Below are 134,284 nucleotides of genomic sequence, written 5' to 3'. Positions count from 1 at the left end.
TGAATAATACAAAATATATTAGTTTATATGAAATTCTACTACACCCCTACGCATGAAAAGGTTTAGCCTATACATGTGCCCTTTGTTTGGTCAAGCCATTATGGGCTTTAGCAGCATTCCTCTTCATTTCCAGACAATGGATAAATATTGCAGGGTAGCATTAAAGGGTTAATTCACCTTTTTAGGAAACAAGAAAAAGTGAACAAACACTGTACATCCTATCTAAATTCCCCTTTTAATCCATGGTCATGTGTCATTCCAGGACCAAGTATTCTCTCTTCTTCTGTGTACAGGTGGCTGGTCCTTCTTCAGTCCATGTTACTGTCTGTAAATTTTAGTCTATTTTTTTATCAAACTATAATATAGGAATGTCATTTAATATAGGAATATTATTGAGTATTTGTGACATGATAGCATTTCTGCTAATTAGGAGTCTTGTAATTAGTGACCAAATGCTCATCACCTGGTATAAGGAGTATGGCAGGAATGCATAATCATATCCTGCTCTAATGAATTGGGTAATGGATTCTTTCATTCATATATCATTAATTGTACAGTATTCAGTTTATTTGAAAAAGTAATTATCCCAAATGTTATGGTCATCCATGCAAATAGCTTTCATTTAATAAACTGAAAGCATTTTAATTAAGTGGTAATGGCACCTATGGCATAGAACCTGCAATCTAAGAGGCCACGGGTACAACTAGTCCATTACATCTAAATAAGTGCGGTTGGGTTCCTGAGCCTGAACCTGTAAAATGCCTAGATTAAAGGGAATATCAGTTAGGAGCGTTTGCTTATCTTTAGGCCCCTACACAAGTCTGGTTAACATGAACTTCATGCTGCTATCCTATTGCTGACACTTAAAGTGGGATTCCGCTCTTTTTTTTTTTTTTCTTACCTGTCTCACAGGTGGGCGAGTGCTACCTTCGATTGGCATCCACGTCCGGCGTTTATTTGACCCCCGGCGCGACAAATCTTTTCCTCAGGATGACTTATAAAAACCTGCTCTGGCGTTTTCCATTTTAACTGTGGGCGTCTGAAGCCCACAGGCATTTACTTCCTGGTATATGATGACGTCTGGCTCCCAGCATGCTCCGCTCCATCTTGCACATGCTCAGTGAGAGCAGTGTAATGGCAGATACAGCTGCCTGCCCACTTTAAAAATGGCAAATTCGTACACGCCCTCGTCACGTGACCGGCGTCCTAACGAAATCTCGCGAGATTTCGCAATTTCATTGTCCCCCATGGATTCTTGGGAAATAGCTTACAAATTTCTCAGGGACCATTGCGAGGACGATAGCCACGCCTACTCCCACGGGAGGACAACCCGGAAGTCAGCTGAAACATCAGAAATAAAAGGTAAGTAAATAATATTTTTTTTTTCAGGGTTCGTTTAGGTAAGTATGCTATCTGTTGATTTTAATAACATGTACTTTCATTTTTAGGTACCAAACCACTTTAAGTTGTCACATATTCAATATTACTACGTGGTTTATATATGTTGTGCACATGGGTGGTCCAACTGCTTAAAGTGACATTAAAGGCAATTAAAAAAACAAAACAAACATGCTATACTTACTTGCTCTGTGCAATAGTTCCTCTTTCAGAGCGCCCCCAGAGCAAGCAGCTTGCTATGAGTGCACCGAGGCTATGGGTGCACTGAGTCATGGCTATGCATGTCCATTAACCCAGAGCTGCTGCTCAGCTCAGCCCCTTTCTCTCATCATTGGCTCACTGGCCAATGGCTCCCGCTGCTGTCTCAGCCAATGAGGAAGAGAATCATCAGAGAGCTGCGGCTCTCGTGCACATCTCTGGATTGTGATGGGTCTCAGGTAGGTATTAATGGGGCTGCTGCACACAGAAGTTTTTTACCTTCATGCATCAAATGCATGAAGGTAAAAAACGTTGAGACTGTACAATCACTCTAAAATGTATGTAGTCCTTAATAACATATTTAAAATGTATGTAATCCCTAAATCTATATTTTTTTTATGTTTGCCACCATGGCTCACTCATTTGCCCATTGGGTTGCTTATCAGGTCTTCATGAAGCATGCTCAGACCTGACAGGCAATGCTCAACTGAACAAGCAAAACTGCCAAGCTGACAGCACACAGTTGCTTAGCCTTGCAAGCTTGCTAAAGCTTGGAATTTTCTGGCAGAATCTTCAGGTCAGAAACTTGGCAATTTATTCACAAAAATATGTGCTTACAATACCTATAAAAACACAGATGCATGTTGTTGAACATATTGAAAATAGAGTTACATACACTATGTCTGACAAAAAATGGTTGTGACAATAATGAGGTCTGACAAACCCTAAACTGTGTGGAGAGAGTGGGTAGGTGGGGCTAAATACAATGCAGTCCCCCAAAAATTAAAAGTCGATAACAATACAGTCAAATTAAAATCTGCTGTCTGTGCTAAGCAGTCATTGAAGTTGACACATTTGTAGAGCAGTCAGCTTAGAAGAAACGTAGGGGCTTCATAAACCTCACTAAGCCCAAGGTCTTCAAAAGGTTTCTAATGTGGCCTGGTCATAAACGGTCCTTTTGTAAATATTCTAGTATGCAGTTTAGGTATTCACATCTTGGAGGCTGGGTTATAACTGATCTCCCCATAGTTAAACTTCACAAAATTTCTATAACTCATACTGTAATAGAGTTACTTTCCTAAAAATTGTTTACACTATTGTAGGAGAAGTTATCATTTATTTGGACTCCAGAAACAACTACCGTATTTATCGGGGTATAACACGCACCGGCGTATAACACGCACCCCAAGTTTAGGAGGGCATTTTAAGGAAAAAAAGTTTTAGGAGGGAAGTTTAAGGAAAACAAAACTTACATTTAAATGCCAGTCAATGCAGCCTTATCAGTGTGCATCTGCAGCCTTGTCCATCATTGCAGAATGATCAGTGTCATTTGCAGCTTGCCCCACGCTGTTTGCAGCTTTGCAGTGTCATTTGCAGCTTGGCCAGCGCCGTTTGCAGCCTTGCCCATGTTTAAATTTCCCGCCGCCGAGACAGACCGAGTGAGCGCCACCGAAAAAGACCAAGCCGACTTGCTCGGCTCCGCTCGTAGTCCCGCCTCCCTGCTGTTTCTCTAGCGAGCGCTGCCGAAAAAGACCGAGCCGACTGTACTGTGTATTCGGCTGGGCTCCGCTCGCAGTCCCGCCCAGTATGGGCGGGACTGCAAGCCGAGCCGAGCCGAGTACACAGTACAGTCGGCTCGGTCTTTTTCGGCAGCGCTCGCTAGAGAAACAGCAGGGAGGCGGGACTACGAGCGGAGCCGAGCAATTGGCTCTGTATTTTTCGGCGGCACTCAGTATTTTTCGGCCGCGCTCTGTATTTTTTGACTCGCAGACAGTGGGGATCGACGTATAACACGCACCCATGACTTTCCACCGATTTTAAGGGGGAAAAAGTGCGTGTTATACGCCGATAAATACGGTATATTACAAGATCCAGAATGCAAATAAGACACATTAGATTCCCTAGGAAGAATATACACCAGATGCATATCAAGTTTGGCCTCTAACTATTCATAATTTAATTCCCATTTGCTGATTTTTGGAGCATTAGGCCTAATCCTATGGAAAAATATGGATAGTTGGCTTAAGAAGTGGTTCACTGGGCAATATAAAACACTCAAGCACCTCTACAAAGCAACCCTTAAACCTTTTGATTGGGTCAGGTTAGCCCTGTAACACCTTGTAAATACAGCTTCACTAGTAGCTAGCAGCTGTTTTACCTTTCAAACTTTTAAAAAGGACTGAGAGTCGTGTTAGAAGGCCAGCGACTTTTGTATCATCAGATTAAACTTAATGTTCCATGATTGGAATTTTCTTTTTCATTAAAAAGATAATTAAAAATTGTTAAGCAGGGTTCTTAATTTCCAGTGTTTTAACAAAAAATTAAGAATGCTGCCTTACTACCGCAAGGTAAAATCTGTTACATTCATGTCTGGGCATGACACCAAGGGGTTAATTTACTAAAACTGGAGAGTACAATATATGGTGCAGATCTATATAATAGCCAATTAACTTCCAGGTTTTTTGCCAACACCCAACTGAACCAGCTTAGAAGCCAGATGGCTACAATGCACAACTGCACCAGATTTTGTACTCTCCAGTTTCAGGAAATCAAACCCTAAGTGATGCAGACATTTTTAAAGGATAGAAACACAACAGAGGATGCTGTGAATGGTACATGTTTCCATTAAAACTAGTGGTGGTGTCTACTGTGTGCATGTAAGCCTGCATTCACACCTGAGCAGAGCATGAGCAGAGTGTATTTCTGGCAATTATGAAGCTTTTATTGTGTGCTCATCCATGCATAAAGGCATGCTTTGCCATTCACAAATTTGTGCAGGTAATTTTGCAGGTGTATCAAGTTTCAGGTGTTTGTTTTCTGGGTTGGGAAAGGTTAGGAGAGCAGTTTTTCAAGTGCAAAAATGTATACAAAAAGATGTGTTGTGCCTCTACAGGCACTTCATTTAATTCTATAACAGGGCCACAAAAGCCTAATTACGCAAAAAAAAAAAAAAAAAAGCCTATGTATTTCTATGAGCATAGGACATTGTGCTACAAGCAACTGAACATAAAAATAGCCTATGGGCTCAAGCCCATAGGCCCCGCCCAATAGGGGGCTCCGCTATACATAGATACATAGCCGAGAATCCTCGGCTCAGCTCCGCTCACAGTTAAGCCCAGTCCCGCCCTATGATGGACCAAACACAGGGACTGAGTGTGACTGTGAGATGACCTGAGTACACTCGGCTACTCTCGGCTCCACTCGAGACAGTGAGAGGACCCGAGAGCCGCGAGAGCTGCCGAGAGGACCCAAGAGCCGCCGAGAGGACCCAAGAGCCGCCAAGAGGACCCAAGAGCCGCCGAGATACAGAGGAATCTGTATCTCGGTAGCGTCCTTTTTAAACTTCAAGACTGCAATGACAAGGCTGCAAATTACAAGGTTGCAAATGACACTGGGGCAAGGTTGCAAATGACAAGGCTACATTGACAAGTCTGCAATGACACTGAACAAGGCTGCAGATGGATGGGCAAGGCTGCATTGATGGCCATTTAAATGTAAGTTTGTTTCCTTAAACTTCCCTCCTAAAAGTTTTTTCCTTAAAATTCCCTCCTAAACTTGGGGTGGGTGTGATAAGCCAGCGCGTGTTATATGCTGATAAATATGGTAATGTATAGAAGGCAGGGCCCGAAAGTGACTCAAGCCCAGGGGACCCCACCACCCTAAGTCCTGCCCTGTCCATCAGTGCCGCCTATCAGTGCAGCCTCATCAGTGCCTACCAGGGCCACCTCATCAGTGCCCAGCAGTGCAGCCTATCAGTGCCCATATATGTTCATCAGTGAAACCTATCAGTGCCCATGAGTGCAGCCTCATCAGCACACATCAGTGAAGGAGAAAAATAACCCGTTTGCAAAATTTTATAACAAACTATGGAAACTTTTTTATTGGTCTTTATTTGTTTATTTAACAAAAAATAAAAATCTAGGTGATTAAATCCCACCAAAAGAAAGCTGTATTTGTGTGAAAACAATGATAAAAACTTTGCTTGGGTACAGTGCTGCATTACCATGTAATGGTTATTCAAAGTATGACAGCGCTGAAAGTTGAAAATTGCCATATCTAAAAATAATTTTCAAATAACCTACTATTGTAGTTGTTTTTTTGGAGCAGGTTTACACATAGAACTCTATAGGCAACTTGTATTGTTCAGAATAGCTTGCAATGTGCAATTAGGGGACAGAGTTTATGGACATACTATATTTGTTCCAAAGTTAATAGCATAAAATATACCACAAGAGCCTTGAGATATTTAATCCTTTTTTAGGACAGTCAAAGTGCACATAGTTTTCTGATAATAAAAGTCTGCCAGAACAGTATGGAAAAGGTTAATTATGGTAAACATATCTCCCCTAGACCCCTCCTTAACATTACATAGAAGGTAAAAGCTAGGTAGAATTTGTCAGCAAGTAAAATACAAATAAAAAGGTAAGTACAGTAGCAATTTTTTAGTTATGCTATGTGAATGGACCACATAACATACACTGTAGGTGTTTTCCCAATTTGGTTGTAAAACTGGAAATTGCTGACTTTTAATCTAAGGGCATGTACCTGTCCGAGTTCATGATGATGGCAAAATAAACTGACCCGTCCGGGTGCAGGTGCTGGCATCCTTACTAAGGGATGAAATAGGAAGAAGTTCCAGACAGCTGCACTCCAAAAATTGCCTTTTATTAAAAAAAAAAAGAATCAAAAACACATGCCACAGCAGAACGGACAGAAGAGACAGTGCTTAATCATAGCTCTTCTGTCTTAATCATAAAATGCAATTTTTGGAGTGTGGCTATCCAGAACTTCTTCCTATTTCTTCCTATTTCATTTTATTATGCATTGCCAGCACCTGTGGCTTCTAAACTGGAGGGGAGGTTTTACTTTTGGCTGACCTACCTGGAGCTGTGATATTCCCTTCCCTATCTTGATCCTTACTAAGGTAAACAGGAAGTGAAGTCTTGTGGCTTCACAGACTGGTTCCTGCTGCGCATGCATGAGTCATGCTGCGCTTTCTGAATGGTCCCGCTGTCTTCTGGGACCTGTGTGTCTCCCAGAAGGCAGTGGGAGTAGGAGGAGGGCCGTAAATGACGTAGGTTGGTCGTGGCAACCTTACACAGAAGTGAGTACCTGTCCGTCTGTAGGAAGAAGATAAGCGGAGTTTCCGCTATTAGGTGGAACTCTGCTTTAAAAACATTTTTTAAAGATACTGTATACAATTTCAATATGAAGAACTGTATACATTTCAATATGAAGAACTGTATACATTTCAATATGAAGAAGATGTAATTGCCAATTCAGTCTACTTTTAATCAAACTATATATAAATTCTAAAGACAAAAATAGTCATGCTAATAGTGCAAACAGATTATGAGGCAAAAAAGAACTCAATACATAAATTGATACATAATTCCTGTGTGACAAAAAATACAATAGTGACACATATAACTCAAGAGGCTTTTGTAAAATAAAAAAATGTGAATAAAAAGAGACTTTAAAGAATATAGTCTCACTAAAGATGGTAGGTATATCAAATTCTGCAATGATGCAACTGTGAAGAGAGATGGAGAATTCTTGAAGTTTCCAAGTTCCACCAAGAGAAAAGGTAGAATCCCTGCATGGAGCGAGGGGCAGATAAAATGAATACTCTTACCGGAAGATGTGGACCTCCTATAATAGCAAGGTCATATATGCCAGCAGATATAGCTCTCTGCAGGGTCTGAGATGGGTCTGAGATGGGTCCTGGACCAAGATGTATGGATCAACCAGGGATGTCCTCCTCACTCACTGGCCACCATCTGCCCGCTTACTTACAAAAAGGTCAATCTCCCAAAACGAGAGTGGAGAAAGTAAAGAAAAAAAGCTCCAATGGTGCACTATCGCTTAAAAAAACTGTTAATTTATTTATAAAAGGTATCCATAAAATTGTATAATAACAGCCTAAGAAGCACTTGCCGGCAATAAAAATTCCAAAACGAATGGCCATGGTTCCAGGGTCATGTGAGGCGTGATGACGTCAGCACGTAATTTATATATAAATAATACTATTGAGTATTTGTGGCATGCTAGCACTGTAGTCAATTACGAGTCTCACAACTGGTGATCAACTGCTTGTCAGTCTGGTATAAGGAGTATGGCAGGAATGCTTAATGATATCCTCTCCTAATGAATTGGATAATGGATTTTATCATTTATATCTCATTAATTGTGCAGTATTCAAAGCTGTCGAAAAAAAACATTGTCTCCCAGATGTTATGGCCCCCAATGCCAGTTTCTTTCATTATATATATTGTGAGCATTTTTAATGAGGTGGTACAGGCACTAGTGACATAGAACCAGGAATCTAAGAGGTCAGAGCTACAACCAGACCCCTACATCTATATGGTTGACAGGAACTTCCTGTTGCTATCCTATTGCTATTGCTAAGGGTAAAACAAATCTAGATGCCTAAGCACAATTTATAAATTTTGGCATGTGTTAGTAAAACTGTACATATCATCACAACTATTTTGTGCATTCAGGTGGATTATGCCTTGTTTTTTTCAGGACAAATTGGGCTTTCATTTGGTAGTAAATAGTTATGGATATCTCCTGATGTTTTTTTTTATTATCACAAGAAAACTGGCCCAATATAGTAAAAAAAAAAAAATCTTTAAATTTAGCTGTATATTTCTTGTTACTACCATAACCTACCACCAAAGAATAACCCCAATCTCAACAATACTACGTATGTGTATATTGGTTCTTGTATGTACCCATAGAACAGCCCGGAAGCAACAGTGCACATTTTTTTTGTCCTACATAAAACACACTGACACTAACCGACACTGATGGTAATTAAAAAAAAAAATCCTGCCCAAAATAGCCTGACCTTGACCTTTTACCCTTACTTCACTCAAACACTAACCCTGGCACTGACCTAGAGCAAACCTTGATTTAGGGTATTTTTCTTTTATTTTTTTATTACTTATTTTTATTTTATTTTTTTACACACTTCCAGCACAAAAAAGCCCACTTCCGTGAGGCTGTGTCATGTCGGCGTGAAGAGGGTTAAAGTTATATGTAAACCCTAAGGGTCCTTTCACACGGGGCGGATCAGTTCTGATCCGCCCCGTGGATATCCGTTTGCTCAGCGGGGATCACTCCGTCCATCCCCGCTGAGCAGGGAGATGACAGCTCCGTCTCTGCACACTGCGCAGGGACAGACCTGTCACAGCGCCGCTCTCCCCTATGGGAGATCGGGTGACGACGGACCACAGTGCCCGTCGTCACCCGATCCGATCCGCAGACGGATGGAAAAATAGCTTTTTCCTCCGTTACACTTTTTCGGATCGGAGCGGGTCGGATGTCAGCGGACATGTCACCGCTGACATCCGACGCTCCATAGAGCTCTATGGAGCACCCGTTCAGGTCCGCCTGAAAAACTGACAGGCGGGCCTGAACGGGACGTCAGTGTGAAAGGGGCCTAAATCTATATTTCAGTATGTTTAATATTATATCACAGTCATTTGGATATTGAGCCACCTATCAGATCTTCAGGAGGCAAGCACAGACCCAATAGGCAACCCAAAAGCCAACTGAAAGTAGTCTGACAACACTGCATTCTCAGATGGTGGCTTAGCATTGTCAATCTGCAACAGATAGTTCTTAGTTACTTTTTGCATTTTGCAATTGATTCACCCAAGATTATTTGCTCATAATTTTTTTTTTTGTTTTAAAAAAACAAACATATTATACTTACCTACTGCTCTGTGAAATGATTTTGCCGCTTGTTATAAAAGGGGGGTTTATAAGACAGCCCTGCCATCCACTCTCTCGTCACTGCTTCTAAACAACAGCAACAGGAGCCAATGGCTCCTGTTGCTGTATCTAAACCAATAAGGAGATAGAGAGAGAGCCTCAGCTCTTGTGCACATCACTGGATAAGTACTGGGTTCAAGTATGTTTTTAGGGGGGCTGGGAGGGGAGCTGCATGCAGAAGGTAAAGCATGATGCGAAAAATACTGAAAATAGCTGTACAAACAATATGTGTGACTGAAATTGATGATGTAACCACATACAGTATATCATGCAAAAAAAAAAAAAAATGAACACTGAACAGGTATATACGTGTAATAACCTTCCAGATATCTTCCCAAACTAAATATGGTATACTGAAGCAGTGTTGACTGTACTGAAAGCGATGCATAAGTGGGCATCTTTTTTTTATTAACTTACATAGGTCATTAAAATATTACATGTTGGGGGAATAACTCTTCGCCCTTGTACACACGGTCGGAGAATCCGTCGGAATGTTTCCTATCGGACCGCATTGTCGGATAATCCGACTGTGTGTGGTATGCATCGGACTGATTCCGTCGGAATATCCGTCGGACCCAATTTTCCAACTTGTTGGAAATATTTTCTGACCAACTGGTTCGATCGGACATACTCCGATCATGTGTAGAGAATTTTGATCGGACCAAGTGCCACGCATGCTCAGATCAAATTCCTACATCAAAGCTATTGGCTACTAGCCTGAACATAGTCCCATCGTAACGAAATTACGTCATCACATTCTGAATGATCGGATTTTTCGACAACTTAGTCCGACCGTGTGTATGCAACAGTTTCGGACAAGATCCGATGGACAGAATGTCCGACCGCGGGCTTCCTCTATATTCTTTTTTTTCTTTCCCTGCAAATAAATAAATAATTAAAAGTCAGCAGCTACAAATACTGCCGCTGCTGACTTTTAATAATCGGACACTTACCTGTCCCAGGGTCCAGCGATGCGGGGGAACGAAGCCCCCCCCTCGTTCCCTGCTCCGCTCGCGGCACCATCATGTGTACTGTGGGCACCCGGCTGTGGCTTCGCAGCCAGGCACCCACTGCGCATGCGCGAGCGGCGCAGGGCACCGTGATACGCCGTACAGTCACCTGGGACACGTGATGGGTCCCAGGTGACTGTGCGGCGCGAGGGGAAGTGATGTCATCAACCCGGGCAAGGAAGAAGGCAGACTACGAGGGACCCCCTAGCAACAGGTATTTAGAGGTGAGTAAAAAAAATAGTTTTTTCCAATCATTTTTTTTTTTTCATTTTTTTAAAGAATTTTAAACAACTTTTTATTTTTTGGTGGCAACACCACTTTAACCACTTGAGACCCGCGCTATAGCCGAATGACGGCTATAGCGTGGATCTCCTTTGCCGGGACTACGTCTATTGACGTAGTCCCATGCACGAGCGGCCTGCGCGCCCCCTGAGTCTATGACACTCGCCTGATCACCCATCCGAGCAAGGGGTCGATCCCGACCCCTTATCACGTAATCAGCTGTCAGCCAATGACAGCTGATCATGTGATATAATGGAGCCGGTAATCGGCTATTATTCCTCCTCGTGCTGACAGTGCGAGGAGAAAAAAAAAGACCATCACGATCACGGCAAGCCCTGCCAGTGCCAACCTGCCCCCTGCCAGTGCCCACCTGCCCCCTCATCAATAAACATAATTAAAAAATAAGTGCCCCCCGTCAGTGCCACCCAGCAGTGCCCATAGTGCCACCCAGCAGTGCCCACAGTGCCACCCAGCAGTGCCCACAGTGCCACCCAGCAGTGCCCACAATCTGCCTCAACAAAGGTGCTGCACCCCAGTGCCACATATCCGTGCCCATCAGTGTCATCTACCAGTGCCCATCAGTGCCCAACCGTGCCGCCCATCAGTGCCCAGCAGTGCCACCTATCAGAGCCACCTATCAGTGCCCATCAGTCCCGTCTATCAGTGGTACCTATCAGTGCCCCTTAGTGCCACCCATCCGTGCCACCCATCTGTGCCACCCATCCGTGCCATCTTATCTGTGCCCATCTTTGCCCATCAGTGCCGCCTTATCTGTGCCCATCGGTGCCGCCTTATCTGTGCCTATTAGTGCCGCCTTATCTGTGCCTATCAGTGCCCACCAATGCAGCCTATCAGTGCCCACCAATGCAGCCTATCAGTGCCCACCAGTGCAGCCTATCAGTGCCGCCTCATCAGCGCACTTCAATGAAGGAGAAAAATGACCTGTTTGCAAAATTTTATAACAAACTATTAAACATGATTTTTTTTTTGCATCTTTTTTTGTTTGTTTAGCAAAAAATAAAACTCCCAGCTGTAATTAATTACCACCAAAAGAAAGCTCTATTTGTGGGAAAAAAATGATAAAAATTTCATTTGGGTACAGTGTTGTATGCCCGCGCAATTGTCATTCAAAGTGCATCAGCGCTGAAAGCTGAAAATTGGTCTGGGACTGAGGGGGGTTTAAGTGCCCAGTAAGCAAGTGGTTAAGGTAAAAACTGACGAATCATAGGTCCACGTAAGTGGTTTAGGAACAGGCTGTCCTCATACAATAGATTTCTCACCTTTTCTAATTCCATCCAAATTTAATTCTAGCTACATAACAATTATACTGTATAATGAATGCGATGTTGTCTAGACTAGCCCTATGTCAAAAGTTTGCTTTCTGTCTGATTCATGACGGCATAACATCCCCACCTCCAAACCCTGAGCTATTTAACAAGGCTGGGTCACCAGCATCGATATTGGCACCGGCGTGTTAAAGGCGTTGTTCAGCGTGGTAGTGCAGCACTTACTCAGCCATTACAGCAGACACACAATAATAAAATCAATACTCAGCCAAGAGTTGTTCCCAGCATGGAATTCTGACTGTGCATTTTTAACAAGCTATTTCATCAAAGCCATTCCAGCACATGATGTAGAAATGCTCTACACCCAAAACAACTTACGAGAAGAAACACATTATAAGCTTGTTAATGTTTTAACCTGATTGTGTAGAGAAGTCATTCAGCTGATTCAGATGGGTGTCTTCTTTTGTGGGAGATCGCATAACTTTCTGTTTTAGCTATTAAATGTCAAATTAATTGCAGGTCTACTCATATTACTAAGTCAATTACATAAATGACCATGTAAATGTTTCAGCACTGCATCAGCTGCTGGAAAGCTATAGTTAGAAAATGGATAAGGGAAAAAGTTAAAAAGATATTCATAGTACAGTAAAACCTGGGATTGTGAGCATAATTCGTTCCGGAAACATTCTTGCAATCCAAAGCGCTCTTATATCAAAGCGAATTTCCTCATAAGAAATAATGGAAACTCCGATGATTCGTTCCACAAACATTTTTTTATAAGTCCTTCAGTTTATAGTCCATATAAAAAGATTAAAGCAATGTGACCAGGTTGTGTAACCATAAAATGTTCATCCACAAATGGAAGCCTCCACAAGGGGATTAGAAGCAAAATCCAGCAGGGGCTACAGAGTATAAAAGAGAAGAGAGGTCACCTCTCTAGCAATATGGTTACATTTTATGAAGGAACAACATTTAGCAACTCACATGGTTGATGATTAAAAGAGGCTCATTTAAGTATGCCGACATCCGGGGTAAAGCTGTCCACATAGAGAATCCTCCGCACCACTGGCTCTCGCCGATGTCAGTCTGCAGTTGTGACCAGGAAGACTACCCTGCAGTAGAGCGATCAGAAAAGCGAGGCTTAAAGCGCTCGTGGAGTACAGCATGGAAGAGATGATGTCGAAGGAGGTGCAGAAGATGGTCTATGTGGACAGCTTTACCCAGGATGCCTGCATACTGAGATGTACCTCTTTTATATTTCAATAGATTGAGTTTTATCAAGATAAAAAAACATACATTCATATGTACCGTGGGTAGCATCAAGTGGATCACTTCACTCAAGGGTATGAGGTCTGGGGATCTCCAGCGGCCGACTAAGGCAAGTTTAACAGCTAGAAGGATATGTACTATTGTGTAACGTAGGTTAAAAGGGTAGTCATCAATTTCGATGTTGAGGAGCAGTAGTTTTGGTGAAGGAGGAATCAAGATGTTAGTTACATCAGATATCAGTTGGAAGGTAGCCTTCCAGAATATTGCAATCTTTTTGCATGCCCACATTAGGTGGAATAGGTTTCCTGGCATTCCACAATCTCTCCAGCACCAGTGGAAGATGCAAAGTGTGGATTTGTGTGGGGATGATGTACCATCTTAGGTTGTATTTGAACATGAGGTCCCACAAATTGGAAGATCTTGTAATTCGAAGGCAAGATGAAATGGCTGCTTCCCATTGTTGGTTACTAAATGTAAGGTCTATGTCTTTTTCCCATTTGATCATAGGGGGCAATTTTTTGAAGGTTACTTTGTCTTGTCGGAAGGGTATAGAAGAGAGTTATTCCTTTGGTAGTCTGGGCATTGGATGTGAGGTATGTGTAAACTTTTTTGTGCACAGATTTGTGGAGGAGGGGCTATTTAGATGTATTTGAAGTATTCTTTGTTGGATAGGGAGGATTTTTGTAGTTTCATAGTTAGTAAGGTTGAATAAAGACACCAGTCCATCCTGAGTGAGTGTCTACAATTGTCCCTATCCCTGTACATTGCACACTCACATTGGTCCCTACCCTCAAGAAGCTCACAATCCAGGGTCCCCATTCATATACTAGGGCCAATTTTGGATAGAAGCTAATTAACCTTCCTGCATGTCTTTGGATTGTGGGAGGAAACCGGAGTACCCGTAGGAAACCCACGCAGGCACAGGGAGAACATGCAAACTCCAGGCAGGTAGTGTCGTGGTTGGGATTCAAACCAGCGACCCTTTTTACTGCTAGGTGAGAGTGCTAACCACTACACCACAGTGCCGTAGTGAGGGAAACGGGATAAGGAAATCATCTGTATAGAGATCCGAAATTAGCGATATGCCTTTTTCTTCCCATATCTTCATGGATAGGTGAGGGATTATCAGTGACAGTGCTGATATTGATAAAGAGAGGGATTGGACCCTGTGGGGTGTTTGAGATATAATAATCAAATGCTTTTTTGGTGGAAAGAATTGTAGGGGAGAGGGTTGTGTTTTTCTGTTTAGGAATGGGGGTGCTCAAGAGCCAATTTTTTAAGTAGTGTCCTGGAACTTGCATGGATTCCATATTACTCCATAGACAGTATGGGTTGAGAATGAACCACGATTTTAGTTGTGCTAGAATGGAGGCTATGTAGTAGTCTTTGAAGCAAATATATCCTATTCTGCCTATTGATCTAAGTTTGATCAGGTGAATTTGGGGTATCCTATGTCTTTTTTTGTGCCACACTAATAAACTCAGTATAGACTGAAGGGAGGTAAAGAATTATTGTGCAATTGGGATAGGTAGTGTTCTAAATAGATATAGAAGCTGTGGTAGGTGTAACATTTTAAATGCTGCGAGTTTGCCCGACCATGGAATTGTAAGTTTAGAAAGCTTTTCTAGGTCCTTAGGTAGATTATCTAAGAAAGGGATATAGTTGGTTCTGTATAAAGATGATACAGATGTGCCTCTTTTAATCATCAACCATGTGAGTTGCTAAATGTTGTACCTTCATTAATTGTAACCATATTGCTACACTTATGCCTTGTACACACGGTTGGACATTCCGACAACAAAATCCGTCTGACAAAGTTGACGGAAAATCCGATCGTTCGTTTGTTACGACGGGACTACGTCGAGGCTAGTAGCCAATAGCTTTGGTCTCGTAATTTGATCTGAGCATCCGTGGAACTTTGTCCGATCGGAATTCTCTCCAAAGGATCATAAAAAGTCTGATAGGTTTTTGTTTTCGGAAAATTTGAGATCCTGCTCTCAAATTTTTTCCATCGGAATTTTCGACGGAAAAAGTCTGATAGAGTTCACACACGATCGGATTTTCTGACAATATAATCCGATCGGACCTTTTCCGTCGAAATTTCCGACGGTGTGTGCTTGTCTTTTATACTCAATTGTGACATGACACTATTTCTATATCAAGACATCGCTTGTATATCAAGTAAAAATGTATTAAAAATAATTGCTTGTCTTGCAAAACGTTCTCAAACCAAGTTATTCTCAGTCCAAGGTTTTACTGTAATTGCAATTGTCAGATGCATGGTATGGCTTACAAAATGGGAGCATCTATTTCACTAAATGTTCTTCAATTAAATCATGTGGAAGCAAGCAATGGAATAACTCAGAACATATACAGTAGTTGGAATGAATGAAGTTTGGTGAGATAACTTATAAAACATTAGATTGTGTTGAAGAGCAGGTTTAAAATTGAATTCCAAGCTTATATAAAATACACTCAACTCAAGCAGCTTTCTATTGGTAATCAATATTTAATGCATTTTTTTAATACTAGCAGTAAAAGTGCCCCAATAAGACCTAGTAATATCCTTTTGTAATGCCCTGTGTTCTGCAGAGTTGAGACTGGGAAAGGGTGAAGCAGCACAAGGAGCCAGTCAGTTGTGTTTTATTGCTCAGGTAAAACAAGTAGTTTGCTATTAGGAAGAGAGAGCTAAGTGATGAATGAACTCATCAGACTGCTGCTTATGCTTTCCCTGTCCAGGCACAGGTTTGGAAATGTAACCTAACTAGAGCTGAAAAAAAAAATAGCTGGACAGGGCTGTCCAGATGCATGCATGTCAGTGTTGGCTGCACACCATTGCTCTGCACTGGCTTCTTGATAGTGACAACAGTAATTCATGCTTGCTTGCATTCCGCTTCAAGGACACATATGACACTATAGAGGAGTGTTATTTCTTCACTATATTAAGATGCAGACACAGACCCCCTTTGACTCCTTTTCCCACAACTCCCTGGTTCACTGGACAGTAAGTGGAAGATAAAATTCTCAGTTTCTTTCAGCAGCCCCACACCTGATGAATTGAAGGTAGCTGAGAAAGGGATCTGCAGCCAGGTGAGAGGACCTCCACTGTCAGCATCTGTCCAGTGCATGGAGCACCACCCAATTGCTACCAGAGTACTTTAATTCCAATGGCGTGTGCCCTCTGTGCCCCTAGGCCCTTGGATCCCTCCAGCTGTTCACCTGTGTTACCAGAGTTACCATGGACTTTACTGTGGGAAACACAAGCTATTAGAATTATCACAAGCAGATGTGCTCTGTATTGTTTTACTGAATTCTTACAGAGATTATGCTAAGCAGGTACATGCTACTGATGCTCGCATGGCTGTGAAGAGCCCATGTTTGTGAAGAAGAGAGCTGATAACCGGCTTGTGTTAAAGGGACATCGGCACTGATAAACAGGGCACTGATTATCGGTGTCCTGATTATCAATGCAGTCCTAACACTGCCCAACAGTGCTGCCAATCAGTGCCCACCAGTGCTTCCAATCAGTGCTGCCCATAAGTGCCCATCAGTGCATCCTCATTAGTGCCCCTTATCAATGCTGACTATCAGTGCCCATCAGTGCCACCTATCAGTGCTGCCTATCAGTGCCACATATCAGTGCCCTTCAGTGTCGCCTATCAGTGCCCATCAGTGCCGCCTATCAATGCCATCTGTCAGTGCAGTCTCATCAGTGCCCATCAGTACAACCTCGTCAGTGCCCATCAGTGCTACCTATCAGTGCCCATCAGTGCTACCTAATCAGTGCAGACCCATCAATGCACATCAGTGAAGGAGAAAAATTACCAGTTTGCAAAATTTTATAACAAACTATGAAAAAGTTTTAGTTTTTTTTCAAAATGTTCTGTCTTTTTTAATTTGTTTAGCAAAAAAAAAAAAAAACAGTGGTGAATAAATACCACCAAAAGAAATGATAAAAAATGATAAAAATGTGTTGCATGACCACACAATTGTCATTCAAACTGCGACAGCACTGAAAGCTGCAAATTGGCCTGGGCAGGAATGGGGGAAAAGTGGCCAGTAGGCAAGCTGTTAAAGTAAAACTATAGGCAGAACTGTTTTTTTTTTCTTATTATTTTGGATAGAAACATTGAGGGTTATAATCCCTGTTTTTTTTTTGCCATTTGTTCCCCATTTGAGAGAATTACCTTCACTTCCTGTCCCATAGCCAAAACAGGAAGTGAGGGGAAATCCCTTCAAATTAAGGCAATTCCTTTGGGACCCCAGCCCACCAAAACTAGTGTCCCTATTGGAAGATTTACCTTTTATTACCAAAATTTGGGATTTTCATGTACTTTTACTTTCATTGATAATGGTAAGCAGGGCAAATCGAGAGGACGAATCTCCCTAATAGAGGCATAGACAGTAATAACTGACAGGGGTTCTAATCCCTTCCCATTCTCTCCAAAATTAGAATAAAACAAGTTTTGCCTTTAGGTATATTTTAACATCTCAAAATATTTACTCCATAAACCAATTTGTTTATCTTTAATGGCTGTATATAGATATGAAGTTCATTTACAAGGTTGCTATAAATGAAACAGATTGGTAAACATTGCTTTAATTACTTATGTATTGTAGCTATTAAAGCAAACGCGTTGACAGATCTAATAAGCTGCCATTCAACCTAGCTATGTATTTAGTAAAAAAAAAATCTCACTTCACTTCACTTCACTTCACTTCATCTCTTACACCTGTTTATTGTTTTTTAAGGACAATCATGGCTTTCTGTTGATGGTATTGCATTGCAACAACGATTTTTTTTTTCTTGCAATATTTACAAAAGTTACTTTTTTAAGCAGTGTTAGTGTTACTACATATAAGATGTGGACATTTTATTTGCCCTGTTTAAAATAATAGTTATTTCCAAAGTTATTTTTTGTTTGTTTTTTTGCGCTTTTTAAATGGAAAATGTGTCAATATATTTTAAATGTGTAAAAATATTAACAAACAAAACAAAAAGGTTTAAATATTAGTAGTTACAAATTTGAAAACAAATTTAAAAAAAAACAAATACATGCAGGAAAATAATAGTAAAAGAGAGAAGGAGACTAAGAATTTAATTAGGGCTGATTAAAGTAAAATAAGGATTTAATAAGGGGTTAAACAGGAGAACATTTTATTTAAAAAAAATACAAAAACAACAAGAAAATTATTATTATTATTTTATTACTTGTTGGGTTGTTTTAACTGACATCATCTAAAGATCTAAGTTCATCCATTTGATCTGCAGATGAATGGACAGAAAGATACAAAGGTAAAAATATCTCACTTTGTATCTTTGTATAATTGAGGTTTGTAGCAGTGTTGTGTATAAACATTGATTCAGACTGCTTTTTTTGACAGCTAAAGCTGCCTACTGAGTATACTGTAATGCTGGCTATGATTAATTACAGCCGACAATTATGGTATACTGGGGGGGGGGTCCCAGATTCCCAGTGTACAATGATGACTGTAGGATGTCCAAAGTCTGTAACTAGTTAAAGGGGTTCCAAAGGCTGGAGTTTTTTTTTACCTTCACCTTAGCTAAAATACCTTCAGTGTGCAGCTCCCCCATCAGCCCCCCCCCCCCCCCATATTTACCAAATCCTGATTTAGCAATGTGCACAAGAGCAGTGTCCCTCCCGGGTCTCTCCCTCCCCATTGGCTGAGTTGCAGCAGCAGGAGCCATTGGCTCTCGCTGCTATCAATCACAGCCAGTGAGGAAGGAGCAGAGGGCAGGGCTGTTTTTTTCCCAAACAGAGAAGATTTATTCTTGGCAAAAAGAATATACTATGTAATAAAACGGAGAGAAAAGAAAGACGTTCTTTCTGGTTTGACCAGTGACAGTTTTCACCTGGTGATCTGGTCAGTTACACATCTTCTGTATTAGAGTGTCCCCCACTCTGGATAATGGAGCACAGGGTGGCACCTTTTGGACAGTAGTATTGTCAGTCTGGGGGGGGGGGGGGTAGGGGAGTGTTAGATGTACTAGTAGGATTAGATACATCAAGAAATCAAAGCCAAACTCCAGCTCAGACTTTATAAGCAGTTGCAGCAACAGTTTTTCCTGACAGACTTCCATGGCAGCATACATTTGGGTAACCCTTCCCTTGCTCCCTCTCTATAGGACCTCACTTCCATAAATTTTCAGGCTGGGCCAGAGGCTGCATTCCTTTTTTGTCCTCCTTACTCTAGGACTATTTCGTATGAAGTTTCCTACCTTCTGGAAGTCATGGCGCCTGGGGTCTGCACAGACAGCCGTGCAGATATTGAGAGCGTCTGGTGGCCAGTATCCTTCAACCCTCTACCTCTGAGCCCAGGTTGTCCTGGACCAGCCCCAACCTGTGACTGAACAGTAAGGGTACTTTCACACTGGGGTGGGGGTCCGTTAGCGGTAAAGTAGCTTTTTAGTTTAGCGGTGCTTTACTGTCGTTTTACCGTCGTTTTAGCGATGCTTTTCAGTCGCTAGCGGGTCGCTTTTGACCCCTGCTGGCAGCTGAAGAAAGGGTTAAAAACGCCTGTGTTGCGGTGCTGCCAAAGCACTTTGCAGATGCGCTTTGCAAAGCTGCCCATTCATTTCAATGGGCAGGGTATTTTGGAGCGGTGTATACACCACTCCTGCACTGCCCCAAAAATGCTGCTTGTAGGACTTTTTTTTTTGTCCCGCAAGTGTTTTTAAAGTGTCTAAATCCAATAACTGAATTGTTATATTTTTCAGTTAGCAATCCATAAATATGGAGGCTGCTTTTGTTTTCTTTTTTAGTTTTTCTATTATTTTCACCTGGTGATCTGGCAATGATGATGTACATAGCCCTGTATATAATGTACAGCCTGGTATATGATGTACAGAGCCTTGTGTATAATGTAGAGTCTGGTATATGATATACAGAGCCCCGTATATAATGTAGAGCCTGGTTCATGTACAGAGCCCTGTGTATAATGTAGAGTCTGGTATATGATGTACAGAGCCCTGTGTATAATGTACAGCCTGGTTCATGATGTACAGAGCCCTGTGTATAATGTATGGCCTGGTATATAATGTACAGAGCCCAGTGTATAATGTGCAGCCTGGTATATTATGTACAGAGCCTGTTGCATAATGTACAGCCTGGTATAAGCAAGTGGAATACAGGGGACAGAGTGGGTGCATTCTATAAGGGGTGTGGCTTATGAGAAGTGGGAGGGGTAAAAAAGGAAGGGCGGGATCTCACGCCCCATCCTAAAACTTCAACAGCCACTGTGTACAAGGATTCTTTACTCTGACATTATTAAGCTTTTTCCTTGCAGGACCAACTGGCCAATTTAACCCTCTTCAAACAATTCCTAAAAGGAAGATGTGGATGAGGAGGATCTTTGAGCAGGTTTTTGTACATCCTTTTTGTAAGGCTGTTAGGATGCCTAAAATGGCAAGTACTTTTAGCACTTCCAAGGGAGTGTGTTGCATTTTCCCTATGATAGTTAAGCTAGAAGCTCATTCATGAATAAGGGGTGCAAACTGAACAGAATAACAGCGTAGCAGAAGTGGTCAGCACCTTGCAGTACTGGGTTGCTCATTTCAAAACCCAAATAGGACACTTCTACCTGCAATGCAGGAAGTCAGGTTAAGACAGTTATGGGGAGGAGGTTTTCCAGCATAGTCACCTGTTTGGTTGATTTGACCTTTTTTAGCTTAGCCGTTTACATGAAGTTGTCATTGGAGTTGTCATTGGAGGATGCTTCAGGGGTATATTCAATTGCGATGATTGGGTGTGTCCTTGGGGGGTGTAGCGTCTTCTGATGGTAGCTCTGTGTTGGACTTGTCCCTAAGTTGTATATATGTCTGCAGTTGCAGCCTGGGAGCCTGCCTTTCCCCTTGCCTCTCTTCCAATGCAATGGAAGTTGGGATGAAGAATATTAATTCTATACTTAAGAATATTTCTGGCAAGTGGGACAATCTGGTCTGCATTGCAAAAGTTTAAATTGCTCCCTTAGGGGGCTAGCTTTATCTTGATAGCAAATACCTGGTAGTGGTAGGTTGACTAAAGTGCATAAACCCAAGGTAAGTATAGTAACAAGTCCTAGTTGCAATCTCGGAACACCCAATAAGAGGATAGTATGCAACCGATCTAAACTACGTGGCATGTTCACCAATACTAGGAGCCCGGCGGACAAGATGGGTGAACTAGAGATACTGTTGTACGAGGAGGATTTGTATTTTGTGGGAATTTCAGAGACCTGGTTCAACAGCTCTCATGATTGTCTGGCAACCATTCAAGGGTATACCCTTTATCGCAGGGATAGAGAGGTTAAAAAAGGGGGAGGAGTATGCCTGTATATCAAGAATAATGTACAAGTAAATGTGAGAGATGACATCACTAAGGGAGCTAGGGAGGAGCTGGAAACCTTATGGGTAGAGCTCCAAAGGGATGAAGCTAAGGGGAAAATAATACTGGAAGTATGCTATAGGCCCCCTAACCTGAGGGTTGATGGGGAGACAGATCTCTCATCACAATCTGGATTAGCAGCAAGGATGGGAAGTGTTATCATAATGGGGAATTTTAATTATTCAGACATAGACTGGACGGAGGGAACCTTGCATTTGTCTAAGGCTTGCCAGTTCCTAAATGATTTGCAGGACTAGAAATAAAGTGTTATTGGATCTACTGATTACCAATGATACAGACCCAATCACGGATGTGGAAATACAGGGCGATTTAAGAAACAGAGATCACAGGTCAATTGGCTGCAGTATAAATCACACAAATAAGAAACATAAGGGGAAATCAAAGACACTGAATTTCAAAAGATCCAATTTCCTTAAACTACAAACCTTGCAAGAAGGCATAAACTGGGATAAAATCGTAGAAACAAAGAACAAGGAGGAGAGATGGGTTTGCTTTAAGAGCACATTAAATAAGGGCATTAGCCAATGCATCCCATTGGGTAATAAATTTAAAAGAGCGAACAAGAGTCCTGGATAGCTTAACTCCAATGTAAAAATGCATATAAAAGAAAAGGAGAAGGACTTCAAAAAATACAAGGTTGAGGGATCATCATCAGCATTCAGACTTTATAAGGAATGCAACAAGAAATGTAAGGGTGCAATTAGGGCGGCTAAGATAGAACATGAAATACACATAGCGGAGGAAAGTAAAGAAAATCCAAAGAAATTCTTTAAGTATGTAAACAGTAAAAAAGGGAGGACAGCCCATATTGGCCCCATAAAGAACGAGAAAGGTCATCTGGTTACAAAGGATAGGGAGATGGCAAAGGTATTGAATTTATTATTCTCCTCAGCCTTCACAAGAGAATCGGGGGCTTCAGTAACCAAAACTGCAGTGTTTACCCTCATGAAACATCACAGGAAGCACCCCCATGGTTAACAGGACAGGACAGAATAAAAATTAGACTTGGGAAACTTAACATTAATAAATCACCAGATGGCTTGCACCCGAGGGTACTTTGGGAACTCAGTCAAGTAATTGCCAGACCATTGTTCCTAATTTTTACTGACAGTCTTCTGAATGGAATGGTACCAGCTGATTGGAAAAAAGCCAATGTAGCACTAATATTTAACCACTTCCTGACCGCCCGGACTCAGCCTTCAAGATAAAAGTGGTCTCTGCGGAGGATTTACTGCGAGATCACTTTTATCGGTGGCGGGAGAGGGCCCGCCTCCGCCACTTACCGGAGCCTCTTCCTGGGTATGGAGAAGAGTAAGGGGAAGATGACCCCCACCAGTCTCCATATCATTGCAGGGCGGAAGCGACATCAAAATGTAATTTCCGTCCATAGCTCTTAAAGGGACATTTTTTTGTATTTTTTTAAATAACAAAATTTTTTTTTTTATTATTGAATTTTAGTGTAAATATGAGATCTGGGGGTCTTTTTGACCCCAGGTCTTATATTTAAGAGGACCTGTCATGCTTTTTTTTTCTATTACAAGAAATTCCTATTACATTCCTTGTAATAGGAATAAAAGTGACACAACTTTTTTTTTTTTAAAAAGAACAGTGTAAAAATAAAAAATAAAAGGTAAAATAAATGTCCCAACAATTTCGTGTGCAAAAGCGACCGCACACGTGAGTATCGCCCGCATATGAATACGGTGTTCAAATCACACATGTGGGGAATTGCCACAATCAGTAGAGTGAGAGCAATCATTTTAGCCCTAGATCTTCTCTGTAACTCAAAACATGGAACCTGTAGAATTTTTTAAACATCGCCTATGGAGATTTTTAATGATAAAAGTTTGTCGCCATTCCACGAGCAGGTGCAATTTTGAAGCATGACATGTTGGGTATCAATTTACTTGGTGTAACATTATCTTTCACAATATAAAAAAAATGGGCTAACTTTACTGTTGTCTTATTTTTTAATTCAAATATTGTATTTTTTCCAAAAAAAAAGTGTGCTTGTAAGACGCGTAAATACTGTGTGACAGAAAGTATTGCAATGACCGTCATCTTATTCTCTAGGATGTTAGAAAAAAAATGTATAATGTTTGGGGGTTCCAAATTTTCTATAAAAAAAAATGTTTTTAACTTGTAAACACCAAATATCAGAAAGAGGATTGGTCCTTAAGTTGTTAAAAGGTGCCCAAAATACATCCCTGGGAATTACAGACCAGTTAGCCTAACATCAATAGTATGCAAGCTCTTGGTACGGGTGAAAAGGGACTATATACATGATTTTAGTAATGAGAACGATATCATTAGCAGTAACAGCATGGATTCATGAAGAATCGTTCTTGCCAAACCATTAACCTTCTATGAGGAGGTGAGTTGCCGTATAGATCAAAGAAGGCCCATAGACATGTTGTATCTGGATTTTGCAAAAGCATTTGACACAGTTCCCAATAAACGTTTACTGTACAAAATAAGGTCCATTGGCATGGACAATAGGGTAAGTACATGGATTAAAAACTGGCTACAAGGGTGAGTTCAGAGGGTGGTGACTGATAAATGGAGAGTACTCGGAATGGTCAGGGGTGGATAGTGGGGTCCCCCAGGGTTCTGTGCTGGGACCAATCCTATTTAATTTTTTCATAAATGACCCAGAGGATGGGGTAAACAGTTAAATCTCTGTATTTGCAGACAATTCTAAGCTAAGCGGGGCAATAAGTTCTCCGCAGGATGTGGAAACCTTGCAAAAAGATCTGTACAAATTAATGGGGTGGGCAACTATATGGCAAATGAGGTTTAATGTAGAAAAATGTACAATAATGCATTTTGGTGGCAAAAATATGAATGCAATCTATACACTGGGGGGAGAACCTCTAGGGGAATCTAGAATGGAAAAGGACCTGGGGGTCTTAGTAGAGGACAGGCTCAGCAATGACATGCAATGCTAAGCTGCTGCCAACAAAACAAGCATAATATTGGCATGCATTAAAAAGGGGATCAACTCCAGAGATAAAATTATAATTTTCCTGCTCTACAAGACTCTGGTCCGGCCGTACCTGGAGTATTCTGTCTAGTTCTGGGCACCAGTCCTCAGGAAGTATGTACTGGAAATGGAGCGAGTACAAAGAAGGGCAACAAAGCTAATAAAGGGTGTGGAGGATGTTAGTTATGAGGAAAGGTTGCGAGCACTGAACTTATTCTCTCTGGAGAAGAGATGCTTGAGAGGGGATATGATTTCAATTTACAAATACCGTATGGGTGACCCCACAATAGGGATAAAACTTTTTCACTGAAGGGAGTTTAACAAGACACGTGGCCACTCATTAAAATTAGAAGAAAAAGAGGTTTAACCTTAAACTACATAGAGGGTTCTTTACTGTAAGAGCGGTAAGGATGTGGAATTCCCTTCCACAGGTGGTGATATCAGCGAGGAGCATCATTAGTTTAAAAAAACTATTAGATAAGCACCTGAACGACCACAACATACAGGGTTATACAATGTAATACTGACAGATAATCACACACATAGGTTGGACTAGATGGACTTGTGTCTTTTTTCAACCTCACCTACTATGTAACTATGTAATTATGTAACCTGGAGCTAGCTTTATTTGACAGCAAATAGCTGGGAATAATTCTACAAGTGAGACAATCTTGTCTGCATTGTGAGAGTCTAAACAGTCCCCTTCAGGGGCTAGCTTCATTTGACAGCTAAGAGTTGTGTTTAGTCTGACCTCCTGCCTCAGAGTACATGTCTGCTGAATGAAAGAGGACTGCAGTTCAAGAGTCAGTGTCTTATTCCAAAAAGGTTTGCTCCTGCATATCCGGCCCGGAGTCCAGAAAGAATTGAAGAGAGAAAGAGTCCTCAAGTAGTCGAGCAAAGAGCTCCACTTCTGGGGGAGATGTTGCTTACTGGCCTTTAATATTTGTGCCACCCATATGTACCTGGTTGTTCCTCTTCTGATAGTAAGATACAGCTTCAGCGTCAGATGGTTGGACCCTCAGGTCAAGCACTTCGGACCATGTTGGTCAATCAGTCACCTTCAAGCCTCTGACTGTTCCAGGAGGAATCCTTTACTTCAACAATAGACAAGTTCTGCTAGCCAACGTGGGTCTTACCGTCTCTAGGGATAGTAATTCCAATTGCAGCAGATGTAATTTTAAAAGGAGTACTATTGTTGCTCAGAGGGATAACTATTTCCAGCTCCCAGAGCTGTCTTCTGACATATCTCTGTTTCTACATGGGTCAAAACGTCACGCAGCATATATGTCTGCAGGTTGGGTTCTCAATCCACTCCTTCTCTAGACAGGAATTCCTGCTACGTATACGGAGGGAATTCTCAGAACCCAACAAGAAATTGGCTGACTAGTCTTTCAAAACGGGTCATGTGACTCCTATGCAAATCTTTGTGTCAGGAAAGGCATTCCAGCAACCATCCCAGCAGTCTGGGTGTGCACAGAAGACCCGTTAGGCGCATGCACAATAGCAGTGCACGGGCACGTGGGGTGACATGGGCATTGCACCTTGTGACAACGCTTGGCTCTAAGATGCGCTGTTTACAGGGGGCTGATGCCTTGCTGCCTGGTCTACAGCGTTTCCTGAGACCTCTGCTACCTGTTACTCTATTTACCTGATCCCTGTCTGACTTGGCTTGTTCCTGATCTCCCTGCTTGCTGCCCTCCTCCGATCCCGGCTTGGACTTTGACTACTCTTTGAATATTGTTATTGAATATCTGATCTGCCCGCCTGTGTTTGACCCAGCCTGTCTTCACTATCCAGCCTTCTGCTGTTGCTGGACTACAGAACATCTGCCTGTTGTCTGCTGCATCCAGCCTTCTGCTTGCATCCTGTTTCAGGACTACAGAACCCCTCTCTGTTGTCTGATGCATCCAGCATTCTACCTGCATCCTTTTGCTGGACTACAGAACACCTTCCTGCTGTCTACAGTATCCAGCCCTCTACACCAGCTAACCAGTCAGGCACTTGTGCCCCTTTGTACTTCCGAGGCCCTGTCTGCTCTACCAGGGGTTCCTGAGTCAGAGGTAAACGAGAGGCTGCTCCCTGAATTCTGGGCTCTACCACCAGGTATGTGACACCTTGTGTAGCTGAGAGCTTTATCCATCACGGTTTAGGATACATCGTTTTTGTGACTAGCGCATACTGGTGGTAGGACGCTAGATAATCCAGGCTTTCCTCCTTTCATCTTTCAGGTGTGCTCAATAGAAATGGCCTCCTGTCCTGAAAGGGTTATTTTCTCCAATGTTGATCATGCACCCAGCGATTCTTGTCTTGCAAGCAAGCAGATGAAGCCTTGGGTGCTGGCACAGTAATACATCTTCTGTGTTACTGAGTTATTACCAGAGGAACACCCCTGTTAGGAATTTGTTTTGCCAGTAGAACTCCCCAGTTGGGAAGTTATTTTGAACATTCCGGTTTTCTGGCCAGCTCTGTCGTGCTCCCTTAGCCTTTTGTCACCTGACAGCAGGCTTTCTAGTCTCCAGTGAGGCTGAATAACATCACAGTGGTGTCCTACATCAGGGAGCAGGTCAGAGAATGCAGGGTCAGTCCACTGAGAAGAGGTAGAGATGACTGTGATCTGGGTGGAGTAGAATCGTCTTAATCATCTCTTTGAATTTACATAGAATTTCTGGGAAGAATCCAAATTCTGTTGCCCAATTGGGCAATAAGTGGTTCCGACATCCAGGTTCCTCAAAGTGGATTTTATCTCTGGACAAGATTTCAGCATTAGATCTGGTAGCATCTCCTTATTGTTACAAACCAGAAAGCTTTTCCCTAGGGGCCTGGGCAGAAGCTGTGTCAAATCAAGAAAAGTCTTACAAGCCTTTCCAGTTTGATCCATATACAGTTTTGCTGGGGGGAGGGGGGGTCTGTTGCAGTAATTCCCTAGTGGTCAAATAGGCCTTGGTTCCTGCCTTTGATACTGGGGTACTGGATTGAAGTCCTTAAGCTCGGATGAGATTTTCCATCATAGAGAGCAATATTGCAACCTTGTTCAACTCTTCCACTTTCTCGTCCTGGCAGGAAGAGACTGATCAGGCTTGGCTGTGGTTTCTCTAAGCTAATATCTATACATCCTACAAAAGGATTCGGTTTGGGCTGCTTTGTTTTCTTTGCTTTAGTCCTCAGGTGCATTCTGGACTTCAGCTGATTCTAAAACTCTCTTAGAGGACAGATCTCAGCAGTCTCTGTCATATCCAATATCTCATGGGTAGACTATTCCTTACTCATCCAATACTTTGATGGGGCTGCTTCTAAGACTCAAAGGTGAGTTGAGACTCTCTAGGAGGGGTTTACTTCTTGTTCTGGACTTCCTTTCTGGCTCCAGATGAGATCTCTTGCAGTCCAGCTTGGGTAAAAACTGAGCTATGAAGACATGCACTCTAAGGGCTTTCTCTTTAAACCAGGACGTTTGCCAAGATCAAAGCTTTAGGCTAGGAAGCATCCTTTGGTGACTTACAGCTCCAGGTGGGATCCCCTCCAGTCTAGTTGGAATAAGGATTGAGCCATAATGTCAATGTCTCTAGGGCTACATCCTCAGCAGGAAGCTTGGCCAGAGTCAGGGCCTTTAAGGCCCCTTGACAGCTTGCTGCTCCAAATTTGAGTAAAGTCTCAGTCATGAAGGCAGCCTTTCTATGGGTTCTTTGTCCTCACTCAGGAGGTTTACTGAGACCTGGGCCTTGTCCCGAGAGGGATCATTGGGGCTTTCTGCCCAGTACAGGTAGTGTTTATATCCATGCTGGGTGGGAATCTGAGGGGGCTTTGGCATTCTATGAGAACAAAAGAGTTGTTCCTCCCATATGCACTACGATGAAGGATATTTCCCTGGTTTCATGCCATGGATATTGGGATACTTTGAGTGTGCTTTCAAGCTACAGCTTTGCTCAGAGTTTTAGGGCAGCTTCAGAACCAGAGATGTCATCCAGAATTTTCACTGGACGGGTCAATCTAGCTAGCTATTAGGCTTATAAAGCGTAGGGCTTGTTTCCTATGGAAGCAGTCACCACACACTCATTCAGTAGTGTGTAGGCTTCGTGGCTCCCTGTGAAAGGGCACCAGGAATAGTTTTAGGAGGATGTCTTCCATTGAAGCTGTTCTGGCTCATGTGGGGTGTAGCTAACTTCCTTATGCTGTTAATATCTATCCATAGGGTCTCTGTTGGCTATGATTGAAACCCTACGTTTCTGACATCCCACCCTTGTTTTTTGGGCTAGTTAGTTCCCAAACATATGCTGCCATGGAAGTCTGTCAGAAAAACAGAGAATTCACTATAAAATACTTACCGTAATTTTCCTTTTCTGATGGACTCCATGACAACAGGAGCTCCCTCTCAGAGTCATGAGTAGGCTAGTTACGGAACACAGCCTCTGGCTCAGCCTGAAAAATGAGGGGAGTGAGGTCCTATGGGGTAGGTCCCCAGGACCGCAGCAGGTGCACAGGGGGCGTAGTTCTGGCAGGATGCCAACAGACACCCTCCCAGAACTGGACGACCATGCTGTAGCCTTTATTTGGCTATTGTGAGGTCGGCAAGTGGTTAAATACATTTTAAATAACATCTCAGCCTCTCTTTATATTATTCAAATGCTAGAATAAAAATTTGATACCTTTTTAAATCTGTGTTTTGGCACCTTTAAAATCCAGTTTCGTCGTTCCATATATGCTCTCTTTATATTAGCCTCTTCCAGTTTTCCACACAGCGGCATTCAAGGTGGTATAAATACAAGCTACAGTACTATATTGCACACTGCACAGAAAGCTGGCTAATAGGGGGAGAGCTCAGTGTTCACTTTATCAGAGGGTTGCTGCTCCCTTGTTATCCAATCACAATTTGAGGCAGTCTTTATCCTAGCTGTATTGCTTTAAAGGCAGTAAAGAAAAGGGAAATTGGCAATTGGTAAGTCATTGTTTCTATCTTGACAGGACACTAAGTCTATCTTATCTATTCTGTTTGTGGGTGTAGTGTTCTGTATCTTTTAAAGCTACAAGGAATGTACCACTGTGATCTGGCACAGACATTTATCCTTGGCTTATGCCTGAGTCATCACCATGGTAACCCACCACGCAATATTTTTGAAGTGGTGGAATGCTGCCCAACCCTTTGCAGTAACTTGCATAAAGAATGCTTCACTGACCCCGGCCTGGGAGATTTACATGGAGATAGACTGAACTTCTTGGAACGATTCCCCGCAACGTCATTCAACCACACATTTACTAACCAAAGGTCTGATGTGTCTAAAGAAAGCTTTCAAATACCTATACATTCTTACATTATTCAAAAACGTTCACATATACCCAATGCCTGTCCTTTTATTTTATATACAAAATTAAGATATATTCCATCTTGCGGCTTAGACCCTTCACCAAATCTAAAGTCACTAAAGAAAATTTAAACCGTCCTCATCCTGCACTATTTAACCACTTCGCGCAAAACTAGGTAACCGCACGTCAGTACTTTGACGCTAAATACCGAGGCTATGGCAGCAGTTAGCTGCCATAACCCTGGTATTTTCAGGAATGCTGCTCACTTCTCTTTAAGGTAAAAGTGGACTTTGTGGCAGATTCGGCAAAAGATAACTTTTATCGGTGGTGGGAGAGGTGGCCACCCCCCTCCCACCGCTTACCGGACAATCGCATCCTTTCCTGTGGATGCCTGGCTGCCGACTGAGGGCAAGATGGCCCCCGCTTGGCTCCATAGCAGCAAGTAATGTCAAATGTCACTTAGCCATAGCTCCTAAAGGAGTTTTTTTCTTTTATTGCATTTTAGTGTAAATATGAGATCTGAGGTCTTTTTGACCACAGATGTCATATTTAAGAGGTCCTGACATGCTTTTTTTCAAGTTTACATCCCTTGTAATAGGAATAAAAGTGACCCAATTTTTATTTATTTTTTTAAAAGACAATATTAAAATAAAAAGTAAAATATATAAGAAAAAATAAATAAAATTTTTTAAAGTGGCCCGTCCCGACAAGCTTGTGCGCAGAAGCGAACACATACGTGAGTAGCGCCTGCATATGAAAACGGTGTTAAAACCACACATGTGAGGTATCGCCAGGATCATCAGAGCAATAATTCTAGCCCTATACCTCCTCTGTAACTCAAAACAGGTAACCAAGAGACATTTTTAAACATTATGGAAATTTTTAAGCGTAAATGTTTGTTGCCATTCCATGAGTAAGTGCAATTTTGAAGCGTGACATGTTGGGTATCAATTTACTCACATAAAATTATCTTTCACAATATAAAAAAAAAAAGTGAGCAAACTTTACTGTTGTCTTATTTTTTAATTCAAAAAAGTGTATTTTTTTTTCAAAAAAAGTGCCCTTGTAAGACTGCTGCACAAATACGGTGTGACAAAGTATTGCAGCGACCCTCATTTTATTCTCTAGGGTGTTAGAAAAAAAATATATAATGTTTGGGGTTCTAAGTAATTTTCTAGCAAAAAAATAAAAATGATTTAACTTGTAAACAACAAGTGTCAAAAAAAGGGTCGGTCCTTAAAGTGGTGTTGCCCCCAAAAAATAAAAAGCTGCTTAATATTTGTTAAAAAAATAAAATAAAAATAATTGGCAAAAAAAATAATTTTTACTCACCTCTAAATACCTGTTGCTAGGGGGTCCCTCGTAGTCTGCCTTCTTCCTTGCCCGGGCTGGTGACATGACTTCCCCTCGCGTCGCACATTCACGTGTCCCAGGTGACTGTACGGCGTATCACGGTGGCCTGCGCAGCTCGCGCAGTGGGTGCCCGGCTGTGAAGCCACAGCCGGGCGAGCGGAGCGGAGAACGAGGGGGGGCTTCGTTCCCCCACATCGCTGGACCCTGGGACAGGTAAGTGTCCGATTATTAAAAGTCAGCAGCTGCAGTATTTGTAGCTGCTGACTTTTATTTTTTTTTTTTTAGGGGGTACCCCACTTTAAGTGGTTAAAGTGATTGTAAACGATCACCTTGTATGGTGTATGGATATACATTTTTCCACTTTCTTATAAGTGATCACATTCCCTCTGTTCTCAGTTGCATAAGAGCAGGGGGAGGAAAAACAAAAGCACAGCTGAGCTTCACAGTGAATAGCTGTGCAGGTGGGACGTGTATGGGCAAGTCTGATCACTGGAGGAGAGCAGGCTGAGTTCCCAGCACAGTTAGAGAACAGTTTTTATTAGAAAAGCAGAGGGACTAGCAGGAACACCAGGGATTTCACACAAACTAAGCAATAGAAAGAGATCAGGATACTTTTTCATACAAGTGCATGGTACAGCAGGCACATATTGATGATATGAAATGCTCGGATAACAAATGCTTTAAAGCCGTATTAAACTCAAAAGCAAACATTTATTATCTTGCAGCTTACCAATTCTTACATATGGCTGCATTTGTTTCCTTTTCACCTGGTGATCAAGCCAGTAAAACAGTTTTTCAAAAGCACATGCTCTCTAGTAGAATGATTAGTATACATGGATGAGACAAACCACTTAACACAGGCAGGGGGAAGTAAAATGATCAGCTTTTTTTATTTATACAAACCTTTATCCCAAAAGCAAAAACAAACTGTTTTCTGTAACCGATTATTAAGTGTGATCTGGATTTTTGCTTCAATTTGTTTAGTGTATTTAAAACTGCTAATACATTTAAAGTGTTTGTAACTCTAAAATAAAAAAAACTAAGATCCTGTTCCTTTAAGGCATGAATAACAGCAAATTCTTTGTGCTGTGCAATTCTTCTCTTCCTATCTTGTAATAAACCTGGTTGATCCTGCCTGTTCTTGTGGCCACCTGCCTCTGCTGACCCCGATAATCATGACTACAGAGCCCTTATTACCGTGGTCAGTTTACGTGCCTCATCATCCGCAGCTCTTGTCTCTCCTCTGGCAGTCTGTCCCCCCTCCTTCTCTGTCAGTATGAGTGTTTCCTCCCCAAACCTCCACTGTATTCCAGGGATGTGCAGTCAGGGGAGGCAGGTGAGGTAGAGCCTCACCTGTCATGAACATAAAAAAAAGGTTGATCTTCGCGGGTTGTAGTTTGGCAACCTGGGGTCACAAGTTTGGGGAATGGGTAGCCAAAGTTCTACCCCACCACTGGTCAAAATTTGGGGCTCCTGCCATCTATGGTTCCGGAAATATGGGGCTCCTTGTGCAGCCTGTGAGACCCTACATACAGAGCGGACAGTTTAAATACAAGCTGTCACACTCTGTTGGCAGCAGACTGAGAGGATGAGCTCACAGTGCCTCACACTTCTTGTCAGAGGCAGTGAGCTCAATGGACAGGTTGGATCCTTGGACCAATGGTAAAGCATCATTGGAAAAAGCTGTCCAATAAAAATGCTGCAGTGGAGGCAAGCCTCTTACTGCAGTGTCATAAAAGGGGCATGTGTCTAAAAGACCAATGCTTCCTTCAAGCCCAGCCCTCTTAACTTGAAGGAAAAAACATGTGTTTATAGGTATAAGATTTCCCCACAATCCCATGTTTTTCTCACATAGTTAAGAGGAAGAATTAGAATCTGCTGCCTGCTGAAAAGGTACTGTTGTAATCAAGCTCATATATTATTATGCTATATAACATAATAAATGATGTATCTATGTACTGTAAAAGTACTAGTTTGAAGTTATAACTTCAAACTTCAGGAATTTGTCCATAACGCTACCTGCTTGAGTACAGATTTTGAAAATATAGTAAATTACCTTAAAAACAATATATAATAATTATTTGGATATTGCTTACATATGGTAATTAACCCTTTGCCACCCAAACCAATTCTGATACTGTGAAAATCCTAATTCTTTGCAGGAAAATTATTTAGAACTCCCAAACATTATACATATTTTTTAGCAGACACCCTAGGGCAGTGATGGGGAACCTTGGCACCCCAGATGTTTTGGAACTACATTTCCCATGATGCTCCACTACACTGCAGAGTGCATGAGCATCATGGGGTAATCTAGTTCCAAAGCATCTGGGGTGCCGAGGTTCACCATCACTGCCCTAGGGAATAAAATTGGTGGTCGCTGCAACTTTTTATGTTACACAGTACTTGTGCAGCAATTTTTCTGGGGGAAAAAAACGGTTTTATGAATAAAAATAAATAAAAAATAAACACTAAAGTTAGCCTGATTTTGTATAATGTGAAAGATGATGTTATGCCAAATATATACAGTATCTCACAAAAGTGAGTACACCTCTCACATTTTTGTAAATATTTTATTATATCTTTTCATGTGACAACACTGAAGAAATGACACTTTGCTAAAATGTAAAGTAGTGAGTGTACAGCTTGTATAACAGTGTAAATTTGCTGTCCCCTCAAAATAACTCAACACACAGCCATTAATGTCTATGAGAAAGAGTATATATATATATATATATATATATATGTATATATATATATATATATTTTTTTTTTTTTTTTGTTTATATATTTTTTATATATTTTATAAGATATTATATATTTCATAGAAATAAGGAGAAATATAAAGTGCTAGTACTAAATAAAGTCACAGCTAATCACAATAGTAAACACTGAATGAATGGATTTCATTCAGAAATAAATGGTTGCGTATAACAGTCAAATTCACTGTTATAAGCAAAAATAGTGTGTAAAAAATAAATAAAAAATTGTGAGCACATCCCCAGAGTAGTACAGTGTTTCTATGGTATTTACTATGTTGCTCTGGTCACAGAATACAAAAAATAATAAATTGTAAAAAAAAAAAAAGTAATAAAAATTAAAAAAAGTAAAAAAAAAGTATTAAAAACAAGTTTTTGTTTATTTTCTTCTACATACTGATATCAGTCAGTGTCCCTGATCAATGCCACGCCAGTTAGATGGCACTGGTTACATTACTTTTTTCATTTTCCAAAAAATTGTAAACTTCAAAAAACTCTCCACGCCTCTTACTAAATACTTTGAATTGTCTACTTCCCCCAAAAAATAGTCATTTGGGGGATATTTATACTGTCCTGGCATTTTCAGGTCTCAAGAAATAAAATAGGTGTCAGTACATTAAGATTTATCAATTTTCATATATTTATATACAGTACCTTGCAAAAGTATTCACCCCCCCCCCCCCCGCTTGGCTTTTTACCTATTTTGTTACATTACAGCCTTTATTTCAATGTTTTATTAATCTGAATTATATGTGATGGATCAGAACACAATAGTCTAAGTTGGTGACATAAAATTAGAAAAATATATACATAAAACGATTTTTCAGAAATAAAAAACGTATAATTAGCATGTGCGTATGTATTCACCACCTTTGTTATGAAGCCCATAAACAGCTCTAGTGCAACTAATTACCTTCAGAAGTCACATAATTAGTGAAATGATGTCCACCTGTGTGCAATCTAAGTGTCAAATGATCTGTCATTACATATACACACCTTTATGAAAGGCCCCAGAGGCTGCAGCACCTAAGCAAGAGGCACCACTAACCAAACACTGCAATGAAAACCAAGGAACTCTCCAAACAAGTAAGGGACAATGTTGTTGAGAAGTACAAGTCAGGGTTAGGTTATAAAAAAATATCCAAATCTTTGATGATCCCTAGGAACACCATCAAATCTGTCATAACCAAATGGAAAGAACATGGCACAACAACAAACCTGCCAAAAGATGGCCGCACACCAAAACTCACAGACCGGACAAGAAGGGCATTCATCAGAGAGGCAGCACAGAGACCTAAGGTAACCCTGGAGGAGCTGCAGAGTTCCACAGCAGAGACTTGAGTATCTGTACACAGGATGCCAATAAGCCGTACGCTTGGGCTTTAGGGCAGAGTGGCCAGAAGAAAGACATTACTTTCAGCAAAAAACAAAATGGCACGTTTTGAGTTTGCGAAAAGGCATGTAGTAGACTCCCAAAATGTATGGAGGAAGGTGCTATGGTCTGATGAGACTAAAAGTGAACTTTTTGGCCATCAAAGAAAACGCTGTCTGGCACAAACCCAACACATCACATCAACCAAAGAACACCATCCCCATAGTGAAACATGGTGGTGGCAGCATCCTGCTTTGGGGATGTTTTTCAGCAGTCGGGACTGGGAAACTGGTCAGAGGGAAAGATAGATGGTGCTAAATACAGGGATATTCTTGAGAAAAACCTGTACCACTCTGTGTGTAATTTGAGGCTAGGACGGAGGTTCACCTTCCAGCAGGACAATGACCCCAAACACACTGCTAAAGCAACACTTGAGTGGTTTAGGGAGAAACATGTAAATGTGTTGGAATGGCCTAGTCAAAGCCCAGACCTCAATCTAATGGTCTGTTTGGCTATGGAACAGGAAGTAAAGAGAACTCAACGACACAGATAAAAAATGTAAAAAAGATAAAAAAACACGCAAAATAAAAATACTGGTTATTAGACATGTGCAATTAGTTTTGTTCCGAATTCATTTAACGAATTTTGACAAATTTGTTCATTTGGAAATATCCGAAAACCTGTTTAACAAATTTTTCCGAATAGTCGGAAATTCGGAAACACGAAAATCTGAAATAACAATTAACTAATAATAACTTAATTATTATTAACTATTAAATTATAGGTAGTGGAATTTCCTTTCAAATTTGGCTGTTAGTGAACGTAGTAAAACTATGTATTATTATTTATTATTATTAATTTGTTCTATTTGTTTAGATGTAGCATTCATAATTTCGCATAAGAGCCCATTCACACAGGGGCAACTCCTGATCCGACTTCAGGTCGCCCCTAGTCGCCTCAGGTCGGACAACATTTAAAAAGCAATGTAAGTGAATGAGAGCCGTCTTAATGCACGCTACTGAAGTCGCTCCGACTTCAAAAAAGGTTCCTGTACTACTTCTATCCGACTTGTAGGCGACCGGTACCCATTGATTTCAATGGAGGTCGCCTCCAAGTCGGATCTCCGTCTATACGGAGGCGACTTTGACAGAATTATCAGCTCTCAAGAGGGAACTCCACGGCAAATTTCTGAAAAAAAATTGGCGTGGGTTCCCCCTCCGAGAGCATACCAGGCCCTTAGGTCTGGTATGGATTCCAAGGGGAACCCCCTACGCCGAAAAAACGGCGTGGGGGTCCCCCCCAGATCCACACCAGACCCTTATCCGAGCACGCTACCCAGCCGGCCAGGAAAGGGGGTGGGGACGAGCGGGCGGCCCCCCCCCTCCTGAGCCGTACCAGGCCGCGTGCCCTCAACATGGGGGGGTGCCTTGGGGGAGGGGGGGCGTGCGGCCCCCCCACCCCAAAGCACCTTGTCCCCATGTTGATGAGGACAAGGGCCTCTTCCCGACAACCCTGGCCGTTGGTTGTCGGGGTCTGCGGGCGGGGGGCTTATCGGAATCCGGGAGCCCCCTTTAATAAGGGGGCCCCCGGATACCGGCCCCCCACCCTATGTGAATGAGTATGGGGTACAATGTACCCCTACCCATTCACCTGTGAAATAAAGTACAATAAAACACACAACACAGAGAAAAAGTATTTTATTGCACAGCCGGGGGTCTTCCGTCTTCGGGGGTCTTCTCGCCGGACTCCTCCGCTATGTGTGTGTAGCTCTTTTGCCAGCGGAGGAGTCCGGCTTTCTTCCTCCCCGCCGCCGGCCTCTTCTCCCGACTTCGGGGGTCTTGTCCCCCTCTTCGGTTCTTCTGCCGGGCCACCGCGCCTGGTCCGGTGGCCCGGTCTTCTGTCGCCGTCTTCCGTCGCCGCCTTCGGTTCTTCTGCCGGGCCACCGCGCCTTCTTATAGCTCTTTTACAGGCGGTGGCCCGGTCTTCCGTCGCCGCCGCCGCCGCCGCCGCCGCCGCCTTCCGTTCTTCTCCTTCTTCTTCTCCTGGAGATGTTGACTCGACGAGCTCTCCGGCCACAATGCCAGGGACGCGCTCCGCTGCCTCTTATATAGGGACAATGGGGCGGTGTCACATGGGTTGATGTCACATGGGTTGGTCACATGGGTTGATGTCACATGGTGACCCCGCCCCCTTACCATGTGACATCAACCCATGTGACCAACCCATGTGACATCAACCCATGTGACACCGCCCCATTGTCCCTATATAAGAGGCAGCGGAGCGCGTCCCTGGCATTGTGGCCGGAGAGCTCGTCGAGTCAACATCTCCAGGAGAAGAAGAAGGAGAAGAACGGAAGGCGGCGGCGGCGGCGGCGGCGGCGGCGGCGACGACGGAAGACCGGGCCACCGCCTGTAAAAGAGCTATAAGAAGGCGCGGTGGCCCGGCAGAAGAACCGAAGGCGGCGACAGAAGAACGGAAGACGGCGACAGAAGACCGGGCCACCGGACCAGGCGCGGTGGCCCGGCAGAAGAACCGAAGAGGGGGACAAGACCCCCGAAGTCGGGAGAAGAGGCCGGCGGCGGGGAGGAAGAAAGCCGGACTCCTCCGCTGGCAAAAGAGCTACACACACATAGCGGAGGAGTCCGGCGAGAAGACCCCCGAAGACGGAAGACCCCCGGCTGTGCAATAAAATACTTTTTCTCTGTGTTGTGTGTTTTATTGTACTTTATTTCACAGGTGAATGGGTAGGGGTACATTGTACCCCATACTCATTCACATAGGGTGGGGGGCCGGTATCCGGGGGCCCCCTTATTAAAGGGGGCTCCCGGATTCCGATAAGCCCCCCGCCCGCAGACCCCGACAACCAACGGCCAGGGTTGTCGGGAAGAGGCCCTTGTCCTCATCAACATGGGGACAAGGTGCTTTGGGGTGGGGGGGCCGCACGCCCCCCCTCCCCCAAGGCACCCCCCCATGTTGAGGGCACGCGGCCTGGTACGGCTCAGGAGGGGGGGGGCCGCCCGCTCGTCCCCACCCCCTTTCCTGGCCGGCCGGGTAGCGTGCTCGGATAAGGGTCTGGTGTGGATCTGGGGGGGACCCCCACGCCGTTTTTTCGGCGTAGGGGGTTCCCCTTGGAATCCATACCAGACCTAAGGGCCTGGTATGCTCTCGGAGGGGGAACCCACGCCAATTTTTTTTCAGAAATTTGCCGTGGAGTTTCCCCTTGAGCTCATTCTCTGCTTGGCCGCGGCAAAAGTCGCCTGGCCTGGGGCGACTTGTAAGTCGTCCCAAGTCGCGCTTGAAGTCATCACAAGTCGTTTTGAAGTCGTCCCAAGTCGCCGCTGTCAAGTCGTGTCCAAGTAGCCTGATCAAGTCGCCTACAAGTCGTGTTGCCCCTGTGTGAATGGGCTCTAATTTGTAACTTTGGATAAATTTGCATTCGTTATGTTCACTAACAGCCAAATTTGAAAGGAAATTCCAATACCTATAATTTATTTGTATAGTTATTATTTGTTAGTTATTCTTTCAAATTTACGAATTTTGATCAACGAATGACCCGAAAAGTGGAAAAAAAAACAAATGAAACAGAAAACGAACACATTTTTCCTCTATCCAAAATTTAAAAACAAAAAAAAAGTTTTGCCTATAGTTCTACTTTAAATGTGTGAATATTCAGTGCAAATATCAGTTAATTTGTAAATGAAATAAGTAAACAGGATTCTGCTTTTCATATAATTTTCATCTTATTGAGTAAATCAGCCTCAGCATATCATTAAACATTCACAATATGTTTTATCTCTGTTGTGAAATTTTCAATTTAAGCAATGCAATTTCCTTCACTATGCAATACAGCAAATATTTGCCAGGCACACGATGCTCCATTCCAGCCAGACTCACTTGCAAACTTCCAATAACTTAGCAAATGTCATTTAAACTTCAGCAGTTTATGGGCAGTGTCCTGTACGGGAGGAGGAGGAGGGAAGGAGGGTAAGGAATTCCACAATGCAATTTGATTCATCACATAAAGATGTTCCACCGTGTCCATTATACACAGAGAAGGAACCTGCACAGCAGCAGAAGCTGACACCATGGCTTACTGTAAGTACTGAATATTTGCTTTATTTATCACTGCTATTGTATTGAGACAAACAGCTAGACTTAATATGGGAAGCAAGAAAATATAAAATGCTAGATGTCATTAGTGTAGAATTTTTTTACTTATTTAATATTGTTTGCCCATATAAAGCCTTTGGCAGGTGGATCTGATGGAAACTGTTAAACCTAATTATTAGGTATGAACTCCAAGACCAAACATTTATGATATTCCAGCTTGCCAAGTCTTAGACCTGACAGCTTTATTTGTTTTCTTTTTTAAGACTTTCTTTTATTTTTATCTGGTGATCCAGCCAGTAAGTCTGTTGTTTTTCAAAAAAATAACATGGAATCTTGCAGTTATAGGGATGAGACAAATCGTGTCCCACTGATGGGGTGCTCACAATGATTTTGCTTTAATTTATGTAAAACCTTTATACCATTAAAAAAAAAAAAAAAAAAAAAGTTGCCGTAACTGCTTGAGCTGGAGTTTGGCTTCAATTTGTTAGTGTAGATAAAATGGTTATGTTGGCCATACACGCACAGAATTTCGGTCGATTGCAGACTGAATGATTATTCGTCGGTCGAAAGCGAATTGGCCACTAATTGACAGAATAAACTTGTTTACATGATCGTTTCAATGATTATAATGATCATTGGACAACAATAAAAACGTAGATGAATTACACAAGACAGAATATTCTTTTCGTTTCGATTACAACATACATGTACAGATACTCCTCGTTTAATGGCTTACCTGTTTAACGACCACTCGGACTTACGACCAGTTCTCCCCACCCGAATGACACGTTATACATCATTGTATTGTACAGTATGGTACAGAAGAGAATTTTCGTTTTTGTGTTCTGTACTTATGCAAATTGAAAACAACGTTATTGAGCTGGAGTTTTGTGCTTAGACCTTTTTTTTCACAATACAGTAACCTGGTCATTAAGCGAGGCGTACCTGTATACATTATAGTTGAAGCAGTAAAAGTTTTCGCTTTGGATAGGGGGGGCGGCACACGGGCGCCATCCCCCCTATCCCTGCTGCCTCCCAACTATCCATGTGCCCGGCCCCTTTCAGGATGCATAGACTTCTATGGAGGGGCGGAAGGGGGTGTATTTTTTCTTGAAGAACCCGATTAGAGCCACAGTCTCAAATAGGCTTCAAAATAGGGTGGGCTAGGGTGCATGAATATTCGCTATCTTCACACCACAGTGCCTCACCACCAATTAGGAGGCAGGTCATTGAGACCTGTTTCCCGATTGACCAAAGCGCCAGGTGTCCCTATTGGATTCCCAGCACTTTGGGCGAAAGTGGGACAGAGCTGAGGAAGCGGCATGAAGGAGACACAGGAGAGGAGAAGAAGACACCCGCTAAGTGCCGCAAGGCACCCAGGTGGGGGGTGCTGTAAGTTTACGAATCCGCTACAGAGACTACTTTTATTTTAAAGAGAGCCGCCCGCCATTTCTGAAAATACCGGATTATGGTAGCAAGCTTTGGGGCAAGTGGTAAACGAATATGCAGCACTGATGACGCATGGACTGTGTCAGTAGTTTTTTTGCAATTACATTTTTTTTTTCATTGATTTATTTTTTTTTGGGGGGGGGGGGGGGGGAGTGGACTGTGTCAGTGTGTTTTTATTTTAGTTTTTAGTTTTACAACTTAACCTTTTAAATATTTATTTATTACAATTCTTTACTTATTTTTATTTATTTTTATTAATTTTGTATCAGCCCTGTTGGGGGGCTTTGGTGAGATAGCAGGGATATTAACAGACCCCTGACATCTCCATTTTGAGACAGGGAAAGGGATTGAGGATAAAGAATCCCCAGTCCCTTTCTCTGCAGCCTCAGTTTCACTGGAGATGAATGGACAGGAGATAGAGGCTCCTCTCCATTCATAAACTGAACCATCGTAAACACAGTTTGTTTATTCAGAAAAGTAAGGAGCTAGTAAATGACAGATTTACTGGCTCCTTCCTCTGCTCTCCATCATGACAGATCAAAGACAAAGGGGGTGGATGAGCACAGAGGGGGACCGGAGAGGAGCAAGGCAGAGGAAAGGAGTGGAGCATGGAGGGGGACTGCAGTGGAGAACAGAGGGGGACAGGAGCAGAGAATGGAGGGGGACCGCAGCAGAGAACGAAGGGGGACCGCAGCGGAGCATGGAGGGGGACAGGAGCGGAGCACAGAGGGGGGCAGGAGGAGCATGGAGGACACAGAGGGGGGACTGGAGAGGATACAGGGACAGACAGGGGTGATCGGTGCAATGGTGGGGGCAGGTACAAGCACCGATCCCCTTGTATAGATTTCAATAAAGCAGCTGAAAGTCGTGGGAGGGAGGGAGAGGAGGAGAAGAGTCTGTCAGCTGCTTTATTGAAATCTATACAGGGAGATCAGTGCTTGTAACTCCCCCAAGGTTCACCCCTGACTGCCCAGGTATCCAATCAAGCATCAGAGCATTTGCCCCAGTACAAGTACTCGAGCAAATGCTCGGTATCGGTGCAACCCTACTTAGGGGTTTACAGTGTTTCACAGAAAAACCTTGAGACTTTACAACTCCTTTAAGCTTTTTCTGTTTTATTCTTTTTTGTAAATGCTTTCAGTATCACATTAAAAATTTAAAAAAAAAATCTTCATTTTGTTTGTAAATACATTTGTAATGCTTTAAACTAGAATAGATTTTTAGTAGTATCATAATAAATGAGGAAATGAGGTGAGTCAGCCAAGGATAAGTGAAGCAAGGCACCATATCCCAAATAATTAGAAAAAACTTGGAATTGGAACAGGGGACTTTAAAGGTGCCTTAAAAGATTAAAAACAATTTCACGTGTAATATAAAATGATACATTTTATTAAATACATTTGTTAAAAATGATATAACAATCTTCTTGATAAAATAATGTGATCAGACCAAACAATAGTATATCTACTGTACAAAAACGTATTTCTCGACATGTTTCGCTAAAGTATAAAGCTTCTTCAGGAGATTTGTAATTGTCTGTGTACAGTGTGTTCACTGCAATACATAAAGGAATACATAAGATAGAATACAATAATGGAAAATGATAAGGACAAAAAATTTCCTAATTCAATCATTTTAAAACAAGAACAAAATTGTGCAGGATCAACTGGAACTGTTCTTACCCCAAAATTTATTTCAGGTCAGTATGCCAATACACCAGGGGTTCCGGAGGTCCTGGTGTGTTTGCATACTGACCTGAAATGAACATTATTGTATTCTGTCTTATGTATTTCTTTATGTATTACAGTAAGGACACTGTACACAGACAATTACGAATCTCCTGAAGAAGCTACATACTTTAGCGTAACATGTTGAGAAATACATTTTTGTACAGTAGATATACTATTGTTTTGGTCTGATCACATTATTTTATCAAGAAGATTTTTCAAACCTTTTAACAAATGTATTTAATAAAATATATCATTTTATATTACACATGAAATAGTTTTTCATCTTTTCAGGCATCTTTAAAGTCCCCTGTTCCATTTCCAAGTTTTTTCATAATAAATGAGACCAAATATGCAATCGCATTTGTGGCCTTGTTTGTTGCTACCCCTCTTAAGTAATAACAATGTTTTTGGCATGAAAATAGGTCCATAGAAAAAATGTAAAAGTTGACCATGTAACTGGGGGGTAGAAGTTGTGGGAAAAAAAATGCATCCGTGAACCAGATTCAGCATACCAGTAGTGATATGTGTATGGAGTAGAAAAACACAATAGTAAATCTGACCAATTCGCTACTCAACAAATAAGCTTGATTCAGACAGGATTTGATTGACTGCACACAAATGAAGTCACAAAATTATTGCAGATCTGTGTTTACTAAGTTCTGAAGAGCCCTGGGACATCCTAAAACGTATTAAACACATTTGTGAGATTAAAAGTCAGGAAATCAGAAGAACCAAGCATGCAGAGGAGGGTGGAGGGGGCAGATCCCCTCGGGAGTGTCTGTAGGCTGTGAGTGGCATGCTGTGTAGGGGGGGCCAGCCTGGGGGTGCTGGTCAAGGAGGAGGTCAGGGTGGTGAATGCCCCCCTGCTGATTGCTGCAGCTATGATCAGAGTGGGGGGAAACTGGGGGGTGTGATCAGAGTAGGGGGTAACTGGAGGTGTGATCAGGGTGGGGGTATCTAAAAGTCTATGGGTTACAGGGCACAATTTACTTGCCTTGCCCCGGGCGCTGACAACCCATGCTATGCCACTGGGTGAGGGATGATAAAACTTCCCGCTATGCCAGAATGTAAGCACAGCTCAGTGTACAGTACATGCCAAAGAAGATCGCAAGCAGGCAGTTAGGTTTATTTTATTGCAGAAGAGACTCTGCATGTCTCTTTTGCAATAAGAGCCTGTCTACTCACAGTCTCTAAATCGAGAGCTTTAGTTCCACTTGAAGCAACATGTAATTTCCATGTGATTTGGATTATTTCCTCGCAGTAATATATTCCTTTCAAAATGTCTTCCTTGTGCACTGTAACTTCCTCATCCATGTTAAAACCAGTTTTAACTCCGTTATTATTATTTTTTATCACCTGCAGTAACGCCACAACTGTCAAAGGTTGATGTCAACAAACTGAAGAACGGTCAAGAACATCAGACTCAAGTCATCAGGAGCAGGGATCTCATTCTCCGCAGGGGTCTAGTGTTTAATATCAAGTTGTTGTTCTACTACAGAGGGAAAGAGGATAAGTTAGAAAACTTAAGGCTCAGAGCTGAAACAGGTATGCTAAAAGAGCCCTCACTATCAGTGCCATTGCCTTCATGCTACACTGTTTGTTCTACCCTTTGTAAATATCTGTTATATCTGCGTTGGTTTTGAAACCAGTATGGATTGCTCTTGATTTTTGTAATTTCATTTCCAGGTATGTTCAATTTCATTCCATTTATTTTAAGGCGCCTTAAAGGCTTAAAGTACTTGTAAAACCTTACATACAGTATCTCACAAAAGTTAGTACACCCCTCACATTTTTGTAAATATTTTATTATATCTTTTCATGTGACAACACTGAAGAAATTACACTTTGCTACAATGTAAAGTAGTGAGTGTACAGCTTGTATAACAGTGTAAATTTACTGTCCCCTCAAAATAACTCAACACACAGCCATTAATGTCTAAACCACTGTCAACAAAAGTGAGTACACCCCTAAGTGAACATGTCAAAATTGGGCACAATTAGACATTTTCCCTCTCCAGTGTTATGTGTGTTACAAGGTCTCAGGTGTGAATGTGGAGCAGGTGTGTTAAATTTGGTGTTATCGCTCTCACAATCTCATACTGGTCACTGGAAGTTCAACATGGCACCTCATGGCAAAGAACTCTCTGAGGATCTGAAAAAAAGAATTGTTTCTCTACATAAAGATGGCCTAGGCTATAAGAAGATTGCCAAGAGTCTGAAACTGAGCTGCAGCACAGTGGCCAAGACCATACAGCAGTTTAACAGGACAGGTGCCACTCAGAATGATGTACAGGTTAATGTGAGGGATGACATCACTAATGGAGCAAGGGGGGAGGGAGCTACAAAGTGGAGAAATATTATTTTATTTATAATATAATATTAATATTATTATAATGGGGATATTAATTATTTAGACAGACTGGGCAAGGGCACCGCACATTCGTCTAGGGCTTGCCATTTCCTAGATGTCTTGCAGAACAATTTCATGGGTCAGATAGTAAATGCACCAACAAGAAACAAAGCGGTACTAGACCTACTGAATACTAACAATACAGACCTGATCACAGATGTGGAAATGCGAGGCAATTTAGGAAAAGCGATCACAGGTCAATTAATTTCAGTATAAATCGCATAAATAGGAGACATAAGGTGAATACAAAGACACTAAATTTCAAAAGAGGCAACTTCCATAAACTACGCCCTAGGAACAATGAAGACGGAGGAAAAATGGGTGTGCCTTAAGAGCATATTAAATAAGGGTATTAGCCAGAGCATCCTAATGGGAAATAAATTTAAAAGAGCTAATAAAAGTCCTGGGTGGCTTAACTCCAACATAAAAAATGCATATAAAAACAAAGGAGAAGGCTGTCAAAAACTACAAGGCTGATGGGTCATCATTAGCATTTCAACATTACAAAGAATGCAATAGGAAATGTAAGGGTGCAATCAGAGTGGCTATGATAGAACACGAAAGGCACATAGTGGAGGAGGGTAAAAAAATCCCAAGACATTTTTTAAGTATATAAATAGTAAAAAAGGAGGTCAGATCATATTGGCCCCATAAAGAATGAGGAAGGCATTCTTGTTACAAAGAATGAAGAGATGGCAAGTTTTGAATTTATTCTTCTCCTCAGTCTTCACGAGAGGGAAGGGGGACTTCAGTAACCAAAACTGCAAGGTTTATCCTCATGACACATCACAGGAAGCACCCTCATGGCTAACAGAGTATAGAATTAGGAATAGTCTTGAAAAATTTAACATTAATAAGTCACCGGGACCAGATGGCCTGCACTCGAGGGTACTTAAGGAACTTAGTCAAGTAATTGCCAGACCATTGTTCCTAATTTTTACGAACAGGCTACTGACTAGTATGGTACCAGCTGATTGGAGACAGGCCAATGTAGCACCAATATTTAAAAAAGGACCAAGATACAGAACCAGTTAGCCTAATAACATCAATAGTATGCAAGCTTTTGGAGGGCATGATAAGGGATTATATACAAGATTTTAGTACTAAAAATGGTATCACTAGCAGTATGGATTCGTGAGGAACCATTCTTGCCAAAAAAAATCTATAAAACCTTCTATGAGGAGGCGAGCTGCCTCTAGATAAAGGAATGATAGATGGGGTGTATCTGAATTTTGCAAAGGCATTAGATAAAGTTCCCCATAAATGTTTATTGTACAAACTAAGGTCTGTCAGCATGGACCCAAGGGTGAGTATATGGATTGAACACTGGCTACAGGGGTGAGTTCAGAGGCCAGGGATAAATGGGGAGTAATCGGAATGGTCTGGTCTGGAAAGTGGGGTCCCCCATGGTTCTGTCCTGGGACCAATCTTATTTAATTTATTCATAAACGACTTGGAGGATGGGATAAACAGCTCAATCTCAGTATTTGCGGACAATACTAAGCTAAGCAGGGCAATAACTTCTCCACAGGATATGGAGACCTTGCAAGAAGATCTGAGCAAACTAATAGGGTGGGCAACTACATGGCAAATGAGGTTTAATGTAGAAAAATGTAAAATAATGCATTTGGGTGGCAAAAATATGAATGCAATCTACTCACTAGGGGGAGAACCACTGGGAAAATCTAGGATGGAAAAGGACCTGGGGGTCCTAGTAGATGATAGGCTCAGCAATGGCATAGCAAGCTTCTGCAAGCAAAGCTAATAGAATATTGGCATGCATTAAAAAGGGGATTAACTCCAGAGATAAAATGATAATTCTCCCACTCTACAACACTCTGGTCTGGCCGCACCTGGAGTATGCCATCCAGTTCTGGGCTCTAGTGCTCAGGAAGGATGTGCTGGAACTGGAGAGAGTCCAGAGAAGGGCAACAAAGCTAATAAAGGGACTGGAGGATCCTAATTACGAGGAAAGAGTACCCCACAATAGGGATAAAACTTTTACGCGAAAGGGAATTTAAAAAGACATGCGGCCATTGACTATAATTAGAAGAGAGTTCTTTACTGTGAGAGCGGTAATTCTCTTCCACAAGCAGTGGTTCCTGCAGGAAGCATAAATAATTAAAAAATCTGTTAGGCACCTAAACAACCACAACATACAGGGATATACAATGTAACATTGAAATAAAAGCACACACACGGGTTGGACTTGATGAACTTGTGTCTTTTTTCAACCTCACCAACTATGTAACTATATGTAACAGGCCTTGCCATGGTCGGCCAAAGAAGTTAAGTGTACATGCTCAGCGCCATATCCAGAGGTTGTCTTTGGGAAATAGCCGTATGATTGCTGCCAGCATTGCTGCAGAGGTTGAAGGGTTGGTGGGTCAGCCTGTCAGTGCTCAGACCATACGCCGCACACTGCATCTCATTGGTCTGCATGGCTTTTGTCCCAGAAGGAAGCCTCTGCTAAAGATGATGCACAAAGAAGCTCGCAAACTGTTTGCTGAAGACAAGCAGACTAAGGACATGGATTACTGGAACCATTTCCTGTGGTCTGATGAGACCAAGATAAACTTATTTGGTTCATATGGTGTCAAGCATGTGTGGCGGCAACCAGGTGAGGAGTACAAAGGCAAGTGTGTCTTGCCTACAGTCAAGTATAATGGTGGGAGTGTCATGGTCTGTGGCTGCATGAGTGCTGCCGACACTGGGGAGTTACAGTTCACTGAGGGAACCATGAATGCCAACATGTACTGTGACATACTAAAGCAGAGCATGATCCCCTCCCTTCAGAGTCTGGGCTGCAGGGCAGTATTCCAACATGATAACGACCCCAAACACACCTCCAAGAAGACCACTGCCTTGCTAGAGAAGCTGAGGGTTAAGATGATGGACTGGCCAAACATGTCTCCAGACCTAAACCCTATTGAGAATCTGTGGGGCATCCTCAAACGAAAGGTGGAGGAGCGTAATGTCTCTAACATCCATCAGCTCAGTGACGTCATCATGGAGGAGTGGAAGAGGACTCCAGTGGCAACCTGTGAAGCTCTGGTGAACTCCATGCCCAAGAGGGTTAAGGCTGTGCTGGAAAATAATGGCGGCCACACAAAATATTGACACTTTGGGCCCAAATTGGTTTCACTTAGGGATGTACTCACTTTTGTTGCCAGCGGTTTAGACATTAATGGCTGTGTGTTGAGTTATTTTGAGGGGACAGCAAATTTACACTGTTATACAAGCTGTACACTCACTACTTCACATTGTAGCAAAGTGTCATTTCTTCAGTGTTGTCACATGAAAAGACATAATAAAATATTTACAAAAATGTAAGGGGTGTACTCACTTTTGCAAGATACTGTATATCCAGAGAAGTGACTGACCCCAGGTAATACATCTCATTTCAGGGGTTTACAACTACTTTAAGGCAAACTTGGAAAAAAACTAAATATCCACTGGCAGCACCCTGCTGGAAGCTACAGGGCCTGCTCATCAGGTTTGTCTTTAGATTAAAGGAGTTGTAAAGGCAGACGTTTTTTTTTTTTATCTTAATGCATTCTTAATGATAAAAGATTAAAAAAAACTTCTGTGTGTAGCAGTCTCCCCAGCACCCCCATAATTACATACATGAGCCCCATCTCTCTCCCCGACTGTGTTAGCTGTCTCTCCTCTTGATTGGCTGAGACACAGCAGCGGCGCCATTGGCTCTCACAGCTGTCAATGAAAGTCAGTTAGCCAATCTGGGGAGAGCAGGGGCAGGGCTGGGTCAGGCTGCGTGTCTGAATGGAGACCGATAGGGTTATCCCTTGGCTCTCTCCTTCCATCAGAGTGTCTCTTGTCAGCATATTCACATAAAAAAGTACATTTAATGAGGCTTTAATGAGTACAATAAACGTATGGGAGCAGCGCTAGCAAAAAGTGATAAAAAATATGATACAAAAGTGACAAATCTGTGCACAAATGGATGAACAAATGAAAAGGTGTAAAGCAATATATAAATATCAAAATAGAACAACTTGAAGTGATTGTATGAGTCCAAAGTTCCTACAGGTGCATGAAGTGAATGCCCCTTAGGAGACACCACTCACCAGACAGGAGTTGGAATAACCAGAATCCCTCAGGAGAAAGAAGAATGGAGAGCTTGTTCTGTTGAAAAACATCAGACTTACTGGCTGGATCACCAATTAAGAATAAGAAAGAGAAGCTTAAAAAAAGAAAACGAATGCAGCATGACATCTAAGAAATGGAATTGCATATGGCAAGAAAATGAATGGGGAAGTGATTAAGTCAAGCAAATCCCAAAAGCAAGTGTGTCATCCTTCCCATCACCAATTATCCATTGACCAATCTACCTTTGGAATTTTGACATCATCAGTGATTGTAGTTTCTGCTTGTTTGATCCCAGACTGAAAAGCTGAGGAACCCTCCCGTCTGGTGAGTGGGTTCTCCTAAGGGGGATTCACTTTATGCACCTGTAGGAACTTTGGACTCATACAGTCACTTCAAGTTGTTGTATTTTGACATTTATATATTGCTTTACACCTTTTCATTTGTTCATCCATTTGAGCACAGATTTGTCACTTTTGTATCATATTTTTTATCACTTTTTGCTAGCGCTGTTCCTATACGTTTATCATATTCAAAGTTTTGGCACTTTTTTGCAGCAGCTGCAATATTTTATTTATTCACTTTAATTTGTATCTATCACTTCAGCGCCAGTTAATGAATACAAAGCTGCATTAAAGCAGATCTTCAGGCTCCCCCACCCCATTTTATTTTAACCCCTGCTTACCAAGGATTCTCAGATACCCATCCAGTAGATCCAGCATTTTCCCACAGGAAAAAAATTTAATAAAAACGCATCTCTCTCTCTCTTTCTCTCTCTCTCTGTATATATACAGTATACTGTATATAAACCTATCTATATCAATCTATAGCTATATATATATATTTTTTGTACCATTAGAGATATTAAAGCAGATTGGAACCCTCCTGTCCTTAAGACCCCTTTCATACCAGGGCGTTTTGCAGGCGCTATAGCATTAGAAATAGCACCTGCAATCCGCCCTAAAAAAGCTGCAGCATTGTCTGTAGTGTGAAAGCCCGAGGGCTTTCACACTACAGCGGTGCGCTGGCAGGACGTCAGGGAAAAGTTCTGCCAGCAGCTTCTTAGGAGCGGTGAAGGAGCGGTGTGTTTACCGCTCCTCCACTGCTGCTCCCCATGGAAATCAATGGGGCAGCGCTGTAATACCGCCAGCAAAACGTTGTGGAGTATTGCCGGTGGTTTTAACCCTTTCTCGGACGCTAGCGGGGTGCTTTTACCTCCAAAATGCGCCGCTAAAAATAGCGGTGTCTTACCGCCAACGCTATGGACGGTGTGGTGTGAAAGGGGTCTTACGGTCAAGGAAACTGTCATCTTAGCCACTGTTTTCTATGCAGTTACCATGGTGCTAAACATGTGTTCAGTTATGACACCAGCCATTTGATGGCCTAAAAGATACAAGCAACTATGGCAGTTATCATTCACAACTTGTATTGAATGTAACTATTTTGGGAAACAGTTAAAGCGGAAGTAAACCCATCAATTTAACAGTTTCAAATAACAGTTACATTCTGGCACATGCTGGGAATGTAACACATTGGTTGTGCTCTCAACCAAACTGTCAAACGAACAATCCAATAACTGATGTCATAACTGATCACATGGGCAGCATCATGGCAGTTGAAGATTAAACAGAGGCCAAGATGGCAGCTTCCTCGGCTGAAAATGATAGAAGGATTTACTTCCACTTTAGATCAATGGGTTTTGTTCTGCTTTAAAGTGGTTGTAAACCGTAGGGAAAAAAACAAAACTGCAAGACAAAAGCATAATAAGCTAGTATGCATAGCATACTAGCTCATTATGAATTACTTACCTAAGATCGAAGCCCCTGCAGACATCCTCGTACACCGCTCCGGCAGCCCACATCAGTTACTTCTGGGTATCATGGTAACGGCACACTCACCGGTAACGGCACACTCACTGAAGCAACGGCACGTACAGTTTGCTTTAGTGCACATGTGCCGATGACATCGGCACATGCAAATACAGGGGATATCTTCTAAACCGTTCAGGATTAGGAGGTTGCCAGAGTAGCTACAGGTAAGCCTTATTATAGGCTTGCCTGTAGTAAAAAGTGTGTTGTAAGGGTTTAGTCAAATTCTCATAAAACTACAGACTGTACTCCCATTTTTACATGAGAGATTTCTAGGTTTACTGGAGCACAAGTGCCCGAAGATGTAAGTTGCTTTATGCTTTACAAGGACAAACTCCATCACTCGCAGGTCTTGTGATATATCTACACTATTTATGGGCTCAGGAAAAATGTTTGTTTTTTTTGTCCACATTTCAAACTGTCCTGGTCTGGTCATACATCTGCCAACCGTAATTTATTACGGCAATAAGAGTTTAATGACCATCAAAAGTTTACTGAATTTCATTGGTACTCTATATTGCTTATATTCCGACAATGATATTTTAGCCTATGATAGAAAAAATGATATTTTTATGTTACCTTCATTGCTGGTACACATGAGCGCCCTTTAATATGCATGTGTTGTGTTAATGGGCATTGCCATGTGTTTTCAGAATTGTTACATTTTTAAGGACCCCACTGTTTGCTAGAGTAAGGAAATGTAGATCAGTGCACCAAAAAGGCAGCAGGCAAAATGTTTTCCAATACATTTCTTTCACATAAATACGCCTTATGCCGCGTACACGCGATTATCCAGCTGGCTTAGTCCGGCGGACCTCAGCTGCAAAGTCCATTGGATTGCCCACCGGACTAAGTCCGCCGGATAGTCCGATGGTGTGTACATGGCATTACTGAATGTCTTTAATGTCCGTGATTGCTAAAAAATGCAGAAAAATAGCTGAGATTTTATCTGGTGTGAAAAAAACTCTCAGGCCGCGTACACACGCGCGGACTGTTCGCCCAACTTTGTCCGTCCAACAGTTTCAGCAAACAGTCCGCTCAAAATTAGCATGGACGGACATGCCCACACACGACGAACGAACAGTTTGCTGAAACCGTGCGCGATGACGTGAACAGCACGTACGATGGGACGAAAAATACGACGTCCTATACACTGCATTATAGCTTTCGGCGTGAAAATCCTTTCTGAGCATGCGCGCAACTTTGTTTGACGAACAAGCCTACACACGAGCGGGCTGTTCGCTGAAACAAGGTTTCAGCGGACAGTTTTTCGGAATTTCCGAAAAACCTTGTCCGTCCAACTGTCCGCTGAAACTGTCCGCTGAAAGCCCACACACGAGCGGACTGTCCGCCCAAACACTGTTCAGCGGACAAAGTTGGGCGAACAGTCCGCCCGTGTGTACGCGGCCTCACAGTTCTGGAAAGATCAATGACCAAGGAATACAATATGACTGCATACTGTTATAGGCCTTTGCATGAGTCAATATATTTTACATCAGAAAGACAATCAGAAAAGATGAAGGGACAACCATCAATTTTTTTATTGGTTGAACTAGATGTGTCTTTTTTCAACTTATGGAACTATCAATTAACATCAACTCGATCCTGGGAAATGAGGAAAGTAGAGTAAATGCTTCTGGGGTTGGGGTATCTAACTAAGCCTTTTTTCTTTGGTCTGCATTGGCAAAGACACATAAGAATGGAAATAAAATAATTCATTTTTTATGGCTTTTTTATCCAGGTCCACACTCATCTATACAATCTGGGACCCTTATTCAGTTCCCAGTGACAAAAATAAATAGCAATAAGACTTGGAGCGCGGAGCTGGAAAGTGAAAGTGTGAACTCTCTGTCCATCAACATATGTTCTTCAGCCACAGCCTGCATTGGTCGCTACAGCTTATACTTGGAAGGAACTTATTGGGAAACCTCCACATCCTATTACTTGGGGGACTTCATTTTACTTTTTAATCCTTGGTGTCCAGGTAAAGATTAATTAGAATCAACACAAATAATCAAATTATATGAAATGGGTATAGTTATCACAAATATAACATTTCAAAACACCTTTGGTGCCAAGCGCTAAGCATTGTATCTCTTGTGTGATTTAAGGGTATATTGTTATCCCTATAGTAGTTTTGTATCCATTCTTCCTTCAATCCATCTTTCCTTCCTTCTGACCCACTATCTGCTGTATGTTATCTTTTTAAATGTGTTTGCATTCCTAAATGTCTTATATGGCAGTGCCCAGCTCCTAATGCCCTTTTTGTTTGACAATAGCTTGTCTATTAGCCTTGAAAATGGGCAGAACATGGTATCACATTTTTTCCCCAACATACTTATGTCAGTTTACACCTGTCTACCTCCGGTTCTGATCCACAAAAAAATAAAGGGGGGGGAGGATCTGTCCCCTTTCATTTAGACAGATCAGAGGGTAGTCAGGGGTAAACTGACACCGAAGTCCGTTAAGTCCTGGCCACCTGTAGAGCAGAGCAGGCTCTGCCCGTGCCCTCTCTGCAGAAACTGAACAGACATGGATGTGACATCTGCCCACTCTGCTCCGATCAGAAAGGGATCTGTGAGCTGATCCCCTGCTGATCAGAACGGAATTCGCCTCATGTGAAAGGGGACAAAGTATTTTTATTTGTTGAAAAAGAGATAAAACATGTCAACACCTTTCAGGGCTGTCCCAATATTCCCTTCCACGAGGGCTAGGGCTGGAAACCTAAACCAATGGGAACCATTATGTGGTACAGGCTTCCAGAGTCTGCTTGTTCACAGGGTGCTTATAGTATGTAGTGAATCGATCCTTGAAGTGGTCTGCAGCTAACACTCTATATGCCTCAGGTCACATACAGAACACCAGGCCATTTCTCTATATTGCTGTCTGTGTTTTTCTGTCCCAGGGATAACTAATTACTCTTATTCTTCTGACATGGAAATAGGAAGTGAGTAAAAATCCCCAATGGGTTCAAAGGCAACAAAAAAATCATCCTAAGCTAGGGTTGCCACCTGTCCGGTTTTGACCCGGACAGTACGGGTTTCAGAATGCTGTGCCTGGGTTTCCCTCTGCCTGAGACCCGGACACCAGGGAGTACCATGGGGCCAAATGACAGCGGCGGAGCGGCGAGACCCACCGAGAAGATGGACGCTCGGAACTACAGGGGACAGCGGTGACTTCGCTGGCTCCTGTGTCAGGTAAGTGACACATAATGGACTACTATGCAATGCATAGTAGTCCATTATGCTTTACCTTTGCAGGGAATGAAAGAGGAAGTAAACTCATCAGGGTTTACTTCCTCTTTAAGATAAGTTATGTTATGTTTGTGTCCGCTAATAATGATTTTTTTTTTAGAAACAATATTGTTTTGATATTTTTTGGGGGGCCCTGTCAGGTAGGCTGTACGGGGCCACGTGATTTCTAACAGCATCCCTGCTCTTAACCACTTGCAGACCGGACCATTTTGCTGGTCAAAGACCAGACCACTTTTTGCGATTCGGCACTGCGTCGCTTTAACTGACAATTGCACGGTCGTGCGACGTGGCTCCCAAACAAAATTGACGTCCTTTTTTTCCCTCAAATAGAGCTTTATTTTGGTGGTATTTGATCACCCCTGCGGTTTTTATTTTTTGCGCTATAAACAAAAATAGAGTGACAATTTTGAAAAAAAACGCATAATTTTTTACTTTTTGTTATAATAAATATCCCCCAAAAATATATATAAAAAAAAATTTTCCCTCAGTTTAGGCCGATACGGCAGCGGGCTCCCGATGGCAGGGCGGCATCAAATATTGGACGTACCTGTACGCCAATATGCCTGCCCGTGCCATTCTGTCGACGTACATCGTCGTGCGCTGGTCGGGAAGTGGTTAAACACTGACCTAAAAATCTTTGCACAAATTCTAGCCAACCACATACTCCCCCTACTCACAAAGTTAATATTGCGGGATCAAGTAGGGTTTATCCCGGGCAGAGAAGCCAGGGACAATACACTCAAAGCTCTGAATATCTATTATTGGCTGCTCCAACTCCAACACTCCTGGTTTCTTCTTATTGTTAGATGGAGAGAAGGGGTTTGACAAGTTAGCCCGGGACTATATGTTTGCTACAAGGAACATATCCTATCCTCTCTCTAACCTGCATTTTTAAATCCTCCCCACCTCAATATCTGCTTACACAGTTTAGATCCCTGTAAGCAAACCTACAACATGGAGTAATCTGATTCCCTCAATAAGCGTAAAGAGGTAGATAGGATATACCTTGAAAACTAGCGTCTCTTTTTCTCAAACAAGTTTAAGCCAAAAATTTAACAAAGGTTTCTATACATAGGAGTTTGTAAGTTAACTATATTTGAGCAACTCATTGGATGTTATATTGAGTATTAGTGATGGATGAACTTCTGACGGGACGTTTTGAGAAAGCGAACCACGAACGCGGGCAAAAGTTTGCAGCGGACCCCATTGACTTTAATGGCAGGCGAATCTTAAAAACCTCCAGGTCATATTTTCAGCCACAAAATACTTACTAGCTGTGCACACATAGTCCCACAACATGGACACTGACATAACAAAAGTATTAAGTGAATCCGGGATCGACAACGACAAGCATTCTTTTTTTACCTGTTAAATTTTGACAATTCAGGATCGCATGAAGGCCATGGAGGAGAGGCAAGGTCAGGGCAGGCTATGAAGGGGGTGCAGGAGATGATCAGTGCCACAGTCAGGGCAGCGCAGTCCTGTGCCAGTGTCCCAGTGTGCCAACCTGTGCTTGAGCCCCACCCTCTGCCCGGCCATTACCCCCACCTATGCAGGGCTCCACTGCGGTGGTCCAGAGGTGCCAGTCCAGTGCTGATCCTCAGCCATGGTGCTGGCACTGCCTGCTGATTGGCTTCTCTGCTGCTATCTCCCTCACTGTCTGAAACCAGCACGCGATAGAGACTGAGCAATGACACCAGCACCGTCAGAGAGAGCACTGACACCAGCACCGAGATAGAGAGCACTGACACCAGCACCGTGATAGAGAGCACTGACACCAGCACCGTGATAGAGAACACTGACACCAGCACCGTGATAGAGAGCACTGACACCAGCACTGAGATAGAGAGCACTGACACCAGCACCGAGATAGAGAGCACTGACACCAGCACCGAGATAGAAAGCACTGACACCAGCACCGAGATAGAGAGCACTGACACCACACCAGCAGCGAGATAGAGAGAGAGTACTAACACCAGCAGCGAGATAGAAAGCACTGACACCACACCAGCACCATGATAGAGAGCACTGACACCAGCACCATGATAGAGAGCACTGAGACCACACCAGCACCGAGATAGAGAGCACTGAGACCACACCAGCACTGAGATAGAGAGAGAGCACTGAGACCACACCAACACCGAGATAGAGAGCACTGAGACCACACCAGCACTGAGATAGAGAGAGAGCACTGACACCAGCACAGAGATAGAGAGCACTGACACCAGAACCGTGATAGAGAGCACTGACACCAGTACCGTGATAGAGAGCACTGACACCAGCACCGAGATAGAGAGCCCTGACACCAGCACTGAGATAGAGAGCACTGACACCAGCACCGAGATAGAGAGAGAGCACTGACACCAGAAGTGAAATAGAGAGCACTGACACCACACCAGCACCGTGATAGAGAGCACTGACACCAGCACCGTGATAGAGAGCACTGAGACCACACCAGCACCGGGATAGAGAGCACTGAGACCACACCAGCACAGAGGTAGAGAGAGAGCACTGACACCAGCACGAGATAGAGAACACTGACAGCAGCACTGATACCAGCAACTACACTGATAAAAGACAGCTGCAGAATTGGGCAGCAATCAGCTCAGCAGCATAGCAGTCAAGTATAATAGGCTTTCTATATTTGAAAGAAAGTATATTATACGTGTACAATCCTATATACTGTACACCTATACCAGTCATTAAAAGGACCTTTGTGGACCTAACAGTAATAGCTAGTGATTAAACTGACTGTCCCTGCTCCACACAGCGTCCTGTTCCTACACTGACAAAAGACAGCTGCAGAATCGGTCAGCAGTGCACTCAGCAATCAGTAGCACAGCAGTCAGCAGCAGTGCACCAGAACCCTATATACTGTACACCTATACCAGTCCTTAAAAGGACTTTTGTGGACCTAATAGCTAGCGATTTGTGTCACTACAGTCTGTCCCTGCTCCACACAGCAACCTCTCCCTACACTGACAAAAGACAGAATGTAAAATGGCCGCCAGATAAAGTCTATTTATAAGGTAGGGGGAATGTCCAATTGTCCATGTGCTGAAATGTCTCAATTGGCTGTCCTGTACCCCATGATGGATGTGTCATCATGGGTCAAAGTTCTTTCACAATTTAAACGCATATGTCCGCAGCGCGAACAGCGCCAGAAGTCCGCCGGTTTGGCAAACCGCGAACACGCAAAATTTGCCACGAACCGACCGCCGGGCGAACCGCAAGGCCATCCCTATTGAGTATTCCTAGCATAAACTGACAATGCATATCTCCACGTTCTTTCTACTTCACTCTAAGTACACTAAACAATGCAACAAGTCTTTATTGTTTTATTGAACTAAGCACACCACAAGATAATTTTACGCCTTGTAAATTCATACATCCTTCACAGGTCATGAAGTTAACGTGCAATCGCTCTGGTTTATAATGTACCACTCAATGTATCCTTAACATAATTGTCTTTGTGCAACCCTACCTAGGCTGACGTCAACCTACTATCTCATCCAAATACAATATCCAATACCTTATTGGATATTGTGTTATTCCTAAACCTTGAAAAGACAGCGAACTAGTCTCAAGCTATCGCTCTATCTCGTTCTTAAACACTGACCTAAAAATCTTTGCAAAAATTCTAGCCAACTACATACTCACAAAATTAATAATGAGGGATCAAGTAGGGTTTATCCCGGGAAGAGAAGCCAGGGACAATACACTCAAAGCTCTGAACATCCATCACTGGCTCACCACCTTCAACACTCCTGGTTTCTTCTTATCGTTAGATGCAGAGAAGGCATTTGACAGGTTAGCCTGGCACTATCTAGATGCTGTGTTACAAAATCTAGGCTTCGGCGAATGCCTGATAAGCTTCATAATGTCTCTGTATAAGAATCCCAGAGTGAAAATACGTGTTGGGCTACTGTCAAACCCCTTCCAGATCAAAAATGGCACACGACAAGGATGCCCCTAATACCTCATTTTGTTTGTTCTCACTCTCAAATCCTTTCTATGCAAGATACATGAAAACATGGATATCCAAGGAGTAACCATAGCTGAAAAAAAATACAAAACAGCTGCATTCCCTGGTGACATCCTTTTGTTCCTGTCTAAACCCCTCGTAACCCTACCAAACCTCCTCAAAGACTTCCGCCTATTCCAGTTCATAGCACACTTCAAAATAAACTTCACAAAATCACACGCCCTCAACATAACCCTAACAGATCCACAAGTCATACAATGTAAGCAAAACTTCCCATTCATATGGAAAACAGACGCGATGACATACCTAGGGATCCAACTGCCCGCAAAACTATCTGACCTCTTCCTGAAAAATTATCTCCCACTTCTCAAGACTATTACAGAAGACCTTAAAAATTGAATAAAACACACTTCTCCTTTACACAAACGTATCGAAAAAATTACCACATACTCCCTGAATTACACACCTGCACAATTCTTACTCCATCACCACGAACCAACTGATACACCCTACTTTAAATCACTAGCCATGATGTTAGTTAATGCTGCAAAAATGTGCATACCCACACTGTGGGGCACACAGAGAGTACCCTCCATCTCTGACTGGTACAAAAGAATAAATAGAAATGCAGAAATTGAGGAACTCGTGTCAATTTCCCAAAACTCCCCACATAAATTTACTAATCTATGGGCTTGCTGGATCCACTTTAAATCATCCAAACAATATCTTCAAACGATGAACCTTCCTACCGGGGATGAGCCCGATGTTCGAGTCGAACAACGGGTGTTCGCCTGTTCACCGAATCGCGAACAATTTGGGGTGTTCGCGGCAAATTCGAAAGCTGCGGAACACCCTTTAAAAGTCTATGGGAGTAATCAAAAGTGCTAATTTTAAAGGCTTATATGCATGGTATCATCATAAAAAGTTTTTGGGGACCTGGGTCCTGCCCCAGGGGACATGTATCAATGCAAAAAAAAGTTTTAAAGACTATCTTTTTTTTTCGAGAGCAGTGATTTTAATAAAAATTTTATAAATAAAATAATAATAAATAAAATTAAAGTGAAACGATAAAAGTGAAATATTCCTTTAAATTTCGTACTTGGTGGGTGTCTATAGTATGCCTGTAAATTGTCACATTTGTCTCGTGTTTAGAACAGTCCCTGCACAAAATTACATTTCTAAAGGAAAAAAAGTAATTTAAAAGTACTTGCGGCTATAATGAATTGTCGTGTCCTATAGACTTTAAAGGTGTTTGCGTGTTCAAACAATTTTTTTGCCTGTTCGCATGTTCTGCTGCGAACCGAACCAGAGGTGTTCGGCTCATCCCTACTCCCTACATCCAGCGATGTATCTTGGCCTAGATCAACAAGACCCAGGCCTAGGGCAGCACTTTACGGGGGGGGCAGCAAAAAAGCTGTTCACTCCCCCCAACCCGCACAAAGAAAAGCCCCTTCTCCCGACTCCTGCACAAAAATATAAAGCTCAGACCATACAAACTGGTGACAGGCTAGCAGCAGTTGTGCACCGGTATTCAAATTTAATCTCACATGGAACAATTACTTGGGGTTCGGGACAGATGATCACTCCAGGACACAAACAGCTTGTGTCCAAGGACAGTCATCTGTCCCTCACCATAGATAATCATTCCATAAAGTGATTACATGTAAACATTAAGGATGGCTGCGGCTGCTGTCAGCCTTTCATTGCTTTGAACAGCCTGAGCAGCTTCAACTATCTTCAAGCACCTGAAAATCCAACTGCAGGAGTCTACTGCAGTTGAGTCTCTAAGAGCAAAAGATGGAGCATCAAGAGGAAGGGGTGTGGTTTACATATAACAGGGTGGGCATTAAACGGGAAGGGGTGTGGCCTTGACAGGAAGGGGTTGGTCGTATTTAAATGAGGGGGTGCACGAGTTTATTCAGGCTATTTATTCAGCACAAAACCTAAATACACCACTGCCTACATCTTACCCTTTGCACACAAATGATACTTGGCTGCATGCATAATTTCACATGTCGGTAAACACCTTACCAGTATAAGAAACCGTCATACAGATGACATATCAGTACTTCACTAAGACAAACCCACGCAACTTCCCCTAACCGATCACATACCAATACATACCATAACAAATACGCAGACACTATACGCAGACACAAAATTGATAATGCAACAACCACAACACACCTCTTAGGTCCTTTCTTATCCCTCAAACCCATTCTCCTATAGCTCCCCTATGTTAAACTTCACCCCCCCCCCCCCTTATTAAATCCCTGTGGTAGACCAGATCTGCAAGCTGAGCAAACAACTACTGTACATACTCTATACTATAAATCGGCATACACTAACCTATACACACGATGATCATAAATTAGGAAAGGTAGGGAGTAATGGTAACATTTTACGCATTCTGATCATCATATGTCCTATAAATAGAACTACTCTTCCCTCCTCTATGGAACCGCTGTACTGGTAACCGTTGTAATTGTTTTAGATGCAACATAATATTACTATCAACGCCATATTTGTCAACTATGATCTTCTTTTGTTTACATTTTTCTACTGTGATCTGGTCGTGTCTCTATAAATAAACACACCTACCTGTTGATATTGTAACCATACTTCCCTTTTACTCAATAAAAAGAAGTTTGAAAAAAAAAAAAAAAAAAAAAAAAAAAATATATATATATATATATATATATATATATATATATTATACTAATACTAATATATACTATAATTTATCATTTTCATAGGAGTGAGTCAAATGTAAGCGCATACCTTTAGGGTGGTAATTAGTATCTTAGGCAGAGTGAAGGCTACACCCATCATTTTAAAATATTTTATAGATCCACATACTCAACAAGAATAAAATCAGTATAAATAAATAAATAATAAAGATAGTCCCTGCCAATTCGTTGAAGATTTTGCTTATTATGTGAAGACTTAGCAATGAAAAGGTCACGAGAAGAGCAGGAATGTTTACTACACCCAATGTGTCTCAGTATTGGAACTCCGTTGGCAATGGCACTCCCTCCTTGTTTCAGTACATTTTTATATAACATTGATAATCACCACTGAGGCTGTGAAACTGTCACATTGCTCAACTGCAAGCCCATTTATATAGAAGGATATTTGAGCAATGTTCACCCCTGAGCTTCTTGTAAACATAGCAGGTCTAACATTAAGGAAAAACAACTGACAACCCCAATGGGTGGTACCACAACATAGTCAAAAATGCAACAGATTGTGTAAAAAAAAATGCATTGTTACAGAAGAGCTTACATATCATCCATCCTCCCTAACAAAACAGCAAATTAAAAACATTTTAAAAGGTAAGCATCAGTAAAATTGGAAAAAAATATCCATGGATTCATGAAGAATCGTTCTTGCAAAACCAATCTATTAACCTTCTATGAGGAGGTGAGTTGCCATCTAGATAAAGGAAGGACCGTAGACTTGGTGTATCTGGATTTTGCAAAAGCATTTGACACAGTTCCCCATAAACGTTTATTGTACAAAATAAGGTCCGTTGGCATGGACCATAGGGCGAGTACATGTATTGAAAACTGGCTACAAGGGTGAGTTCAGAGAGTGGTGATAAATGGGGAGTACTTGGAATGGCCAGGGGTGGGAAGTGGGGTCCCCCAGGGTTCTGTGCTGGGACCAATCCTATTTATTTTGTTCATAAACGACCTGGAGGATGGGAGAAACAGTTCAATCTCTGTACTTGTGGACGATACTAAGCTAAGCAGGGCAATAACTTCTCCGCAGGATGTGGAAGCCTTGCAAAAAGATCTGAACAAATGAATGGGATGGGCAACTACATGGCAAATGAGGTTTAATGTAGAAAAATGTAAAATAATGCATTTGGGTGTCAAAAATATGAATGCAATCTATACACTGGGGGGAGAACCTCTGGGGGAATCTAGGATGGAAAAGGACCTGGAGGTCCTAGTAGATGATAGGCTTGGCAATGGCATGCAATACCAAGCTGCTGCTAACAAAACAAACAGAATATTGTCATGCATTAAAAAGGGGATCAACTCCAGAGATAAAATGATAATTCTCCCGCTCTAGAAGACTCTGGTCCGGCCGCACCTGGAATATTCTGTCCAGTTCTGGGCACCGCTCAGGAAGGATGTACTGGAAATGGAGCGAGTACAAAGAAGGGCAACAAAGCTAATAAAGGGTCTGAAGGACATTGGTTATGAGGAAAGGTTGCGAGCCCTGAACTTATTCTCTCTGGAGAAGAGACGCTTGAGAGGGGATATGATTTCAATGTATAAATACCGTACTGGTGACCCCACAATAGGCAAACACCTATTTTAACAAGAATCGTGGCCACTCATTAAAATTTGAAGAAAAGAGGTTTCATAGTTTCATAGTTAGTTAGGTTGAATAAAGACACCAGTCCATCAAGCTCAACCCGAGTGTCCACAACTGTCCCTATCCCTGTACATTGCACACTCACATAGGTCCCTACCCTCAAGGAGCCCACAATCCAAGGTCCCCATTCATATACTATGGCCAATTTTTTTGACTGAAGCCAACTAACCTACCTGCATGTCTTTGGATTGTGGGAGGAAACTGGAGTACCCGGAGGAAACCCACGCAGGCACAGGGAGAACATGCAAACTCCAGGCAGGTAGTGTTGTGGTTGGGATTCGAACCAGCGACCCTTCTTACTGCTAGGTGAGAGTGCTAACCACTACACCACTGTGCTGCCCCGAAATCTTGCACTTTGTTTTTGTTCTCACTTATACATTGATTATATGTAAGTTATATTTCAAGGGACAGAGTACTATTGTTTTGAGGGTTTTATGGGGGTATTCATGCAGACTTGAGTCTGAGCGGTGCTGCCTGCGCATATAGACACAAACAGTGTGGCTTGGTTTTTATCTTAATGTACTGTAAAAAGAAAACCTTAAGGCTTTAAAACCACTTTCATTTCTGTCCATTATACTCCTGAATACTACTCCTATCTTTTACTTTCCTCAATGGCTTCGCATCTGCTTGTTGGTTTCATATGTTGTTTTGCTGCTTTTAACAACAGCTTTTATTATTGGGGCACACATGATGGCCACTACCAGGGTGAGGAAGACGCTGAATCATGGGATAGGAGAGTGGCTGTTTATTAAAAGTCAGCAGCTACAGTTTTTGTAGCTGCTGACTTTTAATCTTTACACAGCAACCTGGAGCTCTTCTTTAACCACTTCAATACAGGGCACATATACACCTTCATACCCAGACCAATTTTCAGCTCTCACTCTTTGCCCTGTACACACGGTCGGAGAATCCGTCGGAATGTGTCCTATCGTACCGTGTTATCGGATAATCCGACTGTGTGTGGTATGCATTGGACTGATTTCGTCGGAATATCCGTCGGACCCAATTTTCCAACTTGTTGGAAATATTTTCCGACCAACTGGTTCAATCGGACATACGATCATGTGTAGAGAATTTTGATCGGACCAAGTGCCACGCATGCTCAGATCAAATTCCTACATCAAAGCTATTGGCTACTAGCCTGAACGTAGTCCCATTGTAACGAAATTACGTCATCACGTTCTGAATGATCCGATTTTTCGACAACTTAGTCCGACCGTGTGTATGCAACAGTTTCGGACAAGATCCGACGGGCAAAATCCGACAGACAAAATCCGATGGATTTGGTTGTCGAAATCTCCGACCGTGTGTACAGGGGCTTAGAGAGGGCTGATTGTTCACTAGAAAGGTATGTAAACAAGGCAGATTTCCGTTCTGCTAGTTGGGGAGTCAGAGATCTTGTGTTTCTGCTAAGCAGGAACACGGATCTCTCTCTTCTCACATCCAAATCGCCGCCCCCACAGTTTGAATGCATTCCCTAGGAACGCATTTAACCGTTCCTGATATTAACCCCTTCCCTGCCAGTGACATTAGTACAGTGACAGTGCATTTGTTTTAGCAGTGATCACTGTGTTGGTGTCACTGGTCCCCAAAAAGCATCAGATTTGTCTGCCACAATTTCGCAGTCCCACTAAAAAACGCTGATCACCCCCATTACTATTAAAAAATTATAATAATTCCATAAATCTATCACATTGTTTGTAGATGCTATAACTTTTGCACAAACCAATCAGTATGCACTTATTGGGATTTTGTTTACCAAACATATGTAGCAGAATACATATTGGCCTACATTGATGAAGAAATTTGTTTTGTTTTTTAAATCATTAGGTGTGTTTTATTGCAAAAAGTTAAAAATATTGTTGTTTTTCTTTTTCTTTTTTCTTTTTTTTTAATTGTTGGTCTTTTTTTGTTTATAGCGCACAAAATAAAAAACACAGAGGTGATCAAATACCACCAAAAGAAAGCTCTATTTGTGGGGAAAAAAGAATGTCAATTTTATTTTGGTACAGGGTCACACGACCGCAGAATTGTCAGTTAAAGTTATTGCAAAAAATGGCCTGGTCATAAAGGGGGGTAAACCTTCTGCCGCTAAAGTGGCTAAAATGTCTGTTTATGACACACAGTTCTTTAGCAAATGAAATCCAGTCATTCAGTCAGAGATACATGTACAGTACTTTAATGGCTGCTGTTGGTAAAATCTGTTTTCTGTTACTCCATCAGAAATGTGTTATTGGCAGCAATAAGAAATAGTGTGCTAACTGGTATCTATTTGCAGAGGATGATGTGTTTCTGGACAATGAAGCCTTAAGACAAGAATATGTCATTAATGAATATGGCTTGTTGTATCAGGGAACTAAAGATTTTATTGTTACTGTCCCATGGAACTTTGGACAGGTAAGATTTATTTTTATCAGTTTATTTATGTATGTATTTATATGTAATAATTTATTTTGATTTCTGCTTACTCAACTGTGTGTGGGCTAGCTGAACAAAATGGCAGGGGAGATACATATACTAAAGTTCAACGAAACTCAACAATTGAGGAATTTATATGCTATAAAATTTAGAAATGTTAATAGTTCCTAAGCAGTACCCTGAAGAATGTACTTTCTTGGTAGGTGAGGGTGCCCAGGCACTTGTGTTCTGTAGCCTCATAACTGTATACAGTAGGGATATGCAATTAGCGGACCTCCAGCTGTTGCAAAACTACAAGTCCCATCATGCCTCTGCCTCTGGGTGTCATGCTTGTGGCTGTCAGAGTCTTGCTATGCCTCATGGGAATTGTAGTTCTGCAACAGCTGGAGGTCCACTAATTGCATATCCCTGGTATACAGTATAAGCAGTGTGAGATCTAAGGCACTGCTTCCTCTGACTTCTAGTTTCAGAAGATTTGGAGAAATATTTGGTGATGCCATATTGTTGTTGCTCACTGTTCTCCTTGTTGGAGGTTCTGACATGAGGACCAAAGCCCTGCCTCTGGTGGTGGTCAACTTTCTTGATATGGGGGGCCTTAAGTGCGGCCTTCAACATCACCAAAGTGCCACACATATAATTTAGTGAATATTCAGTATCAGAGACAGCAGACACAATCAACATATAGTCAAAGACTATGGTTATGATACAAAAAATGGTCAGAGACTGTGGACATAACACAGGAGATGTCTGCAGTTGTATCACAGCAGACATAATACAAGAGATAGTCGGCAACTGCAAACATGATACAAGTGATAGTCAGAGACTGCAGACATAATACAAGAATTAGTCAGAGACTGTGGATATAATGCAAGAGATGATCAGAGAGTGCAGACATGGTAAAAATAAAAGAGATGGTCAGAAACTGCAAGCATGATACAGAAGATGGTTGGAGACTACCAACATAATTCAGGAGATGGTTGGAGACTGCAGACATGATATAAGGGGTAGTCAGCAGCAGCTACAAACATGACACGCATGATTGTGAGAGAGGATGCAGACATGATACAACATAAAAGAGATGGTCAGAAACTGCAAACATGATATAAGAGATGGTTGGAGACTACCAACATAATACAGGAGATGGTTGGAGACTGCAGACATGATACAAGTGATAGTCAGAGACTGCAGACATGATACAAGAATTAGTCAGAGACTGTGGATATAATGCAAGAGATGATCAGAGAGTGCAGACATGATACAACAAAAAAGAGATGGTCAGAAACTGCAAACATGATACAAGAGATGGTTGGAGACTACCAACATAATACAGGAGATGGTTGGAGACAACAGATTGTCAGAGACTGTAGACACGATACAATAGATGGTCAGAGACTGTAGATATACAACAGATGGTCAATAGACTGCAGACATGATACAGGAGATGGTACAAGTAGTAGTCAGCAACTGCAAACATGACACGCATGATGGTGAGAGAGAGTGCAGACATGATAAAAGAAAGGGTCAGAAACTCTGGATACAATGCAAGAGATGATCAGAGAGTGCAGACATAATACGACATACAAGTCATGGTCAGAAACTGCAGACATGATACAAGTGATGGTCAGAAACTGCAAACATGATACAAGTGATGGTCAGAGACTGCAGACATGATACAACAGATGGTCAGAGACTGCAGACACAATACAATAGATGGTCAGCCAGTGACTGTAGACATGACAACAGATGGTCAATAGACTGCAGACATGATAAAGGAGATGATCGGAGACTGTAGACATGGTGCAGGAAATGGTCAGAGACTGTGAAGATGCTAAAAGAGTGGTTGTTGGAAACTGGATTCATGTTTTAGGAGACAATCCTAAACTAAAGAAATATTACATGAGGCTGCTAGAAATCACTGCCATAACAGGACAATAGGGAAACACTGATTAGTGCCTGCAGAGCTCCCAAGGGCTGTACATAAAGTGACCAGAGGGCCCTATGCAGGCCCGAGACCAGTAGTGTATTTAGGTTTTGTGCTGCCCTAGGCCTGACTAAACGGCCAGCATCACTAAACCCTCCCTGCAGCCAGCAACAATAGGGCCCTCCCTCAACAGCAGATCCCTCCTAGCAACAACTGGACCCCTAGTGACATAAGATCCCCCACCAGCAGCAATAGACCTCCCCAGCAACAATAGACCCACCTCACCGCACAAATAGATCCCCTCCAGCGACAATAGATCCCCTAGCAGCCAGTATCAATAGACCCTGAAGCACCCCCCACCACCCTTCGTCATTACATACATTCAGTGCTGGAGGTGCCAGAACTGCATTTCCCTGTGTTTCCACTGAAAAAAAGCCCTGTATATTGAAATATTGCAGTTTCAGAGAACACTTGCTGGGGAAATTAAAGCACAGAGGTAAAAACAGTGACCTGGTAGCGGTGATGGTACAAGTTGTCACTCTATTATGTGGTAAACCACACCTTAACAACAGGGATTAAGTTAAAACATTATTTCATCATCACCCCTCAGGCAGGTTATTAGGTTGACAGTAAGAATCACCTCAACAAGTTCAGCAAACAATAATGTGTTAGCTTTATTTTTCAGCTTTTGAAAGCAGACAGAACGTGATTGAATTTTTGTGTTTTCTTTACTGCATTTGGCACAGGTGCTTTCAATATGTGACAAAGTGTTAAGCTGGGGTACTGAATGAAAACTCACGGAGGTAGAGTCAGTAAAACTTTCCTCTGGCAGAGGTCCAAATTTACATGTTTGTGCTATAATAAATCACAGCCCCCATTACATTACAGTGCTAAACCTTTCGTCCAATTTCTAAATTGCTGCATTTACACATTTTAAAAGCCAATATAAAGGAATAGTAGTGGTAAAAAAAGTCCTTGTGGATTTAATTAACCTTTTTTATGGTTAATTCTCCTTTAAGGGCGTGTGGCAGGGGGCGTGTCCTATGCCTACATACATTTGTTATGCATCTGTGTCTTCAGTCACCCTTTCACATCATAGCCCTCTTTTCACCACAATCCCCTCTCTACATACGTGTCCTCAGTCCCCCCTTCACATCACAACCCCCTTTTACATCACAGCCCCCCAATCCCTTTAAATCAGTGTTCTCAGCCCTCCTTCCACATCATAGCCCCCGATTTACATCAGTGTCCTTAGTGCCCCTCCTTCATATCATAGCCCCTTCTTTGCATCAGTGTCCTCAGGTCCTCAGTCCCCCACTTCACACCACACCCCCACCCCCCTTAACATTACAGTCAACTCCCTTTACATTAGTATGAACATTCCCTCTTGCAGGCCAGATCACATATGCAATTCCTGTGCGATTCAGTGCGGTGCATGCACTACTTTTAAAAAATGTACTGCAGCAAATTGCATGGTACTACTACTGTACCATGTAATCTGGTGCAAGCAAACGCCCTTTAATTGTGATCTGCATTTGGGATGTCAAAATAGGAATATATCGCTACCCTTAGCAGATCGCAGACCCAGTACATGCTGAACGCAGTGTGGGAAATGCACACAGAAAGCAAGTTTCCTGCACCACTTTCTGGTGTTAACATGCTCCTACATAATCGACACCTTTCACATCACAGTCCCCTCTTTACAGCAATCCCACGGTGTCCTCAGATCCCCTTAACATCACAGCCATGGGTGTCCACAGGTAGGGGCAAGGGGGGTAAAGTGCCCCCCCCCCCCGGAATCAGGGATTGGATCTTAAATTTACCACAGTTGCGTCGCTATTGGGGTGTGGGCAGCCCGCACCCTGGGTGCCACCCACCAGTAGGGTGACAACATAGAGGTGCTGTCATGCCCCCCCATCAGTGTAGTGTGACTTTGGGCTGTTTTCCCTGCTCAGTCCAGCAGAGAACTTGGCAGTGCTGTGACAGGAGAAAGGTGAGCTGCGGGCTATAAGAGGTTTCCCCTGCTTGCCCCCCCCCCCCCTTTCTCCTGTCAGGGAGAAGAGACGGCGACTCTCACCAGGTTCCCCACCCAGCTTCCTGCCCCCTCTGTTACCTCCCTATTGGCCACAACTGAGGGCCAGTCAAAGGAGACTAGGATTGGAGAGCATCATGGGACATGTAGTCCCAAAGATTGGCGGCCCCATTTCCCACAGGGAGGAGGCTACAGCTTGATCAAGAGAGAGCTTGAAAGACTGCAGCCTGGAAAAACGTGAGAGGGAGAGAGTGCTACAGGACAAAGAATGAGGAATGTGTTGGGCAGAAGCCAGAGAGAGAGAGCCGCGCTGCCCAGTGCCACCAGAGAGAGCCACACTGCCCAGCACCACCAGAGAGAGAAAGACTAAGCCACTACCAGGGTGCAGACATGATACACTACTGACCAGAGTCGCCCCTGGGGAACCCAGAGTGAGCGATCGTCCAGCAGGAGGGATCACTGCTGTAGTTTTGTGGGGTCTGGAAAGAGGGCCTGTTGGCCATTATCCATTACTTATCCTAGGGACTGTACTATGCCTGCAGTCTCTGACCATGATAATGTGATAATGACATTGTTGAAAAGGGGTGATGCATGGGTGACCCTAAAATGATGCCCCTCCCTGAAAAAAGTTCTGCGGACGTCCATGATCACAGCCCCCCTTATCCCCCCTTTCCTCTCTTACATTACATTCCCCCTTTCAATGGCAGCCTCCCCTGGACTAGAGCTACTCGATTCTGGCCAAAATGAGAATCGCAATTTTTTTGCTTAGCATAAAAAGATCACAATTCTCACAGCGTAAAACCTTTTATGTTATACAAAAATTGGGCTAACTTTACTGGTTAGTTTTTTTTTTTAATTCGTTAAAGTGTCATTTTTTCCCCAAAAAAACTGCATTTGAACGACTGCTGCGCAAATAGAGTATGACATAAAATATTGCAACAACCACCATTTTATTCTCTAGGGTCCCTACTAAAATATATATATATATATCACATACAAGTATCACTGATAAGTATCCACTGACAAATATCACTGATCCCAGCGCTCCAAAGAAGATGTTTAAAATTGAGATTTAAATTACAAGCTGCTATCATACCAAAACAAAATATCAAAAACACATATAGTATCATATATTCTAGAAAGCCATATCGCAGTGTTACTATATTGACAGCGCTAGAAAAGAAATTAGAAATATGAGACAAACAGAAAATGCGAAGTTAAAAAGTTCATAGATATTGAGCGATGTGCTGAATCTTAGGTTGTGAATAGAGTGCTCCACTTAATTCTCAAATAGGGGAAAAAGAGTCAATTTCAACACCATCCACCACAATACTTTTATCCAGTGTGAAGCTTCGTGCTCAGTGTCACTCCCAATGGTAATGCACTTACCCCAAAAAGGGTTATATACAGGCACTTCTAATTATAAATCACTCCGAGTGTTTCTAAGACAAAACCTCCAAGTAAGGCTCTCTCCTCACAGCACCATTCGCAAATATTTTCACATATGGGAGAAATCAAGAGTACAATCCATAGTGCAAACCATTTTAATCAGCAATCTCGTATATACTCTTTAAAAACATACGTACAATGTACATAATATCATGTGGCATTAAGTATCGTCAGCAGGGCACAGTCTGATCTCACCAAACTCCAGAACACAGTAATAGAAAACGGTCTCAGTGTTTAAGGTGAGTCCCGGGAAGACTGGCTCTCCTCCTACGATAGTGAACAGCTGCACGGTCACCCCCATATGCGTTTCGTCATCACGTCTTCGTCTGTGGGGAAGATGTGTGATTTATAATTAGAAGTGCCTGTATATAACCCTTTTTGGGGTAAGTGCATTACCATTGGGAGTGACACTGAGCACGAAGCTTCACACTGGATAAAAGTATTGTGGTGGATGGTGTTAAAATTGACTCTTTTTTCCCTATTTGAGAATTAAGTGGAGCACTCTATTCACAACCTAAGATTCAGCACATCGCTCAATATCTATGAACTTTCTAACTTCCCATTTTCTGTTTGTCTCATATTTATAATTTCTTTTCTAGCGCTGTCAATATAGTAACACTGCGATATGGCTTTCTAGAATATGTGACACTATATGTGTTTTTGATATATATATATATATATATATATAATGTCTGGGGGTTCTAAGTAATTTTCTAGCAAAAAAAATTATTTTAATTTGAAACCAACAAATAACAGAAAAATGTTTAGTGTTTAAAGTGGATGTAAACCTGAATTTTATTTTATTTTTTTATTTCATAATGTAGAGTATAAGACTTCCTATCATTTGAGCCCAGTCTTGCCACAAAGAGTTAATCTAGCTCTGAGCAATCTTGACAAACAGAGACTTGTCAAATCCTCCCCCTTGCTGTGAGTGACAGGTGATTTACATATCTCGTGCACTAGCCTAAGAGACATGCATTATTTTTTAATTCCCTCCCCCACTCCTTTCTTCTGCTGCTCTGCCAGGATTGGATGTTCCACACCTCAGCATAATTCGGCATGCTGAAGTCATGTGGTTACTGTCCTGTTTTTTTACTGGATGTTAGTGATCATAGCAGAAGTACAGTGTAAGAAATACACAGGAGAAAATGCATATTGACATGGGGAGTGTAGAGGTGGGCGGGGAGTCTACTGACATCACAACTCCACCCACCGAGCTCCAGACAACAGACCCACCCACAAAATCTGCAGTTTTTCGGGTCTCATAACAGACAGAGGGGAGACATTTGACAGGTAAAGATACATGCAGGAGGCATGAATATCCTTATAGATAACCCCTATGACAATAGTTTAGAAAGGATGACATTGGGTTTACATCCATTCTAAGTGTTTAAACTTCCCTCATTTACACACCAAAGTGTATTCCTTTGATCTAAAGGACAAATGTTCATACTTAAGTTCCACTGCTAAAGAATGTGATTCTTGGCAGACTGCCCAGTTTTTTTTTCCCTTTCTTTTGACGGTTGTTGATTTTATCAGAGCAGAGAGAATTCTCTGCATAGAAAGAATCAGGAAATACTTTGTCAAGATCGCAAGGGGGAAAAAATCGCAATAACGATTAATCGTTCAGCTCTACCCGGGACAGTCCCACCTTAACACGGCAGGGTAGAGGTACTTATCACTCTGGATGTCCCCTCCTGGCTCTCTGGCCCAGCTACCATGGTCATTCTCACAGCAGGGTAGGGGGCAGGAGGTGATGCAAGTTTGGATGGAGGTTTGGAGCTGCCGAACATATTATTTTAACAAGCAGGTTACTACCTGTTTACTTATTTGAAAATACTTCCCATCTCTGTCCAAATCTGCAGAACCTCCTGGCCCCTGCCTGGCCCTGAGGATGACAACAGTAGCAGGATGGGAGAGGACATCAAGCTGCTAAGTGGTATGGTTGTGGTCCGGAAAGGACTAACTTGGTCAGTGTCCAGACTGCCGTGTGACGTTTAGTGGTCCCTGATGTAAAGGGTTATAAGCAAATTTAGATTTCATTTCACACGTGGCTGTCACTGACAGGAAGCTGTCATTGGACAGGCAGTGAGGAGGCAATATGTTGGCTCCTCAGCACCTGTTTTACCCCATAAATGCCACACCACTGTGCATTGTTGTGCACAACCCCCTTTCACGCTTGTATAGCTGAAAAAAGCTGCTCCATGCACTCCTGTGTAAAAGCCTTCACACTGGAGCAGTGCACTGGCAGGGTGTCCCAAAAAGTCCTGCCAGCAGCTTCTTTGGAAAGCCGTGAAGGAGCGGTGAACTCACCTCTCCTCCACCGCTGCTCCCCATTGAAATCAATGGGGCAGTGCTGTGATAACACAGGCAAAACGGCGCTCCGGCTGCATTTTGTGGGTGGATTTAACCCCTTTTCGGCTGCTAGCGGGGGTCAAAACCGCCCTTCTAGCGGCTGAATAGCACTGCTAAAACAACGGTAAAGCGGCGCTAAAAATAGTGCTGCTTTACTGCCGATGTGCCCCTCGGCTCGGTGTGAAAGGGCTCTTACTCAGCTGTTGATGATTTCCTGCTTGTCAGTCCTGCCTATTTAAGCCGTTCAGCCAAGTGGATCTCTGCCTTCACCTTGGTCAACATCACAGAGATGATCTCCTGCGTTCCTGTTTAAAGGCTTGCTTTGCTGACATCCCTTCTGGCTCCAGATCCTGCTTGTTGTTTCACTACGTTGATCCCTGACTTTTAGCTTGGCTGACTATCCATTCCGGTTACTGAACTTTGGCTATGTTTTTGACTACATTTGTTCTTTTTACTTTTATTATTAAGCAAGTGTGATTTAACTGTACTTCTGTCTTGGTCTGATTTCATGGTTTCTGACATTGTCGTGTTCACTGGGCTCTACAACCTGCCAAATGTAACCCATTCAAATGAATAGAGCCCCCCAACCATTTACAGTGCATGGTAGTGTGCAATGTACAGGGTAAAACAGGTGCTGAGCCTGAAGAGGCAACATTTTGCCTCCTTGCCGCCTGTCAAATCAACAGTTTCATTTGACTGCCCACTTCCTTAGCTTTCTTTCCTCTTGTGGCAGCTGAACACAAAGGGAGAGTGTAAAGCCCCATACACACTATCAGTTTTTCTGCTGAGTTTTTCCTTCAGATTTACCAAAATCATATAATATGAGGTCAAACCTTAGGAGTTTCAATTTGTATGCAATCAGACAGGCCCTTGCACTACATGGTTTTGGTAATCCTGAAGGAAAAAATCAGCAGAAAATCTGATAGTGTGTATGGGGCATAAGAAAGCAGCTATGTTTCTGTGGAGGTCTAGGTTACAGTGAACCTGTTTCTTTTCCCTTTATTTGCACTGCTATAGAGAAAACCTAAGAGACTTCCATTTATCTTTCTACTAACTTTAGTTTGAAGATGGAGTAGGTGACATCTGCTTAAGAATTATGGACATGAACCCAAATTTTCTAAAAGACCCAGCCTATGATTGTTCTAAAAGAGGAGACCCTGTCTACATAAGTAGAATAATCTCTGCCATGGTAAGCACATTTTTTCTCTATATTGGAAGACAGATATGCCTGTGAAGTGTAGTATGCTTTAACATCATGTGATGTTCCCAATCCAACCTGTAGATCAACTCTAATGATGACCGTGGAGTGTTGGAATCCTCCTGGAATGAGGTATTCACAAATGGTGTCAATCCAAGTTCATGGAATGGAAGTGTTAATATCTTGCGGCTCTGGGACCGTAGTGGTTGCAGACCAGTTCGATATGGGCAGTGCTGGGTTCTGGCTGGAGTCATGTGCACAGGTAAATGATATATTTTTTCTCTTTATATCGCTTAAGTACTAAGTAGAAATTAGGAGACCTCAAGCTTTTGCTTTCTAGGAAACTTATGCAAACAAGTCTTTCCAATACTGAAAGTCAAACTGACCATCAAATAAGTACTGCGGCAGGTCGGTTCTATTACGCAAAATCACGTACCTGTACATGATTTTTTGCAATAGCCACCGAAGGGGCGCGTGCCCTCCGGCGCGTAGATTGGTGATCACTCTCCACAGAGATAGAACTGCAATCTGCTGATATAAACAAGGCAGACCACCGTTCTGTCAGGCATGGACACTGTGATCTTGTATTCCTGCTAATCAGGAACACGGATCACTGTGTCCATGCAATGAGCCCATCCCCCCACAGTAAGAAAGCACAAACAGGAAACACACTTAATCCTTTGATCGCCCCTGATGTCAACCCCTTCCCTGCCAGTGTCATTTATACAGTGTCAATGCATATTTTTTGCACTGATCACGGTAATAATGTCACTGGTTCCCCAAAATGTGTCAAAAGTTTGGTGACCGATCTGTTCGCCGCAATGTCACAGGCCCGATAAAAAAACTTGCAGAGTAGATCAAATACCACCAAAAGAAAGCTCTATTTGTGGGGAAAAAAAGGACATCAGTTTTATTTGGGTACAACGTTGCATGACCAGGCAATTATCAGTTAAAGCAACGCAGTGGCGTATCTCAAAAAATGGCCTGGTCATTAAGGGGTGAAAACCTTACTAAAATAATCTATGTTGTTATGTGTCAAATAGTCAAATGTTGGTCATGGTTTACATAAGGTGTCAGTGTGAACTTTATTTTCTCAATATTAGATTATACAGTATCGGCACATGAAATAACTTCTCAATTTTTGTCTGGTCAGTAATGCGGTTCCTGGGAATACCTACCCGTGTAGTAACAAACTTTGAATCTGCCCATGATACCAACTTGACACTGACTGTGGATGAGTTTTATGATGAAAATGGGAAGAAGCTGGAGACTACTCAGGGAGACAGTGTCTGGTAAGAATATAAAAATGTAATACATATTCACACATTAATTATATTTTATCAAACTACCTTTTAAAAATGAATGAAAACTCAAATTTACAGTGTAACTGTACTTCTTACTGGAGTATCAGCACACACTCGAGCTCTCCATAGCAGGTGTAACTGAATCTGCATGGGTTCAGTTCAAGGAGTATTTGTTGAATCTTGTTAAATCGGTTGTAAACCACGGATGTTCAAAAAAAACAAAACCCGAAAGGCAATGGCATAATGTGCTAGTATGCTTTGCATACTAGCATATTATGAAATACTCACCTTAGAAAAAAAAAGCCCTCCAGCACTGTAAAGTCACCACTGAAAGGGCTGACATGTTTCCCCTGTCTGTCTTCCTGGTTTGCGAGCTCTGGCTATGTGATTGGCCAGAGCAGGGTGCATGCGTGCGGGAGCCCTTAGTTCCGGCACGAAGCTTTGAAGTTCAAGCAAGATACCTCGGACCTTCGAGTGCATGCGCCAGTGATGTCACTGGTGGTTACAATTTATATCAGACTAAAGTGTGTAGTGACATGGGACAATACTTTTACATAGGGTCTCTGTGTAACAAATTATTGCACATGGTATAAGGCTAATCTCTAAGTCGGGAATCCGCCATAATATTTGAATCTCACATGACCACGGTCCCTGCCTGGTCCTAGGCATTGATGAGCGTGCGCCACACGAAAAGGTATCACCGCATGTAGGATGAGTAGCCCCATCCACATGCAGGCTTTACCCTGCCACCTCACTTCCAGTGAAAGAATGGCATCCCAATGCGCACATATTGTAGACCTCAGGCATCCACTTAATAAACTCCTTCGCACCCATACCATGCTGCCAGGTTATGGGTCTTCGTAACTTGGGTTCGATCCCAGTTACTTTTGGAAACAGAAAGCTGGGGAGGGAGCCAGATCCCCGACCCCCTCATTATTGGAGGACCCGTCATCTATACGAGGTACCACGCCACAGGACTACACTGTTCACTAGTTCTTGATTACCTACAGTAACTGCATTCCTCCTTCTGCTTGTCTTGCTGAGTAGACCTTTTGTATTGGCTTTGCTTCATATCTCACATGTGCCTTACTGACCCTGTTCCTTCATATGTCAGAAACAATCATGCACCCCATTAATTTACTTCAGGTCAGGCTTAGACCAGTTGATGCAACTGTACTTGGACAATTGGAGATACAGTTCAACATGAGCAATAGCGATGGAACATTTCCTAACTAACGTAACTAAGCTGCCTTCTGATTTTCACACCATTTTTTTTTGTTACCATTAGTAGTTCACTCAATGTTTTCACTTGTTGCTTAGGATTACTCTATAATTTGCACAAGATGGAAGATATACAGTATATCGGCTGTTATGGTAATCCTGGAAATGTTACACCACTCAACATGCATATGAAATACAAGTCCTGGTGTCTTGTTCCACAAATCTAAGCAAACTCAGGTTTCTTTAACCTCTTGTTTCCCCTGATGGTGAGAACTGCGCAGTTCCCAGTTCTGCTACTCTGCTGGTGCCAGTGGTCATTATACGGAAGCTTACCATTTCATTCTGCATGTGCTAGAGGAGTGAAACATAATTTCTTGTTTTTATAATGGCCAAAGCCATAAGGGCAGCAGAGGTAGGTGCTCTGGACAATAGACCTTGTGCCCTGATGTATCCATTCAGTCAGTAAAATATTATTTTTTGTAGAGCATTAAAAGAAGGAGAGCACCACAACACTTGATTTAGTCCAGCAAGAATTTGAATTTTTCACAACACTCAATCAAAAATGCAACATATTTCAGAAGTCCAGAACTCCCCCTTCATCAGGAGTTGTGTGCTGGCAATAACTTCAGGTCTGTATTGGGGGGCTCATAATCGCTGACCCAGATCTCAAGCTATCCATATCGGTTTGCAATTGATGTTAAGTAGAGTCCTGAATTTACTGTCAGCACAAAAGTTCTGATAAAGTGGAAGTTTGCCGTCCCCAAAATGCATTGGCTTTTTGATTGCAACACACAAACAAAAAGTTGATGGACTGAATCAAGCATTGTGGTGCCACAATCATTTCAATGTCCTATAGACCAGGGGTAGGCAACCTTGGCCTTCCAGCTGTGGTGAAACTACAAGTCCCGTAAGACATTGAAATACCCTGACAATTACAGTCAAGACTCCTAGAGGCAGAGGCATGATGGGATTTGTAGTTTCACCACAGCTGGAGGGCCGGGGTTGCCTACCCCTGCGATAGACTGCTTCAGGGATCCTTGAGGCTACCTCGTTTGACAGAGAGCTGCCTTCAAAAGTATTTTTACTACAAATATCTATCTTCACCAACTCTCTACTAACACATACCTAGCACCCAATTATTCTGTTTGGAAGACTGATCTTTTAATTTTGTAGGAATTTTCATGTATGGAATGAATGCTGGATGGCTAGGAAGGATCTTCGCTCAGGATATGATGGCTGGCAGGTTCTTGATGCCACCCCTCAGGAGATCAGTGGAGGTATGTGCCTATGTCATATATGTGTTGTGCTCTAACAACTACACTTAAAGAATATTTCCAGGCATTCCATAATTACATTGGTGCAGCTTGGACCAATGTCACTGCGTATATACTATACCTGATCAATGCCCCTATCAGCTGGAAATCACTGAATTAGACACTACTACTCCAGTGATCTAAATTTGCCTCAGGGTCCCATGCCAAGCAGCTGTTTTCCTGCATTGTGAACACAAGAGCTCAGCTACTCAGCATGGGTGCCATTTAGGGAATGCTTTGCATCTTTTGAATGAATGCAAAGAGTTCTCTGATGAGACAAGGTGGAGAGGTGGTGTGTTGACTTTAGTTCTATGATCTCCAGCATCCAGTGGCATTGGTCAGGTATGGTATATACATTGATCCAAGCTAACATACCAATGCCTGGAATTAGTCTTTAAAGGTTTCCTCCAACCAAAATCATTTGGGTGAGCAGAAATTGCAATCATGGGGTTTCAAGCATGGGGTTTCATTTTTGATTCACTGTTTAGTTGTGCCATTTAAAATCACTGTCACGTACCTGGTGGAGATTGAGTTGTAGAGGGGGATTCTCTTGCACCCCTTGTCCAAGACCCGTGGTAGTGGTGACCCCATAGCGGCTTGCTATGGGGACACACAGAGAGGAGAGGAGCCAAGATCACCAGCGGGGTCAACAGAAGAGGGTGTTCGGAGCCACTCTGTGCAATGCTGTTGAACAGAGTAGGCGAGTATAACACAATATATTATTTAGTTTAAAAATTGACTAATACAGTATTTATGCACTTATTTATTAGTCTTATGCCCTGTGTCAATGGGCTTTGAGCTTTTGTCAATAGCATTAGTTTGCCATCCATTCAAGATGCCTTTGAGATCCTTTGCGTACATTTGACCTGCAGCTGCTTTAAGCAGGTTTTGCATCCCCCTTGATTGGTACAAGCATTTGACAGATCCTTCTTCTATGCAAGAAATTATGAACTCAGGTAGCTCTGCATAATAATCTGAACTGACAAATCCTACATATTACTTTTAGCAGTCTTTCTCAATCTTTTTAATCCTTGAAACAACTTTTAGGTCTCAGGGAACCTGTGCCAATAATTACAATATCTACAGCTCACGGTACCTTATCTTAGTGGTCAATGGGAAGAAAGCTTCTTACATTAATGGTCAGAATGCCTCCCTTACAGATTGCTAAAAAGATCATTGGTGCCAGTGATTACATATTGAAAAGAGGCAGAAATTGCTCATTGCTCAAGGAACTCCTAGCAGCCTATGGATGAACTTTGGGCATGGAACTCTGGTTGAGAAAGACTGGCTTATAGGCTTTTTTTGTGAGAGTCAATTGTTGTCTTAGTTGTCTTTGGTGTGAAAAGGATCCCTACATCTTGACCTCCCTCAAATACTTGACAGTTGAACGCTCATGTGCTCTCATAGTTCACAGGCTAGAACACACAAATCCATCCAGATCTCTGCAAAATTTCACTGCTTCTCTATATTCTCTTGACCACTGGCCAGCTGGTCATTCCAAAATAACCTTAGCATTATGTCAACCACATAGAATTTTCCAGTTAAATGACAGAACTCCTTCTCTGATTGAGAATCTCCTCACATAATAAGGAGGAATCTTAACAACACCCTTAATTTTCACCTTTTTGAACTATGCATCCCCTTTTTGCGGCTGCAGTGAGAAAAGTCAAGGTCCAGAGGATCTGACATTATTATTAGGATACACTAAATAAACTTTTTAGCTTTTACATTGCCATACCTCCCAACTGTCCCTGATTTCGAAGGACTGTCCCTGATTTGGAACAAAGTCCCTCTGTCCCCCATTCCTCCTCATTGGTCCCTCATTTTGGTCTTATCTATATAGTTGTACATAAAATGCACTTTTTATCTTTCAAAAAGTCTTTCCCAGTGCTAATTTCTAAATTGCTGCATTTGTAAACTTCAAAAGCCAATATAAGGGAACAGTAGTGGTTAAAATTAAGCACTTACAATAATAACTTGCAATAAAGCAATCATTTTTTTTGTATAATTCTCCTTTATGGAGGCGTGGCGGGGGGGGGGGGGGGGGGGCTATGCCTACATATATTTGCTAATAGGTGTTACTCGCTCCTATCTTAGAAGGTTGGGAGGTATGCCTTGCTGACATCCATAAATAATGTTTGCAGCTCATTGTTAATTTTCACTTGGAGTCACTCTGTAATTACCTTGTCCTGTCTTGTTATAGGCACATATTGCTGTGGTCCAGCACCTGTGAAAGCAATTAAAGAAGGAGATATGGATGTGGATTATGATATTCCCTTTGTGTTTGCGGAAGTGAATGGAGACATTGTCCATTGGGTTCTCCAAGATGGAGGAGCAGAGAAGGGACAAACAGACACATATTCCATTGGCAAGTTCATCAGCACAAAGAGCATTGGCAGCAATACCAGAGAAGACATCACGGACCAATACAAATACCCAGAGGGTAAGTGTTACCATTCTGTATGTGCATATATATATATATATATATATATATATATATATATATATATATACTGTATGTAACATAGGCTGTTTATACTGGACACAGTCCAATATTCAACAATTAAGCTGAGCTTTGTTTGGAACAAATGGGCAGTAAAAGAACTAGGTTTCAAGCAATGATTACACTCTTCTCATACCACATACAATACCATTTATTTTAATCAGCCGATTAAGGCTCCTCCCACATGGATCATCAGGGGGCATTAAAAACAGGCAGTTGATCTTCCTTCCTACCCACCTACAAGCAGACATGGTGTTGTTTCAATGGTATACATTATTGCGGCAATGATGCTTTGCATCGTGGTGTGCCAACTTTAACACTATATGCCAAGTTTGACAGGCAGCAAAACCTATCAAATACTTCTGTGTAAGTAAAATGGAGCTGTACCTCAGCTGTCCCACAATGCAAAAATTCTAATTGGCAATTTAAGAAGAAGCCCAAAAAACAGGTATCAGGAGGCAACAGTGTCACCTTTTGAATTCACACAAGCCTTAAAAAGTCAAATAATGGTGGGTTCTAGTGTTATACAACTTTGATCATGGTAAGCTGCCTTATCACCTATCATTTGCTGAAGTAGACACTGCTAGTTCAGTGATCTCCACGTGCTTCCGGGTCCCATGCTGTGTTGTATGGTGAACATTAGGGTTTGGGGAGGTTATTTTTTTCTGATGGCCATATACTCAATCAACTTTACTGCAGTTTCAACCACTTCATTTGCATAAAAAAACTAGTAGATTAAGCAGCTTCTAAAAGGTGGTCCACCCAGTTAGATTCTCCATAGTATGAAGAAAGATTCAGGTGGTGCAGTAGGAACCCCTCACGACGGCCCCAGTGGGTATGTAGACTGGAATTCAATACAGAAATCACAGAAGTCCTTGATATATATAAGGTGGATGGTTTAACTTTCCAGCATCCAATCCAAAATATCTGTTTTGAGTGATCTGATCCTTTAATATATTCACATGGGCTTCTGCAGTTGAAGAGAATCATATAATTCATGAATTATTATTACCTGGATTCCAAAATTCTCCATTCTGTAAAAATCAGACAGACCTAGAATAAATATGTATGTGATAAAAATCTGACCTTTTTATTGGTTACCTTAACAGGCTTACAGACCATACTATGTTGTTGTTGCATAATGTCCTAAACCAACCTCTTCTTGCCGTTTATTATGGTGCAGGCAGGTGCCTAAATGTTGACTGTATTTTGCACTTGAAGGATTAATGTTTTGTGACTGAGGGATTAACAGTGTGTGATGTGGTGTGCCTCCCACTGCATGTGTAATTTCTTTACCTTTCTGGGACATGATAAATGCAGGAGAAGGTCGGACCTTGAGGTCAGTCAGTGGAAAGTGATTAGTAAGGACCCAAAATGTGAGTATGTGATCAACTGTATTATTGGTGGAGTTACCCCACCTTGGTATGGGTTGGAGGACCCATATTTTACCTTGTGGGGACACAACTGTACCTAAGGAAGGTATTAGCACCACAGCATTGAAGGAAGGGGAGATGATCAATTGACTGTATTTATTGGATGTTAGATCGAGTTAACACTTGTACTATTAAGATGGATGATAAAGTACTGGAATGGATGATAAAGGAGTTGCTGGTTGTGGGAAAACATCTGGTCTGATTCTTATGGAGTAGAGTCTGAGTATATAAGGAACATGATCTGAGGAACAAAGTTTAAACCTTCAAGTCAATCCTTTGGGTGGTGAAGTGTGCTAAGAGATGGGAAGGAGGAGCACCCAGTGGGAGAGGGAGCAATGGTGGCCGGTTATGGAGGTCCCAAAGGGAGAGTAATCAGACACTTGATGCACCCTTATACAATTAGATTGGGCTCTATATTGGTACATCATCCATAATTAACATTTAAGAGAGAAATCAAAACTAGCGGACTTTACTAATACCAGAGAAGGACCCTAGCACAAAATTAGTTTAAAATGTTTTTACTACAAACAATTAAAATATGATAGCATAGTACTGATAAAAACATAAGATCAATGCTCATTTGAAATGGTGCAGGCCATACATATATACTCCAACACCATCCCCTGGCTTTTGCCTACTCTGATTGGCGCATGCCTTTTTCTTTGTGGTCAAGATATTGAGGTCCTGAGGAAGCTATGTTTGTGAAATGTGTCAACGTCTTGACACAATAGCAAAGAAATATTGGTGCAGTATATATGTATGGCCTGCACCATTTCAAATGAGCATTGATCTTATGTTTTAATCACTACTATGCTAATATATTTTAATTGTTTGTACAAAAACATTTTAAACACGTTTTGTCCTTCTTTTGTACCAGTAAATTCACCCTGTCAAGTGGTCAGGTCCCTATATTAAGGCCTGCTGTAGAACGGAACCAGTCTTAGCGACCTGGCCTAGAACCACAATGTGCAAGGCTTTGCAATGTGTGCAGTGGCTCTCCTCCTAGCCTATGGACTGAAGATGAAAAGTTATGGTGTGGTGTAGAGTTGGTGGAGAGAATCAATGGCCAATTATGTTCCCCTCAAAATGTCTCTGTAGTCAGTGCCAAGACAGGTGTCACTGGTAGGTGAAAGGACGTTTTATCAGGTAGGCTGTACAGGACCCTATGATTTCCAACAGGAGCCCTGATTATGGTTAAGGTAGTTTTTTTAATGTAAAAATCTCCCTTGGGCATTCAGGAGGTGGCAGTATTGTTTTCCGTCCACCTATAAACTGGCTATAAACCAAAACCACCAAGGATGACTTTTTTAGTGCCTGCCATCCATGTGAAAGAAGCCTAATAGTGATTTCAAATCCTTCTCGCTTCACTAAAAAAAAAGACATTCTATTGATGCTTGTGATCCCAGCAGGGGGATTCCCTTTCACTTTTTTTTCTGACACCTGTCAAATAGACCAGAAATAGCAGATTTTCCAATCCTTTCAACTCTATCCAATGTTTTGTCTTAGGCTGGGTCCTCTACAGCTGGATTAGGTGGTCAAATCTCATCATGATGGGTAGTTTTAGCCATAAAGCTATCCAATGCATGCTAAGTGGGCAATGTAATGTATTATGCAATAATTGATTAGATTAAATATATGGAATACTTACTTATTTCTGGCTTTTAAATTAAACTGTCCTATAATTTTGTTTTTTAGGCTCACCCCAGGAGAGGGCCATATTTGAAAAGGCTGTAGCTAAAATCAAGTCTAAAAAGCCATTCAGGGAGAGAGATCCTATTGTAGCATTAGACTTTGACGCGTCCCTGAAGCTAGTTGAGTCCCCCCTGATTGGACAGACTGTCTTACTTATCTACCGTATTCATAACAGAAGCTATGAGGCCAAGACATTCTCGATAAGCGTCAGCGCACAAGAGATGATGTACAATGGAAAGCCCCTGGATCAGTTCTGGGATGAAAAATTTGAACTGGTAGTCAATGCTAACAGAGGTAAGATAATTTATTCATACCTGCGTGGCAAGTGCAATCTGTATATTTGTTGTTCTATTGACATTCATTATCAATATGAAATATTGTATATGAATATTCTGTATTTATCATAAGTTAAGTTTAGTTTCATGTGTTTAGCAGGTTAATTTTAACTGATTACCGTAAACAAATTAGCTTGTTTACAGAGATCAATAGCTGAAGCACAGATTATACCCACACACATACAACAGCTTGAATGAGTTTAGGAGTAAACTTAGATCTGTAGAGAGCTTCAGTTATAGAGGGCCTTCTGTAAGGAAAGAGCTTCTGTTGTGCTCTCTCACTGTTAAACTAGTGTCCTTATCTCATCCTGCATTAAGAGCTCATCCACATGGCTGTACATAGCCTGTCTTTGAAAATGCTAGTTGTTTGGCTACATCTGGTTTAAGTATTTCTAACTTGCAGCGATACATTTGAAAAAAAATGAAAGGTTGGAGAAAGCTCAGAATTCCTTTCTGTTCCAGGTCAGAAAGTATTGAAGGCAAAGTATAAGCATTACAGCAAGGTAATTAGCTTTCAAAGAAGGGGAGGTCAACAATTTAAACCTACAGCCCTGGCCAAAAGTTTTGAGAATGACACAAATATAAATTATCACATAGTCTGTTGCTTCAGTGTTTTTAGATCTTTTTGTCAGATTTTACTATGATATACTGAAGTATAATTACAAGCATTTCATGTTGTGTCAAAGGCTTTTATTAACAATTACATTAAGTGTATGCAAAGAGTCAGTATTTGCAGTGTTGGCCCTTCTTTTTCAAGACATCTGCAAATTGCCCTGGCATGCTGGCATTGTTCATTGCCAAACTGTTCTTGGAGTTTATCAAAATGAGTGAGTTTTTTTTTTCCTGCCCATGGAGCCAAAATGTCGATGCTTTGTTCTCCAAGCCCCTTAGTTATCACTTTTGCCTTATGTCAAGGTGCTCCATCATGCTGGAAAATGCTTTGTTCATCACCAAACTGTTCTTGGATGATTGGGAAAAAATGCTCTCTGAAGATGTTTTTGTACTAGTCTTTATTCATGGCTGTGTTCTTGGGTAAAATTTTGAGTGAGTCCACTCCCTTGGCTGAGAAGCACTCAGCAGTCCAATCCCTGTACCTTTTGCAGAATATCAATTTGTCCCTGAAGTTTTTCCTGGAGATAAGTGGCTTATTTGCTGCCCTTCTTGACACCAGATCTTCCTCCAAAAGTCTTTGCCTCACTGTATGTGCAAATGTACTCCTGCCTGCTGCCATTCCTGAACAAGCTGTGCACTGTTGGTGCCCCGATCCCATAGCTAAATCAACTGTAGGAGACAGTCCTGGCACTTGCTGGACTTTCTTGGATGCCCTGAAATCGTCTTTGCAACAATTGAACCTCTCTCCTTGAAGTTCTTGATGATCAGATAAATGGTTGATTTAGGCGCATTCTTATTAGCAGCAATATCCTTGCCTGTGAATCCCTTTTTGTACAAAGCAATGGTGGCTGCACATGTTTCTTTGCATGGTTAACAGAGGAAGAACAATGATTTCAAGCACCACCCTCTTTTTAAAGCTTCCAGTCTGCTATTCTAACTCAGTCAGCATTACAGAGTGATTTTCAGCATTTTCCTTGTCAACACTGACACTTGTGACATGATGTCAGCTGGTGCTTTTGTGGCATGGCTGAAATGCAGTGGAAATGTTTTTTTGGGGATTAAGTTCATTTTCTTTGCATTTATTTGCAATTCATCTGATCACTAAATGTTCATGTCTTAAAAAGAATTATAGTCCAGATTGAATTGCCTAATCCAATGTCCCTCAACACATAAAATCCCAAATTGGACACTGCTGGTCTAAAGTATAATATCAAAAGTTGGATTATATACCAGTGTTAAGAATAATGTGCATTATTAGGATCAAACATTCTCCTTCCCCTGTTGTTAGCCAGGTTTGTGGTTTGCATGCTTGCTTTGTATTTTGAACTTGCCGGTGCTAAGAAAATAAAAGAATTGAAACTGTTTTAATGAACAGCAGGGGGAGCACTTGAATCAAATAAAGAATCTTCAAACAGTATAATACACTGTGATACCAGATAACAAATACAATAAAATCAAAAAATACCTGACCTTATTATAGACACTGCTTATACCACTGATTAAATCTAATGTGCTGATTGTACCTAACAACATAAGCTGTATAGATTACATGTGTCAGGTTTAAAGTGATCCTTACCCTTCCCCAAGAATTTAAACATAGTGAGACTATTGACATCGCATCTTCCCACTAATCCATAAATATTAACACTATTAACCTGATACTGATTGGTCTCTAGTCGCTCTGATTTTCGGCAGTACTAAAAAATAGAGATCAGCTGAGCATGTGCAGAGGAGGGGGAGATTACTGCATTTTAGACAATATATTGCAATGTTTTACATTGTTTATACCTGCAAAAGGAGCAACCCTGAAGGACTTAATTTCCTGACTAAAGTGTTGTTACAGATATGCAAGTTTAATCTATACTGCATGTTCAAATTCAACAGCTCTAATGTTTACCGCCAATTATTTCCCTTGACTACTGATGTATGGCTACTTCAGAAAGCAGTGATAGGCAGGGCCGTTTTTAAGGCAGGGCAAAAGGGGCAGCTGCCCCGGGCTCGGTCATTGTTGTAGGGCCCAAAGCAGCTGCCTCATACTTGCCAACTATCCTGGTTTAAATTCCCTTGCCTCTTGAGGTTTTAGTCCTGTGCTGTGTCCGAATACCTCAGTGTGAAGTGCTGCTATTAATGCTGCCGAGCTCTGCCCTATTGCTGTGTACAGATGACTCACCGGCAGACCCTGTGTTTACATGTAAATTGCCAGCATTCATATGTACATAGTGACGGCGGCAGCATTGATATGTATATCATGCCCCCCTGATGTCATATCCACAGTAATCTCTAGCAACCAATCAACAAACAGAAATCATGTGCTCTAACCTCTAGCAACTAATCAGTGAGCCGTAATGTGTGCTGTAACCTCTAGCAACCAGTCAGTGAGCAGTAATGATACACTGTACCATCTGGCAACCAATCGCAATAGCCGCCCAATCTGATTCATTAAACTGATTTTGAGTCTAGCTGCTATTTATTGTATGTCTCAGAGCAGGTGGAGAGCAAAACTGCATGGGGGGGGGGGGCCTCAAGAAAAGTTTTGCCCAGGGTCCAATCAATATTAAAGACGGCCCTGGTGATAGGTGTCTGCCATAGGAATAGTCTTAGGCATACAGTAGCTCCCAACTGTTCCTGATTTCAAGGGCCTGATTTAAAAGTCCTAATTTCCTCATCATTTGTCCCTCATTTTAATCCGATATACTGTATATAGTTGTATATAAAATGCACTTTTTATCTTTCAAAAGTTGTGTCCCAGTGCTAAACCTTTCATCCAATTTCTAAATTACTGAATTTGTAAATTTCTAATTCTATTATAAAGGAATGGTCGTGGTGAAAAAAAAAGCACTTGTGGGTTTAACTAATAATTTTTTTGTGTAATTCTTCTTAAAGGGGGCGTGACGGGGGAGGGGGTGTCCTTTGATTACATATTTTGCTAAAAGGTGTCCCTGGTTCCCATCTCAGAAAGATGGGAGGTATGCTTAGGTATGACCTGTGATTGACAGCCTGGCTTGACTTTCTCTACTGAGAATGAGGCAAGATGATGACAGTGCCCAGGAGGGCAATGATTACTGTACATCCCAGAAGACAGACCTGAACACAATTTTTGTCAACCAATTACACAACAAGGAGTTGTCTATTAACTGAATGGGTCACACATTTCTGTGTTTTTTTGGAAACATGAGCTAATGTTATATTAACCAATTACGGACCGCCAAATGCTGATATATGTCCTAAGTTTGAGGTGGAATATCGTTTTATGGCAGCACCCCGGTATCCTCTTCTTTGGCCGGCGGTCCGCTTTCCAATAAGAGCAGTCTCTGCGGTGGATTTTCCGCAAGATCACTTTTATCGGTGGTCAGAGAGGCCCCTCCCCCTTCCGCTCTGCTCTGGTGCTCTCCGCTGCTACTGGAGCAGTCAGCAGCGGCGGAGGCGATCGAATGTTATCCCTTGCTGGGTATGGAGACAAGTGAGGGGAAGCCTGTCTCCATACCTGGAAACCTGTCTCCATACCATTGCAGGGTGAAATCTACGTCAAAACATCACGTCCGCATTTTAGTGTAAATATGAGATCTGAGGTCTTTTTGACCCCAGATATCATATTTAAGAAGTCCTGTCATGCTTTTTTTCTATTACAAGGGATGTTTACATTCCTTGTAATAGGAATAAAAGTGACACAATTTTTTTTAAAAGAACAGTGCATAAATAAAAAATAAAAGGTAAAATAAATAGGAAAAAAAATTTTTTAAACGCGCCCCGTCCTGCCGAGCTTGCGTGCAGAAGCGAACGCATGTGAGTAGCGCCCACAAATGAAAACCGTGTTCACACTACCCATGTGAGGTATCGCCGCGATTTGTAGAGCGAGAGAAATAATTCTAGCCCTAGACCTCCTCTGTAACTCAAAAGATACAACCTGTAGAAATGTTTAAAATAGCCTATGGAGATGGGTAAAAGTTTGTTGCCATTCCACAAGCGGGCGCAATTTTGAAGTGAAACATGTTGGGTATCAATTTACTTGGCATAAAATGATCTATCACAATATAAAAACAAATTGGGATATTTCTACTGTTGTCTTAATTTTTAATTCAAAAAAGTGTATTTTTTCCAAAAAAAGTGCGCTTGCAAAACTGCTATGAAACTACAGTGTGACAGAAAGTATTGCAATGACCGCCATTTTATTCTCTAAGGTGTTAGGGGAAAAAAAGCATAATGTTTTTAACTTGTAAACAACAAATCGCAAAAAAAGTCTTGGTCCTTAAGTGGTTAAATAGGTCATGTGGCATTATAAACCCTTTCAGGCTACAGAACATGTAGAAAAATGTAAAATTATGCATTTGGGTGGCAAAAATAGGAATGCAATCTATACACTGGGGGTAGAACCTCTGGGGGAATCTAGGATGGAAAAGGACCTGAGGGTCCTAGTAGATTATAGGCTCAGCAATGCCAAGCTGCTGCTAACAAACAGAATATTGGCATGCATTAAAAAGGGGATCAACTCCAGAGATATAAAGATAATTCTCCCACTCTACAAGACTCTGGTCCGGCCGCAACTGGAATATGCTGTCCAGTCCTGGGCACCAGTCCTCAGGAAGGATGTACTGGAAATGGAGCGAGTACAAAGAATGGCAACAAAGCTAATAAAGGGTCTGGAGGATATTAGTTAAGAGGAAAGGTTGCGAGGTCTGAACTTATTCTCTCTGGAGAAGAGACGCTTGAGAGGGGATATGATTTCAATTTACAAATACCGTACTGGTGACCCCACAATAGGGATAAATTTTTTCGCAAAAGGGAATTTAACAAGACTCGTGGCAACTCATTAAAATTAGAAGAAAAGAGGTTTATCCTTAAACGACGCAGAGGGTTCTTTACTGTAAGAGCGGCAAGGATGTGGAATTCCCTTCCACAGGTGGTGGTCTCAGTGAGGGGCATTGATAGTTTCAAAAAACAATTAGATAAGCACCTGAACGGCCACAACATACAGGGATATACAATGTAATACTGACATATAATCACACATATGGGTTGGACTTGATGGGCTTGTGTCTTTTTTCAACCTCACCTACTATGTAATTATGTAAGAATAGCATAAACATTTGATAATATTTAATTTCATTTTTCTTTTAGACATAGAAAGAAGTTTCCAGCTTCATCCTTTTCATTATGAAAGATACATAAGGTCTGGAAATAACATCAGGGTCACTGTTTTAGCTACAGATCTGAAGAGCAAGAAACTGAAATTGGCCTCAAAGAACATAATATTTGAAGTTCCTAGTATCGATATCAAGGTATGTTTGCACACTAAATTAATTTATCTATGCATTTTTTTTTTACTGAAGATATATATTTGAAAAATTAGTGTGCAATTATGAAACATAAACATTTTCAATGACCAGCTTTCCTTTCTACAGTATACTTTCAAAAAATGAAAAAGTGTAAAGCCCCGTACACACGACCAGACTTTTCAACATCAAAAGTCTGACGGAATGATTCCGGCAGACTATTCGAACGTGTGTGGGCTGCAGCGGACTTTTGATTTGCAAAAGTCTGACAGACTTTAGAAATGGAACATGTTTCAAATTTTTCCGACAGAACTCTGCCGGACCCAGAAATCCTCTCGTGTGTGTGCTAGTCTGACGGACTAAAACCAATGCGAGGGCAGCTATTGGCTACTGGCTATGAACTTCCTTATTCTAGTCCAGTCGTACGTCATCACGTTCGAATCCGTCGGACTTTGGTGTGATTGTGTGTGGCCAAGTCCGTTCATTCGGAAAGTCCGTCAGAACTCTGTCAGAACTCTGTCGAAAGTCTGCCGGACTTAAGTCCTGTCGTGTGTACGCGGCATAAGGTTTTGGAAGCAACAGGGCAGCCACTCAGCATAGGATCCAGAAGCTAGTGGAGATCACTGGAATAGCGATGCCTACTATCTTGATTTCCAGCTTCCACAGGGATCTAGCTTCTAGCTTTCCCTGGACCAAGAAAGGATATTTGGCTTCAGGCACTTTTGTCTATTAAGCCCTTGTTCACACCAATCCAAATTGTCATGCAATTTGGCAATTCAAAATCATATGGAAAGTCGCAGCCTATTTTCGGTAATGGAAACGTTCATATTGTTGCGAACTTAAGTCGCAGTGACTTAATGTTCCTGCACTACTTTTTTGTGATTCCATTTGCGACTTGCAATGACTTCTGTTAAATGAAGTCACAAGCTGCAATGAAATCACCAATGCAAGTCGCACCGATCTGTGGCTTTGAAATCACGCTGAAGTAGCGTGAAGTAGCGGGATTTCAAAGCCGCACTGGTGTGAACCAGAGCTTAAAGTTTTATTGCAGAATGATTAACGAGGTGAGGGTTAGGGGTCCCAGACACTGTCGCAGATCACTTACATACTTTCCAGATCAATATTCAGCTTCACAGTGACAGAATCTTAAAGCCAACCCGGCAACACTGTCAGCACATTCCCTAATTTCAGTGTGTCGTCTAAGTGAGCCACCAGGATCTTCTGAGAGACCAGCCCTTTTCCTGGCTCACTCCAGCAAGGGGCCTCCCCTGGCTCTTTTCTTTGGCACAACTTCCTCCAGACCAGGCTTCAGGACCATTTCAGCACACGTTAGGCCCCAAAACAGGCTAGTGAAAAGAGAGAGTGCACATGGCCTGTCACAAATATTTATAATCTCTGCCAGCATGCACCAGTGGCATAAACCTCCTACTGGATTGGCTAAAGAAAATATAAATATTCAAAACCTAGTTTTTTTTGTGAAATCTCATACTATGACCAGCGATACCAGTGACATTTACTGGCGACAGTGAGAAATCACAAACCAACTTAAGCTTAGGGGAAAAACTATACAACCAGCCTGAGCTAACTAAAGCCTAGCCAAAAACGAAATTGACATAGTAGCCCCTGTTTAGGACAAGGGTGCTATAGTTATTAAAAGTGTCCTGATGATCAGTGCAGCCCCATCAGTGTCCACCAGTGCTGACAATCAGTGCCCACCAGTGCTGCCTGTCAGTGCCCATCAATGTCTGTTAATTGTCATCAGTGCCAACTATCAGTGACCATCACTACTGCATATTAGTGCCTCCTCATCAGTGCAGCCTATTTACTAATTTTCTTAGCAGAAACTACAAAAAACATTTTTTTTTGTTTGTTTAGCAAACAAACCAGTGGTGATTAAATACCACCAAATTAAAGCTCTATCTGTCTCAAAAAAATGCAAAACATTTTGTTTGGGTACAGCGTTGCATGACCGTGCAATTGTCATTCAAAGTGCAACAGCTCTGAAAGCTAAAAATTGGCCTGGGCAGGAAGGGGGTGAAAGTGCCCGGTAGGCAAGTGGTTAGATACCCACCAAACTACCTGTTGAGCTTTCAAAAATGGACTCAGCTTTTAATTTCCTATTGTGGGCTGACAGCACACAGCATTTTTTTCAGACTTAGACCCCTTTCACACCACACCGCCTATAGCGTGGGCGGTAGAACACCGCTATTTTTAGCAGCGTTTTACCGACGTATTTGCGGTGGATTTGCAACGCATTTCGGCCGCTAGCGGGGTGCTTTTACCCCCGCTAGCAGCCGAGAAAGGGTTAAAAACGCAATAGCGTCGTTTTGCCGGCGGTATTACAGCGCTGCCCTATTGATTTCAATGGGGAGCAGCGGTGGAGGAGCGGTAAACACACCGCTCCTTCACCGCTCCAAAGAAGCTGCTGGCAGGACTTTTTCCTGACGTCCTGCCAGCGTAACGCTGTAGTGTGAAAGCCCTCGGGCTTTCACACTACACACAATGGTGCAGCTTCTTTAGCGTGGATTGCAGGCGCTATTTCTAACGTTATAGCGCCTGCAAAACGCCCTGGTGTGAAAGGGATGACAACCTGCTCCGGTTTGTTTGTCCAAACTCCTCAAACCCACCCCAATCATACTGTTCACATCATTTTGTAGTCCTGATAACAAATAGGGGGCACAGAGACTACTTGAGATAACACAGGGAGTGTACACAGGACACAGGGCAGCTCTGAATTTGGTCAGCGGGTTTTATTTTCTTATTGCCTATTGTCCAGATATAATAAAATTATTTTAATAGTATATTTAAAAGACCAAAAGGGAACACATTAAATAAGTTAATTGTTAGGGTGTACATTAGGGTTGCACCACTTTTTTAAGACTGAGTACAAGTACCGATACTTTTTTTTAAGTACTTTCCGATAGCAATCGTTTTTTAATGTCTTGTGAGAGCGGCACTACTATGCAGCACTGATGGGCACTGATAGGTGCCACTGATGAAGCTTGGACTATGACAGTCGTTTTATTTTTATTTTTTTTATTTTTTACAATTTTATTTTTTACAATTAATATTTTGTTTGTCATAATTTTTTTTTTTACAATGCTTTCATTTTTTTTTTTTGGGGGGGGGGGGGGGGTTGGACGGAGGTTGGCGGTGTCAGTGTTTTTTTGTTTTTTTTCATTTTATCTTATTATTTTTGCAATTTTCACTTTTAAATATTTATTTATTACAATTCTTCTTTCTTTTTTATCAGCCCTGTTGGGGGTGGGGCTTTGGTACGATATCAGGAGTTTAGACCCCTGACATCTCCCCTTTGAGACACAGAAAGGGACTAAGGACTAGGGATAAGCTCGATGTTCGAATTTAATGTAAGTTCGCCCATTTGCTGAACAGTAAATATTATGGGGCAGTCGCGGGAAATTTGAGAGACACAGAACGCCCCATAATGCGAGGGGACCCCAAAGCACCCTCCCCGTGTTGAGGGCATGTGGCCTGGTGTGGTTCAGGAGAGGGGGGTGCTCTCATCCCCCTAACTTTTCCTGCAGCCTGCCAGGTTGCATGCTCAGATAAGGATCTGGTATGGATTTTGGGGGGACTTCCACGCTACTTTTTTTTATTTGACACTGGGTCCCCTTTAAAATCCATACCAGATCTGAAGGGCCTGGTATGGATGTTGTGAGGGACCCCCCATTTAAAAAAAAAATTGGCGTGGAGTTCCCCTTAATATCCATGCCAGACCTGAAGGGCTTGGTAAAGGACTGGAAGGGAACCCACGCCATTTTTTTTCAATTTATTTTTTATGTATATTGCCAGGATCCGACAATACATTTACAGACACGAGAAATTTTAAATGAAGTTTTTTCCTTTAGAAATTAAATTTTGCTGTGGTACTGTTATAAACATGGGAAAGATGTGCTATTTTACAGGCAGACTAAGGGGATCCCCAGCCACTATATTTAAAGGAATATTTCATTTTTATTGTTTCACTTTAAGCATTATTAAAATTACTGCTCCTGAAAAAAATTCAGTTTTAAAAACTTTTTGTTGCATTGATACATGTCCCCTGGGGCGGTACCCGGGTCCCCAAACACTTGTTATGGCAATAACTTGCATATAATCCTTTTAAATGAACACTTTTGATTTTTCACGCTTGTGCCCCATAGACTTTAACAGTGTCCGCATGTTCGCACAAATGTTTTGTCTGTTCACATGTTCTGGTGCAAACCGAACCAGGGGGTGTTTAGCTCATCTCTACTAAGGACACAGATCCCCCAGTCCCTTTCTCAGCAGCCGTAGCTGCACTGAAAATTAATGGACAGGAGACAGAGGCTCCTTTCCATTTATAAACTGAGACATCGTAAACACAGTTTTCTATGCTGAGTAATGAATGGAGTCAGTGATTCATTCAGAAAAGGAAGGAGTTGGTAAATTACAGATTTACTGGCTCCTTCCTCCGCTCTCCATCCTGACAGATTCCAGACAGGGCAGGACCGGAGGAGGACACAGACACCCAGGGAGCAGAGAGGGAGGAGGAGACCACTGAGAGGGAGGAGGACCCGGGGACCCGGAAAGAGGGAGGAGAACACCGGAGAGAGGGAGGAGGACCCAGGGAGCCGGGGACCAGGAGAGAAGGAGGAGGACACCACTGAGAGGGAGGAGGACCCGGGGAGCCAAGGACCCGGAGAGAGGGAGGAGGACACCACTGAGAGGGAGGAAGACCCAGGAAGCCAAGGACTCAGAGAGAGGGAGGAGAACACCGGAGAGAGGGAGGAAGACCCAGGGAGCCGGGGACCCAGAGAGAGGGAGGAGGACACTGCTGAGAGGGAGGAGGATCCAGGGAGCCAAGGACCCAGAGAGAGGAAGGAAAACACCGGAGAGCGGGAGGACGACCCAGGGAGGTGGGGACCCAGAGCAGGGGAGGAGGACACCTGAGGAGGACACATGGGACAGTCGGGAATGATTGGTGCGGCGATGGGGACTGTTACAAGCACCGATATCCCTGTATAACTTTTAGTAAAGCAGCCGCAGGAGGGAGAGGAGGAGAAGCGGCTGTCAGAAAAGTTATACAGGGAGATTGGTGTTTGTAACTGCCCCCCACAGCCGCGCCAGTCACCTGTGAGGCTGCCTGCCCCTGCTGCTGAGCTTGAGGATGCCTGGTCCAATACAACAAGTATCAGATGGGCATTGGATCATTTGCATGAGTATCAATACTCGTGCAAAGGCCTGGTATTGGCACTGATACCGATACCAATATCGGTATCAGTGCATCCCTAGTGTACATATATGCTAACAGGCATTGCTTAACCGAATTTGCAAAAGATAACATAATTATACAGTAAATTGAAATTAAAGCTATTGGAAAGCATAGACCAGTAGCGTTTCAGAAACATATTATTTACCTTGCAGAAGAAGCCTCATTAGATATTATCTTGCTCATAAAAGAAGTAATCATATCATGCCACTCCTTTTTGTCTTTATGCATCTGATACAATTACACAAACACTAACAAAAGCGATTAGGTAACTTGTTATTCTTTCTAACATATCATTACATTGTATGTAAACCCTGAAAATGAACTTTGCCTACTTTCTTCCCCTTGGTATACTATTGTCTTTTGTTATATCGTAGTCTCAACAAATTTTGTCTTGTGACGCACCAAAGAAAAACTAAAATTGTTCACGGCACATCTGAAAAGATTTAACAATTTTTCTGGCCAGCAGTAAATATAAAATATACAAAAGCAGCCGTCTTGTATATAGTTAGTAAGGTTGAATAAAGACACCAGTCCATCCTGAGTGAGTTTGGGTGCGTGTCTCATTAAGATGCTTATAACCATATAGCGCCGTCAATTTACACAGAGCTCCACACATACAGCCAGGGAAAACAGGCTCCCCTGTTTTGTTGTGGGTGGGAGAGAATGACGTCACATTGAGGCGCGCCGTGCTCAACACCTTATTGGCTGGCAGCATCTGGAAGGACGCCTGTCTTGGCACACTGCTGGCAGCCAGGCTGCAGCCTAATCGTGTTCGTGATCCGGACTGGCAGGGTCTGGTGGCGGCGAACATCAAACAATCCAATTCAGGCACGGGCCAGGCAGCACAAATGACCGTGTGAGGCCTGCACACTTGCTCAGTGAGTGAAAGACAATCAGCACTATGCTGGCGGAGCCACAGAGCCTTGTGGTGTGGTCCCGGCACACAACATGAGAGATCCCATGGCACACCTGCAGTTCTCCCGTGCACTGTTTAAAATGTGTAAAAACACTTACTGATTTCACCAGAAATCCAGTGCTCTAACTTTTTATGATTCCCCCCCCCCCCCCCCATGTTATAAAGATGAGAAGAGGGGAGGATTTCTGCAGCCCTAATGCACTTCCTGTCCTATGGTGACATGCTGATTCTTCCTAGATACAAGACATGGAGTGTTGTTACCTTTAGGACAGGAAATGTGTTACTGGTAGGATCTCCAGGGGAAAATAAAGTAAACCTCTGCCAGGATTTAACTGTTGTTTGTGTGCCGAGTAGGCAGATTCCCTTTTACTGGAACTGCAACCAGCATTTAAAATAAAGAAATAAACAGCAGCACTCACCTCTTTTATGGTGCCGTGCCACACAGTAATCTTGTTCCATCACAAGATGTCCTCCATCATCCAGCATCATTTAACCCGTCCAGTAGTGTATTTAGGTTTTGTGCCCTAGGCCTAACTAAACTCGTGCACCCTCTAGTTTAAATATGACCCACCCCTTCCTGTCAAGACCACACCCCTTGCTGTTTAAGATCCACCCTGAAATTTTCGAGTGGGGACACTAGATCTGAGGGCCTGAGGGGAGGCAATGGATTCCCTTAATTTGCATAGATTTGCTCTCACTTCCTGTTTGGCCATGGGGCAGGAAGTGAAGGGAAATCTCTGCAATAGGACAAGGATGTTATAGCTGTCATACGGGAATAATGTTTGTGCTTTCAACCCAGCTCACGGGTAGTTACATGACCTTTTTGCAAGTTTAACAGGTATTTTCTATACGGAAATTACCCCCTTCCTGACCAGAGCAATTTTGTTTGCGATTCAGCACTGCGTTGCTTTAACTGACAATTGCGCAGTCGTGCAACATAGCTCCCAAACAAAATTGAAGTCCTTTTTTTCACACACATAGAGCTTTCTTTTGGTGGTATTTTGCGCTATAAACAAAAAAAGAGCGATAATTTTGAAAAAAAACGCTTTATTTATTACATTTTGCTATAAAAAATATCCCCCAAAAATATCTAAAAAAACAATGTTTTTCCTCAGTTTAGACTGATATGTATTCTTCTACACATTTTTGGTAAAAAAAAAATCGCAATAAGTGTTTGGTTTGCGCAAAAGTTATAGCGTTTACAAAATAGGGGATAGTTTTATGGCACTTTTATTAATAATTTTTTTTTTACTAGTAATGGCGACCTTCAGCAATTTTTATCGTGACTGTGACATTATGGCGGACACATCTGACAATTTTGACACATTTTTGGGACCATTTTCATTTATAGAGCAATCAGTGCTATACAAATGCACTGATTCCTGTGTAAATGACGCTGGCAATGAAGGGGTTAACCACTAGGGGGCAGTTAAGGGGTTAAGTATGTCCTAGGGTCCGTTTCTAACTGTGGGGGGGGCGTGGCTACGTGTGACACGTCACTGATCTCTTCTCCCAATCATAGGGAGCAGAGATCCGTGACATTGTCACTAGGCACAACGGGGAGATGCTTGTTTACATTAGCATCTCCCTGTTCTTCCTCTCCGTGAGATGATCGCCGGTATCCCGGTGATTGAGTCCGCGGGACCCGTGACCCGACTCAAGGAGCTTGCTGCGGGCGCATTCGCAGGCCGCCTCTTAAAGGGCAACATACAGGTATGTTCATTTGCCTGTATAAGCCCTTCTGCCGATGTATATCGGCGTGAGGCGGTCGGCAACCGGTTAAATCAGCACCTGAACTACCACAACATACAGGGATATACAATGTAATATTCAAAAAAAACGCACACACAGGTTGGACTTGATGGACTTGTGTCTTTTTTTTAACCTCACCTACTATGTAACTATATATATATATATATATATATATATATATATATATATATATATATATATATATGTATATATATATAAGAACAGGTAAGCTGCAATATATTACATTATTGTTTTTGGGTTACAATGTGCTTTAAATTATTCCTCATTGGAGTAAATTTAGAAAATATATGCTGATTTATCTATTTTTTAGTGGGCTAGTGTTGAGTTTTTTTTTTTTTAAATAAAATATACTGTGTATAGTTGTACGCATAATTTTCACTAATTTTGTATTTTCAAAGGACGTAGGCGTGTAGCCTTTGTTTTAAGAGATTTTACTTTATTTTCTTAGAAATGACAAACTGGTGTACAATGGTGGTTATGCTGCCAAATACTATAAAGCAGATTGCTAATTAATGCAGCACTTACGTCTTATTAAAGAATAACAGTGTGGTGATATTATAACACATTATTTTATTGATAGGCATTTAAATAGTATTCATGCTTAGTGTGTCTCACTGCTGCTTTTTATTACTGGAGTGTGGCTCACAAACAGAAAGTTTGGCAATGTCTGATCTACAGTAAATAATGAGAAAGGTTTTTATTATCAGCTAACTTACAACCACTACCTAATGTGTACAGACAACAGAAGGATGCATTCTAATATCAAGATCTTAACATGACACTAATCTACAGTTTTAAAAGTGTCGAGGAGACAAGATTAATAGTCCATAAATTAAGTAAAAAAATGAAAAACTATAGAATGACAAAAGTCCACGTGAATGTGCTGTTCAATTAACAATTGTAATCTTCTAAACCAGTGATTCTCAACCAGGGTTCCTCCAGAGGTTGCTAGGGGTTCCTTCAGCATTGGGCAATTTCTCTCAGACAAGTTCCCACTGACGCCATTGATCTTTTTAGCTATCTGTAAGAAGGTAATTCTTCCCAATGACCACACGTGTAAGGACCATTCTTCCCACTGACCATCACACTAATGTATCACAAGTTGTAGATTTCTCATTTTTAGAAGGGGTTCCCTGAGACTGGAGAACTATTTCAAGGGTTCCTCTGTGTTGAAAAGGTTGAGAAAGGCTGATCTAAACCATGCCTATCCTTAAGGGACTTTCACGCCATGTGTAACCACCATCATTGGCCGCTCACCTCTTATATTGACCTATGGCAAGTAGGTCCAAAGCACTTGTCCCTTTACAGGCAATATCTTGATAGGATCTGATCAGCCTTGTATCTCCTCCTGGTCTTTTTTCTTCCAATGACGCTCAGCAGATATCACACTTGAAAGCTCAGAAATGAAATATATGGACCATCACATACCTCCCAACTTTTTGAGACGGGAATGAGGGACACCTATCAGCAAAAGTATGCAGCCATAGGACACACACCCCCGCCACGCCCCCTTAAAGGAGAATTGTACAAAAAAAAAGATTGGTTAAACCATCAAGTGCTTTTTTTTACCACTAATATCCCTTTATATTGGCCTTTGGAATTTACAAATGCAGCAATTTAGAAATCAGATGAAAGGTTTAGGGCTGAAAAATACTTTTTGATCGATAAAAATGGCATTTTATATACAACTATATAGATCAGACCAAAATGAGGGACAAATGAGGAGGAATGAGGGACAGAGGGACATTGCTCCAAATCAGGGACAGTCCCTCAAAATCAGGGACAGATGGGAGCTATGCCATCATAGTGTTTACCATAAAAACAACCTCATTTAAAAACTTCATATAACACTCGCATTATAGAGTGCACTAGATTCTGGTGCACAACAGACAAGTAACACATGTGGAAAACTGCCTAGCGGTACTACTGCTGAAGGATGCAGCTTGTGGATGGATAGTCGGGACACATCCCCTTAAGGCTGTAGTCGACCTCTCTGTGTGATGTCAAGTTCTTTCCTCGTTCTATCGCTGTGACACGTAGTGGAACAACCTACCTCGCCCGCTCTTCCCCCTGCACATTACGCCACGAGCGTGGGTTCTTAAGAATGAAGCCACGCTAGTAGCATAAAGCATAAAAGGCAGAGCTTCTGAGGTAGGATGTTCCACTACATGTCACAGCAATAGAACGAGGAAAGAACTTGACATCACACAGAGAGGTAGACTACAGCCTTAAGGGGATGTGTCCAGACTATCCTTCCACATGCTGCAGTCTTCAGCAGTAGTACCGCTGGGTGGTTTTCTACACGTTACTGGTCTGTTGTGCACCAGCATCTAGTCCACTCCAAAATGTGAGTTTATTATGCACTTGCCCACTGGGCACTTCAATCCCCTTCCTGACCAGGCCAATTTTCAGCTTTCAACGTTGTCGCACTTTGAATAACAATTGCGCGGTCATGCAACACTTTACCCAAACAAACCTTTTATAATTTTTTTCACACAAATAGAGCTTTCCTTTGGTTGTATTTAATCACCTCTGGGTTTTTAATTGTTTTGCTAAATAAACTAATAAAGATCAAAAAAAAAAAAAACGATTTCATAGTTTGTTATAACATTTTGTAAACAGGTATTATTTCTCCTTCACTGATGTGCGCTGATGAGGCAGCACTGATGGGCACTGATGAGGTGGCACTGATGAGGCTTCACTGATAGGCAGCACTGATGGGCACCGATAGGTGGCACTGATGGATCCTTGATAGGGGGCACTAATGGGCACTAGTATGTGGCACTGATAGACAACACTGATGGGCAATGGTGGGTGGCACCGTTGGGCACTGGTAGGGGGCACTGATAGGTGAGATTGATGAGGAGACACTGATGGGCAGTGATTGGCAGCAGTGGTGGGCACTGATTGGCGGCAGTGGTGGGCACTAATTGGCACCACTTTTGAAGAAGCCAATTCTCTTCTCTTTTCTCCTCTCCTCCACATACTGACAGCGTGAGAAGGAGTGGTAAAGAGACCCGGTAACTGGTTTCTGTTGACATCGTGATCAGCTGTGATTGGACACAGCTGATCACGTGGTAAAGTGCCGCTGATTGGCTATTTACCTCAATCTGTGTTCGGCATATGTTCATATGATGGCCTCCCAGAACTGGACCATCATTCGGTATATAAATCCTATATGATAATATTCAGATAGTGCCCGTAAAGGGACAAGCACTTTAGACCTATTTACCATAGGTCAATATAGGAGCGGCCAATGGTAGTGGTTACATATGGTGTGAAGATCTCTTAAGGATAAGTATGGTTTAAAAGATTATAACTGTTGATTGAACAGCCCATTCACGTGGACTTTTGTCATTCTTTAGTTTTCCTGTTTTTTCACTTTATTTCTGGATAATTAATCTTGTTCCCCGGATTGTATATTTTATTTGTTACCCACTTGAGGGATTTGCATTTTACATATATATAAGTGTCTGTGTATTTATATACAGGTGTATGGATCACTGGATCACTTTTAATTTTATAACAATGAAGAATCATAGGCATCCTGCTCCTCATCACTTGTGAGATGGACTATGGGATTTGTACAGTGCGCATGATCACAACTAACGTACACTGTTTTTTTCAAACAACTGGATCGTGTTATTATGCTATATCCTGTTCTTTTCAATTATACAGTAAATCAATCTTTTCAAATGGAATATACTGCATTTGGCCACTAGAGGGTGCTTAATATTATAGGAAACTCCAGTGATACATACCTCCATCTAGTGGCCGAGTGCGGCATTTTCTGTTGAAAATCAATGATTCAGAAATGAAAAGTACAGGATATGGCTTAATAAAATAATTATTTTTTTGTCCCACTCGCACAAAACAAATATGCTTATGCTCTATATGTAATTTCTTGTTGGTGTTGTCTGCACCACATATTTTACTATAAAAAAAAAACCCTTTGGGGGTTACTTCTTTTATAATGCAAATATGCATGCACTATCACTGGGTGATTGGCCATGCAAATCCTCTATTATTCAACCCCTTGCACTCACACTATTACCTCCAACAAAGAACAGAGTATTCCCCCTCACAACACCTACATCTGCTTTTTTCTCCAAAAGGACAGGGAATCTTTGATCAGCCATCTACTTCGTAGACTGAGATGGTGATTGAAAATGACAAAATTATGTAAATCCTGGTGGCTGGACATGTTTCGGCTGTGTTCATAGTCAACAGAGGTCTGCCCTTGCTGAAGTGTCTTACTTTAGAGCAAAGTTACAATGCACAGTCTGAGTGATCCCTGGAGAAGAGAAGACTAGGGATATGCTTCCTGCAGTAGTCAGAATACTAAATTAGCCTAGACTGGAGCTCAAGCACTGCTTTTCAGTAATAAAAGGTAGATCTTTTATGAAGCATCATACTTTTGCAGTATATTGTCACAAATCGCAATGTATTCATGCAGGCTCGAATGTGAACTTTAACATTTTGTTTTGTTTAAATCTTTAGATTTACGGTAATCCAAAACTCAACCAGCCGCTGAGTGTAATCCTGTCCTTCTCCAACCCTTTTAATGAAGTTCTAAGTAACTGCACTATGACTGCAGAAGGGGCAGGGCTATTTCCAGGTGGCCCTATCACAGTACAGTAAGTATGATCCTGAAAACATCATTATTATCAAGTAGAGCAAAAGAGAGAGTAATGCCCCGTACAGACGAGTGGATTTTCCATCGGAATTCCGCTCAAGGTTGGCTTGCATACACGCGGTCCCTCAAAAGTTCCCGGAACTTTCGTCCGTCAAGAATGCGGTGATGTACTACACCAGGACGAGCTGAGAAAAAGGAAGTTCAATGCTTCCGAGCATGCATAGAATTGTTTTCGAGCATGCGTAGGAATTTTGTGCTCGCCTGAATTTGTACAGACATTCGGAATTTCCGATTGGAACTTTTTCCGACCGTAAAATTGAGACCCTGCTCTCAATCTTTTGCTGGCCGAAATTCCGCCAGCAAAAGTCAGATGGAGCATATACATGATTGCTAATATATGCGGAATTAAAGCTGGTATAAACCCCAAAAATTTTTATATATTGAAGCTTACCAGCCATGAAATGTGGTGGCTGCATTTTCTTTCCTTTTTTAGGCATTTTTACCTCTGTTTTCACCTGGTGGTCTGGCCAGTAACACACCTCCTTTTTTTCTTACATTTTTTCATACACACTGTGACCACAGCAATACAGTGTTACCACAGTAACATTGCACTACTATAATGCCAAAACAGGAAGTGAGAGGAAATCTCCCCAAAGTGACGAAATCCCTGGTTGTCCCTATCAGATTTCCCTTCTATTCTTGTTCTGGTGACAACCCAAAGTTTGTTAAATTTAATATACTTTCACTATTAACTACTTGCTGCCCACACTATAGCCAAAAGACAGCTACAGCATGGGCCTTAATTGCCGGGAGGGCATCCATGGACGTCCTCCTGAGCAAGCGATGTCTGCGTGTCCCCATGGCGTGCTCTGTGATCACCGAATCTATGAGACTCAGCTGATCACAGATCAGAGTAAAGGGTCGATCCCGGCCCCTTACCACGTGATCAGCGGTCAGCCAATGACGGCTGATCACATGATGTAAACAGAAACTCAGTAATCTGTATTTTTTATTCTTCACGCTGTCAGCATTAGGGGGAAAAAAGCCGATTACTGGCTGCTGTCAGAGGTACATCGGTCCCTCACACAGAAAGCTGTGGCTGCACCTTCTGTGCCCACCAGTGTCAACTGCCAGTGCCCAATGTGCCACCTATCAGTGCCCAATGTGCCACCTACCAGTGCCAACAGTGCCACCCATCAATGCCCACCAGTGTTGCCAGCCAGTGTCCATCAGTGTCTCATAATCAGTGCCACAGATGAGTGCTGCCTATTAGTGTCACCTACCAGTGCCCATCAGTGCCAACTATCAGTGCCTTTTATCAGTGCCATCTATCTGTGCCCTTCAGGGCCACCTATCAGTGTCCTTCAGTGACAACTCTCAGTGCCACCTCCCAGTGCCGCCTCATCAGTGCTTATCAGTGCCCATCAGTGCAACCTATAAGTGCCCATCAGTGCAGCCTCATCAGCGCACATCAGTGAAGGAGAAAAATTACCTGTTTTCAAAATTTTATAACAAACTATGAAACAGTTTTATTTAGCAAAAAATAAAAAACCCAGCAGCAATTAAATATGACCAAAAGAAAGCTCTATCTGTGTGAAAAAAATATATAATTTGAGTAGAGTGTGGTAAGACCACGCAATTGTCATTCAAAGTGTGACAGTGATGAAAGCTGAAAATTGATCTGGGGTGGAAGGGGGTTTAAGTGCCCAGTAAACAAGTGGTTAATGATAACAGTAAACAGGACAAATAATAGGTGGGATCTTCCTAATAGGGCCACAGACAGCAACAAAAACCTGACAGGTGTTCTAATCCCTCTCCATCCTGAGTGGGGGTTTCTTCCCACCAGCCACCAATGTGAGGGCCCTTCCAAAAAAAAAAAAAAAAACTCTCTAGCAATACACACCAAACCGAGCATGTGCAGAGTGCCTCTAAGGCTCTGTTCTATTAGCAGATGAACTGGAGACAGAAAAAGAAGGGGAGGATCAGAGAAAACAGGATCAAATAGCCTTTTTACACAATGCAGAGGATTAACCCCTTGGGTTCCCCAGTGAGTATAGTAGACATGTGCAGAATGAAAACATTTGTTTTGATTCGTTATTTACATAAATTAATTTAGTTTAATCCATTTAATTTGTTTTCAAAATTCGTTTAGTTTATTCGTATTCGAGTCTGGATCGATTCGAAAAGTTTTATAATTAATTTCGAATAGTTTTCTAATTCAAAAAGTTTTAAATTTCCAAAGAGAATAAAATAGAATAGAAAAATATAAAACAGAATAGAAAAGACTATAGCAGAAAATAAAAGAATACAATATAATAGAGTAAAACAGAACAAAATAGGATAGAAAATAAAAGAATAGAATAGAATGGAATAGAATAGAAAGAAATAGAATAAAAAAAAGAATAGAATTAAATAGAAAGATTATAACCATCTTCTGAAATTCGAATAGAAAAGAATAGAATTTAAAAAAAACATTAGACTAGAAATAATATAATTCAAAAAATATTCCTGCGCCAACCAAACCAATAAATCAAATACTGCTGCACACACGAGTAAATAGAAGTAACAAGTAAACAAGTAAATAGAGTAAAAGATAGTGATGCGCTATACATAAATAATAAAGTGCAAATGTGCTCTGTATGAGAAACACTAAAAGCACTGAAGGAGGCAATACTTGCGGTATACAAACATAAAATAAGGTGCAAATGTCACATATTATCCTAGGTTGAAACGATGATAAAATATTAAAATAAAATATCCAAAAATATTAATGATAATAATTCATCATAAGTGAAAAAAATATAGTAAATGTGTCCGTGAAGGGTTCCTTTTGGTAAATATATATACGGTGCAGCATATATTATTATTATTATTATACAGGATTAATATAGCGCCGACAGTTTACACAGCACTTTACAGCATTGGGGTAGACATTACAATACAATACAATTTAAGACAAAGGGAATCAGAGGGCCCTGCTCGTTAGAGCTTACAATATAGTGACTGTATATCAACAAACAGAAATAAAGTGCTAGCGCTGGTGATCACTTTCTACAATGCAGTGCTGGTGATAGGTGGCTTCTTATCCTCTGTGAAGCTTAATATATGGGCGTCCCCTTACCTTACTGCTGTAAGGTAACAGCATGTAAATATGTGTCTTTGGTATGGAAACCGTGTAAATCCCCAGGTGGTCAGGCATGTACTGGCCATTGGGACTACCGGGAGTTTCCCGGTGGGCCGATGGCTCAGTGGGCCACTCTGATGTAAAGGGGCTGGTGATGGGACACTCTGATGTAAGGGGTGCTGATGGGACACTCTGATGTAAGGGGGTGCTGATGGGACACTCTGATGTAAGGGGGTGCTGATGGGACACTCTGATGTAAGGGGGTGCTGATGGGACACTCTGATGTAAGGGGGTGCTGATGGGACACTATGATGTAAGGGAGTGCTGATGGGACACTATGATGTAAGGGAGTGCTGATGGGACACTATGATGTAAGGGGTTGCTGATGGGACACTCTGATGTAAGGGGTGCTGATGGGACACTCTGTTGAAAGGGGGCTACTGATGGGACACTCTGATGTAAGGGGGTGCTAATGGGACACTTTGATGTAAGGGGGACGCTGATGGGACACTCTGATGTAAGGTGGTGCTGATGGGACACTCTGATGTAAGGGGGTGCTGATGGGACACTCTGATGTAAGGGGGTGCTGATGGGACACTCTGATGTAAGGGGGTGCTGATGGGACACTCTGATGTAAGGGGGTGCTGATGGGACACTCTGATGTAAGGGGGTGCTGATAGGACACTCTGATGTAAGGGGTGCTGATGGGACACTCTGTTGAAAGGGAGCTACTGATGGGACACTCTGATGTAAGGGGGTGCTGATGGGACACTCTGATGTAAGGGGGATGCTGATGGGACACTCTGATGTAAGGGGCTGCTGATGGGACACTCTGATGTAAGGGGGTGCTGATGGGACACTCTGATGTAAGGGGGTGCTGATGGGACACTCTGATGTAAGGGGGTGCTGATGGGACACTCTGATGTAAGGGGGTGCTGATGGGACACTCTGATGTAAGGGGGCTGCTGATGGGACACTCTGATGTAAGGGGGCTGCTGATGGGACACTCTGATGTAAAGGGGCTGCTGATGGGACACTCTGATGTAAAGGGGCTGCTGATGGGACACTCTGATGTAAGGGGGCTGCTGATGGGACACTCTGATGTAAGGGGGTGCTGATGGGACACTCTGATGTAAGGGGGCTGCTGATGGGACACTCTGATGTAAGGGGTGCTGATGGGACACTCAAAATGTAAGTGGGCCGGTCTAGATGAAGTCCAGGGCCAAATTTCTGTCCCAGTCCAGCCCTGCAGGTGGTCGTCCTATATTGGTGTCTCTGGCTCTGCTGGTGTATGTGTCCTGGTTACAATCAGCGTCCCCTTTTAATTCCCTGGAGGTTTGGAGCAGGTGAGCCTCACCAATAGGTCATGGGCAAATGTAAAGGACAGGAGGGATGCTCGATAGTGTATTATTTTAAAAAAAATGGTATATGGTATAGGTATATAATGGCATAGGTATTAATAACAACAGAATAAAGACAGGTACTCACATTGAAGTGTATAAAACTGGCAATAATAAAAACGAGCAGCGAGCTCACCCACGTCACTTCTGGTATCTAGTATTCCCAAGGCGTGTTCGTCACGGGACTTCAATGAAGTCCCGTGACCGTGACGAACACACGTTGTTCAAAATTTTCGGTCTTTTCCTTATTTGTTTAGGAAAAAATAAAAACCGCAGAGGTGATCAAATACCACAAAAAGAAAGCTCTATTTTTGGGAACAAATTTGTAAAAATTTAGTTTGGGTACAGCATAGCATGACCACGCAATTGTTATTCAAAATGCGACAGAGCCGAAAACTGAAAATTGGTCTGGGCAGGAAGGTGTATAAGTGCCCTGTATTGAAGTGGTTAAATGGTAATTTGAAGGGTCTACTATGCCAAATCATGGCAGATTGGAGGATCAATCATTTACTATTGATACAAGTCTAATATTGTGATCACACGACCAGAGCTCGCACCTCTGCCAGCCCTCAGTGCTATTGTAAAATCAGGAACTATCTTACTATCTACTGCCTTTCCTATCAGTTGATATACATTAAAAAAATGGAAAAGTCAACAGTAAGAATGGCACATCCTCTTACCCAACACTTCCCGTGCACCAGACCAGAGACCTGGAGGTGCAGGGGGTCTCCTAATAGTCTAGATATCAGCAACTGGTTCGTGTTTTTGCCTATTTGCATCTACCCAAACATGAAATACAGTAAAACCTTGGTTTCAGAGTAACTTGGTTTGAGAGCATTTTGCAAGACGGGCAACATTTTGACTTGATATACAAGCGATGTCTTGATATACAAGTAGTGTCATGTCACAACTGAGTATAAAAGAGAAGAGAGGCGCCTAAGTGTAGCAATATGGTTACATTTAATGAAGGTACAACATTTAGCAACATTTTGCTACACTTAGAGGCGTCTCTCTTCTCTTTTATACTCTGTAGCTCCTGCTGGATTTTTTTTCTATTCCCCTTGTGGGGGCTTCCATTTGTGGGCAGACATTTTATGGTTACACAACCTGGTCACATTGCTATAATCTTTTTATATGGACTATAAACTGAAGGACTTATGAATAAATGGTTTTGGAACGAATCACTTGAGTTTCCATTATTTCTTATGGGGAAATTTGCATTGATATGCAAGTGCTTTGGATTACAAACATGTTTCTGGAATGAATTATGCTCGCAATCCAAGGTTTTACTGTATCAAATTTGAATGCAATGACCCTATCATATAAACAGCACATATTATTGTGTGTCGCCCTTTCTACAATAAAGCCCCATACGCACTGGGGGTTATTTACAAAAGGCAAATCCACTTTGCGCTGCAAGTGCACTTGGAAGTGCAGTCGCTCTAAATCTAAGGGGTAGATCTGAAAAGGGGGGGGGGGGTAGCTCTGCTGATTTTATCATCCAATTATGTGCAAGATAAAATGCTGTTTTTTATTTTCCTTGCATGTCCCCCTCGGATCTACAGCGACTTTACTTCCAAGTGCACTTTCAGTGCAAAGTGGATTTTCCTTTAGTAAATAACCCACACTATCAGATTTTCTGCTGATTTTTGTCTTCAGATTTACCAAAACCATGTAGTGCAAGGGCCTGCCTGATTGCATACAAATTGAAACTCATAAGGTTTGACCTCATATTATATGGTTTTGGTAAATCTGAAGGAAAAAAACAGCAGAAAATCTGATAGTGTGTATGGGGCTTTACAGAACAAGAATTACAGAATAATCTGCATTCTACAAAATATATAATTTGTTAACACAACACTTGGAAGTATGTATAAGCATCTGTTTCTTTCCAACATTTGAAAACTTTATTTTTATATATTATTTTTTTATTTCTGTTCTTTTTCTTCAGCATGGACCAGATTTTTCCAAGGCGGAACGGCTTTGTAAGGATCTACTGCGTTCCATTTAAAAGAGGAAATCTACAGCTTGAAGCCAGCTTCTCTTGCAATAAGATCAAATTTGTGAAAGGAAGTGTAATGATTAATGTTCCTTGGATATAACTCTTTTTTTTTTAAATGACCTGATATACACTTCATTATCTAAAACACCCGTGAAGACTGGAGAAATGAATTTCACTATTTATTTTACCAAGATGCCAAACTTTACCATATTTTTCTCTTATGTATTTATAGTCACTTTTTGTATACTGTATATAATTATAACTAAATGTAAACTTTGCTTCCGATATCATGTGATTGTTAATATAAAACCTTAAAGCTTTACTTAGAGATCATGTGCCATAGAGGGACTTTTGTCTATTGGGATTGGAATTTTCCCGTATTTATTGGAGGCTTTATTGGTGAGATAGCCATAGTTGTGCTTTGGATGTTTACACACTTGCCGTGTCCACATTGAGAGGCTCTACATCCCCTGTTGAATATTTATAAATATATTTATTTAACCACTTGCCGACCAGCTGCCGCCATTATACTGCGGCAGGTCGGCACGATCCCGCAAAGCGTCGTAGCTGTACGTCTGTCCTTTTAAGTGGGATAGCAGGAGCACGTGCCCGCTGCATGGTGGGGGTGCCAATACTCGTGACCGGCGGTCGTGATGACTGCTGGCCATGAGCAATCAAGGGCACAAGAGGCATAAGCCCTTGTACACACGGTCGGACATTCTGACGGAAAATGTCAGATCGGACCGTGTTATTGGATAATCCAACCGTGTGTGGGCTCCATCGGACTGTTTCCGTCGGAATATCCGACCAACAACGTTTTAGAGCTGGGCTATAACATTTTCCGACAACATGGTCCAATCTGACTTTTTCGGATCGTTTGTAGAGAATTCCGATCGGACAAAGTGCCGCGCATGCTCAGATTAAATTCCTAGACCAAAGCTATTGGCTACTAGCCTGAACGTAGTCCCGTCGTAATAAAATAACGTCATCACGTTACGAACGATCGGATTTTCCGACAACTTTGTCCGACAGTGTGTATGCAACACAAGTTTCGGACAAAATCCGTCAGACAAAATCCAACGGATTTTGTTGTTGGAATGTCCGACCGTGTGTACAAGGGCGAACAGGGACGTGTGTGTGTAAGCATACACATCCTAGGTCTATGAGGAGAGAGAGATCGTGAGTTCCTACGAGCTGGGAACCATGATCTCTCATCTTCTATAATCAGTCCCATCTCCCACAGTTAGAACACACACAGAGGGAACCCTTTGATCGTCCCCCTAGTGTTAACCCCTTCTCTGCCAGTGACATTTATACAATAATCAGTGCATTTTTATATAACTATACTCGCTGTATAGTTGTCAATCGACCCAACAATGTGTCAAAAGTGTTCGATGTGTCCACCATAATCTCGATAAAAATTTGCAGATCGCCGCCATTACTAGTAAAAAAAATAATAATAATAATAAAAATGCCATAAATCTATCCCCTATTTTGTAGACTCTTTAACTTATTGTGCAAACCAATCAATATACGCTTTTCATGATTTTTATTACCAAAAATATGTAGAAGAATACATATCGGCCTAATCTGAGTATAGAATTTGCTTTTTTTTTAAAATGGGGCTATTTATTACAGCAAAAAGTAAAAATGTTGTGGTTTTTTTTCTAAATTTTTGCTCTTTTTTTGTTAATAGCGCAAAAAATAAAAACCGCAGAGATCAAATACCACCAAAAGAAAGCTCTATTTGTGGGGAAAAAGGTTGTCAATTTTGTCTGGGTACAATGTCGTACAACTGCGCAATTGTCTGTTAAATCAACGCAGTGTCATATTGCAGAAAATAGCCTGATCATTGAGCAGCCAGTTTTTTCCGGGGCTGAAATTGTTAATATTATCAGAAACCGAACATGCGATAACATGCTATAATTTTCTATAACATGCACAGAGGGCAGGAACACCCAAAACTCCCAGGTAGACATCAGCAGAATTGGGAATTATAGTAGGCAAAAGTCATTGTTTCAGTATTAAAGACACTGAGGTTATTTACAAAAGGCAAATCCACTTTGCACTGCAAGTGCACTTGGAAGTGCAGTCGTTCTAAATCTGAGGAGTAGATATGAAATGATTGGAAGCTCTACTGATTTTATAATCCAATCATGTGCAAGATAAGATGCTGTTTTTTATTTTCCTTGCATGTCCCCCTCGGATCTACTACGAGTTTACTTTCAAGTGTACTTTCAGTGCAAAGTGGAGTTTCCTTTAGTAAATAACCCCCACTGTAACTAAAATTACACTGTTGGATGGGTCAATCCTTGAATTTATTTATTTTTTTAAAGCTGCAAAGGAAAAGTGTGTTGTGCATAGCAGCTTGTTAGATTGCAGCCACAATTTTAATAACCTGTGTCAGTCGGATCCGCATGTGAAAAGACTGATGCAAGACAAACAGAATTGGCTTGTCAGGCTCCAGTAGACTTCTTAAAAATGGTGGCCGCACACAGACACAGATTCCCTGTTGCATAAATGTCAATGAGATGGATAAAAGATGGCCGCTGTTCTGCACCTGTAGAGAACTAAAGCCTGTTATAAATTGAAAGCATGCATCAGATAGGATGCTTAGTAAATTATTGTAATGGAATCATATACAGAAGCTAATTCAGTAAAGTACAAACAAGGGTTAGGGCCAAAATATGGCATCCTATAGAAACAAGAACTTGGTTTTCATTTATTTGGAACAAAACAATCAAAGGGGAACTTTACCCTCCATTTTTTTTTTTAAGCCTTGTCGTCCTGGTGGTGAGTTCTACTAACCTGATACTCACCCACCCAGCAGATCTAGCACTGTCCAGTTAACAGACTCTTCTCTTCTGGCAGTGCTGGGTCCTGTGCCGCCATGTTTCCCCGTGCCATCATCGTTAAGCTGCTGGCACACCAGCACTCCTCTCAAAGACTCGTGGACAGACCCACCTCGTCCTCCTTTTTTCAATGAAAGCTGCCTCCAGGGATATGTGGCGAGTGACATGCATAAGCATTTAAATAAAAAATAGAGGCAAAGCCCTATTCTGGCTGAAGGAGGGGTGACGAGACGGGATCATCCTCAGGAAGCTGAAGGCCCGCTTTAAGATTATTACTGAAGGTTGCTAGAGGTCACCACATTCTGAACATTGCTGTTGTTCAATTATCTATAAAACAAAGTATATTAAAGAATATATAAAAGAAACACCCTGAAGTAATATGGAAGTCTCTGGACATTTTCCTGGTGGTCTCCAATATTTGTTTTTGTTTTTAAAACCAGGATTGCTTTATTGAACAATATGTGGTACTGTTAAAAATAAAATAATCAAAGATAAAGCACAAAGCCATGCATCAACAGTTACAAATCACTGTTAACAAATATACTATCATCCCAAAAGAAAAAAAAAAAAAGATAATGCTTTATAGACTTATAAATCAGCCAAGATAATGGTGATTCACAATCATATTTCCCAGGACAATTCCTAGATAGGCAGGTTAATTTTTACATAGGCAGCGCCGTGTCTAGGGCTGATTCCAATGAGGCAAGTGGGGGGGGGGGGGGAGCTTCATTTGTACAGGATCTCATTCTTAGCATAATATAAGAGATACAAAATCAAAAGTTTTGTTTATCTAGGCTGCTGCTCATCCTCATGTATAAAAGTGGTCAGCCTTCGCGCCGCTAAGTGGTAATAAGTGACTAAAGTGGAACAAAATCCAAAATCAGATATAATGAAACACAGATGCTGTGAAAAAAAGCCTGAGTGATATAAAGTGCAAATGCTAACTAAAAAATGCAGCAGGACAAAATAGTGAACACAAACTATCAAATAATGAATATAAAGGGGTGGGTCCTGAGCAAATCGTGCCACTCAAATAAAATACACAAATTCAACATAATATAAATATGTGCATACATATAATGCCGTGAAAAAAATATAGTCCAAAAAACAGCACGCATAAAAATATATAAAAAATATATAAAAAATGGAAAAAAGGTTTAATGATAGAACAATAATAAAATGTCCGCTACTCAAGGCTCCCAGAACTCTCACCTTTAAACGAAGTGAATAAGCAAATCAAACAAACTCAAGGATTCTCTTATTTCATTCATAAATAATAAATAATAGCCATCAGGAAATCCAAAGGAGGGATGTAATGATACAATTCCGCCACTAGAGGGCCAGTCCCAGCTTACAGAATAGATGAAATGGATCTTCACTTCTATTTCACAGTGTATGGCTCAAAATAAGAGAGAGGAGGGGGAGAGAGAGAAACAGGAGACTTCCATAGTGTAGTAGTTTAAAAAACGGCAGGTAAATTTATTAAAAAGCAGTAAAGACTCTCACATTTTAATTGCAAAAACAAGCACAATCAGGAAGAGGGTATAGTGACAACTTCCTCCCGTCTTACTCTACTTCCGGTTCGTCCTCTGGCCAATCCCTATGCGTTACGTCATGTGACTTCTTCATGGAGACCTTTACTGCTTTTTAATAAATTTACCTGCCGTTTTTTAAACTACTACACTATGGAAGTCTCCTGTTTCTCTCTCTCCCCCTCCTCTCTCTTATTTTGAGCCATACACTGTGAAATAGAAATGAAGATCCATTTCACCTATTCTGTAAGCTGGGACTGGCCCTCTAGTGGCGGAATTGTATCATTACATCCCTCCTTTGGATTTCCTGATGGCTATTATTTATTATTTATGAAGGAAATAAGAGAATCCTGGAGTTTGTTTGATTTGCTTATTCACTTCGTTTAAAGGTGAGAGTTCTGGGAGCCTTGAGTAGCGGACATTTTATTATTGTTCTATCATTAAACCTTTTTTCCATTTTTTATATATTTTTTATATATTTTTATGCGTGCTGTTTTTTGGACTATATTTTTTTCACGGCATTATATGTATGCACATATTTATATTATTTTGAATGTGTGTATTTTATTTGAGTGGCACGATTTGCGCAGGACCCACCCCTTTATATTCATCCTCATGTATACCCAATAGAGCTAATTCAGGATACACTAGGTGAGACCGCTGAAGATGGGTATTGTTGAGATCAAATACATCTGTCCAAAACCGGGTCACCCTAGGACAGGGACAAAACATATAAAAGAAGGAGCTGACAGATGAATGACATTGGGTACAATCCGGAGATCTAGATGGGTATATTTGGTGTAACTGTTGAGGCGTGTAATATACTCTATGTAGAAATTTTATTTGGAGTATCTTTTCTCTGGAAGAGATAACCAAGTTAGAGTTGTCTTCAAAACATCCCTCCCAATTCTCCCTGTTCAGAGTAGGAACATCTACACTCCATTGTTCCCAGAGTTTATCTATCTTGGGGGAGTCCACACACAGCAGAACTGAGTACAGTGCAAAGAGGGTTTTGGTAAGCTCCTCTTGTGCAAGTAGATATCCAATCTGGTCTGTTGCTAAAGAAGGCGGGTCCAAGAACTGTTATCGAGCTGCATGACATAATTGTCAATAGCGGAAGAGCATCCATCGAGGCATATTATGTTGATGGAAAAGACCTGCAAAGGACAGCAGAATACCTCCTGGCATAACATCTCTAAGTGTGTTGATACCATATCGGGCCCAAACTTGTGGGTCCGGAATAGATCTAAGGTGCCTTAGAGAGGAATATCCCCAAAGAGGAATATAGGGAGACCATTGGTTAGTATGTATAAAGCATTTTTAAGTTCTAAGTATTCTAGTAGGATGTGGGAGAAAGTCATAGGCTCTAGACCCATGATAACCTAGGTTTGCCAGGGCCATGCAGAAAACCAGTATTGCGGCCTCTAGACAGATCACCGCATTCACTCTCAATCTAGTAAACCACCATGTGACGGTCACTAGGCCGGCAGTCCAGTAATATATCTGAAAATTGATATTTAACTGGTAACTGAAGTGTAGATTTTGCTAAACGAGGGGCGGCCCCATGCCATAGGAAGTAACCCACAGAAGGTACTCCTTATCCAAATTGGACAGTTGCTGAAGACATAATTAAATTTGGGGAGGAGGATCATTTTAACAATATTAATGCGTCCTATGAGATTTAACGGTAGAGAAGCCCAGGTCGTGCATTTGTCCTTAATTGTTGCAGCAGGAGGGAAAGGTTCAAACTAAAAAAACTATTAAGATTTGTCAGGAATCTAATTCTAAGATATTTGGACTCATCTGCCCATAGTAAAGGTGTAGAGATTGCTGACTCCCTAGCCCCTGGGTCCAGGGGAAAGAGTACTGATTTATTCCAGTTGATTATTCTGGAGTTCTTCCCAAACTATGCAAAAGATGGCAAGGGTCACCCACAGGGAGTAGTGTGCATCACGCAGCTACAGCAGAGTATCATCCGCTTACGGTGACATTTTCTCCTTTAAGCGGCCAAGACAAGAGTCTCGAATTAAAATGGCCAAGGGCTTGAGGGCCAGGGCAAAAAGTCTCTGGGATAGAGGGCATCCCTGACGAGTCCCCCGCTCCAAGGTGAACAACTCTGAGATCTTATCATTGGTCCGAACCATGGCATGGGGTGCACAGTATAGCATACCTAACCATTGAAGGAACTGAAACCCAAAGCCAAATCTCCACAGCACCTCCCAAATAAAAGGCCACTCGACAGAGTCGAAGGCCTTCTCTGCATCCAACGAGGCCATTACTCTTGTGCCGGCATTATTATGAGGAGTCATTAATTTAAAGTGGTTGTAAACCCTTACAAAACACTTTGACCTACAGGTAAGCCTAGATTAAAGTGGTTGTAAACCCTTACAAACCACTTTGACCTACAGGTAAGCCTAGATTAAGGCTTACCTGTAGGTCCAAGCAATATCTCCTAAACCTATGTGGTTTAGGAGATATTTGCCCGAAAACAGGCACCGCTGTCTACGGCGCATGCGCCGTAGACAGCGGCGCGCAGGCGCACTGAGCGCGGCATTCTCAGCGACGGAGCTGCCGCGCGTGTCGGCTCCCGTGCGCATGCGTGGGAGTGACGTCATCGTGGCTTCGCCGAATGACAGCGGCGGAGCTGCGAGACCCCACCAACAAGATGGATGCGGCGGACTACAGGGGACAGTGGCGACTTTGCTGGCTCCTGTGTCAGGTAAGTAACACATAATGGGCTACTATGCGATGCATAGTAGTCCATTATGCTTTGCCTTTGCAGGGAATGAAAGAGGAAGTAAACTCATCAGGGTTTACTTCCTCTTTAAGGCTTACCTATAGATCCAAGAACGGGACCCGTCGTTGTAGGTGTAAACCTACATGGTTTAGGAGATAGTTACTAAAAGACAGTCACAGCTGTCTACAGCGCATGCGCCGTAGACAGCGGCTAGCAGGCACACTATCGCCGTTAGTGGCATGCCGCTACTAATGGCGATATGCCGTTAGTGGTGGCTCCCTGTGCATGCGCGGGAGTGATGTCGTCGCTGCTCCGGTGCTGTGAGTGGCCGGAGTAGCGATACAAGGAAGAAGATGGACGCTCCGGACTACAGGGGACAGCGGAGACATCGCTGGCTCCTGTGTCAGGTAAGTGACACATAATGGGCTACTATGCGATGCATAGTAGCCCATTATGCTTTACCTTTGCAGGGAGACAAAGAGGAAGTAAACCCATCAGGATTTACTTCCTCTTTAAGAAAGAGGTGCTGAAGATTGATACCAGTGCCCTTTGCATCCGCATTAAGCAGCGAGATCGGCCTAGAAGAGGCACAGTCCTCTGGGTCCTTGACTGGTTGGGGCACCAGCACAATAAGTGCCTCTGATATGGATGCCGGCAGAGAGTTCTGGGAGGTAAACTGCTTAAAAAGTGCAGTGAGTCTGGGCACCAACAGCTCCTAATATTGAGAATAAAATTCAATAGGGATCCCATCAGGGCCGGGGCTTTACCTGAATGCATATGGCCAAGAGCTATCTGCACTTCATCAAGATAATGTCCTTGTCCAAACGCTCACAAGCTGCCTGGTCAAGGGAAGGGAAAGTGATCTTGTTTAGATAGGCGCAGAGCTCAGAGATCTCATACATATCTTTAGTAGGATAAAGGGAGGCATACAAGCCTAAAAACTGCCAATTAAAGGCCTCTGGCGTTGATAGCAATGTCCCATCAGAGTCCCTTTTCCGCCTGATATGTGTGGCCGTAAACAGCCATTTTAATTACCAAATTCGAAGACCCTTTGAGCCATATTAAGAAGAGACTTCTTTGTCATATAAGGAAACTTCCTGCAAGGCATGTTTCAAAGCATCATAACTAGCTCGATCAGGGTTTGCTATAATACGAGAAATATATTCACCCTGCAACCAAGATTTAAAGGTGTCCTACACAATGAGGGAGTTGGTAGTGTCTACATTTGCTAACCAGAAATTGCACAATTATTCAGGAATAGCCTCTTATATAGTAGGGTCTGAATGCCAGAATCTGGCATGATCAGATATCCCCTTGGATAGAATGTCAGGTGAAACTACCTGTTGTAGTGCTGTTGGGGATGCATAATATAGATTAATACAGGAGAATGAACGATATGTTGCAGAGTGGCATGTAAACTCTCTGTCAGATGGGTGGAATTGACGCCACATGTCAGTAAGCGCAAAAGAGGATGCCCATTGGGAGACAGATGGTGTCCAGGCAGCGGGGGGGTGGAATCTGTACATATCCCGAGTGGGAGTAAAATTAAAGTCACCTATGACTAACACATTAGAAACTCCATATTGTATGACTTATTCATTATGTATGCATTATGGAATATCACAAGGTAGTATCCACAGGTGGTGGAAAGTAAAGACCCACAATGACAAATTCAACATCAGTAATTGAAGCATGAAGTTTTACAAATCTGCCCCCTGAGTCAGTTTTAACTTACAATAGGTGGAACTGTACAGATCTGTGGATGAGGATACTCACCCCCTAACATTGGCAGAGTAGGTAGCATGGTAATACGTGCCCACCCAGGCCCTCTTGAGACTCAGAATGCAGGATCCCAGCAAGTGTGTTTCTTGAAGAATGCACAGGTGGAGCTAAGATAGTTGAACACCAGTGACCTTTTTACAGCTGAGTTAAGACCTTGGACATTTCATGATAGGATGGAGAGGTTAGCCATGTGGGGAGGGGGAAAATGCAATGGAAGAATTATGAGAGAAGGCAAAAAACAGCTTGGTAAATGCTTGGTGGGGAGTATAGTATAACCTCGTCCAGATCTCCACAGTAGGGATGAGCTTCGAGTTCGACTTGAACATTGCCTGTTCGCCCGTTCACTGAACAGCGAACAATTTGGGGTGTTTGCGGCAAATTCGACAAGCCACAGAACACCCTGTAAAAGTCTATGGGAGATATCTAAAGTGCTAATTTTAAAGGCGTATATGCAACACAGGTTTCCCTAACATCAGAGGGGTACGGAGTCACCCGCACGTCACTGGGGAAGCCCGGGTTTCCCCTTGCGTCAGAGGGGGAGGAGGGTCACGTGACAGATGGCCCCATCCTCAACTAAGAGACCTGTCAGGCTGCCGGGATTCCCACTGTGTCTCCGGTGGAGACAGGATGCGCTGCGCTGGACATCATCGTTGGACCTTGGACCTGGAGAGGAGAGATCATCCATCGCTGGACCCTGGAGAAGAGATCACCCATCGCAGGATACTGAGAGTGGATTACCACTGCTGGAATCTTTTTTAAATTTATTTTTAATAAAGGACTTATCCCAACGGTGTCTGTGTGTTTTTTTTACAATTTTTTACACTTTCTTTGTGAAGTGGTAGGGGTACAATGTACCCGTTACCATTTCAAACGGGGGGTGGGATCTGGAGGTCCCCAAACACCTTTTATGACAACAACTTGCATATAAGACTTTAAAATGAGCACTTTAGATGTTTCATGTTCGAGTCCCATAGACTTTAACGGTATTCGGATGTTCGAACAAATTTATTGCCTGTTCGCATGTTCTGATACAAACCGAACTGGGGGAGCTGTTTGGCTCAACCCTACTCCACAGTATAATATTAGGGCATTGCATACAACATAAGCAGCAAATGTTAATAAGAAATAAGCAATTAATGAAAAATTATATAAGGAACCGTAACAGAGTCGGCAATGGCCGACCTCCTCATCCTCCAACCTTGCAGTGCCCAGAGCCCTAGGCATCGCTTAATCCCCAAAGCAGGCCCAATAGGAGCCGCAACACAAGTGGAGGGCGTAAAGCCAAAAAGGAAACTTCCAAATGCTAAAGGAGTCATAGTCATCCATAAACCAATCATAAACTTATGAAAAAAATTGAAGTCCTTACGTTTGTCATCCCAAAGGGAGATTTGGCGCAATAGTTCTAAGATTGATTTGCAAGTTCTCCTGAGCTAGTCAGGGGCACATTTCTTAAAAAGGCAAATGGTGTGTATGGGCCACGTGTCAGAGAATAAGGTATGCAGCTGAATAATACTTGGGCCCAGAGTAGTAATAAAACCAGGTGTTTAAAAAAAAAAAAAAACAGGTAATAACAAAAGTCATCAATAGAATAAAATCTTCAAATAGGCCCAATAAATCTCCTACTAAGATTTAACTCAGCTTATAACACACAGAAGGAACTCCCCCACCTAGCCAGCTTCAGTGATGAGGACTGGGAGGTAGTGTTTCCAGCTAGGTAGCTGCTTCTTTGGGAGAAACTAACGTTTTGCCAATCCACGACACGGAGCTTGGCATCCCCTTGGCCCTCAGGGTTGCTTTCAGCTTCACAGGGGCATTACATTTTCTGTGTCTCCAGGGTATAATCAGGGAACAGTAGCAGATGGAGTTTCAGCAGCCTAGGTTGCCAGTGGCTCTGGCTGCCCCCGCAATGCTTCATCCCAGTCCCGGAAATTCATCAGTCGTTGGATTAGGGTACGAGGAGTGGATCTCTCCGGGCCAGGCTTCGGAGGGATCCGATGGACCCGCTCCACGGTGTAATGGGGGGGAGAACTGGGCCACAGGTTAAAGTGAGCGTAGCAGCTCCTCCGCGAATACTGTAGGATTCTTGCCTTCAACACCTTCCGGCAACCCCACAATCTGAAGATTATTCCTACGATTCCTATTCCCCCACATCTTCTGCTCGATATTCCAAAGCTCTTATCTTGGTCTGCAGAGAGCAGGTGAGGAGGAATGATCTTGTCTAGGTCTTGGCGTATCAGCCCGACATCCAACTGCACAGCCTCTATCTTGTTAGTCAGCACTGCTTGGCAGGATGTAATAGCTGCCATAACCTACGGGTTATCCGGCGGCGAGGAATCGGGCTCCTCCACGGAGTCTGTTTGTGACGCCATATTGAAAAGGTGCATAGGAGTTTGTGTCAGGAGAGGCCCAGGACTCACCTCTGTGTCAGCGCATGCCGGAAAGTGGAGTTTCTTTCCCAGGTTTTGTTTGCCTGAGCTTTTATAAGGCATATAGGGCTAGCGTAGGGCTGTGGTAGGATAGCCAGGGGCCTGTAGAGAGGAAGGATTCATGCAATCTCCAGCAGAGCTCCGGGAAGCACGTCTGCTCAGTTGGCCATCTTGGACACTCCCCCTCCAACAATTTCTGGCAATCAGTGAAAAAGTATTCACACCCCTAAAATTTTCAGCATTTTGTCATGTTACAACCAAAACTGTAGATGTATTTTATTGTGATTTTATGTGATAGACCAACAGAAAGTGGCACATAATTGTGAAGTGGAAGGAAAATTACAAATGTTTTTTCAATTTTTTTACAAGTAAATATGTGAAAAGTGTGGTGTGCATTTATATTCAGCCACCTTTACTCTGATACCCCTGACTAAATTCTAGTTGAACCAATTGCCTTCAGAAATCACCTAATTAGTAAATAGAGTCCACCTGTGTGCAATTTAATCTCAGTATAAATACAGCTGTTCTGTGAAGCCCTCGGGGATTTGTTAGAGAACCTTAGTGAACAAACAGCATCATGAAGGCCAAAGAACACACTAGACAGGTCAGGGATAAAGTTGTGGAGAAGTTTAAAGCAGGGTTAAAGCGGAATTCCACCCAAAAATAGAACTTCGGCTTTTCCGGTTCTTCCCCCTTTCTGGTGTTACATTTGGGGGCTGCCATAACATCCACCTGATAAAATCTTGTGAACCTATGTATCGAAGACCAAGTAGCGGCCTTGCAAATCTGCGCCACTGACGCCTGATGGCGAAAAGCCCAGGAGGTTCCAAAACCGTTGGTAGAATGAGCTCTAACCCCAAAGGGAGAAGCTTTACCTATTAGGCCATAGGAATTTCGTTGATTGGTTCAAAAGGCTGCTCCTGTAGCACAACAAAACCAACTTAAATCCCAAGGGCAAAGAGGTGATTTAACAGGAGACAATAAGTGAGTCACTCCCTGAAGAAAAGTCCTGACCAAGGAATGTGAAGACAAAGGCTTCTAGAAATACACTGATAAGGCTGAAACCTATCCTTTAATTGTTGTCAAGGCTAATCTTTTAATTTAATTGGACGATTTAGAGAATTGATCCAGAAGGAGCAATCTGCGATTCGTAGGCCTCCCAGAATCCTTACACGTATCAGCCCTCACAGAATTCTGTGCTAAGTGCATCCCAGAAGCTTGAGGCCCTCCAAGCCCCTGCACAGTGGAATGGGCCCATCGCATGGGAGCCTTCAACAACGACCGTAAATCTCCCGGACCAATCATCACCAAATACCTGAATTACTCAGATAAAGCCTTTATACCACAGAAATTCAGACAATCCCGGTCTCTCCAAATTGATGGAATTTGAGGATTATTCCATTGAAGTATCCAAAGCAAGATGGGAAGGCATGAACACTCAAAGCAAGATGGGAAGGCATGAACACTCAAAGCAAGATGGAATCCCTTTTCTGCTCCTGCAGTATTAGCATATGGTGGGTACCATGGCTTGGGTTAGCCACACAATTTTGTGGACCCAAAAATGAATGTACATTATTATGCAGGGTTAGGAAGGAGAGAGAGAGAATATATAGTTCAATCATCTGTCTGAATTTTCATCATAACTTATTGCTTGGGTTTAGCCACTCAATTTTGTGGACCCAAAAATGAGCGTACTTAGTTTTTTGTTATGCTGAGTTATGAAGGAGATGGTCTATAGTGGAGATATGAGCTTTCATCATAACTTACTGCTTGAGTTTAGCCACTCAGTTATGTGGACTTAAAGCTTTACTACATAGTTCACCACTATAATCTATAGCTGAGTTATGAATTTTATCATAGCTCTTGCCGTATATACTCGAGTGTAAGCTGACACCTAATTTAACCACAAAAAACGGTGAAAACGTATTGACTCAAGTATAAGCCTAGGGTGAGAAATGCAGCAGCTACTGTAAGTGGAAAAGAGGGTCAACAATGCCCATCTGCAGCCTCACTGTGCCCATTTGCAGCCTCACTGTGCTCATTTTCAGCCTCGCTGTGCCTATTTGCATGCCTCTCTGTGCTCATCTGCATGCCTCACTGTGCCACCTGTATGCCTCACTGTGCTCATCTGCATGCCTCACTGTGCCATCTGCATGCCTCACTGTGCCATCTGCAGCCTCATGTACCTGATCTCCAGAACACCAGCGCTGTTACATGCAGTCTAGTCGGCGGCCTGATCCAGTTTCCCAGCAGTAAGTTAGTGTTCTCCCTATCGTGGACATGGACGAGGAGAAGGTGGGCTTTGTTACACTGGATGGGCCCGACTAGACTGCATGTCACATCGTCAGAAGCATGAGGCTGCAGATGGGTACAGTGAGGCAAGGAGACTTAAGTATAAGCCGAGGGGGCTTTTTCAGCACAAAAAAAGTGCTGAAAAACTCAGCTTATACTCGAGTATATACTGTAAGTTTTGGGCTCCGAGAGATGTTTTGGTTCAGTCTGAAGTCTCTTGCTTCTTGGTTGTGGGTTATTGTGGCGTTCAGGAGCTTTAATGGAGCAGGGCAGGGCAATGCAACACTGCTTCATGCGAGTCTCTGCCTCATTAACTCGCATCTTGTGCATACCCTGAGGGTCACCGGTTTCAAGGAGTTTGTTTCTGCAGGGCTGAGCAGGGATGTCACTCTGATCCCTCTGAGAAAGTCTACAGGGAGCCCCCGCTTTCTGGAAGTAAAGGGTCAGCTATGGCAAGATTTTTATTGTGAGATGTAGTTGGGCATCTGGACTGGTTGCCAGGCTGTTATGAAGTACCAGGCTTGGGGACTGGGTCAATCTCAGTCCTTGCTGAATTGGGGGAGGAGTGCCCACTCTTCCGAAAAGGCCGAGGCTAGTTTGGATTCAGTCTCCTTGTTCGCTGCTCCCAGTGCATCCTGGCAGTTGGTCTAGAATTTTAATTGTGGTTTACAATGGGAATGGCAGATTATCTTAAAGTTGTTCATCCTTTCTTCCTGGGAATGGAGTGTTGATCTTGGAATGATTCTTAGTTTTTCTTGGAAGGAGTATGAGGGCACCATATTAGTCAACACTATGGCCAAAATCAACACTCCCTATTCTGTGGAGCTGTAATTAGGTGTACATCTTGCGACATGTATGCGTTCCTTGAGGGCAAATACTACTGTGGAAAATGTAAGCACATTGTTTCCCCGGAAGACCAGGTTCTGAATCTAGGGAAGTAACTGTCAGCACTGAGAAGACCCTCCATACTAAAGGAGAGCCGTGAATGTACCCGGCAAGTGTCGACAAAGATGGGCAGGTACTAGAAAAGAGTAGATGAGTGACAGGAAGGATAGTCCGATCCAGGGCTGGAGCATCCCAATAAGTACGCTCCACTTAGTGACATTGGTGAAATCAGACAGGGAACTGCACTGCTAGAGCTGTGGGACTCTCCCAGCTGCTGGGGGGGACTCCTCCAGTGAGAGTAGGGGGGAGCGAAGGGAAAGGAGACAGATTCTGGTGGTAGAGGACTGAATTATTTTTATTGGAATATGTTTTCAATGAAAACTATTCCTTATTCATAGAAATTCTTAACTGCCCTTTTATTGCTAGAGCAGAATTTAGATATGACCCCCTCCAAAAGCCCACTGTAGCTTTGTATACAAAGTGTGTAATTCCCCATTTGCTGCCCACCTGCTAACACCTGCATTTAGCCCCTCCGCTCACCTTGGAGCAGTGTAGAATGTGGTTGCAAATGATTCTCCCTTATGCATATGCTCTTTGTGGTCCCAACAGAGCAGCAGAGTTCATAGGCAATGCATTTGGTGATTAGCTGCTTTACTGGAGCTGTGTGTGCCCAACATATCACTTGCATTTCATATAAAACGATCAAGCCACTGTAGTGTTTTGTATATAATGCATAGTTGCCAACTGTCCCGAATTTCCCAGGACATTCCCGGGATTAGGACATTTGTCCCGAATTAATTTTGTCCCGGGAAATGTCCCGGGAAATTCGGTTTGTCCCGGGAAACTGATTTTCCCGTTTTTTTGCCGCCGGCCGCTAGAGGTCGCCATTTTTTGTGTGTCAGTGTAAAGTGCAGTGGGCGGCGCCACAGTTAAATGTCGGGGGCCAGTCTGTCACTGTGGATGTCGGGGCAGGGGGCAGTCGGATGTCGGGGGCCAGTCATGGTATGTTGATGTCTGGGGCCAGTCTGTGAATGTATGTGGGGGCCAGTGGTATCATGTCGGGGGCCAGTCTGTGGATGTCGGGGCCAGTCTGTGAATGTGGGGGCCAGTCTGTGGATGTCGGGGGCCAGTCTGTGGATGTGGGGGCCAGTCTGTGGATGTGGGGGGCCAGTCTGTGGATGTCGGGGGCCAGTCTGTAAATGTGGGGGCCAGTCTGTGGATGTGGGGGCCAGTCTGTGAATGTGGGGGCCAGTCTGTGGATGTGGGGGCCAGTCTGTGAATGTGGGGGCCAGTCTGTGGATGTCGGGGGCCAGTCTGTGAATGTGGGGGCCAGTCTGTGAATGTGGGGGACAGTCTGTGGATGTCGGGGGCCAGTCTGTGGATGTCGGGACCAGTCTGTGGATGTGGGGGCCAGTCTGTGAATGTGGGGGCCAGTCTGTGGATGCGGGGGCCAGTCTGTGAATGTGAGAGCCAGTCTGTGGATGTCGGGGGCCAGTCTGTGGATGTTGGGGGCCAGTCTGTGGATGTGGGGGCTAGTCTGTGAATGTGGGGGCCAGTGGTATGTCGGGGGCCAGTCTGTGGATGTCGGGGGCCAGTTTGTGGATGTCGGGGCCAGTCTGTGGATGTGGGGGCCAGTCTGTGAATGTGGGGGCCAGTGGTATGTCGGGGGCCAGTCTGTGGATGTCGGGAGCCAGTCTGTGGATGTGGGGGGCCAGTCTGTGGATGTTGGGGGCCAGTGGTATGTTGGGGGCCAGTGGTATGTCGGGGGCCAGTCTGGAGATGTGGGGGCCGGTCTGTGGAGTATAGTTGGCAAAATGCAAAAATGCAGCCCAGATACCTGCTAACACCTGCATTTAGCCCCTCCGCCCAGCCCAGGCCACCCAAGTGCATTATCAATCGATCACTGTCACTTACAAAACACAACTGCAACATTCACAGAATCAGGCCTGATCTCTGCGAACGCTAACAGTTTTTTTTGGTAGCGCTTGAAGCAGTCAATGACAGTCAGGTGCTCATTTTTCCTTTTGAGTCTCACTAGTGTACCAGTAAATTTAGAGGCCAAAATATCCAATTGGAGGTACACCAGTGAAGAGGCCTAAAAGTTTTTGAGCCTGACAGGTGAGAGTGAAGGAGAAGACATTCATCTGTTTGAATATGAACCAGTAGACAGCAGCGGCACCCTGACAGATACCTCTGCTGACTGAGTAGTGGTCCCTGCAAAGGTCAGGTGTACCCGACCCCGTTCGGCTGTTGTTGAGGTGCAAGAACCGCAGGGCTCTCGTATGGAGCAGAGAGCCAGTACTAGTGCCGCTCATCCTTCTGGTGAACTGGCAAGCACCAGTGGCCTAGTACATCCTGCAGTAACACTTGATGATGTGGCGAGTCCTATAAGTGCAGTTCAAGCTGGTGAGGTGGCTAGCACAAAAAGTGTCCCACTGCCACCACGAAGAAGACAAACACAGGCCTGTCGAGCCCATAGTGCCCTTCCTGCTGCATTTGCCAATCCGAATTGGGAGCCCACCACTTCTGCAGCACCCGTACTTCCCCCACTCACTGGCCAACCCAGAATTCAGGTGGAAACATTTGACTTTAAGTCACTTGATTTTTATTCGCTGTTTTTCACGGAAGATCTCTATAGATCTATTGTGGACCAAAGCAATTTGTATGCTGGTCAATTCATCACCACTAATCCCCAGTTGACCCTTGCCAGAGATTGTAAACCTATTAAGGTTTCTGAACGTAAGACCTTCCTGGGCCTATCCCTTCTCATGGGCATAGTTTAAAAAAGTGACTTGCCGATGGTCATATTGGTCCACTGACCCAATTCACCATATGCCTGTGTTCTCTGCTTGCATGACCAGGACATGAAATGAGCAGATCTTGCAGTTCATGCATTTCAGTGACAATGAACTCTGTTGTCCTTGGGGTGACCTTGGATACGATCGGCTCCACAAAATTCGGCTCCTCGTAAGGGCCGGTTCACACTGCGACGCGAGGCGAGGCGACACGGCTCGCCTCGCCTCGCTCCCGCAAGTCGCCCCCATTCAGTACAATGGAACCGTTCTGAGAGGAGCGACTCGAGTCGCTCCGACTCAGAAAAAAGGTTCCTGTACTACTTCGGGGCGACTTCGGGGGCGACTTGCATTGACTTCTATGCAGAAGTCCTCTGCAAGTCGCCGCTGAGCTCCCCGCAAGTCTCGGCGAGGTAAGTCGGAGACGCCTCGCCGCGGCTCGCTGTGTGAACCGGCCCTAAACCACTTCAACCAACATTTTGCAGCCTTGTTTACTCCCGATCAAGTTGTTTGCATTGAAGAGTCCCTGATTAAGTTTTCTGGCCACCTGTCTATCACACACTATCTTCCCAGCAAGCGTGCTAATTATATAAAGACAAACTAATTCAAATGTTAATTAAAACTTCCCACAGTAAGATAAATACATTTCCTCATTTTAAAGTTGAGTTTTCAACTATACATGGTAGCTTGTTAAATTAGGCATAAACAGCTTTAACATTCCTTCCTTGTTTGCCTTGATACTTGCACAAAAAGCTACTGTCATCCCATAATACTTCATGAATATGTATGAGTGTGTGGCACAGAGCAGGTTTTCTGCCACGTTGCCACGGACTCTTTTCTGCCTTGAAGTGAACACATTTTTAGATATGCACTTATACATTAAAAAAAAAAAAAAAAGAGCGGCAGAATTTTACTCCTGGAATTATCATGGTACAGTTTTAGTACAATGGTGGTGTAAGGACCTACTGCCCTTTACTGTCTAAATGTGTAAATGTCTATAGATGTGCATGCACTTCTTGCCCCTGATTGTTGGCTTTGAAACCCCAGAAGGAGAAAGTGGAGAGAGAGAGAGAGAGAGAGAGAGAGAGAGAGAGAGAGAGAAAGTCTCAGCCACATGGCTGTCCATGCTGCTAAATCCTTGACCTATTATAAAATACTAGGGAGGGACAAAAGTTCAGAGTAGCTAACTCTGAGTTCCAGTTCCATACCACAGTTCCTGCTGGTGAGTTCCATTTCAGGTTGGTCAGACAAGAGCAGCATGACTTGTTATGCCACTTTGGACACATAAAGTCGCATGACAAGTCAAAGCCCATTGATATCAATAGCACCGTTCCCATTAATGCGACTTTGAAAATCAACGACTTTGAAAAGGTATCTGCAATGCTTTGATGCGACTTTGATCCAGAGAGTGTAAAGTTGGATCAAAGCTCCACTCTATGTTGTGCAACTTTGGGGTTGCAATAGCGGAAAGGTGACTTGTCATGCTACTATGTGAAAATCCGCCTCTGAAAAGGTACCTTCACTACTTTGATGCAACTTTTGATGAAACTTTGATCCAGAGAGTGCAAAGTTGGATCAAAGCTGCACTCATACCCCAGAGCACTTCTAGCTACACTGACAGCCCCCCCCCCCCGCCCCATGCATCCTTACTGATAGGGGAACACTGGGCAGGAACCTATGATCAGCTCCTCCTATCCTGTATATACCCACTGGCTACACAGGAACAGTGTCCCTCCCTGGAAGTGATGTCATTAGCTTTCAGTAACCACACCCAATGACTGCTTTTAAACTCAGAAGGAAGTAGAATTGAAGTCAAGTGACGGCACTAGATACTGGAAAATAAAGGTATAAAAACTTTGATTTTTTCATTTTGGCTGAACTTAGCCAAATGAACCATGCCAATTTTCAGCTTTCAGTGCTTTCGCAAATTGAATGACAATTGCGCAGTCATGCTACACTCTACCCAAACATTTTTTTTTTCATTTTGTTCCCACAAATAGAGCTTTCTTTTGGTGGTATTTGATCACCTCTGTGATTTTTATTTTATGCACAAAAAAATACTGAAATTTTTTTTTAAAAAGTTTTTCTTTATTTCAGTTAAAAAACATTTTGTAAATAAGTACGTTTTGTTCTTCAATGATGGCCACTGATATGTCTGCGCTGACGGACACTGATAAGGCGGCACTGATGGGCACCGATGAGGTGGCACTGATGGACACTGATGATGGGCACTGATAGGCAGCACTGATGGGCACTGATGGGCACTGATAGGTGGCAATGGTATGCGACACTGATGGACTCTCATAGACGGCACTGATGGGCACCCCTACGCGGCACTGATGGGTACTTATGGGTGGTACTGATAGGTGGCATGGATAGGCACTGATAGGTAGGCACTGATGGGCACTGATAGGTGGCACTGATGGACAATGATGGGTGGCACTGATGACACTGATGGGTGGCATTGCTGGGCATCACTGATTTTTATTGTGCCATAGAGGTGCCAGTCAGTGGCCACTTGTGGGCACTGATTGGCATATGTTGGGCATTCATTTTGACATGTGGATGGCTTCCCTGGTGGTCCTGGTGGCTTCCCCGGTGGTGCAATGTGGGCATCCGAGGGGGGGTTCCGCTGATAAACAATCAGCGCAGACTCCCTCGTCAGGAGAGCCTCCAATCGGCTCTCATCTACTCGCGTCTGTCAGACGCGAGTGAGGAAAAGCCGATCAACGGCTCTTCCTGTTTACCTTGTGATCAGCCGTGATTGGACACGGCTGATCACATGGTAAAGAGCCTCCATCGGAGATTGGCGTAGCGGTGTGCCAGACTGACACACCGCACCACCGATCGCCGCGATGTGCGCCCCTACGGGCGTATGGCGGCTGTTATCCTGCAGGATGTCATATGATGCCCAGTCAGGATAACTGAACCACCGCCCGGCCATCATTCTGCTATAGGCTGGGTGGGAAGTGGTTAATGATTGCAGGGGAGAATTTAAGTGTTAGGGGGAACTTCCAGTTTACGGACACGGTTTCCTGGCACCCTCCTTATCAACCAGCTAATATACAGTGTGTTTAACTAGTTAAGGACTGAGCCTATTTTTCAGACTTGGTGTTTACAAGTTAAAATAAATTTTTTTGATAGAAAACCCCCAATCATTTTATATATATATATAGATGCCCTTGAGAATAAATTGGCGATTGTTGCAATACAATACAAACGCAATTTTTTGGGAAAAAAATACACTTTTTTAAAATCAAAAAATAAGACAACAGTAAAGTTAGGCCAATTTTTATTGTATTGTGATAGATAATGTTACGCCGAGTAAATTGATACTCAAAATGTCACGCTTCAAAATTGCGCCCGCTCGTGGGATGGTGACAAAATTTGACCCTTAAATAGGCTACGTTTAAAAATGTCTACAGGTTACCCATTTAGAGCAGAGCAGATCTAGTGCAAGAATTATTGCTCTTGCTCTAATGATCGTGGCGATACCTCAAATGTGTGATTTATACACCGTTTTCATATGCAGGCGCGGCTTACGTATGCGTTCACTTCTGCATGCAAGCACAGTAGGACGGGGAGCTTTAAATTAATTAAAAAAACATTTTTCTTATTCCTTTTAATGTTTTGTTTTTTATTTTTACACTATCCTCTTCAAAAAAAAAAATTTGGGTCACTTTTATTCCTATTACAAGATCCCTTGTAATAGAAAAAAAGCATGACAGGACCAAAAAGACCTCAGATCTCACATTTACACTTAAAGCAGGGCCGGATTAACATAGGGGCTATTGGAGCTGCAGCTCCAGGCCCCTTTCTCAAGATAGGCCCATTTGCCCAAAAAAAATAAAAAATCAAAAAAAAAAAGATCGACCTAGAGGATTGTAGCTCGGCGACCAGGAGTCACAGAGACCCCATATTTGGTGGGTATGTAGCTAAAGACCCACCCCAGCACTGGTTAAAATATGGGGCTGCTATCATCTATGGTTCCGGAGATACAGGGTTCCTTGCGCAGCCTGTCAGAAGCTACATACAGAGCGGCAGTATAAATACAAGCTGGAACACTCTGCAGCAGACTGAGAGGATGAACTCACAGAGCTCATAATAATTATTTGTATATTACTTATGATAATTAACCCCTTGGCAACCAGGCCCATTCTGAGACTTCTCTCCTACATGTAAAAATCATCATTTTTTTATGCTAGAAAATTACTCAGAACCCTCAAACATTATATATTGTTTTAGCAGAGACCCTATGGAATAAAATGGTGGTATTTGCAACTTTTTATGTTGGAAAGAAACTGTTTCATTCATAAAAAAAAACACTAAAGTTAGGACGATTTTTTGTTGTGTACTAAGCGATGCTTTACATTTTTTTACAGTTTACATGTTTAGAGTTACAGAGGAGGTCTAGTGCTAGAATTATTGCTCTCGCTCTAATGATCTTGTCGTATGTAACCTTTGTGTATCTGGCTCTGATACTAACCGGTGCCTACTCAGGGACTGACTAGTATCTCTCCCAGCCTGTCCCCACACACCCTCTCACCTGCTGCCCTGTGAATGGGGCAATCACTCCCGCAGTGTTATTCAATCACTCCCGCAGTGTTATTGTGTTCTGCCAGTGAATACAATGATTAGTGTTGCTAACTATAGGTGACAGCACTGATTATTTTGGGGAAAACCTGACAGGCTGGTTGCACTCAAGTCGGTTAATAGGTTGACTTGTGTAAAACCAGCTAGCCCATACATAGATCGACTATGGCTGGTCTCTGCCTAATTGGTGTAATTTCAATCCATGTCTGGCCCGCTTAACCACTACACAGCCCCTAAACATCCTTCCACAAACCTTTACATTTTTCCTTCCCAGATTACTTCATCCTCCTCTCCTATACATAGTGCCCACTGTCATACTCTCCACACTTCTCTCCTATACATAGTGCCCACTGTCATACCCTCCACACTTCTCTCCTATACATAGTGCCCACTGTCATACTCTCCACACTTCTCTCCTATACATAGTGCCCACTGTCATACTCTCCACACTTCTCTCCTATACATAGTGCCCACTGTCATACTCTCCACACTTCTCTCCTATACATAGTGCCCACTGTCATACTCTCCACACTTCTCTCCTATACATAGTGCCCACTGTCATACTCTCCACACTTCTCTCCTATACATAGTGTCCACTGTCATACTCTCCACACTTCTCTCCTGTACATACTGCTCACTGTCATACCCTCCACACTTCTCTCTTATACATAACGCCCGCTGTCATATCCTACACTCTCCTCACCTGTACATAGTGCCCACTGTCATACACTTCTCTCCTGTACATAGTGTCCACTGTCGTACCCTTCACACTCCTCTCCTATACAGTGCCCACCGACATACCCTCCATACTCCTCTCCTATACATAGTGCCCACCGCCATACCCTCCATACTCCTCTCTTATACATAGTACCCACCGCTATACCCTCCATACTCCTGTCCTGTACATACTACTCACTGTCATACCCTTCACACTCCTCTCCTATACATAGTGCCCACTGTCATACCTCCAACACCTCTCTCCTATACATAGTGCCCACTGCCATACCTCCAACACTTCTCTCCTATACATAGTGCCCACTGTCATACCCTCCACACTCCTCTCCTGTACATACTACTCACTATCATACCCTCCATATTCCTCTCATATACATAGTGCCCGCTGTCATACACTTCTCTCCTGTACATAGTGTCCACTGTCGTACCCTTCACACTCCTCTCCTATACAGTGCCCACCGACATACCCTCCATACTCCTCTCCTATACATAGTGTCCACCGCCATACCCTCCATACTCCTCTCCTATACATAGTGCCCACCGCTATACCCTCCATACTCCTCTCCTGTACATACTACTCACTGTCATACCCTCCACACTCCTCTCCTATACATAGTGCCCACTGTCATACCTCCAACACTTCTCTCCTATACATAGTGCCCACTGCCATACCTCCAACACTTCTCTCCTATACATAGTGCCCACTATCATACCCTCCACTCCTGTACATACTACTAACTTTCATACCCTCCATACTCCTCTCCTATACATAGTGCCCACCGTCATATCCTCCCTCCACACTCCTCTCCTGTAATTACTGCTTACTGTCCTACTCTCCTGTACATAGTGCCCACTGTCATACCCTCCACACTCTTCTCTTATACATAGTGCCCAATTTCATACCCTCTACACTCCTCTGCTGTGCATACTGCCCACTGTCTTACCCTTCACACTCCTCTCCTGTACATAGTGCCTTCTGCCATACCCTCTGCACTCCTCTCATGTACATAGTGCCCACTGTTAGAACTTCCACATTCCTCTCCCTCACCTGCACATACTTCCCACTTTTATACCATCCACACTCCTCCCTTATGCCTCTTACCCACAAAAAACTGTTCTTTAAAATTATATGTTAAAATTATATGTTCCTCAATGTTACCAGCTCTAGAATGGGCACTTTTGTCAGTTCAACTAAAGGAAATCTCACAGTCCTCATATTTGTTCTGCCCCATTATTAGTACTTATTTTATTTTGTAATGACTATTGTGATGTATAGAGGAACACGGGGGATGTCAGCTACTCTAAATATAGCACTTGTAAAAAAAGCAACCCTAAAATATATTTGAAATGTTGACAACCATGTACTTAGGCACTGCCCAAGGGCCACAGGGTCAGTAGGGCCCCATGAGAGGCTCCGGTGATAGTAAAGCGGTAGTAAACTTTTCTAACATTACTACTTTTTAGAGGCCCTTGGGGAGGTTATGCCATAATGTACAAGTGTGCCCAGCATATTAGCACATTAGGGTACACTTACCTGTCAGACCTCCAGTGCTGTGCTGTGATCAGTCCGGCGGGGCCCGGGCACTTCCATCTTCACCCGGTCTTCGTTCTGGGTTCTGTGCCTTCCGTCATTTGCCTTGGCCAGGCTGCGTTGATGTCATTCCCTCTTTCTCCCATCCCCCCCTTTCTCTCTCATCCTCCCTCCCTTACCCCTCACACCTCTTTCATCCCCTCTCTCTCTTTCATTTAATTTGTTATAACAAAAAATAGTTTGCATTTTTATTTATTTATTGTTTATAAAAGGCCCCATCAAAATCCTCAGCACCAGGCCCACAATGTTCTTAATCTGGCCCTGACTTAAAGGGGTTATAAACTCTCAAAATTTTTCACCTCAATCCATTCTATGCATTAAGGTGAAAAACTTTAAATGCAGTAAAAAAATTTTTTTTATAAAGTCTTTGGTAAGAGGCACACGACCAGAGCATGGCGGGAGGGGGGCCTATCTCGCCCCCCATAAAAGTGATCTTGCGGCGAATCTGCCGCAGAAACCACTTTTATCTGAAAGAGGATCGCTGTTGAAGCCAGTAAGCCAGTGTTTTCAACCTCTTTTCAGTCTCTTTTCAGCCAAGGCACGCTTTAGAATCACAAACAATCCTGGGATACACCAGTCTGAGGGTTAGTTTGCACCAGGAGGTGCATCCAAGCGCATGCACTTTTTTGCACATTCCACTCCTATCACAACCCCCCAAACTCCTCCTCCCAGTACAAACTCCCCCTCCTAGCACATCCTCCCTGACCCCCCCAGCACAACCCCCCCAAATCTCGCCTCCTAGCACAACCACCCCCCCAAATCCCCCCTCCTAGCACAACCTCGCTCCCAAGTCCCTCCTCCTAGCACAACCCCACCACCTGCTCCCAATTCCCCCACATTGGACAATTACTCCCCAAATTCCCCCTCCCCCTTACAGTAGCAACAGCAGCCGAGAGGGGAGAGAGCCAGGAGGAGGTGTGGGCTATGCTTTCTATCCCCCCAGCTCCTCTCCTTCCTGAGTTCTGGGTGATCCTCTAACTGTTAACAGGAGTGAGAGCGCACAGATAACTCCTGTGTACAGAGGAGGCAGAGAGCTGTGCCCACACCTCCCCTCACTCTCTGCTCCTCTCTGTACTCTTGCCAGCGAGTCCTTAGCAGCCAATGATGTCACTGGTTGGCAGGACGCGGTCGGTTGGCAATTGCTTTCTCTTTTTCTGGCTAGAGCACAGAGAGGAGCTAGAGCAGGGGGAGGTGTGGACACAGCTCTCTGCC

The 134,284-nt window shown here is 42.6% G+C and overlaps 1 protein-coding gene across 1 annotated transcript; it reads left to right on the top strand.

The window, feature by feature from the left end:
- Positions 1–39,335: 39,335 nt before the first annotated feature.
- On the top strand, positions 39,336–110,466 carry LOC143935280 (protein-glutamine gamma-glutamyltransferase 5-like). Its single transcript, XM_077459027.1, has 13 exons — positions 39,336–39,487; positions 44,044–44,226; positions 52,808–53,050; positions 64,973–65,091; positions 73,930–74,058; positions 74,152–74,329; positions 75,221–75,359; positions 77,766–77,869; positions 80,109–80,348; positions 83,537–83,827; positions 89,596–89,756; positions 102,194–102,330; positions 108,805–110,466. The coding sequence occupies exons 1-13, from the start codon at positions 39,478–39,480 to the stop codon at positions 108,953–108,955; spliced, it is 2,085 nt and encodes a 694-aa protein (XP_077315153.1). The 5' UTR covers positions 39,336–39,477; the 3' UTR covers positions 108,956–110,466.
- The last annotated feature ends 23,818 nt before the right edge of the window (positions 110,467–134,284 follow it).

Source organism: Lithobates pipiens, unplaced genomic scaffold (genome assembly GCF_037356315.1).
Source record: "Lithobates pipiens isolate NorthernLeopardFrog02 unplaced genomic scaffold, aLitPip1_a1.2 Scaffold_28, whole genome shotgun sequence".
Classification (NCBI taxonomy): Eukaryota; Metazoa; Chordata; class Amphibia; order Anura; family Ranidae; genus Lithobates; species Lithobates pipiens.
This window is presented reverse-complemented; position numbering and strand designations above follow the sequence as displayed.

Coding starts and splice junctions, on each gene's coding strand:
- LOC143935280 (XM_077459027.1), top strand. Junction 53,051..64,972: donor TTTTAATCCTTGGTGTCCAG/GTAAAGATTAAT, acceptor ATCTATTTGCAG/AGGATGATGTGTTTCTGGAC. Junction 74,059..74,151: donor GTAGAATAATCTCTGCCATG/GTAAGCACATTT, acceptor TCCAACCTGTAG/ATCAACTCTAATGATGACCG.